Source organism: Bos mutus, chromosome 4 (genome assembly GCF_027580195.1).
Source record: "Bos mutus isolate GX-2022 chromosome 4, NWIPB_WYAK_1.1, whole genome shotgun sequence".
In the NCBI taxonomy this organism is placed as follows: domain Eukaryota; kingdom Metazoa; phylum Chordata; class Mammalia; order Artiodactyla; family Bovidae; genus Bos; species Bos mutus.
This window is the reverse complement of record NC_091620.1, coordinates 103,242,267-103,386,445: the sequence shown is the minus strand read 5'-3', so window position 1 is coordinate 103,386,445 and position 144,179 is coordinate 103,242,267. Positions and strand designations below refer to the sequence as shown.

Below are 144,179 nucleotides of genomic sequence, written 5' to 3'. Positions count from 1 at the left end.
AGAAGACTCTTGAGAGTGCCTTAGACTACAAGGAGATCCAACCAGTTCATCCTAAGGGAATTCAACCCTGAATATTCATTGGAAGGACTGATGCTGAAGCTGAAGTTCCAATATTTTGGCCACCTGATATGAAAAACTGACTCACTAGAAAGGACCCTGATGCTGGAAAAGATTGAAGGCAGGAGGAAAAGGGGATGACAGAGGATGAGATGGTTGGATGGCATCACCGATGTGATGGACATGAGTTTGAATAGGCTCCGGGAGTTGGCGATGGACAAGGAAGCCTGGCATGCTGCAGTCCATGGGGTCGCAAAGAGTCAAACATGACTGAGCGACTGAACTGAACTTAAAGCCTTTCACTGTGTGAATCACAACGAACTATGGAAAGTTCTTAAAGAGATGGGAATACCAAATGACCTTACCTGCCTCCTGAGAAACCTGTATACAGGTCCAGATGTAACAGTTAGAACCGGACGTGGAACAACAAATTGGTTCCAAATTGGGAAAGGAGTACGTCAAGGCTGTATATTGTCACCCTGCTTATTTAACTTCTATGCAGAGTACGTCATGCAAAATGCCAGGCTGGATGAAGCACAAGCTGGAATCAAGATGCCAGGAGAAATATCAATAACCTCAGATATGCAGATGACACCATCCTTATGGCAGAAAGTGAAGAAGAACTAAAGAGCCTCCTGATGAAAGTAAAAAAGGAAAATGAAAAAGCCAGCTTAAAATTCAACATTCAAAAAGCTAAGATCATGGCATCCAGTCCCATCACTTCATGGCAAATAGATGGGGAAGCAATGGAAACAGTGACCGACTTTATTTTCTTGGCCTCCAAAATCATTGTAGATGGTGACTGCAGCCATGAAATTAAAAGACACTAGCTCCTTGGAAGAAAAGCTATGACCAACCTAGACAGCATATTAAAAAGCAGAGACATTACTTTGCCAACAAAGGTCCATATAGTCAAAGCTATGGTTTTTCCAGTAGTCATGTATGGATGTGAGAGTTGGACCATAAAGAAGGCTGAGTGCTGAAGAATTGATGCTTTTGAACTGTGGTGTTGGAGAAGACTCTTGAGAGTTCCTTGAACAGCAAGGAGATCAAACCAGTCAATTTCTAAAGGAAATCAGTCCTGAATATTCATTGGAAGAACTGACGCTGAAGCTGAAGCTCCAATACTTTGGCCACCTCAAGCGAAGAGGTGACTCATTAGAAAAGACCCTGATGCTAGAAAAGATTGAGACAGGAGGAGAAGGGGACAACAGAGGACGGAATGGTTGGATGGTATCACCAGCTCAATGGACATGAGTTTGAGCAAACTCTGGGAGATGGTGAAGCACCAGGAAGCCTGGTGTGCTGCACTCCATGCGGTCGCAAAGAGTCAGACACAACTGAGCAACTGAACAACAACAAAATCACAGAAGACAAGTAAGATATAGGCAAAGAATTGAAAGAAATCAAAAGAGTCTGAGCCATGGAGACCTTTGACTTTTGATAGTTGATCGTAATGTCCGTAGGACTGAAATAGGTGATGGCCCTTTTAATGTCCAATTTGTTTAGAGTAAGTATTGGTGGCAAAAAGAAGTCATACCTGAGTCAGAAATAAAGAATTGTGGACCCTCAACCAATTACCAGACTTAAGCCAGTTCATGGGCCCAAAGCCCCTCGGAAGAAAGGAAGACAGGAGTCTCCTTGAGGAACACTTACTAGACAACCAAAAGACACACAATGCTCCTGAGCTTCACAGAGTGCAGCTGAGGATGTGAGATCATGGTGTGGGGAATGAAAGTGGGAACTTCTTCCTACCTTGAAAGAAAGCCCAGAGGTAGGAGGAAAGAAACCGTGTCCCAGGTGGTTCAGCGGTAAAGAATCTGCCTGTCAATCCAGGAGAGGTAGGAGACATGGATTCAGTCCCTGGGTAGGGAAGATCCCCTAGAGGAGGAAATGGCAACCCACTCCACTGTTCTTGCCTGGGAAATCCCATGGATAGAGAAGCCTAGTAGGGTACACAGCCCATAGGGTCACAAAGAGTTGGACACACGACTGAGGGACTCCCTACCCCACCCCCAAGGAGCATTGTTAGACCTCTTTTTTTCTCCCTCCCCTACAAAATGTTAATAATCACACCTACTCCAGCCCTTGGTTAGGGCCACAAAACACTGCAATAGGTGCTCTTTGCTGCCTCCTTGTGGACAATATCACCCTCAAGGAGTGCAGGATCTGAGATCTGTTCACTCATTCCAACCAAAGAGCTCCCAGGCCTGGTGTGTAGACCACATGCTTAGACCCTTTTCTCCAGCCTGAAACGTGACAGCCCAAGTGTCAGTCAGAGAGAACACCGTCTTTAGAATCACACAAACGAAGTTAAGCCCAACCTCTGCTATTTACAGGTTTTGGGACCTCCAGCAAATTTTCCCCTCGTTTATCCTAAGCATCCCAACTGCTAAATGAAATTTAAATATTCACACGGAAAAATTGTTGTGAGGTATACAGGTGAAGAGAAATGACTGAAAAGCATAAATTATAATGTCCAGCACAGGGCAAGTGTTTGATAAATGGTCCTAACATGATTTGGCAGTTGCCCTTTGCAGCTTCATTGCTGTTGTTCAGTTGCTAAGTCCTGTCTGACTCTTTGCAACCCCAGGGACTGCAGAACATCAGGTTTCCCTGTCTTTCACTATCTCCCAGAGCTTGCTCACACTCATGTCCATTGAGTCGGTGATGCCATCCAACCATCTCATCCTCTGTCATCCCTTTTCCTCCTGCCCTCAATCTTTCCCAGCATCAGGGTCTTTTCAAATGAGTCAGGTGGCCAAAGTATTGGAACTTCAGCATCAGTCCTTCCAATGAATATTCAGGGTTGATTTCCTTTAGAGATTGACTGGTTTGATCCCCTGGGTGTTCAAGGAACTCGCAAGAGTCTTCTCCAACACCACAGTTCAAAAGCATCAATTCTTCAGTGGTCAGCCTTCTTCACGGTCCAACTCTCACACCCATACATGACTACTGGAAAAACCACAGCTTTGACTAGATGGACCTTTGTTGGCAAAGAGATGTTCTCTGCTTTTTAATACATTGTCTAGGTTTGTCATAGCTTTCTTCCAAGGAGCATGAGTCTTTTAATTTCATGGTTGCAGTCACTGTCCACCGTGACTTTGGAACCCAAGAAATAAAATCTGCCACTGTTTCCACTTTTTCCCTTTCTATTTGTTATGAAATGAGGGGAGTGTTGAGATCAGATCCTTTGCACTTGGCTCCAGTAGCACCTCAATGAGCTGACCAAAGATCAGATGTCTGTCATCAGGTCCTGGTGTGGGAAGGAGAAAGACACACCTTCTCTGGAGCGTCTGCCTGAGAACCAGTCAGTTCTAAGAGTATTACTGGAGAGGGATGGGGAGCTGAGAGGGATTTATAAGTGGATCTTTAAGTGTAAAGCCTGCAGCCAAGGCCACTGCCATCAATTCAGAATCCTGACCCAGAGTCTTCACCTCATCATTACCCTTGACATCTACCCCCGAGGATAGTTCTGGGTAACCCAGATCTACCCCCTACGCCCACCCCCTGACTCCTCAAGTCAATTCCCCACTGGAACCCCTGACTAGAGGTCCATTTATAGCAACATGTCCAACCTCCTCACCATACGGCTCCTCCCCATCCCACCAAACAATACTAGCCTCCACTCTCCTATTTATCAAAGAAATTCTCCATCTTCTCAGACTACTCATCACCTAGACTGCAACCTTTTCCCCCAGGGCACAATCCCTACTTTGAGGAGTCTCATTCAAGCTGGGTACGTTATTCGTCTCCTGTCCAGTGTCCAGACACAATCAGAAGGAGTAAATCAGTCCTTTTGCCTTCCACTCTACAGATATCATGGCCGCTATTCTCCAAAGAAAACAGCACCCTTTCAAAATCTCAATTTCCTCTTCTACCAATTCTCAGGTCTCTCCACTCCTCCGAGACACCCTGACTTAATCCACTGCTTAGCATAGTGATTTAAAAGGCCTAGATAAATATCTGTTGCCTCTTTCTCCATCGCAGGCATCAGAAACACCCACTTCCCAGAGTATGTGACTCTGTCACAAGGGGCTGTGTGACCTTCCTATAAGTGGTCTTGCCTCCCTGAGCCTAAACTCCTGCACCCATCAAATGGCAGTAACAGAAATACCTCTAGAGATAGTATTAATAAGAGGATTAGGGACTTCCCAGGTGGTGCAATGGTAAAGAATCCACCTGCCTATGCAGGAGACGCAAAAGCCACGGGTTCCATCCATCAGTTGGGAAGATCCCCTGGAGGAGGAAATGGCTGCCTACTCCAGTATTCTTGCCTGGGAAATCCCATGCACAGAGGAGCCTGGTGGGCTACAGTCCATCACGTCGCAAAGAGTTGGTTACGACTCAGCACACCTGCACACACAGACACCCAGTAGAGAGCCTGGCTCCCACTTGGGGCCTCTCTTGTGAGAGACTTCCCTGAAAAGATGGTTGCCCTGGTGATGCCCAAAGAACAGGTGGCTTCCCTGGGAGGGGAAATAGTTTCCAGCCTCCTTTTTTATCTCAAGATACAAGTGAGGGCTAAGCTGTATAAAAGAGACCCTCCAGTCTCTTCATCTCTCCAAACTATACTGAGAACACTTGGAAAATATATCATGTGTTATATCAATATATATATATATATATATATCTGACTGAATCACTTTGCTGTACACCTGACACTAGCACAATATTATGTCAACTATATTTTAATTAAAAAGATTTTTTAAGTAAAAAAAAAAGATTAAAAAAAAAAAGTGTGTGCATGAATGCTAAGTTACTTCAGTCATGTTCAACTCTTCGAGACCCTATGAACAGAAGCCCACCAGGCTCCTCTCTACATGGAATTCTCCAGGCAAGAATATTGGAGTGGGTTGCCATGCCCTCTTTCAGGTGATCCTCCTGACCCTGGGATCAAACCCACGTCTCTTTTGTCCCCTGCATTGGCAGGCGGGTTCTTTACCACTAGTGCCTCCTAGGAAGCCCATTAGAGTACAGACTTGTTACTAAAGAATTATTATTACTTTTTCCTGACTTTAACCCCTTCCCATAGTTGATTCCACTATCAGGGTCAAAGGTTTCTTAAAGATTCTACCACATAAGAAAAAAATCCATCAAGCATTTAGTATTTTAACAAACAACCAAAACAATATTTTATAATTATAAATAATATAATATATAATATAAATTATAAATTTATAAATTATTTTTAGCCATTTCCATCATTTCAGCTTATCCCTTGCAAAGAGAAAGGTAATGTCTTATAATTTTCCTACTAAGTCAGCATATGAAAATGAAAATGAAAATTCTATCAAAAGTGCATTTGATATTGCTATTGTTCTCAGCCTTAATGAGTTCTCAAAATCTACCTATAGGTTATTTTAAACACAAAGATGCTTGTTTGGGGCCATAACAAATGTGCTGCTAAGAACATCTTATACTTGTCTTTGGGAGCACATATATATCCATCTCTGTAGAGTAATCTGAGACTAGAGTTGCTAAATCATTGGAGAACAGAATTGCTAAATCATTTGTAGATCTACCAAGTAAAGTGTTAGTTGCTCGGTTGTGCCTGACTCTTAGTGACCCCATGGACTGTAGCCCACCAGGCTCCTCCATCCATGGGATTTCCCAGGCAAGAGCACTGGAGTGGATTTCCATTTTCTTCTCCAGGGGATCTTCCTTACCCAGGAATTGAACCCAAGTCTCCCGCATTGCAGGCAGATTCTCTACCAGCTGAGCCACCAGGGATCCCAAAGAGTTCCTAAAATGGTTGTACAAATCGACACTCAGGTGAACAGTGTGTGAGAATCAAACTGTCCTGTATCCTCACCACCACTTGGTACTCTGTCCTTTACAGTTTAACCATTTCAGTGATTATTTTAATTTCCACATCCTGAACCACTCATGAAGTTGAGCATGTGTTTATTGGTAATTTGTGTATTTTCTTTTGAGATGTGTCAAGTATTTTTTTGAGTTGGCTTTCTACTAATTCATATGTATTATGCATGTATATATATTATATTCAGGGTACACATTTGTTTTCTGTGTGTGTGTGTGTGTATGGAGAATATTTTTCTTTACATCTCATTCTCTTAATGGTGACTTTTGTTGACTAGAAGTTCTTAAGTTTAATAGATCTCAATTGTTGCTGTTTTGTCACTCAGTCATATTTGACTCTTCATGACTCTGTGGACTGTAGCATGCCAGGCTTCCCTGTCCTTCACCATCTCCTGGAGCTTGCTCAAACTCTTGTCTCAAATATAAGAGATATCAAATACCAGTTGTTAACTAGTTAGGTGCTCATCAATAGTAAAATGGATAAATAAACTGAGGTTTATTCACAGAATGAAATACTATACAAGACTGAGAATGAATGAATCAGAACTATCTGCAGCAATATGGATGACTCTCACACAGCACTGAGGGAGAGAAGCTAAACACAAGAGTATGTATTTAGTTTTTTTTTTTTTTTTAATTCCAAAAGCAAAATAATTCCATATGTTAGTCAGGATATTGATAACTTTGGCTGGACTGTAATAACTTTGGCTGGGGTACAAACGGCTCCCTTGAGCTGCTGGTGATAATCTGCTTCTTGATCCGAGTGCTGGTTACCCAAGTTTGGTCAGTTCATAAAAATTCACGTTTATGACATGGTATGTTCACTTCAATAAAAAGTTAATAAAAATAGAGGTTCATGTGCCTGAGACCTAGGCCTAGACGGCCCAGATGTCCATGTTTCCTAGTGATTCAGGTGGAAGACAGGGCCAAGGACCTTTAATCAAAACTCTGACCACAAATGGGCTTCCCAGGTAGGTCAGTGGTAAAGAATCTGCCTGCCAATGCGGGAGCTGCAGGAGACAGTGGTTCATTCCCTGGGTCGGGAAGATCCCCTAGAGTAAGAAATGGCAACCCACTCCAGTACTCTTGCCTGGAAAATCCCATGGACGGAAGAGCCTGGTAGGCTACAGTCTATGGGGTCGCAAAGAGTCAGACATGACTGAGCTACTTCACCTTCACCACCTTGCTGCAGATATAAGGACTAGAAGTCCCATTTCTTGAAAAATGTGTTTGTTGGACACATTTCAATGGTAGGGTTATAGGGAGCATTTGAAATGCTAGTAATAGGAAAAAAATTCTTTAATATTTTGTTAATAATTTTTACATATATTTGTATCCATCCCTGGTGGCTCAGACGGGAATGCAGGAGACCAGGTTCAATCCCTGGGTCAGGAAGAGCCGCTGGAGAAGGGAATGACAAACCATTCCAGTATTCTTACCTGGAGAATTCCATGGGCAGAGGAGCCTGGTGGGCCACAGTCCACGGGGTTGCAGAGAGTCGGACATGACTGAGCAACTAACACTCAATATATTCATGGAACCACATGTGACTAGTGTGACTGAAAAGCTGAATTTTAGGTTTTATGTAATCTGCATTATCTTAAATTTAATAGCCACAGGCAGCTAGTGGTTGCCATAGTGTACAGCACAGATGTAGAACACTTCTTTCATCACAGTAAGCTCCACTGAACTGCCTGGTCTGGTCTGATCCCCTCCTATCTTCGTCCTTACTTCCTGGATTTCAGTGTTGCTGGCTGACCTTCTGTTCCTCACCCACTTTCAGCTCCTTTTCCCCCAAGGGTGTCTGCACAGGTTGGTCTTTCTGTCTTGGTCTTGTTGCTTGTTGATCTTCACATGGCAGCCTTGTCTCAGCTTCAATGTCACCTCTGCAGAAAGGCTTCCCCTTTCACCCAAATGAAAGATTCCCTTTTATGTTGTTGTCAAACAAAGCATTTCTAGTTAGATAAAAACATTTTCCATATGGTTTGTTTACTTCCTTATTGCCTGAGCCCCTTTTGGCATGTTATTTCCCCAAGTGCAGGAACCTTGAACGTCCAGTGTAGGTGGAGGACTTAAGCTTTAAACAGTAAGAGGCAGAAATCAACACAACACTGTAAAGCAATCATCCTCCAATAAAAATAAATAAATAAATAAGAGGCAAGGCTGGTAAATGTGAACCTGCTGGGGATAAAGGGATTTGAGAACCTAGGAAACCTAGGAAGAAGCTGCTGAAGAGGATTTAACTATAACTAAGGGGGTCTCTCGGAGAAGGCAATGGCAACCCACTCTGGTACTCCTGCCTGGAGAATCCCGTGGATGGAGGAGCCTGGAAGGCTGTAGCCCATGGGGTCGCTGAGGGTCGGATACAACTGAGTGACTTTACTTTCACTTTTCCCTTTCATGCATTGGAGAAGGAAATGGCAACCCACTCAAGTGTTCTTGCCTAGAGAATCCCAGGGACGGCGGAGCCTGGTAGGCTGCTGTCTATGGGGTCACACAGAGTCAGACTAGCAGCAGCAGCAGCAGCAAGGGGGTCTCTGAGCACCACTGAGGATCCATGAGGGAGTGGAAATTATCAACATTTGCGGTGCAATCTGTAGTGTGACTTTTCTCCAGTAAGAGGAACAGCCTAGATAGATACGCTTATCACATGTAACCCTCACAACAGCCTCTGAGGTGTGCTAAAGTGTCCCCACTTTACAATGATAAAACTAAAAGGCAGAGAGATTTAGTAACCTACCTAAGACCATGAAGCTAATAAGTGAAGAAGCTAGGATTTGAACACTGGCATTCAGAACCCAGAGCCAGCGCTCTTAGCCACATCATCAAACTGCCTCCTTCCTTATTAGAGTAACATGTGGTGGGTATTTCATTAAAAATGTGATAAATGTCCATTGCAGGGCTACAGGATTTCCCATTCCATCCAAAATGGCAATTCAGGCATAAGAAACAAGATGAGACAGATAACAGTAACATTTGAATAAACTTATATAAGTCAAACTTTTGCCCACAAACAATACATATCATGTAAAGAAAGAAAGTGAAATTGCTCAGTCATGTCCAACTCTTTGTGACCCCATGGACTGTAGCCTACCAGGCTCCTCCGTCCATGGGATTTTCCAGGCAAGAGTACTGCAGTGAGGTGCCATTTCCTTCTCCAAGGGATCTTTCTGACCCAGGGATTGAACCCAGGTCTCCTGCATTGCAGGCAGACACTTTACCGTTTGAGCCACCAGGGAAGCCACCATATCATGTCAGAATGCATACAAAAAACAGACATTAAATACTTTAGAATGTTTAGATCAAAAACAAGTTACAGAAAAACAGGGAGTAAATAAATAAAACAAGAGAAGAGCCTTGCATGGACATATAGAACTGGGCATTCTGCCTGAGGCTGGGGAGACCAGGGGCTGCCAGGGTCATCTCACCAGAGAGGAGGACCCAGGTCAAAAGCTTCCCCCTCCCCTCCATGGTCTCTCACAATTCTGACTTCAGAGGGCTTAGGGTGACATGGAGAAGATTTCAATACATACTGAACTGCTTATAAATATAGATATTTTTTACTATTTTTTTTACTATTACTAGCAGTTGTCACTCAAAAATTTGAATGGCCTTCAAATCAAAAGATGATAAATAAAGATACTATATCCTTGATGGTTCTCATCTTTAGAAAAACTCAAATATGTTTTCATATTTTAGGAATCCACAGCTCTGAAGCATGGCCCAGCATTCCAACGTGTGTGTGTGTGTGTGTGTGTGTGTGAGGTGGGGGTGGTTAATATTAAAAGCAATCCTGAGATGATCTGCATGACCAGCCACACTTGGGAAGCATTGCACTGTGCCTGAGAAACTACCCATCTCTTAGTCAGAAAATAGAAGGAAGAGACATTCCAAGCATGAACAATGACAGTGCAGCATGGAAAGTCCTGGTAGCTTCTGGAAAAAGTCATCTACTAGAGCTCCAGTTTGTGGAGATAAGTGGTGGAAGCACAAGCGATGGGGTCAGATCCCACATGTGGGGGAAGATCCCACATGCCATTGAGCAACTAAGCCTGGCGCCACAGCTACTGAGCCTGCACTCTAGAGCCTGCAAGTTGTAACTACTGGAGCCCGAGTGCCTAGAGCCTGTGCTCTGCAACAAGAGAAGCCACTGCAGTGAGGAGTCCCTGCACCACAAAGAAGAGTGGTCCCCAATCTCCACAACTAGAGAAAAGCCCATGCAAGAATGAAGACCCAGCACCACCAAAAGTAAATAATTTTTTTTTTTTTTTTAAGGGAAGGCAGTCGTATAGACTTGCTGTCTAACACATCAGGGAGGTGCAGGATAATGCTAATATTTCTGGCATTAGAGACTGGGCAGGAGGTGGTCTCAATGTACAAACTCTACATGGATAAGATCAGGAGGAATAGGCCACTGAGCCATCCCAGAAATAAATCAAACTCTTCCTGTTTTGAATCATGTAAACCAGAATGTGGATGTTTAAACTGTTGTGTTCATTTCATCCCAACTCCACACCTAGGCTGGAAGCCTGGGAGGAAGGAATAATAGTTGTGGCTTATTTATTCCAAATACAAACACTGTGTACAAGCAGCTGGGCTTGCTCAGTGTCTTGTGTTGGATAATCTAATTTCACCTTTGGGTTCCCTGGGTCTGTCTGGTTTCTGTGTAATTGTTTAGCGAATCTGCCACCCTCTTTAAGCCCTGAATCAGCTTGGTAAATATCACTGACCCACCAGATTACATCATTGGTCATGCTGGTTTTGAGCATCTATATCCCTTTATGTCTTAGTACTTTCTCCCTTCTGCCTAGATCATTCCCTTCTCATTGGCTTTTTTTTGCTACCCTTTTTTTTTTTTTTTTGCTACCCTTTTTTTTTTGCCTCAGTTTTGCTGGATATTATAAAAGCAACAGTTTTGATTTCTTGTATAAAGTACTGTTCTAATAAGCATGTTACAGTTCAGCTCAGCACCCTCTTCAATGGTGCCTGAGGGAGCCTGCTGGGAAAACGTGTAATAAACCAGCAAAGAGATGATGAGACATTGGTAAGGAGGGGTCAGGAAATGAGAAAAAGGGAAGAGGCCCAAGAATTCACATGGAGACTGCAAATAAATGCATTGAGGGGAGAGGCCAAAGGTATTTAAAAGACTGGAGATCACTATTCAGTGATTCAGATTCCCTGGTGGCTCAGGGGTAAAAATTCCACTTGCCAATGCAGGATATGCTGGTTCAATCCCTGGGTCAGGAAGATCCCCTGGAGGTGAAATGGTAACCCACTCCAGTATTCCTGCCTGAGAAATCCCACAGACAGAGGAGCCTGGCAGGCTACAGTCCACGGGGTTGCAAGAGTCAGACACAACTTAGTGACTGAACAACAAATTTAGGAAAGAAGATGTGACAGAATATTGAATAATTATCACTGGGAGCAGAGATGCGGGTCAAGCAAATATTTTCACTCAATTTTAGTATGGTAGAAATAGTCAACATGGCTGAAAACCGGAAAAGATTTCAAAAGAAACAGTTACTGGAGCACCTCTGCCTACCTTAACCTCTGTATAGAATTCTCTCTGGTTCAGTAACACACCAGACTTCAGAGAAGTTGCTCTTTGCTCTTAAGTTTAGGATCCCAAACTGTCCGGCCTCCCCTGCTGAGAATCCTACCTTCTCCTGAAAATAGCAGTACAAACCAATAGAGTATTTAATTTACATTATATGCAAAAAATAGAGAGTCCAGAATACAGCAATGGAAGAAGGAAAATGAACTCAATGAGGGTTGATGCCATTAGGGTTAACATCAGATGCACAGAACTGTGTCCAAATCTAGCGTAATGTTTTTGCTACCCTTTTATTGAAAAGGGTTTGATTTATGCACCCTTTTCCCCATCTGGGACATTGATTTGCACAGGCATATACTATATTCTATTTTATCTTTGTGTCTCTAGTAACAAATGGTGTGCCTAGCACAGAAAAGGCACGGAACACATATTTGATAAAGGAATGTGGTTATTTTCTTGACAAAATAATAATCATCGAAACTCTCAACTGAAAAAAAAAAGGAAATCATTCTGAGAATCATCACCTTAGAGACTTAAAGACTTTGAGAGTCTGTACACTGTGTCCCTCGTATCCTACTACACCTGGCTTATAAATTGGCTTATAGGCTTTCTCTCCAGTTGCAGAGAGAAATTATTCCAGAAAATCTCTCTGGTATACTCCCCACTTAGCCCAGATCCACTACTTCTGCTGCTACGTCCGGCTGTCCAGACTCAGAGCTCGGTACCTCTGACCTGGAGAGATGCTCTGCACGCCTTCAGGTTTCATGACTGAGAAAATTTCCCCTGTGGTTCATGAGACCTCTTCTTTCCACCTGGCTCTTATCCCTGCTGCTGCCCAGTGATTATGACTTTATTAGGATCCAGAAATATCCTCAGGATAATAAAATCAACTCTTAGAGTGCCAAGTCAAAATGGCAACAAATACAAGATGAACTGAATTAATAGAGACACTTACGGTCACTTGGGCTTCCCTGGTGGCTCAGACAGTAAAGAATCTGCCTGCAATGCAGGAGACTCCGGTTCAATCCCTGGGCCAGGAAGATCCCTGGAGAAGGGAATGGCTAACCACTCAAGTATTTTTGCCTGGAGAATTACATAGACAGAGGATGGTCACATGAGTAAATGTGATTCTTCAGGGGGTGGGTGGTCTCTGACATGGCTGTTCATGGCAATCCCCTGGGAAATCTATGACTCCTGACTCCTGGTTCCCATCTCCATGGATTCTGATGTGATTTTTCTGCAATGAGGCCTGGGAGTCAGAATATTTTTAAAGAATTCTAGGTGATTCCTGTGTACAATTTTTAAATCACTGCTTTGGGTTGAAAACCAAACCAGTGCCATTTCCCCGCCACATTGCAAAGAACAGGCATTACTAAATGAGAATCAAACAAATCCTTAGCAGTGTGTCCTAGTCTCTTGACCCAGAATATCATCGCATCTATATAAGGGTTACTAAATGCCTGTGCACTGGCTTAGGTGACATGTTAGCAACGACCTTGCAGGACTTCCCTAATGGCCTGGTGGTTGACAGTACACCTTCCAACATGGGGAATGCCGGTTTGATCCCTGGTCAGGGAACGAGAGTGCTGTGTGCCACAACCAGGACCCGATGCAGCCAAAAATAAATAAATAAATATAAATAAGAATGAAAATAAAACACTTTGCCGGTAAAATGAGCTAAGTTGGCTGGATAGGTTTCAGACTTGTTAACATAAACCAAAAATTGTAAAATGTTACTCCATAAGGATTGATTCTTCTCTCTAGTGTGAGAACCAGGGGTGAATTTTTTTCCCTTCTTTTTATCTTACCTGAAGGCTGAAAGCTGTCTCCTCAGGGTGTGGGCCAGGATGCCCCACTCCCCAGAATTAAGGCTTGGCATTCTCTGATCCTTACATCTGCCTGGCACTGGCTGTTTTCAGAGATGCTTATCTGGAGAGAGATGGGCTGCAGCCCTCAACTGATGGGACAAACGTTAGCCTCTGGGTCTGACTCATGCTTGAAACATGCAGAGGGAGCCCAGAAGCATGCAGGCCTCCTTCCTCAGCTGTTCTTTAAACAGCTGACAGGGAAGATCACAGACACAACAGCTGAGGAAGCGTGTGGACTCAGCTTCCATTCCTAAGGCTCCAGAGATGAGGGCATGGCCCAGCCCTGGGGCTGGCATCTTCTGACTTAATTCCTGTGTGATCTGTCCCTCTCTCTAAACTCAAAGGGCCAGCTCATACTTGGTGCCAAAAGCAAAGCTTCAATTTCTGGGAGAAAACAGGGGGAGAGGGGATAAGAGCAGGTTATTAAACAGAGTGTTAACAATGTGGTGCAAACTCTACTGTGTGCAGTTTAAATAAGCTGCATGTGTATGGCTTTCTTTCATTAAGCCCATTATTCTAGTTCTCTTCGGAGGCTCCTCAGAATCTTCCACCTGGAGAGTCCTGGTCTGAGGCCCATCTCAGGGTGGAACTTGGAGAAGAATGCTCACTAACTGTCCACAACTTGAACCCTCCCTGACCTGTGATTCCAAATGGATTCTGCCACAGCGCCGGTCATACAGCCCCTATGGGGTGGGGCTGGGGGACTGTCATTTAAGAAGACTCCTGGCTCCTCTCCCTGGAACATTTGCAGAGATATTCTGATCTCCTGTCCACCTGCTGGTGAAAGGGGAGCGGACATCCATTATCGGCTGGAACTGCAGCTTGAATAGAGTCAGAGACAGGCCAAAATAAGCAGGCAGGCTGGGAAAGCCGACATATTCTCTAGTTTTTACAAATATTTATTTACTTGTTTATTTGGCTGGGTTGTGTCTTGGGATCTTTCCTTACTGCCATACTGACTCTCTAGTTGTGACTCATAGGCTTAGCTGCTCTGAGGAATGTGGGATCTTAGTTCCCCAACCAGGGATTGAACTCGGGTCCCCTGCATTGTCGCAAGGTGGATTCTTAACCACTGGACCACCAGGGAGGTCCCACATATTCTCTATTGACAGGACTACATCACAGAAGTTTGAGAGAAAGCTCACGGTGGGGCTTGTAGGGACTTGTAAAAGGAGAGGGTAAGCCTGTGAGCAACGCACTCCTCCTCCACATCTTGAACAGGCCCCAGCCGGCCTGTGTAGAGATAGTGATGAACTGGTCTCCTTGGCAATGGAAAGTGCTGACCCCGCAGGGCTAAAACAGGCGCCTGCGAGCCTAGAAGGAGTTTATTGCTCCCACCTCTAGTGAATGCCCGTGCCAGACAGACACATGTCCTCCCACTCCTCCTCATTGCTGTCATCTGCTGCCTTCAGGTCACTCTCCATCTCTGAGTGAAAGCCTCTTCATTCCAAATCCTGAGAGATTTCAGCCTCTGTGAAGATAGCTAGTGAGCAACTTTACTTCCCGATACTGACTGTCCTTTGCTGCACTGCATTTCAACCCCTAATAAAGGAGCCTGACCTGGATTTTAATATCCTGGAAATGCCCCAACACAGAAATTCTAAACCCCAATCATTTGTTCTCAAATCACTTCCTATATATTTTCTGCTCTCCATCTTTACACTTATCTTTTCTTTTGGAAGAAAAGTTATGACAAAAGTTATGAAAAGTTAAGACAGTGTGTTAAACAACAGAGCTATCACTTTGCTGACAAAGGTCTGTCTAGTCAAAGTTATTTCCAGTAGTCATCTATGGATGTGAGAGTTGGACCAGAAAGAAGGCTGAGTGCTGAAGAATTGATGCTTTCAAACTGTGGTGTTGGAGAAGACTCTTGAGAGTCCCTTGGACAGCAAGGAGATCCAACCAGTCAATCCTAAAAGAAATCAATCCTGAATATTCATTGGAAGGACTGATGCTAAAACTAAAGTGCCAATACTTTGGCCACCTGATGTGAAGAGCTGACTCACTGGAAAAGACTCTGATGCTGGGAAAGATTGATGGCAGGAGAAGTGGGTGACAGAGGATGAGATGATTAGATGGCATCATTGACTCAATGGACATGAATTTAAGCAAACTCCAGGAGATAGTGAAGGACAGGGAAGCCTGGCATGCTACAGTCCATGGGGTCACAAAAGGTCAGACACAACTTACTGCCTGAACAACAGTCTTCACCCTCTAGATCTGTTCACAAAACCCCTCTAATTCCTTGACCTGTTCTCTCCTTCCCATCTTGCAGGACCCTCTTGGCCTCATCTACAACGACTCAGCCGAGATCCACGTGTTCTGAATTACTATCTCAAAATTCACCATCTACATTCTCTGACTCGAAACTCTGGCGTTGCTGCTGCCATGCAGAATGGCAACAATGCGACCACACACTTACTTCTGGCTTCCAAGCTCAGCTGAGCCCTCAGCACGGTTTGCCAACTTTCTGTTGTTCCAGCATCTTCATCCCATCTTCTCAATGACTCTCAGTTGATTGCTTCATTCCTACTTTATCCACAAAACTGGCACCAGCAGCAAAAGGAGCAATATCCGACTTCCTTTTACTCACACACTGCAAACTCGTTCTCCAGCTCTGCTCAGCTCTTGCCTTGGTTGGCATGGTCTTTCTCCCCTCACCCCCACTGAGTGCCTTGCCCTGTCTCCTTCCTGTTCCCTCTGGAAGTGGCCTCATCAATCATTTTCCTGTTTTTCTTTACCTTCAATGTCTCCTCTCTACTAACCCCTCGCCTTGTCTACAGACCTGTTGGCTTTCCTCTCAACCTAATGTCCTACCCCTGACCCAGTGTACACCATCTGGGCAAGCTGTGGGCCACAGAAAGCCTATCTTTGCAAATAAAATCTGACTGGAATATAGCCATGCTTATTTGTTTATATATTATCCAAAGCTGCTTTTGTGCTGAACAACAGAATAGTTGAAGAGTCATGACAGAGATCATCTGGCCAGCCAAGCCAAAAAGATCTGCTCTGTGGCCCTTTAAAGAAAAGATCACTTACTCCTCTATCCTCACCATGCTCTTCCTTCCCTCCTGGCCACTCCTCAATCCATGGTAATTTTGTCTGCTTCTGTGGTTTACTTAATCTTCTTACTCTTCCCTTCCTCAGGTCACTCCAGTGACTCACCATCTACTCATTGAAAGGCAGGGGAGAGTCTCTCATTCCTTAGTCATTCCTCTGCTGCAGTGGACATTTGGAGATCACACCCTTCTTGAAATTCTAGGGAAAGATCCCAGATATAAATGCCCAGAGGAGCCAGGCAGGACACCTCAATGAACGAAATGGCCACCTCAAGATATGAGCCTGTGGGGTCCTGGAGAGCCCGTCACCACAGCAAAAGGGCTGCTTCTGTGCAGCTGTGAGGAATCTGGGCCCTACGTAGCCAGATATTCCAGTGCTTCATGGACAGCTAAGCATGCAGATTTTACGAGGCATCACTCGACCCTTAGAAGTTGGCAACAATTTTAAAAATATTACAAACCCTGAGGAGCCAAACAAAGTGAAACTTTTGGCCAATTTGGCCTCAAGGCTGTGGATGAGTTCCCCTGGTTCCATGATTGAACTTTCTTGTTCTCTTGGGGAATCTTGATTCTTTGCTTCTGGAGGTTCTCTGGGAGCCAGCATGCCTCTGCCCTCTCAGATGGGGATGAGACCCTCATCCCCAGCTGTGGGTCTTTTCTTGCTACAGAGTTTCTTGGGTGAAATTCCAAATCTCTCTCTCACTCTCTATCCTGTGCACCTGCTTCTGACTCCCATCTCCAAATGGCAAGTGGACTGCTCCACCTGGAAGTCCCACAGATGCTTCAAGCTCCACTTTAGCCCCACACCACCCTCAACCCCTGCCCTCTGCCAAGCCAACACTTATTTGGAAATGGACTTGGGTTTCCCCCAACAAAGCTGTCCTCCCCTCCATCTTTCCATCAGGATTGAGGTGCCTCTCACTGTGTCTTCAGAATATTTTGGTAACTATACTTTCTACAAAGTATTAACAGTATTACAATTAATACTGTCTCTGTATCTGTCTTACCTGCCTACAGTACAGCCTCTCAGTGGGCACCAGCTGTCACATTAATCTTTGTATTCCCAGCTTCTAGCTAAGTGCTAACATATAGTAAGTTCCTAGTAAATGTTTCTGAGATTATGTTAAAAATCCTTCAAGCTAGGTTTCAATAGTACATGACCTGAGAACTTCCATATGTACAAGTGGGATTTAGAAAAGGCAGAGGAAACAGACATCAAATTGCCAACATTCATCGGATCACAGTGAAGGCAAGGGAATTCCAGAAAAACATCTACTTCTGCTTCCCTGACTACACGAAAGCCTTTGATTGTGTGGATCACAACAAACTGTGGAACATTCTTAAAGAGATGAGAATACCAGACCACCTGACCTGTCCCCTGAGAAACCTGTATGCAGGTCAAAAAACAATAGTTAGAACCTTACATGGAACAACTGACTGGTTCCAAATTGGGAAAGGAGTCCGACAAGGCTGTATATTGTCACCCTGTTTATTTAACTTATATGCAGAGTGTGTGCATGCTCAGTCACTTCAGTAGTGTCCAACTCTTTGCAACCCCATGGACTGTAGCCTTCCAGGCTCCTCTGTCCACATCATTCTCCAGGCAAGAATACTGGAGTGGGTTGCCATGCCCTCCTCCAGTATATGCAGAGTACATCATGCAAAATGCCAGGTTGGATGAATTACAAGCTGGAATCAAGATTGCTGGGAGAAATATCAACAAGTGGTATGTAGATGATACCACTCTAATGGCAGAAAGCAAAAAGGAACTAAAGAGTCTCTTGATGAAGTTGAAAGAGGAGAGTGAAAAAGGTGGCTTAAAACTCAACATTCAAAAAACTAAGATCACGGCATCCTGTCCCATTGCTTCATGCCAAATAGATGGAGAAAAAGTGGAAACAGTGGCAGATTTTATTTTCTTGGGCTCCAAAATCACTTCAGATGATGACTGTAGACACGAAATAAAGATTCTTGCTCCTTGGGAAAAAAGCTATGACAAACCCAGACAGTGTATTAAAAAGCAAAGACATCACTTTACCAACAAAGGTCCATCTAGTCAAAGGTATGTTTTTTCCAGTAGTCATGTACAGATATGACAGTTGCACCATAAAGAAGGCTGAACCCCAAAGAATTGATGCTTTTGAACTGTGGTGCTGGAGAAGACTCTGGAGAGTCCCTTGGACTGCCAAGAGATCAAACCAGCCAATCCTAAAGGAAATCAACCCTGAATATTCATTGGAAGGACTGATGCTGAAGCTCCAATACTTTGGCCATCTGATGTGAAGAGCCGACTCGTTGGAAAAGACAATGATGCTGGGAAAGACTGAAGGCAAAAGGAGAAGGGAGCAGCAGAGGATGAGACGGTTATATAGCATCACCGACTCGGTGGACATGAATCTGAGAAAACTCTGGGAGACAGTGAAGGACATGCTCAGTCCATGAGGTCACAGAGAGTCTAACATGATTTAGTGACCAAACAACAACAACCATAAATGTTTGGCAAATTAATACACAAACAAACAAAATACAAGAAAAAGATGCACTAAGAATTTAAATTGCCAAGTTTTCTATGTCTTCAGAACATTTTTACTAGTGCAATTTTTGTTTTATGGTGTCTTTGATATGCAACTAGTATTACTGTTGACATGTTAGTATTTTATCAGAGAAGAATGCAATTTTCCCCTAATTATGATTTTTAAAAGCATTCATTTTCATGCCAAGGGAAAACTTTGTTATATCCAGCAATTAAAAGAAAAATAGTAAAATGTAATAAATTGAAGTTAATAAAGTAGACTGCCAAATGTCTGTTAGGGAAATTAAATAAACAGTCTTGTTTAGGCTCAGAGACAAAGCAGAACAGTCCTCTGACCTTGCTTCTAATCTGCCTGGACACTGCCCTGATATGAGTGGCTTGAGTGGCTGCCTACTGTGAGTGCAAGCCTTGCAGCACCATAGATAAGATGGTGGAACATTCTTGAGATTGTTGAGCCCCTCGGAGGGGAGCTGGCCAACCAAGCCCTAAGCTTAACAACATTTCAAGTTTTAAGACAAAATAAACAGCATTAACATGAAACCATCACAACAAACTATGGAGAATTCTTAAAGAGATGGGAATACCAGACCACCTGACCTGCCACCTGAGAAACCTATATGCAGGTCAGGAAGCAACATGAGAACTGGACATGGAACAACAGACTGGTTCCAAATAGGAAAAGGAGTACGTCAAGGCTGCATATTGTCATCCTGCTTATTTAACTTATATGCAGAGTACATCATGAGAAACGCTGGGCTGGATGAAGCACAAGCTGGAATCAAGATTGCTGGGAGAAATATCAATAATCTCAGATATGTAGATGACACCATTCTTATAGCAGAAGGTAAAGAAGAACTAAAGAGCCTCTTGATGAAAGTAAAAGAGGAGAGTAGAAAATGTTGGCTTAAAACCCAACATTCAGAAAACAAAGACCATGGCATCTGGTCCCATCACTTCATGGCAAATAGATGGGGAAGCAATGGAAACAGTGACAGACTATTTTGGGGGGCTCCAAAATCACTGCAGATGGTGACTGCAGCCATGAAATTAAAAGATGCTTGCTCCTTGGAAGGAAAGTTATGACCAACCTAGACAGCATATTAAAAAGCAGAGACATTACTTTGCCAACAAAGGCCCATCTAGTCAAAGCTATGGTTTTTCCAGGAGTCATAGTTAGACTATAGTCTAACCCATAGTTAGACCATTGAGAGTTAGACTATAAAGAAAGATGAGTGCCAAAGAATTGATGCTTTTGAACTGTGATGTTGGAGAAGACTCTTAAGAGCCCCTTGGACTGCAAGGAGATCCAACTTGTCCATGCTAAAGGAAATCAGTCCTGGATATTCATTGGAAGGACTGATGCTGAAGCTGAAACTCCAATACTTTGGCCACCTGATGCAAAGAACTGACTCATTGGAAAAGATCCTGATGCTGGGAAAGATTGAAGGCAGGAGGAGAAGGGGACGACAGAGGATGAGATGGTTGGATGGCATCACCGATGCGATAGACAGGAGTTTGAGTAGGCTCTGGGAGTTGGTGATGGACAGGGAAGCCTGGCATGCTGCAGTTCATGGGGTTGCAAAGAGTTGGACATGACCGAGCGACATGAAACCAGAGCTGCAATTTGCTCACAGATTGATGATGATATCAGTTTATATCCTAGGATTATAAGCAGGAACTCAGTCTTTGAAGTCCCACCCACAGAGCTGATGCACTGCCTGGAACCTTTTCCCAATTAGGACTCCAGATGTGCTGTGTCACGGACTTCCCAGTGCTGTTCAAGTCTGGATGTTGGTCAAAACCCAATTTGGTGATGTATCCTCTGCTGTTTCTATTTCTTTTTTCTTTTAGTATTAGTATACTGAAAGTAAGCCAGATAATCTTCTAATAAATACTGGTATTATTTATTTGTATATAACAAGTGGATCATTTTGTTAACAAATCCTTTGAATCTGAGACAAAAGTGAAAACTTTCAACAAAACAATATTGTAAACAAAACTGTGATGACAGATCTCTGCTAATAAGTGTGAGATTTACTGGGAGAATTTACTAACACACATGACAGAAAAAGTAGTTTCTTGATCTTAAAATATTGTTATATGGAATGATAGCTAACAATGAAACAACAAAAATTTCTCTCAAGCAAATATAGAAGGCATTGATGCCAGCTCTCTAGAGGGATTCGTAATACCCTATCAAGTACTTGATTTTGTGACATTTAAGAATCCTGTGAGCTATATCTCTTGTGAAAGGTGGTGGGAGCAGGTCAGGGTGAAAATGTTGAATTAATACAGCTTATTTTCATCCATGGTCGTATCATTACTGCTTGCAATTAAAATATTGAAATAAAGTTCTCCTTTTCTACCAATAGGTGGCAATATTGTTTTGGGACCAAAAAAAAAAAAAAATGACACCTTACAGTTGTTTTTTTTAAAGACTTCTAGATCTATGCTTTCACGCATTGGAGAAGGCAATGGCAACCTACTCCAGTGCTCTTGCCTAGAGAATCCCAGGGACGGGGGAGCCTAGTGGGCTGCCGTCTATGGAGTCGCACAGAGTTGGACACGAGTGAAGTGACTTAGCAGCAGCAGCAGCAGATCTATGCTTGATCTTTATTTTATTCCAGAACTCTAGGCTTCGGAGTGCCCAGTACAAATAGCAGTGGAGTAAACAAGGCGCAAACATGATATTTGAAGGAAGCTGAAGAGTTTACCAGTATCACCCCTTCATTTAGAACCAACTTGTCTTTGGAAGAAATGCACACTGATTCCTCTCCCCTTTTCCATCAAGTAAACTTAGAGTGACAATTGAGGCAGAAAAATAGGCACCATGTTGCAAGTGGTCAATCTGCTTCTCTGAGAACCTCCAGACTGGGTTACGTTCAAATCACTAACCTTCTCCCCAGCCTGGCAAGAACCTATTCTGAATGTGTATTCACATAAGCCTCTTCTTTACACTGATCATTGGGTGGGACTGGAGAAAGGTATACAAATTTGTTGATGCTCTATTAGTTTTTTAATTCATTCATGTTTATGAGCTTAGGTAACCATCATACTGTTTAAGATATAGAACATTTCCAGCACATCAGAAGGTTTCCTATGCTCTCTTTAGTTTTTAAAATAAGGAAGAAATTTTATTTCTCAAATACTCGAAACAAAACAAACAAACAAACAAACAAAAAACGCCTCACAAGGCAGAGGAGCTGAAGGGAGGGAGGGGTTGTTCTACTTTATACATTGATCTGGGTCTCTTTGTAGCCTTGAATAGAAACTCTGTGGTAGACACACTTTGGAACGTGTATTCAGTGCATGGATGGGATGGAAGATATCAAGTCACAGTAAGGATGTGGAGCGACGAGAAGAGTGCATCAGTGGTGGGTGTGTACAGTGAGGCAGTCACTTGTGTGTGTATCTGTGTATGTGCACCTATTATCAAAAGGTGTATACCAGAATGTTCAAAGTAGCAAATAGGCTATCAACAGTAGAATGCATGCTGACTTGTGGTATATTCTCACAATGGAACACTATACAGCCACAAGAATGAATCATCCACAAATACTATAACAACATGAATGAATCTCACAAACATAATATTAGGGGAAAGATATGAAAGATATGGATATGAAAGAGTATATACTCTTAAAAAGCAGTTGTGATCATGCTTTGATGACATTCAAAATTAATCTGTGTCCTGACCTGTTGACCGCTGTTAGCCTTGGATGGGAGTGGGGATGGGAGAAAGGGTTTCCTAGGTGCTGGTGACATTCTGGTTCTCGGCGTCACAAGTGTGTTCACCTTATGAAACTTCATCAACCTGTACACTTACTTTTAGGAAATATTGGGTTGACTAAAAAGTTCGTTCAGGTTTTTTGTACCATCTTACAGAAAAATCCAAACAAACTTTTTGGCCATTTCATGTAAATTATACTCTAATTAAAGTTTTAAAATATTAAACTCTAATCAAGTACAGATAAAAGGCACGTCCACCTGGAATGACAATGCAATCGGATGAAGGAAATCACATTTCAGTTAGGTCCTCAAACATGATAAGCCTTCCCAGGTAGAGATGGAGAACAGGCATTCTGGGGGAAAAAAAAAGGAATACTTTAATCAAAAACATGGAGGTTTAAAAGAGTAAGGAACATTTGCAAAATGACAAAATTGGCCAAAGAATAAGATTGGTATAAGAAAGAAGCAAGGTCTTAAATAGCAGATCTTGCTTCTTTCTTGTAATAACCCACTTGATTAGCATTTCTTCTCTTTTTTCCCCCTCTTTCTTATTTTTTAAATTATGAAACTATGGTAACACATTTACCAGACTTGGAAAATACAGACCAAGGTTACATATAGTTCCACTATATATTACAATTAATTTTTAAGTAGATAACATTTTTAGTTGGAGTTTCAATATCAAACTCTCAAAAGTTAATAGAATGAATACACAGAGAAGTAAAAGGATATAGTAGATTTGAAAAGCACTATGAACCAATTCAACATGATTAAGATTTATACAATTTTCACACAACAGTAGGATACAAATTCTATTCAAGTTCCCATAGACTATAAACTAGGAGATGCTGGAACATATCCAGGGACATAAAACAAAGTGCAAAACTTCCATGGTCTAAAGATACTGAAATACAGAGTCTGTTATTGTACCACTGTGGAATTATATTAGAAGTCAATATCAGAAGATATTTTAAGATAATCCACATGTTCTCAAGGGCAAGCATTACTTGACTCTTTAAGGGACTTAAACACTGAAGGACTTTTCAGGGATTCTCCCAAAGGCAAAATTCTTTGCAAGGTAATTTGACATGTTCAAGTCAAAGAGGCTGTGCAGTCCTGTGTGTGCAAAATAAATGGCCTTGGTTAGGTCACCTTGTGGAATGTCTCCCGGAACTCCAGTGCCTTCCTGCATTGTCCTTGGGTTTTTTTTGTTTGTTTTTGTTTTCTGTATTCTACACTTTGCCTTTAAATAAAGAAACAGGAAAAAAGTCTCACAACTAGACTGAGGGAGTCTAAAGAATTTGGTCTTACTGGAAAACATAGTGAAGTTTTTGTTTTATTTTTGTTTTTTAAGGGAAAAGCACAATGATCACATGGAGAAGGCGATGGCACCCCACTCCAGTACTCTTGCCTGGAAAATCCCATGGACGGAGGAGCTTGGTAGGCTGCAGACCATGGGGCCACTAAGAGTCAGACACGACTGAGTGACTTCACTTTCACTTTTCACTTTCATGCATTGGAGAAGGAAATGGCAACCCACTCCAGTGTTCTTGCCAGGAGAATCCCAGGGATGGGGGAGCCTGGTGGGCTGCCATCTATGGGGTCACACAGAGTCGGACACGACTGAAGTGACGTAGCAGCAGTTAGCAGCACAATGATCACATCTACACTTATCAATTTCCCTAATGGCTCAGATGGTAAAGAATCTGCCTGCAATGCAGGAAACCCAGGTTCAGTCCCTGGGTTGGGAAGATCCCCTGGAAAATGGAATGGCTACCCACTCCAGTATTCTTGCCTGGAAAAACCCATGAACAGAGGAGCCTGGTGGGCTATAGTCCAGGGCGTTGAAAAGAGTTAGACACAACTGAGTGACTAACACTTCACTCTTTGGGAAGCTGGATGTGCAGGATGCAGAAGAGGAAGGCGTAATTGCAGGCTGTAGAGATGTCACTTGAGTGCATGAGACCCCTGTGCCCACCCACCTCTTTATTCTAGGACCCCTGTGCCCACCCACCTCTTTATTCTAGCCTTTCACCTAACCTTAACCTGTTACAAGCCAGTCATCCCATCACTTGCAGCTCCTCCAACCAAATCCAGCCTCCCGGCTTTGCACCTGGGGCTCCAACCCCTTGCAAGAGCTTTTCTCTGCCCCCTCACTAAGCTCACCTTGAAAATGAGCCATGTCTCCTCCCAGCAGCACTTCCAGAAGCTTTGTGTGTGAAAGTTGTCAGTCGTGTGCGACTCTTTGTGATCCCATAGACTGTAGCCTGCGAGGCTCCTCTGTCCATGGAATTCTCCAGGCCAGAATACCAGAGTGGGGAGCTGTTCCCTTCCCCAGGGGATCTTCCCAACCCAGGGACTGAACCCAGGTTTCCTGCACTGCAGGCAGATTCTTTACCGTCTGAGCCACCAGGGAAGCCCCAAAATCATTATGGACCAGGCAGTGCCAACCGAGCACTGGGGAGAGACTGGTCAGTCGTGTCTGACTCTTTGTGACTGTGTGGACTGTAGCCCACCAGGTTCCTCTGTCCATGGAAGTTTCCAGGCAAGAATACTGGAGTAGGTTGCCATACCCTTCTCCAGAGGATCTTCCTGACTCAGGAATTGAACCCAGGTCTCCTGCATTGCAGGCAAATTATTTACTATCTGAGCCACTAGGGAAGATCCTCCAGAAGCTTTGCCATAGAACAAATCAAAGTCTCCAAGTACAAAATTTTGTCTTCAGGATCAAAGAATGTGTGTAGAAACCAAATACGGAAAGTAAGATGAAAACACTTTCAACTGTCAAATCATGTACAGATTCTGAAGGAAAATTAAAACCCTATTAATTTTTAAAATTAATTTTCCAACAATGAAGTTTCATTCCTGGACCTCATCACTTTCAGTAGTTCCTCTGGGGTCCTGAGAAACCACAGACGCTTGTAGTCATGTCCATACTGAAAAACCACCAGGGGTTACCCCAGAAGGTAACCACAGCCCAATTTTGCGTTGGTACACAATGTTGCACAACATGCTGCCCCACTCCCCTGCCACACCACCAACCACAAGGCGCTTCCTGGTTATTGGCAAGAAATTAGAGATTGAGAATTGCGTCATTGGGTCTACTTTTACTGGCCCCAGTTGTGAAATGTTTGAAGAAAGTGAATAAGGGCTAAAGAGAACCATCTGGATGTTTTCCAAGGTTCAAAAGGAAACAGGAAAACTCAAGTAATTCACATCCTTTACACCTTTTATGCTGAACACACCATTAAGCATTAAGTATAGTCATCTACAAGTGTAAATATTGGCCGAGGTGACATACATGCCAGGCAGTGGCAGGTTAAAAGCACAAATATTTGTAGAAGGGTTTCAGTGCCAGGACCCAACCCTGGTGAAGAGGAATGGAAGCCAGCTGATGGCTCAGCCTTGAGCCGGCAGAGTGAGGTGACTGATAAGCCTGCGGTTTCCAGACAAAGGGCAGGAAGGGGACTGCTCATCTGGAAACTCATGGGACAATGGTGCTCACCGGAATATCGATATTTTAAAAGTTTAAAAATTCGGAGGCTCTATCCCTATCTTCACTTGTAGATAGATTTCACTGATCTAAGGAAAGTCCCCCATGTCAGGTTTTTAACACGTCATTCTAAGGTGCAGCAAAGTTTAAGAATTACTGAAAGAGCAGGAAGGCAGGGGAGTTAAACCTGTGGGGTGAGTTCAGGGTTGCAATTGCTCTCTAGTGAGAACACATTCTCACTGCAACCCACTCCTTTCCACCCCACCCACACTCACCCAACAACCACCAGCTGAGTCTGATGTCTCCTGAGTCGGGCCCCTGGAAGATTCATCTTTATGCTCTTCAACCCCAGCTCTCAACCCGGCACAACTCTCTAAATCAATCAATCACCAGGTTCTCTCTAGTCTGTATCTAAACTCTCAAATCTGCCTTCTTTCCACCTCCATCGCTGCTGCCTTATTCTGGGCAATTGTTGAGTGCCCACAACTCTTTAGGTGCAAGCTATACGCACTGCATTGGTGGATAAAACAGACACAGTCTTTGCCCTGTGCGGCTTACAGCTAATGGGGGAGAAAGACTATAATCAGGTAAGTGATCAAAATAGTTTAAGAAGAGAAATCTAAGCACTGAGAAGGAAACAGGTAGGGTGCAATGACAGGGTAGGGGAAGTAGAGGAATGTGACTAGACAGGGTGGGTTGGAAGGGGCTTCCACGAGGGTCACATATATTCTTTCTAACCCCTCACATCATAAATAACCTTGATCCCATTCCCTTTCACTCCATCTCATACACAACCACCAGAGTAAATGCTGTAAAAGCCCAGACACTTTAGTTAGGTTTTGTAGCCTCTTTACAACCCATCTCCTACCTACCATGCCAGGATCACATGCCCCTGAGGCTCTAACCCCCTCACGCCACTAGCAGCTACAGGATCACCATGGTCTTTCTTTTTTTAAAAAATAATTTTATGTATTTATTTTTGACTGTGCTGGGTCCTCACTGATGCTCAGGCTTTTCTCTAGATGCAGTGAGTGGGGCTTCTCTCTAATTGCAGTGCGGGGCTTCTCACTGTAGTGCCTTCTCTGGTTGTGGAGCACAGGCTCTAGGGCGCATGGGCTCCATAGTTGCAGCTCCTGGGCTCCAGACTACAAGCTCAATAGTTGTGGCGCACGGGTTTAGTTGCTCCGCGGCATGTGGGATCTTCCTGGATCAGGGATCGAACCCGTGTCTCCTGCATTGGCAGGCGGATTCTTTACCACTGAGCCACCAGGGAAGCCCACCATGGTCTTTCCAACCCACAGTGTACACCACTGCCCTGCCAAGAATGCCCTTTCCATCTGGCTTGTTCCTATTTGCTTTTGAGAACACGTCTTACGTCATCTCCTACAAGAAGCTGCATGGGACCTTCCCTGGTTTGAGGGGAGCTTCCATTTTCCTGGGGTTCCAGGGCACTTCATGTTTACATGAAGCACAGCACTCTTCACTGTGTGACGTGACTGAAGTTTTCCTGGTCTGCTCCTTCTCTGACTTGGAGTATCTTCAGGACAGAGACTGTATCTCGCTCCTGTTTCCTGTGCCTGGCACAGCACTTGGCAATTTAAGACACAGTCAATTTGAACGTACGCACGGAGCGCCCTTTGGATACTTTTAGGCTCTTTGCTGGTCCTGCTAGGTCTCAACAGGTCACAGGGTGACCAGTTGTCCCAGTTTGCTTACTGGCACTGAAGCCAGAAGTTGGAGTGTATTTTCTATCTCCATTACATTTTTTCCACATAACAATAACACAATATTCTCTACATTGTTTTTAAAATCATTGATACCATCTAAATCAAACAGCTGACAGAGGATCATGTTAGAAAACTTTGAAAAAAAAAAAAAGAAAACTTTGAAAAACACAGATAAACAAAAAGAAATCACTTAAATCCCATCTCCAACTACAATCGTTATTAACATCATAGTAGGCATCCTTCCAGACATGTTCCCACACAGTCATCACATATGAATACGTCCAGGCATGATGTGTACACAGGCACTGTACTCTCCCCTACAGTCCCACTGCCCTGACTGCAGTATTACATAAAAGGGACTACTTATTTGCTGCTTAGAGTGGTTTAAAACACAGTTGGTAAAAAACTGTGGTTTAAACACAGTTGAGGTCTTTTACACTTTATCAGTTACTTAAATCAGAACATGTTACTTTCACTTTGGACCATGTGTTCTCTACCTTGGGCTTCCCTGGTGGCTCAGTGGTAAAGAATCCACTTGCCAGTGAAGGAAACACGGGTTTGATCCCTGGGCCAGAAAGATCCCCTGGAGAAGGAAATGGTAACCCACTTCAATATTCTTGCTGGGAAATCCCACGGACAGAGGAGCCTGGAAGGCTACAGTCCATGGGGTGGCAAAAAGAGTCAGACATGACTGAGCGACTAAAGCACGCATGCACTCTGGACCTTTATTATAGCCTCAGTATTTTCAAGCCCTCTGTGAGCTAGTCCTATCTGCCCTGAAGTCTTTCGAAACCATTTCTATCTGGAGTCCTCAATCTTCCCGCTCCAATGTGGGCTGGGTTCTCTGTGGGCTGCTGCCCAGCAACCATCCTGGGACTTTATGTCTCTGCTTCCTGTGTCCCCAATCTTCCTTTTCCTTAGATTACTCTCTCTTATTGCTGAAATCCACCTCAAGCAACTTTTTAAGGAAAGGTGTGTTAGAGGAAAAATTATAATTCTTGAATATTTGAAAATGCCCTTCCCTCTTTCCCCCAAATTCAATTGATAGTTTGGTAAAGCATAGCAATAATCTGGATTTAAAAATTTCCCCAGACAACTTTGAAAGACTTTCTCCATATTTTCCTTAGCATCTCAAGCTGCTGGTAAGTTTGAAGGAGTTAATGATAATTATTCTTTGTAAGTCTTACATTTTCTCTGTCTTCCCACCCGCCTCACCTCAGGTTTTAAGGTGTCTCTTGCAGTTCTCTGGAGAAGGCAATGGCACCCCACTCCAGTATTCTTGCCTGGAAAATCCCATGGATGGAGGAGCCTGGAAGGCTGCAGTCCATGGGGTCAATGTGGGTCGGGCACGACTGAGCGACTTCACTTTCAATTTTCACTTTCCTGCATTGGAGAAGGAAATGACAACCCACTCCAATGTTTTTGCGTGGAGAATCCCAAGGACGGGGGAGCCTGGTGGGCTGCCGTCTATGGGGTTGCACAGAGTCGGACATGACTGAAGTGACTTAGCAGTAGCAGTTGCAGTTCTCTGTGTAATTTCTAGATACAACACAGTGTATACTTTATGGAGGTTGACAGAGTAATGCTTCCCACCCCCTCCCAAAAATGTCCATGTTCTAATCCTAGAACCTGAGAATTCATTCTCTCATATAGCAAAAGGGATTTGGCAGACATGATTAAGGTTATCTACCTAGAGATGGGGAGATTATCCTGGATTATCTGGCTGGGCCCAATTTAATTACATGTGTCCTTAAAAGTAAAGAGACTTTCCCCACTGGGTCAGAGCTGGGACAGAAGAAGGAAGAGATGTGAAGTGTGAGAGGGACTTGAGCCATCACAGCTGGTTTGAGGACAGTGGATGAAGACCCTGAGCCAAAGACCACAAGTGGACTCTGGATCTGCCCTGGGCTGACAGACAGCAAGAAAATGAAGCCCTCAGACATACCTGCAAGGAACTGAATGTCCCGGAAATGGAGATAAACAGGAAACAGATTCTCCCTTAAAGCCTCTAGAAAGACACACAGACCAGAGGACACCTTGATTTTAATCCAGTGAGAGCCACACTAAACTATGACCTGTAGAGTTTAAAGTAATAAGTCTGTGTGTGCTTTAAATATATGTAAAGTCTCTAAAGTTTATGGTAATTTGTTATAGCAGCAACAGAAAACCAGTACATTCATATTTTGGTAAGTGCTGCCCAATTTTCCTTCCAAAAGGCTGACTTTATTTATACTTATGCCAATAGTTGAAGAGAAAACTCTTGTTCAAAACCTTCACCGACATAAGATATTTTCAATATCTTAATCTTTCCAAGCTGATTCTGAAAAAATTTCATTTTTATTTGTTATCCTCTAATTTTGTATACAAGGTTAAACATCTTTTATGTATTTGTTAAACATGTTTTGTTTTGCTTGGAATTACACTGTTCTTTTTTTTAGTCACTAGATTTCTGAAATTTCAAACTGTTATGACTATGTGTACAAAAACATATGCTGTTAGGTATGTACTAGTGGAGACAGAAATGGCAACCCATTCCAATATTCTTGCCCGGATAACCCCATGGATAGAGGAGCTTGGCGGGCTACAGTCCATGGGGTCACAAAGAGTCTGACATGACTGAGCACACATATAGCAGGTATGTACTAGATACTTAATGATTTGCATCTCCTTTCTGCTGTGGAAATTATGCTGCCTATTAAACTAGGTGCCAGAATCTGCTAGCTGCCTAAGTCAATACCAATATCCTCTTCCTTAGTAGGAGTACCGTAATTATTATGTGATCAGATTGCTGCCCAAAATAAAAGACTACATTTCTTAGCTTTCCTTGCAGGTAGGTTTGGCAAAAGAGATGTAAGCAAAAATATGGGAAAGCTGCTTAAAGATAGCTGACACTGCAACAACCCCCACTCCTTTAAAAAAAAAAAAAAATGGTTCTTGTTTGACTTTGATTCAGACACAATGGCTAAAGTTCCAGCAGCATCTTGGACTGTGAGGGGCCTTGAGAACAGAGAGAATCTACTAGATGGTAGAATAGGAAAGTAACACGCTAACATTCCTGGTGACCCACTGAAGTCACCAATCACCTCAGAGCTATCTACTTCTTTTATACAAGTGAGAAACTTCTACGTTGTCAATCTCTGACTTTTTAAGTGATTTTCTGTTGTTTGATACAGCAAATCTGATCCTAATACATGATCCCAGCACTCACTGATCTGCTATGTGTTTTATATTTTACCTCTTACGCCTTTACCTTTTATGCCTTTTATATTTATCTTTTATAGTTTACCTTTTGTTTTTGACATCTCAGAAGCTACCAACTGGAAAATCTCTCCTATTCTAAAGTGTACCTCTGTTCCCTGAATTTTTTTTTTTTTCTTCGTGTTAGTGATACCCGGGTTTTTCTTTTCATGTTAGAGACCTTCATCTGATATCTGTTGATCCTTGGTTGCTGTTCACATTAAGATTTAGGCAATAATGGGACAAACTAACAACAGATGCCTCCTGATTAGATGCACTGAGAAAAGTCTCTTCCTTTTGGGATTTGCTGCCAGTAGTGTAGAGCCTGAATTTAATCATAAGGAAACATTAGACAAACCAGAACTGAGTGACATTTTACAAAATAACTGAAGAGTAATCTTAGATGTCAATACCATGAAACACAAAGGCTATGAAGTTGGTCATCACTGAAAGAGATAAAAAGAGACATAGCAGCTGAATGCAATGTGATCGAAATTTCTATTGCTAATAGGAACATTTTTTTAATTGGCAAAATCTGAATAAGATCAACAACTAGATAATAGTATTTTGTCAGTGTTAACTTTCTGATTTTTAATCAATTTCCTGTACTTGTATAAGAATATTTTAAGGAAATACACATTGGAGTATTTAATATTTTAAGGAAATATACATTAATGGAAATACACCTTAAAAAATGAGGCATCATGTCTGACTAATTGAACAGTTCAGGGAAAAAACGAAATGTTTGTATGTCTATCTACCTATCTATTTGTCAAGAAAAAAGAAAGTAAAAAGTAAACATATTAACATATTAATACTACAGGAAACTGGATATAATGTATATGAGAATTATTTCCTCTAACTTTTCTGTAAATCTAAAATTATGCCAAAGTAAAAATTTTAAAAAATATATTACAGTAGAAAGACTCTAGGAGCTATTTATAGGTGGGCTAGTTAATGGGAGGTAAAGTTTGTGCAGGCATGAAGCCAGCTGTAACTGTACTTGTGCTAATTCACTTCAGTTGTGTCGACTCTTGGTGACCCCATGAACTGTAGCCCGCCAGGCTCCTCTGTCCATGGAATTCTCCAGGCAAGAATACTGGACTGGGTTGCTACACCCTTCTCCAGGAGATCTTCCAACCGAGGGATAGAACCCACGTCTCCTGCAGTGCAGGCAGATTCTTTACCTACTGAGTCCTGTAACTCTAGGAACATTTAAATGCCAGAATAAGGAGGCATTTACCCTGGGAATGTTTTCTAGTCATCTGCCCTAGTTTTTCCTAGGCAGTTTGTTAAGACTATTTGAACCCTCCAATTTTTCGCCTGGGGTTAATGGCTGTCTACAGACCCTTTCAGTCCAATTTCTCAGTCCCATCCCCTATTGTATCTGTTGTCAAGGTCTAGAGCCTGTCTGGGCTTCTTCCAGATGGTCGGCACCCTAGCGTGTTCTAGGCTATGGCCTCCTCTACTCAGCCTCATCAATCAACCCTCATTAATCCATTTTACATTTTCCAGAAAGTTCTTGAAATCTCTTGTCTACCAACAACTCCCCCCACCCCATTTCTCTCATTGTGCTATTTTTTTGTTTTCATTTTTTAATATATTTTTCTTCCTAGGCATGTGCTTCTTCAGCCATCTCAAATGAGAATTCTTTGGACAATTTAATGTTAATTTTAATCTAAAACTTATTACTCAAGGAACATACTGGGAATGAGGGATGGGGAGGAATATCTGGCAATCTCCTTTAGCTTTTCCACATCTGATATTGTTATAAGCTTTCTCCGATCACTACAGACCATGCTGAACTCTCAGCCCTTGGCATTTGTCATACTATTTACTTGATAATTTAGTCAAGTTACATTATTTATTTATTTCATATGAATTGTCTTCTATAATGTCATCTTATAGATTTAGGTTTGCTAAGGCCAAATACAATGTATTCCTTTCTATATACTTTGAGTGAAATAAGGATATGCCCAGAAGAACAAGGAAACCACCACATCACATGCAATCTCTCCACCTCCCAGTCATGGCTGACTGGACCAGGTTATCAGCTCATCACAATAGGCAGCCAATCCACTGGTTTATCAGAGACTTGAACAGATGACCTGGACCAATCAGATTCCCTTCATCATGAATTCAAACCATAAAACACAGAAGTTGTTGCTAGTCCATGGTGAGTACTGGACTGACAAAGCCATGCCAGCTCAGTGACTGAGGCAGCCATTTGCAAAATGATGAGTAAGAAAATGAGAGATGAAAATGAGACAGACATGGAGAAGCTGAGACTAAGTGAGAGAGAATGTACCTGTTTTAAACAACTTTCTAGTTTATGTGAAGCCCATTTGTACAGAATTCTGTAACGTTATATATTTCTATAACTTACAGAAATATCTGTAATATTGACTTGTATCTTTCTTTCTAATAACGAAGCTTGTTTGAGTGGGAATCTCTTGCAACTAAAAAGCAAAAAGTGTTAATTTCCTGGTTTTGTTTTTTAAAATACATTGTTCAGTTGCTCAGTCATGTCTGATTCTTTGTGACCCTATGGACTGCAGCACACCAGGCTTCCCTGTCCTTCACTATCTCCCAGAGTTTGCTCAAACTCATGTTCATTGAGTCCATGATGCCATCCAACCATCTCATCCTCTGTCACCCATTTCTCCTGCCATCAATCTTTCCCAGCATCAGGTTCTTTTCCAGTGAGTTGGCTCTTCGCATCAGGTAGCCAAAGTAATGGAGCTTCAGCATTAGTCCTTCCAATGAATATTCAGGGTTGATTTCCTTCAGGATTAACTGGTATGATCTCCTTGCAGTCCAAGGGACTCTCAAGAGTCTTCTCTATCACCACAGTTTGAAAGCATCAATTCTTCAGTGCTCAGCCTTCTTTATGATCCAACTCTCACATCCATACATGACTACTGGAAAAATTATCTTTGACTAGATGGACTTTTGTTGGAAAAGTGAAGTCTCTGCTTTTAAATACTCTTTCTAGGTTTGCTATAGCTTGTCTTCCAAGGAGCAAGCACCTTTTAATTTCATGGCTGCAGTCACCATCCACAGTGCTTTGGAGCCCAGGAAAATAATGTCTGTCATTGCTTCCCCATCTATTTGTCATGAAGTGATGGGACTGGATGCCATGACCTCAGTTCTTTGAATGCTGAGTTTTAAGCTGCTTTTTCACTTTCTTCTTTCATCAAGAGGCTCTTTAGTTCCTCTTCTCTTTCTGCCATTAGTGTGGGGGTTAAAATATAAAGAACAAGGCTATTGTTGGCTGAAAAAAAATGCACACCTAAACATTGGGAGCTATATTTTATCTGGGTGACAAAACTGAGAACTTATGACCAGAAGTAGCCTCTCAGATGGCTCTGACGGACTGCTCCAAAGAGTTAAGAGAGAAGCCAGGATATATAGGAGTTTTGCAATAGTCTGAACATCAAAAGATTACTGTTAATTAAAGAAAACCAGAGAGTTCCCTGGTGATCTAGTGGTTAAGACTCCGCACTTTCACTGCCGGGGGTGTGGGTCAGAACCCCAGTTAGGGAATTAAGATCCTGCACGCTGCGAGGCAAAGTCAAAAAAAATAAACTAGGTATCTCAAGTTAATGAATTTAGTGTTTTTCTGTGTATAGGAAGATGCGAGAATATGGGCTCACTCAAGTCATTCCTTTGATGTGCACCTTAACAATCTAGGGCTAGTATCCGGCTTTTCTCTATTCTGAATCCCTCAGGGCACATGCCTCTTAAGAAACCTGTATGCAGGTCAGGAAGCAACAGTTATAACTGGACAGGGAAAAACAGACTGGTTCCAAATAGGAAAAGGAGTACGCTAAGGCTGTATATTGTCACCCTGCTTATTTAACTTCTATGCAGAGTACATCATGAGAAACGCTGGACTGGAGGAAGCACAAGCTGGAATCGAGATTGCCAGGAGAAATATCAATAACCTCAGATATGCAGATGACACCACCCTTATGGCAGAAAGTGAAGAGGAACTAAAAGGTCTCTTGATGAAAGTGAAAGAGGAGAGTGAAAAAGTTGGCTTAAAGCTCAACATTCAGAAAACTAAGGTCATGGCATCCAGTCCCATCACTTCATGGCAAATAAATGGGAACAGTGGAAACAGTGTCAGACTTTATTTTTTTGGGCTCCAAAATCACTGCAGATGGTGATTGCAGCCATGAAATTAAAAGACGCTGGCTTCTTGGAAGGAAAGTTATGACCAACCTAGACAGCATATTCAAAAGCAGAGACATTACTTTGTCAACAAAGGTCCGTCTAGTCAAGGCTATGGTTTTTCCAGTAGTCATGTATGGATGTGAGAATTGGGCTGTAAAGAAAGCTGAGCGCCTAAGAATTGATGCTTTTGAACTATGGTGTTGGAGAAGACTTTTGAGAGTCCCTTGGACTGCAAGGAGATCCAACCAATCCATCCTAAAGGAGATCAGTCCTGGATGTTCATTGGAAGGACTGATGTTGAAGCTGAAACTCCAATACTTTGGCCACCTGATGCAAAGAGCTGACTCATTGGAAAAGACCCCAATGCTGGGAAAGATTGAGAGCAGGAGGAGAGGGGGACGACAGAGGATGAGATGGTTGGATGGCATCACCGACTCAATGGACATGGGTTTGGGTGGACTCCGGCAGTTGGTGACGGACAGGGAGGCCTGGGATGCTGCAATTCATGGGGTCGCAAAGAGTCAGACACGACTGAGTGACTGAACTGAACTGAACTGACAATGATAGCTGGTTTGTTGGTTGCAACATCCTTTATTTACTGATACGGCAGGCAATATTTTTTTAATCATATTATACATAAAAATTTACATCTCAATCAGTACACAAATTAAAATGTCAGAGAATTAGATGCTTTATTTTTAAAAATCCTGATAGAATGTAGCATCTTTCTCATTAATCTTTGACAATCTAATTCCACCGCTGTAGTAAAAATTTCTTCTGGGGAAACTCAGTTTAACTGTTTCAAAAGTCAAGAGAACAGGCACGAAATTTCCATTGTAAGCTCTCCTGTAAGAGGTCTTGCCAAGAACTTATTAAGGAAACCCAGTGCTTTCTCTGCTCCCTTCATCTGCCCCTCTTCATCTTTCTTTAGAGGCAGCAGGAGAAAGACCTAGTACCTTCAATATGTTCCTACATTTGCTCTTGTGAAATTATTATCTTACTTCAGTACTATTCTCTATATGCATCTGACCTTTAAAGCTAGAGTTGATTCTTGTTTTCATATCACATGGATCAGATATATCATGGGCTTTTGAAAAAAAAATGTATATAGTTACAGGAATACCCATTCAGAAGGAAATTATTTCACACACTTAAATCCTAACTTCATGATAGTTCTGCAAAGTGAGTTCCCAAATGCAGGGACCATGTCTTTTGAGTCCTTTCTACCTTCCCTCCAAAAAGAAAAAAAAAAGTGATTTAGAGCTGTGTAACCTTCAGCTATCCAATACATGTTAGTTGAATTGAATCATTTCAATTACAAAAAGAAAATTTTATTAAACCTTTGTGCCAAGTTTCAAGATGAAAATACATTTAAAGCAAAGTTAGGAAATGACACTAAAATTTTGAGTTGCAGAAGTCAGCAATTAAGAGTAATGTTCCAAAATAAGCACTGCCCATCTCCTGTGAATAAGCAGTTTATTTTGGCAAGGGCAGAAGCTTGCCTTGGGTGGATACATAATGATCCCACGCCACGGCTGCTCTCTCCAGACCAGTTAGAGATTTATTTCTCAGGCAGCGACATAACTGATTGCTAAAGCTAAAACAAATCTGTTTCATATCATTCTCAAACACCCATTTTTTTCTACTTTAAAATAGTTTACGCTCATTAAAAAAATTTTAACAAGTATGACAAAGTTGGAAAAATAATTATCCAGAGCACCATCATTTATACAGATCCACACTTTTTTTTCCATGTGTAATGCAAAGAATTTTATTACATCTGTTATTTTCTCCCAGTTTTACTGAGATATAATTAACATACTGCTACTGCTAAGTCACTTCAGTCGTGTCTGACTCTGTGTGACCCCATAGACGGCAGCCCACCAGGCTCCCCGTCCCTGGGATTCTCCAGGCAAGAACACTGGAATGAGTTGCCATTTCCTTCTCCAATGCATGAAAGTGAAAAGTGAAAGGGAAGTCGCTCAGTCATGTCCGACTCTGCGACCCCATGGACTGCAGCCCACCAAGGCTCCTCCATCCATGGGATTTTCCAGGCAAGAGTACTGGAGTGGGGTGCCATTGCCTTCTCCAATAATTAACATAGAGCACTGTATAAGTCTAAGGTGTACAGCATAATGATTTGACTTACATATATCATGAAATGATGACTACAATAAGTTTAGTGAACATACATCATCTCATATAGATGCAAAAGAAGAAAAAAAGTTTTTTTTTATTTTTCTTGTGATGAGAGCTCAGGATTTACTCTTTTAACAACTTCTGTATATAACATGGGCTTCCCTGGTGGCTCGGACAAAAAGAATCTGCCTATAATGCAGGAGATAAGGGTTCAGTCCCTGGGTTGGGAAGATCCCTGGAGAAAGGAATGGCAACCCATTCCAGTATTCTTGCCTAGAGAATCCCATGGATAGAGGAGCCTGGTGGGCTACAGTCCATGGGGTCACAATGAGTTAGACATGACTGAACCTGGGGTTTACTCCCTTAACAACTTTTGTGTATAACACACAGAAATATTAATTATATTTATCATGTTATATATTACCAAACAGATCCACTCCTAACATATTCTTCTTGCTACTTTCTTCTGATAGACCAAAAAACCATGTATGTTAATTGCTTTTTGCATAGAAAAATAAGCCAATCTGTATAAAATATGAGTTATTTATGATCTAAGTGGTAATACACCAGTTGTCTGTGAGTTCTCCCAAACTTTCTTTTGTGCTCTAAGGAGTTCTGCTGAAGGAAACACATTATCCCCAATCACAGTGTGTCTGGGTACGTCTATGTTGGATAAGCAGGAAGAAACATTTGAATTTCACTGTGCCTAGGAACCATCTGTAGGTCTTTTTAAAATGCAGAGTCAGAATTTTATTTTTAATTGAAGTATAGTTGATTTACAATGTTGGACCCAACTCTGCTGTACAGCGAAGTGTAGAGTCAGCATTGTAAACAAGCTTCGAGGTGATTAGCAGAAGATGCTAATTCATGGACATACTTTTAGCAGCAAGATCCTAATATAACCTGGGACATAAGAGAACTGATGGAAGAAGAAATTTTTGCCTGTACACATCTATCCACCATTAAGCCATTGCCACATCCCCGATCCATTTCTGGGAAAACATGGGACTATTTCTCATACCTGGAAAGTTTCCCATAGGCTGAGGGTGGAGTAAGGACATTTATTGCCATGCAAGTTAAAATATTGAGCAACCATTGTGAATCCTCAGCACTGGAAGCCTTGCAGAGTTCACAAAGTATCTACTCATCTCTTTTCCCTTGGTAGTAACATATATGATATCTGGGCACAGGGCCTCCTAGAAAAAGGCTATACTTCTTAGCCTCCCTTGCAGCTGAATGTGACCACATTACCAACTCCCAGACAATGGTATCTAAACAGAAGGGTGTGTAATCCATGGTTTGAGAATGGCAACAAATCAAATGAAATTAAAAGATTTTATTTGTTCTAGTTATGATAATCTATAGCCCAGTTACAGTCAACTAAAATTTTAAAGGAAAGTGCATACTCCAGAGGTTGTTGCTAATGTTCCAACTGAAAAAACCATATCCTGGAAGTGACTACTCCAAGTGTTTCTGTCATCTAAATCTGGATCAACACCAGATTCTCTGAATCTCCATGAATTTCAGAAATGGGGTTTTCACTTCAGTTCAGTTGCTCAGCCGTGTCCGACTCTTTGGGACCCCATGGACTGCAGCACACCAGGCTTCCCTGTCCATCACCAACTCCCGGAACTTGCTCAAACTCATGTCCATTGAGTCGATGACACGATCCAATCATCTCATCCTTTGTTGTCCCCTTCTCCTCCTGCCCTCAATCTTTCCCAGAATCAGGGTCTTTTCCAATGAGTCAGTTTTTCGCATCAGATGGCCAAAGTATTGGAACGTTAGCTTCCAATGAATATTCAGGACCTATTTCCTTTAGGATTCACTGGTTTGATCTCCTTGCAGTCCAAGGGACTCTCAAGAGTCTTCTCCAACACCACAGTTCAAAAGCATCAATTCTTCAGCGCTAAGCTTTCTTTATGGTCCAACTCTCACATCCATATTTAACCACTGGAAAAACCATACTTTGACTAGATGGACCTTTGTGGGCAAAGGAATGTTTCTGCTTTTTAGTATGCTGTCTAGGTTTGCTATAGCTTTTCTTCCAAGGAGCAAGCATCTTTTAATTTCATGGCTGCAGTCACCATGTGCAGTGATTTTGGAGGCCAAGAAAATAAAGTTTGTAACTGTTTCCATTGTTTCTCCGTCTATTTGCCATGAAGTGATGGAACCGATGCCATGATCCTCGTTTTCTGAATGTTGAGTTTTAAGCCAGCTTTTTCAATTACTTCCTCTTTCACCTTCATCAATAGGCTCTTTAGTTCATCTTTGCTTTCTGCCATAAGGGTGGTGTCATCTGCATATCTGAGGTTATTGACATTTCTCCTGACAATGTTGATTCCAGCTTGTGCTTCATCTAGTCCAGCATTTCGCATGATATTCTCTGCATATAAATTAAATAAGCAGAGTGACAATATACAGCCCTGATGTACTCCTTTCCCAATTTGGAACTAGCCCGTTGTTCCATGTCCGGTTCTAACTATTGCTTCTTAACCTGCATACAGGTTTCTCTGGAAGCAGGTAAGGTGGTCTGATATTCCCATCTCTTGAAGAATTTTCTGCAGTTTGTTGTGATCCACACAGTTAAAGGCTTTGGTATAGTCAATAAAAGCAGTAGATGTTTTTCTGGAACTCTCTTGCTTTTTCTATGATCCAACAGATATCAGCAATTTAAAAGTCTACTAACCAGTATACTGAATGCCAGAAAGGAATTCTCATTGGTTAACATAAAGATACTTAAAATATCAGCTTGGTCTCTAAAATCTTTTGGAGACCTTCTGCATCCTTGTAAGAATAAAGTAAAAGAATGCAATGTTTGAACCTTTAGAAATGGTGCCTAAGGCTTGATTTCTAAACAAGGTCAGGTTTTTGGTTTTAAAACTGTCTCATATCCGTGGCTGCATGGGTGCAGGAGGGCCGAGAGGAGCTACTCCAAGGTCAAGAGGGGCAGCCATGAGGAGATACCCCTCGTCCAAGGTAAAGAGCAGCGGCCGTGCTGTGCTGGAGCAGCCGTGGTTTCTTACGTCCAAGGTAAGAGAAACCTAAGTAAGACGGTAGGTGTTGCGAGAGGGCATCGGAGGGCAGACACACTGAAACCATAATCACAGAAAACTAGTCAATCTAATCATATGGACCACAGCCCTGTCTAACTAAATGAAACTAAGCCATGCTGTGAGGGGCCACACAAGATGGGTCATGGTGGAGAGGTCTGACAGAATGTGGTCCACTGGAGAAGGGAATGGCAAACCACTTCAGTATTCTTGCCTTGAGAACCCCATGATCAATATGAAAAGGCAAAATGATAGGATACTTAAAGAGGAACTCCCCAGGTCAGTAGATGCCCAATATGCTACTGGAGATCAGTGGAGAAATAACTCCAGAAAGAATGAAGGGATGGAGCCAAAGCAAAAATAATACCCAGTTGTGAATGTGACTGGTGATAGAAGCAAGATCCGATGCTGTAAAGAGCAATATTGCACAGGAACGTGGAATGTTAGGTCCATGAATCAAGTCAAATTGGAAGTGGTCAAACAGAAGATGGCAAGAGTGAATGTTGACATTCTAGAAATCAGCGAACTAAAATGGACTGGAATGGGTGATTTAACTCAGATGACCATTATATCTACTGCTGTGGGCAGGAATCCCTTACAAGACATGGAGTAGCCTTCATGGGGAACAAAAGAGTCTGAAATGCAGTACTTGGATGCAATCTCAAAAACGACAGAATGATCTCTGTTCATTTCCAAGGCAATTCAATATCAGAGTAATCCAAGTCTATGCCTCAACCAGTAATGCTAAAGAAACTGAAGTTGAACAGTTCTATGAAGACCTACAAGACCTTTTAGAACTAACACCCAAAAAAGATGTCCTTTTCATTATAGGGGACTGGAATGCAAAAGTAAGAAGTCAAGAAATACCTGAGGTAACAGGCAAATTTGGCCTTGGAGTACAGAATGAAACAGGGAAAAGGCTAAGAGAGTTTTGCCAAGAGAATGCACTGGTCATAGCAAACACCCTCTTTCAACAACACAAGAGAAGACTCTACACATGGACATCACCAGATGGTCAACACCAAAATCAGATTGATTATATTCTTTGCAGTAAAAAATGGAGAAACTCTATACAGTCAGCAAAAACAAGACCTGGAGCTGACTGTGGCTCAGACCATGAACTCCTTATTGCCAAATTCAGACTTAAATTGAAGAAAGTAGGGAAAACACTAGACCATTCAGGTATGACCTAAATCAAATCCCTTATGATTATACAGTGGAAGTAAGAAATAGATTTAAGGGACCAGATCTGATAGACAGAGTGCCTGATGAACTATGGAATGAGATTCGTGACATTGTACAGGAGACAGGCATCAAGACCATTCCCATGGAAAAGAAATGCAAAAAAGCAAAATGGCTGTCTGGGGAGGCCTTACAAATAGCTGTGAAAAGAAGAGAAGCGAAAAGCAAAGGAGAAAAGGAAAGATATAAGCATCTGAATGCAGAGTTCCAAATAATAGCAAGGAGAGATAAGAAAGCCTTCTTTAGCGATCAATGCAAAGAAATAGAGGAAAACAACAGAATGGGAAAGACTAGAGATCTCTTCAAGAAAATGAGAGATACCAAGGGAACACTTCATGCAAAGATGGGCTCGATAAAGGACAGAAATGGTATGGACCTAACAGAAGCAGAAGATATTAAGAAGAGGTGGCAAGAATACACAGAAGAACTGTACAAAGAAGATCTTCACAACCAAGGTAATCACGATGGTGTGATCACTGACCTAGAGCCAGACATCCTGGAATGTGAAGTCAAGTGGGCCTTAGAAAGCATCACTACAAACAAAGCCAGTGGAGATGATGGAATTCCAGTTGAGCTATTTCAAATCCTGAAAGATGATGCTGTGAAAGTGCTGCACTCAATATGCCAGCAAATTTGGGAAACTCAGCAGTGGCCACAGGACTGGAAAAGGTCAGTTTTCATTCTAATCCCAAAGAAAGGCAATGCCAAAGAATGCTCAAACTACCACACAATTGCACTCATCTCACACGCTAGTAAAGTAATGCTCAAAATTCTCCAAGCCAGGCTTCAGCAGTACGTGAACTGTGAACTTCCAGATGTTCAAGCTGATTTTAGAAAAGGCAGAGGAACCAGAGATCAAATTGCCAACATCCACTGGATCATGGAAAAAGCAAGAGAGTTCCAGAAAAACATCTATTTCTGCTTATTGACTATGCCAAAGCCTTTGACTGTGTGGATCACAATAAACTGTGGAAAATTCTGAAAGAGATGGGAATACCAGACCACCTGACCTGCCTCTTGAGAAACCAATACGCAGGTCAGGAAGCAACCGTTAGAACTGGACATGGAATAACAGACTGGTTCCAAATAGGAAAAGGAGTACATCAAGGCTGCATATTGTCACCCTGCTTATTTAACTTATATGCAGAGTACATCATGAGAAATGCTTCCCTGGAAGAAGCACAAGCTGGAATCAAAATTGCTGGGAGAAATATCAGTATTTCTCAGATATGCAGATGACACCACCCTTATGGCAGAAAGTGAAGAGGAACTAAAAAGCCTCTTGATGAAAGTGAAAGAGGAGAGTGAATAAGTTGGCATAAAGCTCAACATTCAGAAAACTAAGATCATGGCATCCGGTCCCATCAGTTCATGGGAAATAGATGGGAAACAGTGGAAACAGTGGCTGACTTTATTTTTAGGGGCTCCAAAATCACTTTAGATGGTGATCGCAGCCATGAAATTAAAAGACGCTTACTCCTTGGAAGGAAAGTTATGACCAACCTAGATAGCATATTGGGCTTCCCTGGTAGCTCAGAGGTTAAAGCGTCTGCCTGCAATGCAGGAGACCTGGGTTTGATCCCTGGGTTGGGAAGATCCCCTGGAGAAGGAAATGGCAACTGACTCCAGTATTCTTGCCTGGAGAATCCCATGGATGGAGGAGCCTGATGGGCTACAGTCCACGGGCTTGCAAAGAGTCGGACACGACTGAGTGACTTCACTCATTTCACTCAGATAGAATATTAAGAAGCAGAGACATTACTTTGCCAACAAAGATCCATCTTGTCAAGGCTATGGTTTTTCCAGTGGTCATGTGTGGATGTGAGTGTGGACTGTGAAGAAAGCTGAGCGCCGGAGAATTGATGCTTTTGAACTGTGGTGTTGGAGAAGACTTCTGAGAGTCCCTTGGACTGCAAGGAGATCCAATCCATCCATTCTAAAGGAGATCAGTCCTGGGTGTTCTTTGGAAGGACTGATGCTAAAGCTGAAACTCCAGTACTTTGGCCACCTCATGCAAAGAGTTGACTCATTGGAAAAGACTCTGATGCTGGGAGGGATTGGGGGCAGGAGGAGAAGGGGACAACAGAGGATGAGATGGCTGGATGGCACCACTGACTCGATGGATGTGAGTTTGAGTGAACTCTGGGAGTTGGTGATGCACAGGCAGATCTGGTATGCTGCAATTCATGGGGTCGCAAAGAGTCGGACAGGACCAAGGGACTGAACTGACTGATATCAGCTCTCTAGATAACATTCCAGCTTCTGGAATGTTGTCATGCTTGCCTTGATTGAACTTTTCACTATTGTTGAGATTGGAGATTAGAGGAGATATGAGTAGAGATTTAGTTGAATTGACTGTGCTGTCTTCAGTTGGTCAGTTGTGTCCAACTCTTTGCAACCCCATGGACTGTAGCCTGCCTGTCCATGGGATTCTCCAGGCAGAATACTGGAGTGGGTGGCCATGCCTTCTCCAGGGGATCTTTTAATGCAGGGCTGGAACTCAGGTCTCCCGCACTGCAGGTGGATTCTTTACCATCTGAGTCACCAGGGAAGCTTAGATAACAGAAACTATTATGCTTGTTTATAAGTAAATGTGGTTAATAGATGTCTTTGTTTGTGGCAGAATTTGTTTTGAAACTTGCTTTCATATCATCTGGTAGGATAGTTGACAAAGTGACCATTTTTATTGTTCTCTACCAAGTTACTCTTTATCAAAAAGTCCATAAGTATCATGCAGAACTCAACTAGCTTGTGTCAATTTACAGTAAAGAGCAAGAAGGAGACAAAGAGCTGGATTTCCTTAAGTCCATGGAGCCACCATAGAACTCTGGACCTCTCTCCTCCAGCGGTGTTTTTATGCCAGAGAAATATATTTCCAACTTGTGTCAGACGCTAGCTATCAGCTTGTATTTTCTGCTAGTCATGCAAGAAACCTGTCCTGATAATCCTATACATTCCAATCATCATCCCAGGAAGACACTTCCCAGGACACCTTTCCTGATTTCCCTTCCCTTCCCCGTCCTTGTTTCTTCTGTATTTAGGATTAGCTCCAACATCACCCTCCACCCTCTACTTTCAAATACTTTGTACTCCTCTTCAAGCTCTTCTGAGAATACTCAAGAAGGGTGCTTTGTGACATTGTTGCTTTGGTGGGGGCCTCCCTCACCATTACTGTTTGAAGAAAAGAAGTTTCTAATCTTAACAGTTTCCTGATGACAGATATATCAGAAGGCAGGCATTTTGCCCTTAGACTCCATATCTTAGCACATATGATTTTAATACACTATTGATCAGGGGATTTTTGGAGAAACTAATACCTGTGGCCATCAATTTGTTATGCAAGTGAATATTGAAACGTCTCTGGTCAATAATGTTTGGGGAACAAAAGATATGGGCTTCCCTGATGGCACAGTGGTAAAGAATTTACCTGCCAATGCTGGAGACGTGGGTTCAGTCCCTGGGTAGGGAAGATCCCCGGAGAAGGGAATGGCAACCCACTCCAGTATTCTTGCCTGGGACATCCTACAGACAGAGGAGCCTGGAGGGTTACAGCTCATGCGGTCACAAAAGAATCAGACACGACTAAGCAACTAAACAACAAAAGATGTATTAATACATTCCTAGTTAATAATGTGTTAAAAATAAAAATGATCAATTGTTTGGGATCAAATTTAACCAAAAACTCGTGTAACACAGTATGGAATATATTTCCATTTTTTTAACTTATTTTCTTTATTTCATGCTTTGTGTTTATACCATTTTTTTTTTTAAAAGAGTGGTTTTTTAAGATTACAAATGCCTCAAGACTAAATAATACTCAGATTACAGAACATGACTCAGTTAGAATGCCTTTTGTTCCTATTATTATTATTTATCCTTCTCTTCATTCTTCTCTCCCCACTTCTCCAATAAAATCAGAAAAGGAGCTAAATTAAAGGCTTCATACTCCTAAGACCTCTTTAACTTCCTACACAGCAGAATACCATAATTTGGATTCTTTGGAGACTTCCTCTTCATGCAAAATCCCGTCTGTGATGGAACCAGTACAACACGATGATTTAGCCCACGTTCTAGCATCAGTGTGAGTTTAAATTCTGGCACTAGTTATGTGCAGTTATGTGCCCTTAGGCAGACAACTTAACCATTCTATACCTCAGTTTCCTCATCTAAAAAATGGAAATAAAAATAATGCCTCTCAAGATTAACATAAAGATTAAACAAAACAATAAAGAACTTAGTATAGTGGTTGGCAAGTAGTAAACATTTAATAGTATTTATTTATTCAACAACTAATGTGTGCTATTTAAAATACTATTTAACATTGTATCAAATTGGACACTGAGGCAGAGTGAGTCCCTAACATTAAGGAATTTGTAGGCTGGTGGGAGAAATGAAACATGCAAAGTAGCTAACTGTAACAGAAATGGATATTAAGATAATCAGATAAATTACTTATTGTAAATATTCATTAAAGATGGCTGCAAATCCTTTGTTATCCTGCTATTGGATCTAATTCACTTCTCTTTCAAGTCTGCATTGGTCTTAGTAATTTGCTTAAATAATAGTGTAACCAAAGCAATGCTGTAGGATCTTGCTCTGCTCTTTTAGAATGTTTGCCCCAAAGGAAGCCAGCCATTATGCAAGAAGACCAAGTGTCTGGAATCATCAAGCTGTAAGTCAGCCCAAGACAGTGATCTGGAACACGCACACAGACAGAGCACTAGGCCTGGCTGTTCCAGCCATCTATAAATGAAAAATATTGCCTGCCATATAGCAAGCAAAGGGTGCTGCAGCCATCAAGCCATCACATTACAGCCACCCCTGACAGTGTACCCTGAAGAAACTCAAGATAAGTAAACACAGGCTACCAACCCCAGATAGCTGAGGGGTGTGTCAAAGGAAAGATTTCAGTCAGCCCAGGCTTGCATCTTCCCATACATAGAAAAACAGTGAACTCATTAACTTGAGATATCTGTGTGCATGTGTGTTAATCGCTCAGTCATGTCTGACTCTGCAACCCCACAGACCGTAACCCACCAGGCTCCTCTGTCCGTGGGATTTTCTAGGCAAGAATACTGGAGTGGGTTGCCATTTCCTTCCCCATTAGATATTTGGTTTTCTTTAATTAACAGTAATTTTTTAATGTTCCAACTACCTGGTCTTTGCTGCAAAAAATCCTATATATCCTGATTCCACACCCCCTTGCCTCTTCAGAGCAGTCTCTCAGAGTGATCTGAGAGTTCTGTCTCTCAGGCTTGAAGTCCTCAAAGTAAAATATAATTCTCACCTTTTAGGTTGTGCTTTTCTTTTTCCAGTCAACACATCCCAGTCCAGGAATCAGACATGAGTACAAAAAAACCTGTCCTGGCAGCATCTTGGTAGCCCCAGGAAGGTCAATATGCAGAAGAACCCAGTAGCCAGATACCACCAGCCAGATGTGAGTCCTCCATCCTGTGGTCCCAGTAAAGTCCCGCAAGCGAACTAACCAGATACAGCATTAGATAAGCCATGTAAACTCTCTTTGCTACAGATGACTTACTTTTTATTTTTTTGAAGTAAATGTCTTCTTTTTTTATTTTCAATTGTTCTGGGTCTTGCTGTGTGCAAGCTTTCTTTAGCTGTCGGAAGCAGGGGCTACTCTTCACTGCAGTGCACGGGCTTCTCACTGTGGTGACTTCTCTTGAGGAGCACAGGCTCTAGGGTGCATGGGCTTCAGGAGTTGCAGCACATGGGCTCAGGACAGTTCCTGGGCCCTAGTAGTTTTTGTTCAGTTGCTAAGTCGTGTTAAACTCTGCGACCCCAGGGATCGCAGCACGTCAGGCTTCCCTGTCCTTCACAATCTCCTGGAGTTTGCTCAAACCCATGTCCATTGAGTCAGTGATACCCTCCAACCATCCCATCCTCTGTCACCCCCTTCTCGTCCTACCCTCAACCTTTCCCAGCATCAGGGTATTTTCCAATGAGTCAGCTCTTTGCATCAGGTGGCCAAAGGACTGGAGCCCTAGAGCTCGGGCTCAGGAGTTGGGATGCACAGGCTTAGTTGCCCTGTGGCATGTGAAATCTTCCTGGACCAGGGATTGAACCCATGTCCCCTGCATTGGTAGGCAGATTCTTATCCACTGTATCACCAGGGAAGTTCAGATGACTTATTTCTAATGGGATTACAAGAGTCACCTTTTTTATGCCTCTGTACATGTTTGAATGAGAAAAACAGTGTGTGCAGAGAAGAGTTAGCATAGCAGGCCTGATACTGTTATCCTTAGAAAGGTCTGCTTGAAAGATCAGCCCTTCGCGGGCATCTGGGAACTTAGCCAGTAAACAGTTCCCTATGCTGACAGAAAACTTTCCCTAAATGACAAAGGCAGCTCAGTAGGTCTAGACTGTGCAGTGATATGCTTTATACTAAATATCTGCCTTCATTCTGGGATCTGGAATTTGGGTATGCAGTGGGCAGTGAGTGCCTATTGACCAGCCCCCAGTAAAAACTTGAGCACCAAGTCACTAAAGAGCTGCCCCAGATGATACTTTGCATGTCTGGTCACAACTCACTGCTGAAGGAAGGAAGCCACTGCACTGGGAGAGGACTAAGAAGCTAACACCTGGTTTCCTCCCAACTTTATCCCAAGCACTTTTTCCTTTTTGTGATTTTACTTTGTATCTTTAAAAAAAAACTTATTTATTTTTAATTGGAGGAAAATTGCTTTACAATGTTGTGTTGGTCTCTGCCATACATCAACATGTATCTTTTTATGGCAATGAATCTTAGTTATGAGTACACATAGATGCTGAGTTCTGCGAGGCCAGCTGTCAAATCGCTGTCCCTGTGGGGTGATTCCGGGGTCCCCCAATACATGGCGTTTTAGAAATTATGAAACACATATTGAAGAGTCATTCAACTTTTTCATAAAAGGCTAGGCATCCCTCCTAACTAGTTCATGTCCTCCTTCTTTCTCCCTCCTTCCAAGGATACACATATTGAATCTTCTTCCCACCCAAGTCCATAGCAGTATGTGGGCAGAAACACACTGCTGGAGGGGACAGTTTTAGCTCTTCGGCCCTAGAAAGCTGCTTAACTACTTATCTTGCACACAAATATAACAGTGGTTCACCTGACTTCCCTGGTGGCTCAGACGGTAAAGCGTCTGCCTGCATACGGGAGACCGGGGTTCCATCCCTGGGTCAGGAAGATGTTCTGGAGAAGGAAATAGCACCCCACTCCAGTACTCTTGCCTGGAAAATCCCATGCACAGAGGAGCCTGGTAGGCTGTAGTCCATGGGGTCGCAAAAAGTTGGACATGACTGAGAGACTTCACTTCTTCTTCTTCACCTGCCTTTTCCTTTTTATCCAATTGTGTTTGCCTTGTGTGGGTGGAGTATAAGAGCTTTTATCTTATTAGGCTGAAGATACCATGGAAATTTCTTTTAAAATATTTACCCAAAGACTCAACTGGTGATAAAAAGCATTTTCTTTGCAATTAGAGAGCAAGACTTCAATGGCAACACACTCCAGTGTTCTTGCCTGGAGAATCCCAGGGATGGGGGAGCCTGGTGGGCTGCCGTCTATGGGGTCGCATAGAGTCGGACACGACTGAAGCGACTTAGTAGCGGCAGCAGCAGTCACTAAAGTACTGGCATTACAGCATCAGCAAGATTTTTATCTGCCACACAAAATCTATACAGTGTATCCTGCAATGCAGCATATCCATCTCACATTGTTATAATATGGGTGGCTTATTTTCAGATGATCTTTCTGGTAAACTTTCTGATTATATTTTGACAAGGCTGAGCATCATTTTTTTAATCGCAGAGAGTGACAAGAGCTTAGCCACTGTGACAACCAAAGTTATTGGATTTGGCTCTAGAAATCAACTAAGCATGGGAGAGTTGAAGAATTCAAATAAAAAGCCAGCAAACCACTGAATATTATGTGATAAGCCCTTTAAGTCACGTGTAGACACAGGACTGAGAATTAGGAGCCCAAGTTCTAATCTGCTTTCTGTTCTAAAGCTGACCTTGATAAATAATTCATCTTTACTGGACCTCTATTATACCAGCTGTAAAATGAGAGGGTTCAAGTGAAACATTTTTTCAATCCCAAACATTCTACAGTTCAATGATAACATAAAGCCTGGGATACATGCCAGATGAGAGGGCACAAATGTATTTTGTAGGAAAGAGAGGTTCCTGGAGGCTAATATAGGACATTTTAATTAGTCAGAAAAAGAGAGTCACTTCTCTTGGTAGACAGAACTGGAGTGAAGGTATAGGGACAGAATCTACTGTGAGGGATCTTAGAGAAATTTCAATGTGAAATAACAATGTTATTAGTAATAGTTAGCCACTTTGAGTACTTACTAAGATGAAAAATATCATTTCATTTAATTCCCACAGAGGAGCCTGGTGGGCTGCAGTCCATGGGGTCGCTAAGAGTTGGGCATGACAGAGCGACTTCACTTTCACTTTTCACTTTCACTTTTCACTTTCCTGCATTGGGGAAGGAAATGGCAAGCCACTCCAGTGTTCTTGCCTGGAGAATCCCAGGGATGGGGGAGCCTGGTGGGCTGCCGTCTATGGGGTCGCACAGAGTCGGACACGACTGATGCAACTTAGCAGCAGCAGCAGCATAATAGTTCTAGGTATGATTATTCCCATTTTAGAGAAAAGAAAACTGAGGAAGATTCAGAGTTTTCATGAGGTCACACAGCAAGTGGCAGAATCAGAATGTGACGCAACCTGGTATTTCAAAGAAGAGCTTCTAATTGCTCTTAGGCAGTCACAGGTAGCAGTTGGCGACAAAACTCCCCACAGAAGCACTACAGTTTAAGTGCAATTGACTGGAAAACGAGCATAAAAAGAAAATAATAAGCCACCATCAAGAAGAATGATAACTACCGTTCCTGGAGCGCCATTTGTGTGTTGTTCCTTTATTAACTCTAACCTTTCCAGGGGGCTTCCCTGGTGGCTCAGTGGTAAAGAATCCACCTGCAATGCAGGAGATGTGGGTTTAATCCCTGGGTTGGGAAGATCCTCTGGAGAAGGAAATGGCAACCCAATCCAGTGTTCTTGCCTGGAGAATGCTATGGACGGAGGAGCCTGGTGGGCTACAGTCCACGGGGTCACAAAAGAGTCAGACACGACTGAACAACTAAACAAAAATGACAACGACCCTAATATGTACCTTTTGTTTTTATTTCTGTTTTAAATGTCCATTTTACAATTAAGAAATCTGGGTTCATTTCAACTTGCAATAGCTTAAGAGCTGTTAGGTGGGTGGGTTGGGATTCAACCCTGAGTTTGTCTAACTTCAAGAATCCTACTTATTCCACTATGCCAGGCTGTATTATTGGCAAGAGAGAAAAAAATTGCAAATATTAAAAACAGCTGCATCCTACTGTATGCTTTCATTTATACGAAATTCTAGAACAGGGAAAACAGGTCTATGGAGACAGAAAGCAGGTCACTGGTTGCTTAGCAAAGGAAAGCAGGGGTTAACTGCAGAGACCAAAAGACATTTTTGGAATGCTGGCAAAATTTTACATCATGATTATGGTACTGATTACATATGTGCTATGTTTGTTAAAACTCATTGAACATACACTTAAGTGCATTTTATGCAGATTGTACCTCAATAAAGTTGATTTTGTAAAAAAAAAAAAAAAAACACCCAAGTGAATCTAGTACTTGGTACTCCAGACAAGCTGGGGCCGCTGGCCTCACCTGTCTTTTCACATGCATGGGATCACTGTTTGCATATGAAACCTGAGCTCCTTTTTCGTGGCTCTGCTGTGTCCTGCTGCTTTGGGTGGGCTCTTTAGTCGCAGCACGCAGGGGCTACTCTCTGGTTGCGGTGCACAGGCTTCCCATCATGGTGGTTTCCTTGTGAAGTATGGGCTCTAAGGGATAGACTCCGTAGTTGCGGTGCCCAGGCTCTAGAGCACAGGCTCAGCAGTGGTGGCACGTGGGCTTAGCCACTCCTCAGCATGCGGGATCTTCCCGACTAGGGGTCAGACTGGTGTCTTATGAATTGGCTGGCGGAGTCTTCACCACTGAGCCACCAGGGAAGCCTGAAACATGAGCTCTTAACATCCATTCCAACCACCTTCTGGATACCTTCTGGTATTGCAAAGGCTGAAAAGCTCAAAATTACATTTCTATGACTCCTTCACAGCTAATGTTCAGAGTGTGCGTTAAATATACTCAAAAGAGACTAGGAAGGCAGGAGTGAGTCCAGAGCCACCTGCCTGCTCTGTTTGTTTCTGCTACTGAGTGGGGTCATGCAGGCATCGGGTTTTTATGCAACAGCATCTCAATGTCCAGAGTTCAGCTTCAGGAGTGTTACAAATTAACAGCTGCAAGGATGACAGGTGTCTTCACAATCCTCAGACTCCAGCTATAGCAATGTGACCAAGAATTCAATAGCTTCCCTGAGAGACTCTTGATTTCACACATTTATGACTGGAAGGGGTGATAGCTCCCCTGGCAAATCATTTTGATGTTTATCTCCTGGTAGTAATTTCCAGTGGTTCAGTTTAGAGGCTATTCCTCATGTTCTCCAACAACTTTGCAAGCACCTAATTACCTATATTAAGTCCCTTTCTACTTATAATTGTGGGAATGATTTCTGTTTCCCTCAGACTACACACTGACACTACCGTGAAAGATGGTGTGGGTTTATTCAGGCAACCCAGTAACTTATGTGATTACCAGCATCATCAGATTGATGCAATGTTTACTGAGTACTGCCTTTTTGCCAGAATGAATTCAATAAAGCACAGGTTGAGGACAGCTTTATTCTTCTCCCCATTCTACTCAAAACTCTACGGATTGATCTGTCTGCTCCTCCATGAATGAAATGAGGCAGATCTCCTCACTTTTTAAGCCATTCTTAGATCTTAAAAAGTCCTCCAATTCATTTCAGCCTCCTGAATCGCCTCATTTCACTCATTAAAATGTCCAATTCAAGGTTGTTAACATGTAACCCAATGCTCTCATCTAATTTAAAACTTGTTTATGCCCCCAGCTTGAGCTTCCTTTGGCCTGTCACTCTGAGGAAGAGAACATGGTTGACTTCTGCTCCAATTCTCTCTAAAATGTTTCTTCATCTCCCTCCTCCTTTCCATGTCCCCTCCTTTACTAGACTACCCAGGTTCCTCTGGAGTTGGAATGTCATTATGTGACATGTGAGTATGACATTATGAGTATGTCATTACTTGCTCAGTCACGTCTTACTCTTTGACTCCATGGACTGTAGCCTGCCAGGCTCCTCTGTCCATGGAATTCTCTAGGCAAGAATACTGGAGTGGGTTGCCACTTCCTTCTCCAGGGGATATTCCTGACCCAGGGATCAAACCTGGGTCTCCTGCATTACAGGCAGATTCTTTACTGTCTCAGCCACCAGGGAAGCTCCAGAAATGTCACTGGGAAGAGGTGCAACTACTCTCTAGAAGTCTAGATATGATCCGGCACTGGAGCCCTCTGGACATGGCAGATTCTCAGTGCTAATTCTTTGTACTGACATAGCTCCCTCAGAGAGCCCTCACTGCCGCCTTCCAACATCCAACCAGCTTCCTTCTAGGCTGCCCAGTGAGGAATCCTCCTCAGTTTCTACATCCAGTGGTATACTCTAACTGCTTTTTGCTGAGGTGAAGCTTAGCAGAAAGCCTTCTTGGACAGTCTCTCCAAATGATTCCCACATAGCTCCATCTTGCCAGTCCATGGAACACATGAGAAATTTTCCCTCTTCATTGTTCTATCAGTGGGGGAGCATCTGGGTGCCTGCATCCATAGCCTTTCACATTTAATTCCCAAAAGTGAAGTAAGTGAATTCGCTCAGTCCTGTCCAACTCTTTGCGACCCCATGGACTGTAGCCTACCAGGCTCCTCTGTCCATGGGATTTTACAGGCAAGAATACTGGAGTGGGTTGCCATTTCCTTCTCCAGGAGATCTTCCTGACCTAGGGATGGAACCCAGGTCTCCCGCATTTTAGGCAGATGCTTTACTGTCTGAGCCACCAGGGAAGTCCAATTCCCAAAGCATGAGTCAAACATTAGTTCCTACTTCGCTCAAGCTCTCTGAAGGCTTCCTATCTCCCTCCTTGAGATGAGAGGAAAATACTCCCCTCCCCTCCTACATGAGAAGCAGGAGAATAGCTCTTTAAAAAACAATTTTTCTCTTTCTGACCTTTTCAACTACGACTTCTCTGCCAGTAGAGATAGGTGATTGCCCACGTCAGTGCTCAGTCTCAAACTCTCTCAGACTTTCTCTAGCCTTGCATAGGTGGCTCAGCAAGTCAGTTTAGAATGTGGAGGTATTTTGCAATTTTTTGATTTTGGTTTTACAAGTCATGAATATTTGGTCTTCATGGCCAAAACTGAAGCAGGATATTCTTTAATTATCACAGAAACCCTCTTATAAGGTAATGATTAAAGCTTCTGTTTTAGAAACAAAAAAACAGAGGATCAAATGGCAGAAAATGGAATTCCAGCACAAATAGGTATGACTGTAAGGGCTTTGTGGTTAGCCATTATCATTATGTTTGACGCTGTAAACACTGAATAATGTGCCCCCAGGACCATGGTTGGATGGCATCACCAACGCAATGGACATGAGTTTGAGCAAACTCTGGGAGCTGGTGATGGACAGGGAAGCCTGGCAAGCTGCAGTCCATGGGGTCACGAAGAAGAATATGGAGTGGGTTGTAATTCATTTCTCCAGGGGATCTTCCTGATCCAGGGGTGGAACTTGTCCGAGCCACCAGGGAAGCCCAGGGAAGGAAGTTGTTGCAGTGTGATTTGTCAAGATAAAGTCATATTAGACTAGGGTAGGCCTCTATTCCAATATGATTGCTGTCCTTGTAAAAAGCGGGAAATCTGAACACAGAAAGGCACAAGGGGAGAAAGTCATGAAAGACAGGAGTTAAGCTGTCACAAGCAAAGGAACTACCAGAAGCTAGGAGAGAGGTCTAGAACAGATTCTTCTCTAGCGCCCACAGAGGGAGCATGCCCCTGCTGCCACTTTGATACTGGGCTGTGAGTCTCCAAGCTAGGGGACAATAAATCTAGTTTTCAAGCCATTCAGTTTGTGGCAGTTTGTTATGCCAGCCCTAGAAAACTAATACTGAGAAGGCAATGGCACCCCACTCCAGTACTTTTGCCTAGAAAATCCCATGGACAGAGGAGTCTGGTGTGCTGCAGTCCATGGGGTCGCTAGCAGTCGGACACAACTGAGCGACTTCACTTTCACTTCTCACTTTCATGCATTGGAGAAGGAAATGGCAACCCACTCCAGTGTTCTTGCCTGGAGAATCCCAGGGACGGGAAAGCCTGGTGGGCTGCCGTCTATAGGTCGCACAGAGTTGGACACGACTGAATTGACTTAGCAACAGCAGCAGCAGAAAACTAATAAAACAGCTATGTGACAGCCACGGAAATATGACTGAAATTCCAGTTGAAATAAGTCCTGGGAGAAAACACCTGAGCAGCTAAGAGAAGGAAAGGTATTGGAGCAGCAGAGTGGGGCCTGCTATTTTTCCGTGCTGGATGACAGAAAATTGTGTTGGTCATTAGGAACCTTTGGATGGGCCGCTAAGTAGAAAGCTCCTAAATTAATCTCACTTTCCTAATAGAGAAGGACTGCTAAATTTACCTTAAAAAAATTTAACCAAACAAATCTCCAACCAGAATTTTATATAACTGTTTCTGGAAAAGTTTAAGGAAATTTGGAAGGGGGCCAAATAGGAAGTAGTACCTGTATCTGAATGTACAGAACTAGGAATGAATGAAAAGGCAGTGCATTATAAGCTTACATTGAATAGTTAATGCTCTTGCTGGCTTTGAGAAGTATTGAGATACTAGGACACTTTAACAAAATTCACTTATATATACATGGGGCCTTCAGATAAACAAACAATTATAAAGATTTTCAAATTGTAATTCATGCAGAAAGTGGGGACATATTTGCATGTTCCACACAAGACCCACACAAACACACTATCATTTTAGAGATTTTAGGTATTGAGCTTTGATTTCCAACAAAAATTGGCTCAAGTAGCATAGATATGCAATTAGATATTAATAAAAATACCTCAAAAATCTCAGTGGCTTATCACAATAAATGTTTGTTTTTCATTCATATCCCAGTCCAATGTGCATCAGATGGCCCTCCTGCAGCTTGTAGCTATGCCATCTGGAATGCTTGGCCTCCACTGAGGGGAGGTGGGTGATAGAGAGGGTACCCTGGCTCTTAATTGCCTCAGTCCAGAAGACACACACACCAACTTTGCTCATGGGTCACTGGCCAGAACAAATCACATGGCCCGGAGGCTGGCTAATGCAGGTGAACACCTGGAATATTGGGGGGGATACTCTTTGTCTCTGCCACAAAACTACACAGGGAATGAGGGTGTAAATTACACTAACTCCCAATGTTTGTTAGCTGATAAATTCAATGAGAATCTGATCTCATTAACAAGCGGGCACTCCAATGCCTTCCTATCTATATGCAAATCATTATAGCCTGGCTTGATTGCTAAAATTAGTAATGCTCAAAGGCTCCCCATTAATCTGGTAGCTCCCAGAGGAGTACCTCATGCGTGACCCCTCTCCATTGAACTAAATCGCTCCACGTATAAAACTAAAAAGGCAGTAAGAGCTCTGAGGGGCAGCCTAGTGAGAGAAGAAAGCAGTTAGCAGTGCAGAACCTGGAAAAAAAGTAAAAAGATTGAGGAGAGGGTCTCAACACAGAGAGGGAGGCCCAGCCAGATGGCAGCTGACAGGAGCCCTGGAGAAAATGGTGGCTAGTGATTTATCCCCCGGATCAGGACAATGATCGCTAGTATCCAAGTTTCGGTCATTCTCATGACTGAATTCTTTCCTGAGCTGTAGTCCTGGCTACAGCTCAAAGGCTACAGCCTTGTTGCTGTTCAGTCGCTCAGTCGTATCTGACTCTCTGCAACCCCCTGGACTGCAGCACCCCAGGCTCCTGTCCTCCACTATCTCCTGGAGTTTGCTCAAATTCATGTCCGTTGAGTCAGTGATGTTATTTAACCATCTCATCCTCTGCCATTACCACCTAAATGATACTACAAGTCTGCTACCCTAGAGAAAGGGACAGGCCTTGGGAATTAACGAGGGCTGGAATAACTATGGAGACCCTGATCCCACATTTTCTAGAGCAAACTCACTAAATATAAGTGAACTTAACATTTTACAAAAACTCACATCTCAGATCATATGTCCCAATTATTTTATTTAAAAAAAAACACAACTGTATTCTGTGAAGCAATTATCCTTCAATAAAACATAAATTTTTTAAAATAAAATTAAAAAAAAATACTGTCACCGTGGAATATCAGTCCCATAGAAAAATAGAAAAGAAAGAACTTTTCTGTGGGAAAGCCCCATGGAGAGCAGCTGACAGCACAGATTTGAAAGCAGGTACAGAAAGTAGGTAAGTTAGTATAAAAACTGACTTACAAAAAGCTTTCACAGCTTCTTGCCAACAATGCTTAACAGATAAAAAAAAATCTTTCTATATTTTCACTATATTGTATTTGCATCAGTAAATCCTAGAGAAACACCAAAGAAGCTGGAAAACAAACAAAAAAAAGCTACCGGGGCCAGAAAAGAGGGGAAACAGGCAGACAAAGTCGAGGTAGGAGTGAGAATTTTCACTATGTACCTTCTATACTGTTTGATTTTTAAACCATCTGAATATGTTATCTATTGAAGACTGTAAAAGCAATTAGGAGAAAAAGAGAAGTCGTCCAACTGCCACAGCCTTGTGCACAGCTGCTTTGGGAAAACGAAAGAACTGAAGCAGCATTCTTGAGTGAGGCAGTGTAGAAAGTGGGCAGGAGCCACAGAAGAACGTGGACAGTAGCCACTGTCAGCATAAGCGGGGAAGGGGAACAAGGGGGCCTGGGAGCTGCTGACTCAACTCCCCTTTCCCTAAAGCTCCGGGGTTATTCGTAGGGAAAAGATGTTGGGCTTTCATGTAATGTGGAGTGGGAGCTGGACACTTGGAAAAACTTGGCCCAAGAGGAAACGGTGGCTCTAGAAGAATGGGAGGACTTGGGGACATCCAGGTGGCAGACACTTGGATTATACCAGTATGACATTCAAGGCCCTTGACAATGTGACCTGATCCTTTCTGGGTCTCACTTCTCTCCTGTACTGGGGTACTTCTCTCCTTAAGGACCAGTCCTCACTAAATGTAGCAATAGGTAACTAAAGCACCCAGGAGGCACCTTGACTCCCCAGAAGCAAGGGCACTGAGGTTCCAGCCTACAGTGGGTTTGGGGGATAATAGTTCTTACCTTTAATCAGGTAATCATGGTAATGATAAAGCAGGTAATTTGGCTGATGCTCACATTCCCTTGTGGCTCAGCTGGTAAATAATCTACCTGCAATGTGGGAGACCTGGGTTCATTCCCTGGATTGGGAAGATCCCCTGGAAAAGGGAAAGGCTACCCACTCCAGTATTCTGGCCTGGAGAATTCCATGGACTGTATAGTCCATGGGGTAGCAAAGAGTCGGACACAACTGAGTGACTTTTACTTTCATTTTCAGTCTGGTTGATAAAAACTGACTTACAAACAGCAAGATGTTTCTAATACTCTACTAGGAAAGTATACAGTTTCTGTGAGGACACAAGTGAGGAGTGATCAGCTGTACCCAGGGAAGACCAGGAAATGAGGCTTCATGGTCAAGGTAGAGCTTGAGTCAAGTCCTGGAAGCGAATGGACAAGCCAGGAGGTGGGGAGACAAGGAAGGCACTCCTGGTAAAGTGATCTGTGCACAGGCTCAGAGGGATGACACAAGATGGGATTTGAACTGTGTGCTGTGCAAGTGACTCCACATGGTTAAAAAGGTAAAGAAAGGCGGTGTTGAGAATTGCAGCCAGAGAAGCAAAAGACTGTGCCACAGTCTTTACCCTAGAAACCAGGGTGTTAATAAGGGTGAGCCAGAGACCCTGCAGATATTTGCTAACAGTAGTGGGGACTGATTTGGTCTACTGGAGGGATGTGAGACTGGAAGTTGGTGAGATGAGTTAGACCATTGCCAAAGAGAGAAGAAAGCTGGAGAAACCTGAAATGAGGCATTCACATTATACCTTACCATTCTGCTGTGATGGCATTACCTGTGAGGCCCCAAGCAAGTTTCTTCACATCTCTGAAATTTCCATCGGCCAAATTACCTGCTTTATTATTACCATGATTACTTGATTAAAGGTAGAACTATTTATCCCCCAAACCCACTGTAGGCTGGAACCTCAGTGCCCTTGCTTCTGGGGAGTCAAGGTGCCTCGTGGGTGCTTTAGTTACCTATTGCTACATGATGATAAACTATCCTGAAACCGAATGGCTTAAAACAGCAATCATGAGTCTGGGAGTTGTCTGGGTGGTTCTCCTGGAGGTCTCACTGGGGCTCCCTCGAACGGCTGCATCAGCTGGTGGCAAGGCTGTCCTAGGAGGTGGAAGGTGGTAGCTTTATCCTCCCATCTGGGGTCTTGGCAGGGCTGATCGGAATGCTGGGACTTAAATTTCTCCACATGGACTCTCACTGTTCCATTATCTAATCCAAGCTTTGAATGTGGTGGCTGACTTCCAAGGCAGTGAAAATGGAAGCTCAGGACCTCATAAGTTCCAAGGATTTATTGCTATGAAACAAACTATCCCAAAACATCTCAACCATTTATTTGACTGATTCGCTTATGATTGTGCAATCTGGGCCCTTTTAACTCTGCTCCACATGGTACTGGTTGGGGCAGCTCAACAACAGCTACAGGACTCAGGGTGGAGGTTTGGCTCATGGGACTGACACCCTAGCTGGGGTGACTGAATGGCAGGAGACTGATGGGGTTTCTTTCTCTCCACTCCCTCTCTCATCATTCAGTAATCTAGTCTCGGTTTCTTTACACGGAAGCCAGATCCCAAGAGGGCAGAAAAGGCTCTGCAAAGTCTTTTAAGGTCTAAGCCTGTAAGTCACGTCACAACATTGTCAGCACATTCTACTGGTCAAAGCATGTCACGAGGCCAGTCTAAACTCAAGGTGAAAGAAGCAGACACAGCCTCTGGATGGAAGGATTGGAAAAGCTGAACTGTAAAATGGAATGTGAAAGGGGAAGAGTTAGCTGGCTCTCTGGAAGTGACCTACCTCAGTGGGAAAGCACTAGTTTGGGAGATGTACACACGGGGCTACAGATTCTCATTCCACCACTCCTTAACTAATGCCTCTCAAATTTAGTGAACTGGTATTTAGCCCAATGTCTGGACTGTCTTTCCAACTACCCACTCCACCACTCCCACCCTTTGAGCGCAGTTGTTTAGGATCCACCACTAGATCTGAACCCCCTAATAGAAAGATTCTGGGGTAACCATCGCTCTATAGAGAATTTAGCATGATGCCTGGCATGAGTAGCAGAGGAAAGGACTCAGGAAGTATGTAATTCAAGTGTGTTGAATTAGTAATAATAAATAAATAAATAATAAGCAACAACATTAGCTATTTACCATATACCAGGGACTGTTCTTAACACTCTAGATGTATTGATGGTTCATTTAGGTCTTTCAGCTCTATGAGGCAGGCACTATTAGATTAGGCACTTTCAGATTAGGAATCTGGGGCACAAAAGGCTAAAGAGTTTGCTCAAGATTATGGAGCTAGTATGAGCTGGCCTAGGCTTGGAGTCACGTAATCTGGCTCCAGAGCCTTGCTCTGAAACACCAGGTTTTGCTGCCTTTGTGAGAGTGCAAAATGCAGTGAAGACAGGATTGAAAACTGAATAAACAACAAACTTGAAAAGGTATAATATCCCAGACAGCAATCATATAGAAGCATCATAGTATGCTGGTAGAGCTTCTATGCTTCTATATGATTGACAGATTTTATTTTCTTGGGCTAGAAAATCACTGTGGATGGTGACTGTAGCCATGAAATTAAGACACTTGCTCCTTGGAAGAAAGGCTATAACAAATCCAGACAAGATTATTAAAAAGCAGAGACATCACTTTGCCAACATAGTCAAAGCTATGGTTTTTCCAGTAGTCATGTATGGATGTGAGAGTTGAACCATAAAGAACACTGAGAGCCAAAGAATTGATGCTTTTGAACTGTAGTGCTGGAGAAGACTCTTGAGAGTCCCTTGGACTGCAAGGAGTTCAAACCAGTCAACCCTAAAGGAAATCAACCCTGAATATTCATGGGAAGGACTGATGCTAAAGCTGAAGCTCCAATACTTTGGCTACCTGATGTGAAGAGCTGACTCACTAGAAAAGACCCTGATGCTACAAAAGACTTTAGGGCAGGAGGAGAAGGGAGCAACAGAGGATGAGATGGTTGGATGGTACTGTTGCAGAAACCAGTACTCGAGAAACCAAGCACCACACTCAGAGAGTTGGAGAACTCAGGTTTATTACATCAGCGGGCCCAGAGAACTTAACACTCCAAGCTCTGAGCCCAAAAGAAAGGATTACAGAGTTTTTATAAACAGACTATAGTAGGCAACATTAGCTGTTAATAGGCTGGTTTAAACTTAGGGGTTTCGCACGCTTGGGAACAGCAGTCAAGATGAGCAAGAGGAGGCCTGACCTTTACACAGACAGGCATGATTGAGCAGGTTTGCAGGGGCAGGGAAGTTGCAAAGAGCAGGACAAGGGTAAATGAGATAAGCTCCAGTTCCTAGTATTGTAAGTCCCCACTTTCTGGGACTACGTGACCTACGTGATCCAGACTTTGCAAGGAGCAAGCTGAGTTACAGAGGCAGAAGGAGCAGGACGTTATATAAAATTTTAACTTTTCCTCTTCAGTATCACCAACTCAATGGACATGAAATTGAGCACACTCCAGGAGATAGTGAAGGATAGGGAAGGCTGGTGTGCTGCAGTCCACAGAGTCACAAAGAGTTCGACACAACTGAGTGACTGAACAACAACAACAAAGAGTGTAGAGTCTTGAGTCAGATAGACACTGACTGATTTAAATTTCGGCTCCTCCAAGTAATACTCTACCACTTTCAGTGGGATACTCTCCAAGTCTCAGTTTTCTTATCTGAAAAATAAATCTAAGAATATTACCTATCTTACAGGACTGTGCTGCTGCTGCTGCTGCTGCTGCTAAGTCGCTTCAGTCGTGTCCGACTCTGTGCAACCCCATAGACAGCAGCCCACCAGGCTCCCCTGTCCCTGGGATTCTCCAGGCAAGAATACTGGAGTGGGGTTGCCATTTCCCTCTCCAATTACAGGACTGTGGCGAGGCTTGAAAAGAGATAGGGCAAACACAGTCATCATCTCAGTGTTTGTATATCATGAAGTGAAAGTCACTCAGTCATGTCTGACTCTTTGCGACTGTATAGTCCATGGAATTCTCCAGGCCAGAATACTGGAGTGGGTTCCCAGTACTCTGGGATGGTTCCAGTAGCCATTCCCTTCTCCAGGGGACCTTCCCAACCCAGGGACGGAACCCAGGTCTCACAAATTGCAGGAGGATCATGAAGGTCCAGTGAATATTCAGCATTAAGCAAAAGATAAGGAAGAGGGAAATGGAACAGTAAGGCAATACTCAAAAAAATTAGGGAGGCTACAGGTATACTTTGATAAAATTCCACCCCTCCCAAAGTATTTTTCTTTGTTTAACTTTTTATTGACACAAAAATCCTAGGAAGTCAAAAGAGGAAAAGTAATTAAAATTCATCATTAGAAAGCCAAAGGACTTCCATGGTCCAGTGGTTGACTCCATACTCCCAATGCAGGGGGCCCAGGTTTGATTCCTGGTCAGGGAACTACATCCCACATGCTGCAACTAAGAGTCTGCATACCGCAAACCAAAGATCTTCTACGTAACAATGAAGATCAAAGACCCCGCATGGCTCAACTAAGACCCGGCACTGCTAAGTCGCTTCAGTCGTGTCTGACTCTGTGCGACCCCATAGACGGCAGCCCACCAGGCTCCCCAGTCCCTGGGATTCTCCAGGCAAGAACACTGGAGTGGGCCACCATTTCCTTCTCCAATGCGTGAAAGTGAAAAGTGAAAGTGAAGGCGCTCAGTCGTGTCCGACTCTTAGCGACCCCATGGACTGCAGCCTACCAGGCTCCTCCGTCCATGGGATTTTCCAGGCAAGAGTACTGGAGTGGGGTGCCATTGCCTTCTCCAAGACCCGGCACAGCCAAATAAATAATTTTTTTTTTCAAAAAGTCAAAAGAAATTTAAACATTAAAAATATTATTTGAGTTTAAAAATGTTATTGTTTCATCAAGAATGCTGTATTGATCTTTTGAAAGAGGTGCGTGCTAAGTTGCTTTAGTCAGGTCCGATTCTTTATGACCCTATGGACCATAGCTTGTCAGGCTCCTTTGTCTATGGGACTCGCCAGGCAAGAATACTGGAATGAGTTGCCATGCCCTCCTCCAAGGGATATTCCCTAGCCAAGGATCGAACCCTCATCTCTTACGTCTCCTGGCAGGTGTGTTAGGGTTCTTTAACACTAGCACCACCCGGGAAGCCCCTGGAAGAGGTAGATTATATCAAAAAATTTTTAAGGGGCAACTACAAGAAAAAAAAAAGTTTAGGCAAAATAGTAAAGCATTCTACATCTCAAGAGTCAAGAGGGCTATTCAAAGAGCAAAACACCGAAAATGACTGGTCTATAAGAAAGGAAAAGAAAGAAAACCACAGCATACTATAAAGGTTAACATCCGTTTTTTTGTTGTTGTTTTTTTTTTTTAATTTTATTTTATTTTTAAACTTTACAATATTGTATTAGTTCTGCCAAATATCGAAATGAATCCGCCACAGGTATACCCGCGTTCCCCATCCTGAACCCTCCTCCCTCCTCCCTCCCCTACCCTCCCTCTGGGTCATCCCAGTGCACCAGCCCCAAGCATCCAGTACCGTGCATCGAACCTGGACTGGCGACTCGTTTCATACATGATATTATACATGTTTCAATGCTATTCTCCCAAATCTCCCCACCCTCTCCCTCTCCCACAGAGTCCATAAGACTGATCTATACATCAGTGTCTCTTTTGCAGTCTCGTACACAGGGTTATTGTTATCATCTTTCTAAATTCCATATATATGCGTTAGTATACTGTATTGGTGTTTTTCTTTCTGGCTTACTTCACTCTGTATAATAGGTTCCAGTTTCATCCATCTCATTAGAACTGATTCAAATGTATTCTTTTTAATGGCTGAGTAATACTCCATCGTGTATATGTACCACAGCTTTCTTATCCATTCATCTGCTGATGGACATCTAGGTTGCTTCCATGTCCTGGCTATTATAAACAGTGCTACAATGAACATTGGGGTACACGTGTCTCTTTCCCTTCTGGTTTCCTCAGTGTGTATGCCCAGCAGTGGGATTGCTTAAAAGCTTCTGCACAACAAAGGAAACTATTAGCCAGGTGAAAAGGCAGCCTTCAGAATGGGAGAAAATAATAGCAAATGAAGCAACGGACAAACAACTAATCTCAAAAATATACAAGCAACTCCTACAGCTCAACTCCAGAAAAATAAATGACCCAATCAAAAAATGGGCCAAAGAACTAAATAGACATTTCTCCAAAGAAGACATACAGATGGCTAACAAACACATGAAAAGATGCTCAACATCACTCATTATCAGAGAAATGCAAATCAAAACCACTATGAGGTACCATTTCACGCCAGTCAGAATGGCTGCGATCCAAAAGTCTACAAGCAATAAATGCTGGAGAGGGTGTGGAGAAAAGGGAACTCTCTGACACTGTTGGTGGGAATGCAAACTAGTACAGCCACTATGGAGAACAGTGTGGAGATTCCTTAAAAAACTGGAAATAGAACTGCCTTATGATCTAACATCCGTTTTTAAATTGAGATTTAGGGACACCGTAAAGAAAATAGCACCAAGTGATGAAATGTTTGAAACCTGTTAACTCGGGTTTTCTTAAAAGTTCATGCTAGCTAAGTTGAATAAACCTGTGATTGATATCTGATGAAAGAAGACACCGCCATGCTCCCTGGGGTTTTCTACATAATTTTTTTTTTTTTTTTGCTGGGGTGGGGGGCACACATCAATGAATCCTTTACTAGAAAATTAGCAAACAACAAATAGAAAATGATGCATCTTAAATTTTATTGGCAAAGACGACAGTGGAGAGGACGCTCCTAGAATTCTGCTTCGTCCTTCCTTCGCCCTTCCTTCCTCCCCTCCTTGAGGCCAGGGCGGGGGAAGAAGAATCTGAGTGACAGCAGTGCAGGTAGGCAGGAGGTGACTGGAAGCTTCTGAGGCTGCTGCTTCCTGGTTTCTATCGCACAGAGACGCAGCCAAAAGAGGGTTTGTTTTCCATGTAGAAATCAGAGGGTTTTGTTCCTTCATACTATAAATACAAATTTAAGTAGATTATAAAACTGCACAAATCTTTCACAAAAGGACTTTCATAAAAGAACCGGCTCTACAAGGTTCTACAAGACCAGAGATGCCACAAGGTAGATAGTGGTCCTCTTTTACTTCACACGCTCACTGTGCAGCTCTGCAGGGTATAAACGATGCAGCAGTATAAGCACTTTTTGGAAAAGCAGCAGAAAAACACAGTATTTTAGGTATAAAAGCCCAAGAAAGTTTAGAAAGAGGAGAAAAAATAATATACAAAGCTACCTGACTTTCATTGACTAAAACAATGAGGTTGATTTATTCAATCACTCTTTCAGCAAATATTTGTGAAATATGTAGTATGTGCCAGGCACTGTTCTAGACACTGGGGAGAGAGAAATAAACAAGATAAAGTTCCTGTTCTCTTGGGCTTTTCATTCTAATGTAGCAAAACAAACAATAAACAGAAGATACATAAAAAGTGTTTGAGTTCTACGAAGAAAGAAAATTCAGCATAAAGAAAGGGAGAGAGAGATTATGAATCTCTTTAGGTTTTATCCTCCCACTTTAAAGGTCTACCCCCAGACCAAGAACCTGGCTTATAGTAAGTACTCAATAAATCTTTTTTAAAAAATATTTATTGGTTATTTTTCTGTGCTGGGTTTTTGTTACTGCATGTGGGCTTTCTCTAGCTGTGGTGTGTGGGCTTCTCGTTGCTGCGGCTTCTCTTGTGGCATGTGAGGTCTAGGGCACACAGACTGCAATAGTTGCAGCTTGCGGGCTCGGTAGTTGCAGCACTTGGGCCCGACGGCATGAGGAGTTCCCCTGAACCAGGGATCAAACACGTGTCCCCTGCACTGGCAGGCGGACTCCCAACCACTGGACCACCGGGAAAGTCCTCAACATACCTTTGCTGAAGGACCTCCAGAGCTGTCGGTGGTTCCTGGTGAGCACAAATCCCCAGGGTGTTTGCTGGTGAGCATTCTACAATGTGACAGGTCACAGGGATCAGAGCAACTGAAGAAATTTCAAAGGAGGCATAAAATTCTAGGGCCCTTCTCATGTGGTTCCTGCCTGGTGAAGCCACCCCTCTGCCCCCAAGAGTGACCCCAGGAACACAGGGAAGGGCAGGCCTCCTCATCTGGCCACCACATGGGGTGTGAAACAATACTCTCTCACAAAAGGTGTTCTCAATGTGCACTTCCTGGGCCTCAACTAATCCCCAGGACACCCCACCCACACTCCTTTAGGCCCTTGGGCACAAAAGATCTCCTACTTCTCTGAAAGCAGAATTATATTACCTTTGAGTAAGAGCCCAGAATTTCGAAAAGCCAGTTTATCTTCCCTGCAGGGTAAAAGGGCTGGAACTTAGAAACCCTGAAGGACAAAGACTTTCTTGATGCACCCTCAACACTGAGTGTGTTGTTTGTGTACGAATACCTACCATTCTACCATTCCTCACCTGCTCACCTGCCCCTCCTTTTTTCAGTGGACCATCACCTTGCTAATCCTGTTGTTTGAACACTGGCAGAAATTGAAATGTTGCTGGAACTCAAAATAATGTAACTGAATCAGGGCTTTTACGGAAACAAAAACGAGACAAGGCCAAGGCCCTAAAGAAGACAGTGTTTAATCAATTATAAATTATATAGCTATGCCATTTGTATTTTGTCACCCTGCTTATTTAACTTATACTCAGAGTACATCATGAGAAACGCTGGGCTGGAGGAAGCACAAACTGCAATCAAGATTGCTGGGAGAAATATCTATAACTTCAGATATGCAGATGACACCACCCTTATGGCAGAAAGTGAAGAGGAACTAAAGAGCCTCTTGATGAAAGTGAAAGAGGAGAGTGAAAAAGTTGGCTTAAAACTCAACATTCAGAAAACGAAGATCATGGCATCCGGTCCCATCACTTCATGGCAAATAGATGGGGAAACAGTAGCTGACTTTATTTTTCTGGGCTCCAAAATCACTGCAGATGGTGACTGCAGCCATGAAATTAAAAGATGCTTACTCCTTGGAAGGAAAGTTATGACCAACTTAGATAGCATATTAAAAAGCAGAGACATTACTTTGTCAACAAAGGTCTGTCCAGTCAAGGCTATGGTTTTTCCAGTAGTCATGTATGGATGTGAGAGTTGGACTGTGAAGCTGAGCACCTAAGAATTGATGCTTTTGAACTATGGTGTTGGAGAAGACTCTTGAGAGTCCCTTGGACTGCAAGGAGATCCAACCAGTCCATCCTAAAGGAGACCAGTCTCTGGGTGTTCACTGGAAGGACTGATGTTGAAGCTGAAACTCCAATACTTTGGCTACCTGATGCAAAGAGCTGACTGATTTGAAAAGACCCTGATGCTGGGAAAGATTGAGGGCAGGAGGAGAAGGGGACAACAAAGGATGAGATGGTTGGATGGCATCACCAACTCAATGGACATGGGTTTGGGTGGACTCTGGGAGTTGGTGATGGACAGGAAGGCCTGGTGAGCTGCAGTTCATGGGGTCGCAAAGAGTCGGACATGACTGAGCAACTGAACTGAACTGATGCCATTTGGTTTTAGAAAAGAAAAATGAAAGTGAAGTCGTTCAGTTGTGTCTGACTCTTTGGGACCCCATGGACTGTAGCCTACCAGGCTCCTCCGTCCATGGAATTTTCCAGGCAAGAGTACTGGAGAGGGTTGCCATTTCCTTCTCCAGGGGATCTTCCTGACCCAGGGATCGAACCGGGGTCTCCCTCATTGCAGCCAGATGCTTTACCATCTGAGCCACCAGGGAGAAGGGAATAGCTACCCACTCCAGTATTCTTGCCTGGAGAAGAGCCTGGTGGGCTATGGGGTTGCAGAGTTGTACATGACTAAGCAGCACACATGTATGCATACTAAATGCCATAGGAGTGTATATACCTAGATGGAGGCTTATAGCCACAAATCTATACACTGATTCTTTTAAATTTTCATGTCAGTTGAAGGGTACAACATCAATGGGATTTTTACTAATTAAAGAATCAATCATTTCTATTTTTAAAAATAGATACTATTATTAAAATGCTCATTGCACTAAAATATATTTTTAGTAATGGTTCTGAGAGAAGTTTGGAGACAGAAGTACCACATTTATAATAAAGAGCAAAATGAGCTGACCGAATTGTTAAAATCTGCAAAGGTGATACTTGGCTGACCAAGAAACAAGAGCATTTCCATGTTCAAGAACCAATATAACTTGATTAAAGGTAATCAAATGGGCTAATGGTTATGTTAAGTAATAAGTCAGAAAATGACTCAAGGTCAAGTGCATAGAAAAAAATGGTTCCAAGAAAAGTAACTGCCTAAGGTGAAATAAAAAAACGGGATAACAGGGGCTTATCTACATAATAGCAATATAGTATTAGTTAGAAAAATATCATCTCTGCTATTCAAATACAGAAGTAAAACAAATTTGATACTACTGTTATGCATATCTCTGGAAGGAAAGATGTAAATCTAAACTCATGCAAATTTAAATATACATAATATAGATGGAAACTAACATTTGAGGGTTTTTTAATACCAGGCATATTCATTATCCTATTTCACCTCCCTCAAAACACAATGAGATGGACATTAACTAATCCATTTTACATGCACTGAAATTATCTCACAGACAGGTTTTGTAATGGACCCAAATTATAAAACTAGCAAGTATTGGTAATGGAATTCAAATCCAGGTCTGCCCAATTTCAAAACCCTTATTTATTACACTTCATGTCCCAGTTCTTTTATGAGCTCAATTAAACAGGCCCTGGCATGTGAGACTCAAGCAAGGGCTCTAGGAGCCTGGGGTGGAGTGGAAGAGCACTGCACTTGGGGCTGTGGAGTCAAGAGCCCAAGATATCACACAACAACAACAATAATAGTGATAATTATACACTAGACTCCGAGACAGAATGAAGAGTCAAGAAGAAAGTGCAACAATTTATCATAAAGATGCCAACCAGTGTTACCAAGAGATCCTGGTCTCTTTGGACACTCTTCCTTTCAAAAACCCCCAGAAAAGGAGGGGGGAGGGGTTTAACACCCAGAGGAGTGATATGGGATGGAAGGAAAATGTATACCATACTCAGTGAGTGTGTGTTAGGGTGTGTGTGTGTGTGTGTGTGTGTGTGTATGACTTCCTCTCCAGTATAAAAACACTCCTTTTGGTATGGCAATATTAAAAACTAGTCAGATGTTCTACGATGGTACTCATCACATTTTTTGACCCCTAAAAGTTACACTAACAATAATACAGCTAACATTTACAAAGGGATGGACAGATGCCAATATCTGCACTACAGTGATGTTCATGCATTATCTCACGATGTTCTCACAACCATCCTATGATTTAGCTACTCTTTTTTTTTTAAATCTTAGGATAATTGCTTTACAATATTGTGTTGGTTTCTGCCATATATCAACATGAATCAGCAACAGGTTTACATATGTCCTCTCCTTCTTGAACCTCCCTCACATCCACCCCCTTAGGTCGTCACACAGCACCAGGCTGAGCTCTGGGAGTTGCACAGCAGCTTCCCCCAGCCATCTATTTTACACGTGGTAAAGTACATGTTTCGGTGATCCTCCCTCAATTTGCCCACCCTCTCCATGCCCCATCTGTGTCCACAAGTCTGCTCTGTATTTCTGATTTCTAGGGCAGCCCTGCATTTTTCTAGATTCCACAGATATGCATTATATATGATATTTGCCTTTCCCTTTTTGATTTTGACTGAGGTACTCTTTGTTTTTCACATTTCATGAGAAAACTGAGATTTAGAGAAGTGAAATAACCTTCTTAAATGAATCAGTGGCTACTGACAGAGCTGGGAATTCAATCCAAGCAGTCTACTATTCAGACACTTACTGCTATTGGTAAAATTTTAAGTTATTAGTATCAACTATCTAAAACTAATCCATTTGTACTTGTTCAATAACTGGACACATAATACACATTAAAATTCACACTAGGCACTTCCCTAGCAGTCCAGTGGTTAAGACTCTGCACTTCCAATACCAGGGGCTCAGGTTCAATCCCTAGTCAAGGAACTAAGGAACACATGCCACAAGGCCAAAAAAGAAAAAAAAGAAAGAAAATAATTGCTGGATATTTAAAATATATTAAAAAAATATTCAAACAAAATATTTTTGGCCTCTATCTCTCTATGACAAAATCAAGAAAGTTATTTCCTCCTCAAGGGGTTTACTTAGGATTGGGGATATATTTAACATAACAAAACAGGAAAATCTGCTCTGTCAGCAGAAGCTCTTCTAGCCACGATCTTATCTGTTTTTGTGTCACATACGCAACACCTGTCTCTGCCCCTCTGCTACACGGTGCCTCCTGTCACCGTATCTCTTACGCATGGCTACGGATGTGGCCCCCTAGTTCTGTTGGAGAGGGTGCCAACAATACAATATGGAGATGCCAAAATTGGATGTGGCCCTGGGGAAGAGAGAGGCCAAACATATTTGCCTCCAATTTACTTACCATAGCCACTTTTTCCCTCAGCACTCAGCGGTTCTCCCCCACTCTCATTTCCTCTCTTTTTCCCCACCCAATGAAAACCCCATCTGATGATACTACCTTCAGGTTTCTGGAGGTACCAAGGAGCTATCACTAATCAGTTTGGCAAGTTTAAGATTTATATCAACCAAATATAAAGGGAGAATAAATTAGAGACAGACAAAAGTTAAACTATTTATTGTTTGTGCTCGGTCCTGTCTGACTTTTGTGACCCCATGGACTACAGCCCACCATGGAATTTTCCAGGCAAGGATGCTGGAGTTGGTTGCTATTTCCTTCTCCAGGGGATCTTTCTGACCCAGGGACTGTCTCCTGCATTGCAAGCGAATACACTATCACTGTGCCACCTGGGAAGCTCTATTTATGTTAAATGACTTGAAATTATCCAATGCTCAAGAAAGTAAAATGGAAGGTAAAGATGAGGCTTTGAGTGAATTTTCCCCATTTTTCTATAATAAATTGTTGTACATTTTTAAAGTTAATGAAAAACAATTGTGGCCCAGTTTTCATGTTTCCCTAACTGTCCTAAGCTGTATGTATGAATATTTGATTTTATCTTTCCTTTAAAAGAGACTTTGATCTTTGTGCCTGAATGTCCAAAGAGTTTTTCTTTACTGTCCAATCTTACCAGAATATTGGTATTGACAACTCTGGGTTCATTTTCCAAGATTAACGGTGTGCTCTTTCAATGTAGATGTTCATTTTTTATAATTTTAAGAAAATCTTGCCCTATGGAATTTTGTATGTTTTGTTCCATTGCTTTCATTTTCCTCCTGCAATATAAATGGGACTTATGTTGGATCTTCTTTTCCTGTCTTCTGTATTCTTTTTTCTATTGAATCTCTTTTCTTTCTTTTTAATTTCTGAGTTTCCTAATTCTATTGTACTACATGCTGTTCTTTTGTAGTTTTTATTGTTTTCTTGAGTTCTTTTAGATAATTGTTATATTATTTAGTTTTTAGCTGCTTTTTGATTGTATATTTTTCTGAAATGCATTATTTAGTCCATTTTTTAAAAATTAGTATATTTATTGTTCAACAATATTCTTTTCTGTTGTTCATGTATAAATAATTTGAGTGTGCTGTGCTTTTAGAAAATGGTTCCCTTGTAGGGGATTGAGAGATACCAAGGTACCTTTCCTACTTTTACTGCTTGAGAGCTCTCTCTTCTATTGTTATCACAAAGAAATAGAAAGATAGAGAGACAGATACACAAATATATATTCAAATAGCCTCTCTGTGTAGTTATTCCCATTTTCTGAGATCTGCCTTCTGTGGAGTCCTACATCTCCCCACTATATGTGATCCTTTTCTCTCCCTTTGCCCTCAGAGTTCCTGTCCTGATCAACTTGAATCCTTCTCACAGCAGCATTTTCCTTAGGAAAGGAGTTTCATTAGATATTTCTGTCTTCAGCATTTCAGTCACCTCAGTATCTTCTAATCTCTTCACAGTCCCTCAGTGTGGAGCTGTGTTCCTTTTATTCCACTCATGCATAACTGGAGTCTGGAGCCTTCTCCTTTCACTGCATTTCAGTCTCCTCAGTATCTTCTGATCTCTCCCTCAGTGTAGAGCTGTGCTCCTTTTATTCCACTCATCCATTACTGGAGTTTGGAGCCTTCTCCTTTTCACTGCTATTCTCATAACATTCACTTGCTGAAAATCCTATTCATGGAGGGACTCTCTCTTTTTGAGGACTTGTTGGCAACTGCTGTATTGCGGCGTTTATAGAACCATTAAAGCTCTTTCTCCTGTACTAGCTCTGCACAGCTACTAAACCTGGGCGTGTTCTGCATTGATCCTGCTTCATTTGTGGTTTGGGTGAGACAACACTCGCTGGTGTTCTGAGGTTAGTGTGGATGTTTTTGGTTGGTCTTCTGGAGGATACTGTGAATATAATTTTTCTTTTGCTATTCTAATTATTTAGTATGTTTTTAGGAAGAGATCACAAAAATTAAAAAGCTTTACCATCGTGATTTTGCCCTGACCTAAAGTCAAGATGGGCTTATTTTTAAATCAAGGAAACAGTTACAGATTCTGCATCATTCTGTTATCTTGACTGGCTTCTAAGAATATAGTTACTTCCAATGGAGTTTCTGTTCAACTTAGCTGAATATTTATTAGCCTCACTAAAGATATTCCTTCAAGTATAATCAGCCTCTATCTCAGAGTTGCCTGACTCTAATATTGCTTTCCTTTTCCTCACCAACTCTCTTCAAACTATAGCTTCCTTCATTAGCTAGCCTCAGTTAGAATATATACATATGTGTTCTGAACAATTTCTTCAATCAAAGAGATTCTTTTTCCTTTAAAATTAGACTTCATTTGAGAACTTCCTTATGCTAAAATTATTGTATTTTCCTCCTAGGCATGTTTCAAATTGTTCTTTATATTGCAGTAGCTTCAGTCAGAATGCTTTCTTTAATGTTCAGAGGACTCACTAAATTGAAAATGGCTTCCTCAAGTTAATATTGCTGAACTTTGCAGTACATTCCTTCCAAATGAAAACTGGCATATTCAAGCCTGCTACCCTCACACTGCTGGAAATGACATATTTCTCTGATGAACAGAGGAAAATTACTACATTTCTCTGCAATTTTGTAGATTCTTCTCTGTTCTTAAGAACTCATTAGAATGCCCCCATCCTTTTCTCTAAAGAAATGAAATTAAATGGGGTTGAGGGGTGGCAGTGGGGAGACTGGTCTCTAGTCTCTAGGAATCTACCACAGGGCTCTGTACTTAACCTCCTTCAGTTTAATCCAGTCAACATTCAACCTTTCACGAGTACCTCCTGTGTGCTACATTTTGTGTTAAGTAGAAAAGATAAGAAATTATCCTCCAAGGGGGCACTGGAGTTAGATGCGGGTTAGAACCCACACCTCTTGTTCACTAGCAGGTGACCTGAATTAGCTGTTTGATCCCACTGAGTTCAATTTCCATATCTGAGTGTAATGAGTCCCACACGATATAGCTGTCGTAAAAATTTACACATACATAAATACATACACAAATGTATACATATGTATATATTTGTATATTTATAGACATATACATGTATATATATAATTCTTAAAACAGCTATAATAATGTTGGAAATAGGTATGTATGTAGTAGGCAGTACTCAATAAATGTTTCTTCCTTTTGGACAATGTTACAATGCACTTGTAATTTGAAAATGTTTCTTCCCCCTTTACCTCTGCAAACACAAAATGAATTAAAATGGACTATGTTTTAAGATACTCCTCCTATCTCAAATTGTGTGATATTTGTAAAATGTATTGAGACAACCAGCAGGGTTCTTGGTATGAGGTCATAAACTCCTAAGGGGTTCAGAGAGTTTTTGCACCTTCTGAAATTGCATGCAAATTGGGTATATTTGTAAGTTACACATTTTTGAAGGGAGGCAATTCATTGCTATCACCAGATTTTTAATGGGATTGAGAAACAAAAGTCAAGAATCATGAGGGTGGTTATAAAAATCATGGCTGGGATTCACAACAGACTGTATATTTTTGGAAGTCACACACAGTCTACAGTTTTGTATAAAAAAGTTTCCTTTTTTATAATGCTTTGCACAGAGCCAGAAAGAGTTCAGAATGTAAACTTTAAAAAAAAAAAAAAAAGAAAAAGATCCTAATAGTGACAATGTTTTCTCTACTAGGAGTGGGAGGTATAAAAATTGGGGCTGAAAAATAAGAGGCAGCCCAAGTACTGAGAGCAATAAAAGACCAGAAAGCAAAGAAAAAGAAGAAGAGAAAAACTAAAAATCCATCCCCCCCCCCACCCCAAACAGAGGAGAAGGAGCTGGGGAGGAGGAAAGATTTATAGACTGGAAGAGAAACAGCAATGCAAAGAAGAGAGAGAAAGGAAGTGGTCTGTTCATTGGACTTTCCTTCCCCAATAATCTCAAGGCAAATGCTCCTTAGAGATCCAGTAGAAAAAGACGTTTCACAGACTGAATGAAGGGGCATGAAGTTCTAATTTTAGCTTGATTTGATCATGATGCCTTTGCCAAGCCATTGTTTTACCACCTGCATTTTCTTTATCCGCAACATCTAGATGGTTAATGTTATTAATAGTAAGCCAGAAGAAGTCCCCTATCTCTGTGTGAGCTGTATTTCAAGAATTCATTTTAAGGTGATCCAACTCAAATATGGATGCATTTTCCTCAAGAAACAGTGTTTAAGCAGTATCACAACCATTCATATAAACACACAACATATAATGGATGAAAAAGGGAACAAGCCTTTCAGTCAGCTGGGAGCTTGGTAGGCTGGAGCACAGCTTTTTTCATTTCCTTTCTCATACTCCAGGGAGCTCTGTACTCACTCGTGTTAATAAATTGGGGGATATGTCTGCACTTCAAAGATAAAACCCAGCAACACCATAAAAGGCCATTTGTACATGAGAAGCAAAATGAGTTAAATTTCCTCACCTTTATTCCATGCTTCAGCTCTTTCCTGTCTGACATGTGTGTGCTTCTTGCCACTAGGCACACTCCACATTTTATAGTGGTGGTGTTTAATCACTAAGTTGTGTCTGACACTTTTGAGACCCCATGGACTTTAGTCCACCAGGCTCCTCTGTCCACAGGATTTCCCAGACAAGAATACTGGAGTGGGTTACCATCTCCTTCTCCAGGGGATCTTCCCAACACAGGGATCAAACCCACATGTCCTGCGTTAGCAAGTGGACTCTTGACCACTGAGCCACTCCACCGTTTATATTGAGTACAAATTTCAGTCTCTTCACAGAATGGAGTTCTGGTTCTTCTGAACTCTAGAAGTTTCTTTCTATTCTGTGTTTGTATACCATCCTCAATTCCCATTGAGATCTTTCAGGCTTCAACTATAAAGTGCTATCTGCTCACCAGCCTCCCCTTTCCATCCTCAACCCCTACCCCCACCATTCCCCCCCATCATTTATGGCCCTAACCGAAGTCTAATATATAAGGGAACAGGGAATGCAATCTTGACTGATAATGCTCTAATACATATATTAAGTGGCTGAAACAGAGCAGAGAGAGAGACAAAATGCTGTGCTATTTCTTTTGAGAAATGAGGAAAGAAAGACTCCTATTCTTAGTCTGGAAGTAGAAAGATGGATATAGAGACAGAAGGGGAGGAAAACAAAGATGGTCTTGTGTGTCTGCTAACCTGGATCCACTCAGTAAGAGAGACTGTAAATCCAGTTCAAAATTGAGGTAAAGTACTTGACTCTAAATTGGCTCTAAAGGATGGACTTATACATGCAACTCATTCTAGAGACGAAAAGGATGAAAAAGAGAGCATGTGTCCAAGGACACATCCAAAGATGTACAGTAGATGCAGGGATTGTATCAGAGAAATTAGTTCCTGAGAACAAGGTTAACAGATGACAGAAGGAAGGCAGAATTCTTTCCTTCTGTTTGGGCAGAATTGCCTCCATATACATACATGGCACTAATCAGAAGTAGTTAATATTGAGAGAAAAATAATGAGCCATAATATACAATCAATTTAAATAGAATTTAAGCTACCATAAGGTTAGGACAAAATAATGGGCAGTAACTTCCATTTTTGTAAGAGTTTAATCATTACTATTTCTGCACTGTCAGGTGTGCAGACAATGTTACAATAGATTGAGTCTGAATTATTTGCGAGTAGACTATTAGCCAAGAGGACTAATAGAACAAGTGTTCTGTCGACATGCACCCACTCTCAATAGAGAAAAACTCAAATTCCAAGAAATAGTTGCTCTTATTTTTGGAGGGTCATCCTAATCCATAGACTCACAAGGCTTTAAACACCGTGGGGTGCGCTGCAGGGAGGAATACTTTGGAAATCACTTCATTCAACTCCTCTACTTTCAAAACATTGCCTCTTGGATGAAAATCACTTATGTATATTTCAGTGTAGAAATCTTTATAGTGACTATCTTTGTTTGCTAATAAAATATGTAGCAATAAACTACAGTATTTGTCATAAAGATATTTCCTTTCAAAAACCTTTGGTCAGTCCACTTATCATCATTATTATACTTTTTTATAAAAATAGCTAGCATTTATTGTGGAGAAGGCAATGGCACCCCACTCCAGTACTTTTGCATAGAAAATCCCATGGACAGAGGAGCCTGGTGGGCTGCAGTCCATGGGGTCGAGAAGAGTCGGACACGACTGAGCGACTTCACTTTCCCTTTTCACTTTCATGCATTGGAGAAGGAAATGGCAACCCGCTCCAGTGTTCTTGCTTGGAGAATCCCAGGGACGGGGGAGCCTGGTGGGCTGCTGTCTATGGGGTCGCACAGAGTTGGACACGACTAAAGTGACACAGCAGCAGCAGCAGCAGTAGCATTTATTGGGTACTTGAATATTGCAGGCCCTTTGCAAATATCCTCTCATTTAAACAACATAATAATTCTAAAAAATGGGCATCATTGTTTCCCTTTTACAGTGGAGGATCATGAGGCTCAGAAAGCAGCTGTTAAGTCTCAAAGCCAGGATTAAAGCACCTTTTACCTAATCTCCAGTATTTATCATGGGGCTTCCCAGGTAGCACTAGTGGTAAAGAACCCACTTGTCAATGCAGTAGGTGTAAGAGATGTGGGTTCAATCCCTGGGTCAGGAGGATCCCCTGGAAAAGAACATGGCAACCCACTCTAGTATTCTTGCCTGGAGAATCCCATGGACAAGGAGCCTGGTGGGCTACAGTCCACAGGGTCTCAGAGTCTGACACAACTGAGCAACTTAGCACTCAGTATCTATCAGGTTGTATCACCATGGAAACATTTTTTAAAAAGATACCAGAAAGATAGGAAAACATGAATACTGTCCATACTTACTTTAGTAGGTGATTTTTCAAGTTTCCTTAAAAGATGTGCACAATCCCTATTCTCACTGCAGCACTATTTACAACAGTCAGGGCATGGAAGCAACCTTAATGTCTACTGACAGAAGAATGGCTAAAGAAGATGCGGTACAAATACACAATGGAACAGTACTCCTCCATAAAAAAAGAAATAATGCCATTTGCAGCAATATGGATGAACCTAGAGACTGTCATACTGTCATACTGAGTGAAGTCAGAGAAAGACAAATATATGATATCACTTACATGTAGAATTTAAAAAGAGGCTACAAATGAATTTAGCTACAAAACAGAAATAGAGTTACAGATGAAGAAAATGAACGTATGGTTACTGGGGGTATGGGGAGGTTAAACTGGAAGATCGGGATTGACACACTACTATTAATATCTATGAAATAAATAAGGACCTATTGTACAGCACAGGGAGTTCAATACTCTGTAATGGTCTCTATGGGAAGAGTGAATATATGTATTAAACATATATATGTGTGTGTGTACATATAGTGATGGTTTAGTTGCTAAGTCATGTCTGACTCTTGTGACCCCATGAACTGCAGACCACCAAGCTCCTCTGCCCATGGGATTTCCCAGACCAGAACACTGGAGTGTGTCATGTATAACAGATTCATTTTTCTGTACACCTGAATTAATACAACATTGAAAATCAACTGCTGCTGCTAAGTCACTTCAGTCATTTCCAACTCTGTGTGACCCTATAGACGGCAGCCCACCAGGCTCCCCCGTCCCTGGGATTCTCCAGGCAAGAACACTGGAGTGGGTTGCCATTGCCTTCTCCAATGCATGAAAGTGAAAAGTGAAAGTGAAAGTGAAGTCGTGTGCGACTCTTCTCGACCCCATGGACTACAGCCTACCAGGCTCCTCTGCCCATGGGATTTTCCAGGCCAGAGTACTGGAGTGGGGTGCCATTGTATGCAAATACCTTGATGTTTACCCTAAGGCAAAGACAGTTATAAAGAAGCCTGGCATACTGAAAGTATTTCAGAATTCTACCTCTGATTAAATATAAACAACCCAAAAGCTTCAGTAATTGTCCAAATCACACTGAACAGCATGATGAAATGATTATGGGTTCATCTGTGATAACTGACAGCACTGGCTCCTTGGATCTATTTCTCCTTATTTCTCATGTGGAGCACCGAGGTTAATGCTTGAAGAGGTGACTCCAGGTAAACAGAAGTCATTCACAATTGTATTATCTATGAACCAGAGACATTTAAAAAGAAGCTTGAATTTCTAGAGGGTTGAGAAATAGCTCTCCTCTTGCTTTAGGTTTTGTCATAGGCTGAGTTCCATATATAGCTTATTAGGGAGTGCTTTTGAGGTCAGTGCCTGTGAAATAGAAAAAAAGAAATAAGACTGGACAGAAGGAGAAACTATACCATGACGCAATCTTAACAGAGGCCTTAGTCAATCCGGCGGGGAACTCTGACGACAGAACGGCTCTAGACAACATTATATGTTGAGGTTGGGAGGCTGGGCTTTTATACCCCTGTGCTAATCAGTCACTGGATGTGGGTGCCCTGAAAGAAGGCATGATCTTGACTTGAGGCAGGTACCTGCATCTGAGGCAATTCTCTGAGAGGGCTGACACCTGATGGCTATCTGTTGGCAGCACTCCCAATAGCTGGGGGAATAAGCCTTTCAGTCCTGAAGGAAGACCAAAGCAATGCACACCATGCCCACCTCAGGTATGCTGCCTTTGATCACACGCACAGTGTTGTTTTTATTATTTAAGACGTCTAGAGTGGATCACCATAAAACGCCCCAGGAATGCCCCAGCTTGGTGAGGATTAACCTTGCCTGTCAACTCTATTGGGCACTTAGGTATTTCCTTTAGACCAGAGACATTCACTAGAAGGACCAAACAGTGTCTAAGAAGTTACAACTTAGTCAGGCTGCTGTTTTTCTGTGAGCAGGACAAGAAGTCACAGTAATCAGTTAGAAAAAATGACCAGATACCTGAAAGACAGCAGCCGGGTCAAGACAGAGAGACCAGGTTGTGCCCACTCATCTGTGTAAGAGGATGGGCAACCCTTGTACAAGCGGATCTGGGACTAAATAAAGATCTTCTATGGGCTGCATTTAGTCAAAAGGCTGTAGTTTGCTGACACCTCATTTAAAAGATCAGTGTTAAAAACATAGGTAAAACATAGGTAGAGTCAAGGAATCTGAATGGTTTCATTTGCATTCAACACCAGAAGATTTTTATCTGTGTCCTTGGGCAAGATCCTAAAACTCCCTGTGTCTCAGTATCTTCATCTATTAAATTAACATAATAATAGTGCCTGAGTTATAGGGTTAGGAGTATGTGAGAGTGCAAGTTCAACACTTGTCTGGCATGTATCAGGTTCAGCAAGTAATTTTTGGAATTGTTATTATTGTTATATTTATTACCATATCAAGTGTAGTATTTACATTAAGCCACTATTAGCCTAAATTTTGGAGGCAGAAAAATAAGAAAACAGTTCATGTGAGTGGTTAAAATTTTAAAACAATAATCAAGAGAAAAGTTGTATGAGGATTCTTTGTACTATTCTTGCAACTTTGTAAAATCTGAAATTACACCAAAATAAAAATTGGAAAGACTTTGACCTACTTTGCTGGGATTATCTGGGATAGAAGTAGGCATCTAGGAGACTTGATTATTTTTATGCTGCTTCAGTTCAGTTCAGTCGCTCAGTCGTGTCCGACTCTTTGCGACCCCATGAATCGTAGCACGCCAGGCCTCCCTATCCATCACCAACTCCGGGAGTTCACTCAAACTCACATCCATCGGGTCGGTGATGCCATCCGGCCATCTCATCCTCTGTTGTCCCCTCCTCCTCCTGTCCCCTTCTCCTCCTGCCCCAGCATCAGAGTCTTTTCCAATGAGTCAACTCTTCGCATGAGGTGGCCAAAAAGTTTTATGTAATTCCACTCATTTTATCCCTTTAGTTGTTTGTCTATGTTTTCTATTAGTTCTTTGAGCATGTTTCAGGACAGTGGTTTTAAAATCTCTGTCCAGTAATTCCAATGTCTGGACTTCCTCAGAGATCAGTTCAGTTCAGTCGCTCAGTCATGTCTGACTCTTTGCAACACCACGGACTGCAGAACACCAGGCTGCCCTGTCAGTCACAAACTCCCAGAGCTTGCTCACACTCATGTCCATCAAGTGGGTGATGCCATCCAACCTTCTCATCCTCTGTGGTTCCCTTCTCTTCCTGCCTTCAGTCTTTCTACCAATTTATTTCATTCCTTAGAAATAGCCATACTTTCCTGTTTCTTTGTATGTTTTATTATTTTTTTTTTAATGAAAACAGGAAATTTTACTATTGTAGTATGTACTTGGGACTTCCCTGGTGGCTAGAGGGTAAGGAATCCGCCTGCAATGCAGGAGAGCTGGGTTCAATCCCTGGGTTGGGAAGATCCCCCGGAGAAGGCAAGGCTACCCACTCCAGTATTCTTGCCTGGAGAATTCCACAGTCAGAGGAGCCTGGGAGGCTACAGTTCAGGGGGTCGCAAAGAGTTGGATACAACTGAGCAACTTCCACTCACTCACAGTACGTACTTGGAAGGAAGGTTCTCTCCTTTTCACAAGGCTTGCTACTTTTTGGTTGCTGAAAGGCTGTAGCAGTCAGATTATTCAATGCTGATCCCAAACTATTAAAAGACTATATTCTTTGTAAATGTGGTCACTGAAGTCTGTTTCTTAGCTTGTGTTCAGCTAGTGTTTTGACAGAAATGTCTTTGAACGCTGGGAACCTCCGAGTCTTGGCAAATTGGCACTGATCTTCAACTTGCCAGGCTTGCACTGTGCCCAAGGATGAGCCCAAGAAAAAGCTGAGGGTCTTCTCGGGTGTTTTTTGAGCATGTGTCTTATCCAGGGCACATACATGGTTTTCTAAATTCCCCCATTTACAAAGTTGCTTTTATTTTTAACAACGTTTAAAAAATATTTATTTTTATTTATTTGGCTGTGCTGGGTCTTAGTTATAGCATGTAGGATCTTTAATCTTGGTTGAAGTATGTGGGATTTAGTTCCCTGACCAGAGATCCAACCCAAGCCCCCTGCATTGGGAATGAGGAGCCTTAGCCCCTGGATCACTAGGGAAGTCCCCATAGTTGCTTTTAAATGTCCTAATTTCCCAAAGAAACTCTCCCCAGCTTTTACCTTAGCCAATCTACTATATGTTTCAACTATAATTTCTGACCCAAGTATCTGAAGATTTTTCATTTGGCTTGCAGTATTTTCAAGCTTTCTCCTGAGTTTTGAGTGGAAGACCGAGCGTCGTCCTTTAGGCTGCTCCCTGTATTACTCTGCTTGGGCTGCTATAACAAAATAGCACAGCCTGGATGCCTTAGATAACAGACACTTCTCATAGTTCTGGAGGCTGGAAAGTCCAAAATCAAGGTTCCTGTCAATTCAGTTTGTCTTCTTACTGTGTCCTCACATGATGAGGAGACAGGCAGACAGCTTTGGAGTCCCTTATTCTTACAAAGGTACTAGCATACAGGATGACAGTCTCACTGTTATTACTTCATTTAACCTCTACCATGGGGTTCCCAGGTGGTGCAATGGCAAAGAATCCACCTGACAGTACAGGAGATGCAAGAGATGCGGGTTCGATCCCTGAGTCAGGAAGATCCCCTGGAGGAGGAAATGGCAACCCACTCCAGTATTCTTGCCTGGAAAACCTCACGGATGGAGGAGCCTGGCGGGCTACAGTCCATGGGGTCGAGAAGAGTCGGACAGGACTGCGTGCGTACACATACGTGAAGGGGCAGTGGTAGTGGAAGGACAAATAAACCACCACAAAACCTTCCTATTATTTTGAAGTGCCTCTTTCTTGATTCAGTGCTCATGTGGTGGCTGTAAACATTCAACTGCTTTCTAGAGCTGTCACAAAACTGATGGTTTCTGCTTATTTTTCAATGTTCTGTGGAAGAATGGGAGTGGGAAGCTTCCTACTCTGCCATTTTGCTCTTTTCACTCAAAAGACTGAAATTTTGCGTGCTTTTCAAAGATTTATGTTTTCCTCAGGCCAAAGCTTTCAAAAGGCTTTTTACTTATAAATGAAAAGAATGATTCAGATCACTCTTAAATGAAGTGATGAAATGTGTTTTAAAGAATGGAAAAATTATCCACTCAAACTAACTTAACAACAAAAACGTGTAACTTAATATAAGAATACAATGTAGGTATTCTTGGATCTCAAGAGCAATTGGGCCATTAGTGGGATGGAGGTCATGGGAAATCTGAGAAGCTAGAAAATGAGTCTCCTCCCTTTCTTTCTCTGTCTCTGTGACAGCACCAAAGCTCAGGGTTGTTTCTCAGATAGTCTGCTTCATTTCTCTCTCCATCTGTAATGGGTTCCCCTAACTTGGGTTCACATGTTTGGGTTAGAAGCCCCCGTTTGTGTTGTAGTTTCAGTGTTCAATACAGAGCAACTAAAACTTCTCTTCCAATTCCAAATCCTCAGAGGAAAGGATCTGATTGAGTCAGATTCCTTCAAGGATCAAACTCTATCCAATCAAGAAGGGACAAGGGTCCTATAGTGTGTATGTATATATATACATGCATGGTTAGAGAGACCAAACCTCTAAATGGGAATTGGAGGAAAAGCAAGAGAGTTCTTCTCAATGGATGATGGGCAGAAACCCAACAAAGTATCTATCCAACCCATTCCTAGATCTAAAAACCTTTAAATACAACTTAAGAGAAAGAAGAAAAAAAATTGTGCCACTTTACATAGCTAAAAATTGTCAGTTTTTTACACTAACAGAGGTAATGAACACATTTATAAATAATGTACTGCTTAGGAATTTTAAAGCATCACCTACTTCATTTACAACAAATGTTTTCTGCTTTTGTTGAGCCACCAGGGAAAATAATTAAGGCATATTCTGATGCTTATTCCAGGGAACTAGAGCAACACAGGATAACCCCAGGGAGCCCAATCTTCTAAGCTGAGACTATTTCTCCGGTTCCTCAGTGCACACGTGGCAGACTCTGCTTTCAAGCTAATAACTTGTGAGTCATGCTGAGTCCTCTTCCCTTGAGGTTAAAAGTATTTCCTAGACTTTGCTTTTTTCCTTATCTCCTCCTCTATTCTCCACCTTTATCTCCTTCACATGTCAGTCAATTCAGAAAATAACACTAGCCTTTCCAACTGTCTCAAAATCTTGGTTGATTTTGTGCACATGTAGCTGCAAGGAATAAAAACTGTTTGGAAAATGCTCTCTCGGGTTCCACAGACTGAAAATACTGTGTCCTAGCAGGAATTTTTAATGAAATGAGAAGCTCCATTGAAAAGCATGCTGTCTCCAGAGGAGGAAGCTCTGTCTCTTTTTTCTTGGGTTCTTCTCCCTATTCAAGTTAATAAAGATGGTAGGTAGTTGGGGTCATCTACAACCAAAAATACTCTGCTATCTAGTTAAGTCTGTAGTTTCATCTAATTTACAGTTATAGCTGAATAGCAGAAAACACAACAAACCTGGAAGTTTGGACAATTCACCATTACATTATCAAGACTTGAATCTTACACTTAAGTCTTGTCTTACTCATCCTCATATATTTACCTCTGGACTTAGCCACATCACCAAATTGTGCATTGTCTGTAATTGTATAATGTCTACCTCTGATGTTCCATTTTATAATGCTTTCCCTTTTGTGCCCAAGGCCTCCTCTATGAAAGAGAAAGACATGTTTTCTACTATTTATTTTCTTGCTGTTGGGTGCAATTTTGCTCTAGAATAAAAGCTTAGACTCAAACTAAATTATTGGTTAAATGTATGTTTATTACTAAGTATGTTTAACTACCACTGTTACCATAAAGAGGGACACACACCCAACCACAATTACAAATTAATTCTTGAAAAGAGAAAGGTGCCAGTCATAATTATGTATTCTTTTTAACCCGCAATAAAATTTCAACAAGGTAATAAAATGAGATCTGACATATAATAACTTACCATCCTGCTATACTCTTAAATCCTAACTTCTTACTATGAACAATACTAATATTTTACAAAGTGTTAGTCACTCAGTCGTGTCCAACACTTTGCGACCCCATGGACTGTAGCCTGCCAGGCTCCTCTGTCCGTGGAATTCGCCAGGCAAGAATACTGGAGTGGGTAGCCATTCCCTTCTCCAGGGATCTTCCTGACCCATGGATTGAAATGCTATCTCTTGCATTGCAGGTGGATTCTTTACCATCTGAGCCACCAGTAAAAGTAGTTATTACTTCTTAAAAGAAAAGTTTTCATGGTACACACTCCTAAAATATTTAACTTATGAATCTAATGCAATTAAAAGAATGATATAATCCCTGTCACATATAATCCCACTGACTACCTTTTGAGGCCAGTCAGGATTACTTTCTCCAATTTATCAATAGGAAAGTTGAGATTTAGAGGGCTTTGATAACTTGCTACTCAGCTAATTACTGATAAAACTGAGAACCTTAACTGAAAAAGAACAGATTGTTCCTAAACCAGAAGAGAAGGTTGCACAGAAGAAAAAGATATCCCAGAAGAAATTGAAGAAACAAAAACTTATGGCCCAGGAACAAATGGTGCAAAAAGTGAATGCAAATAATAGTAAAAAAAAAAAAAAAAACTGGGAGCATCATTCACATCTCAAGAGTTCTACTGCACTATTCATTATATGTTTCTTCCAGGACTGTCATTGTTCAGATTTCAATAAGATTCACAACTCATCTCCCTGTGATCATGTCAGAAAAGCCTTACACAATACAGGTGTCAGGGGTCAAAAATAATACAAGCATGGTATGTTACCCTTTAAGTGAAAAAGATACTACATTGTACTTCATTCAGTTGTTTTACTCATTCAAAATAACAAATAATCAAATACCTAGATTGTGCTAGGTAGACTCCACTATATCCAGCTTTTTAGTAGTTACTTTTGCTGCACATGGCTTACAACAACAAACATTTATTATTTTACACTTCCTGCAGACTTGAATTTGGGAGTGACTAAACTAAGTGATTCTGGCTCATGGACTCTCTTCAGGTACAATAATGATACTGACAAAGGATGTAGTTATCTGAAGGCTTGGCTAGGCTGAAGGGATCTGCTCTCAAATTCACTCACATGGCTGTTTTCAGGAGTTCTCAGTTCCTCACTGAATATTGGCTGGAAGCCTTAGTTATTCACAACATGGGCCTCTCTCTAAGTTGCTGAGTGTCCTTACGACATGACAATTACCTTTCTCCAGTGAGCAATCCCAGAGAGAGCAAGAAGAAAGCTGGCACATATATAGTCTCCACTTAGAAGTCACATTACAACATTTCTACATTCTCTTTATGAGAACAAGTCACTAAGTACAGTCCAAACTCTAGGTGAGGGGAATTAAGCTCAATTTTTGAAAGAAGAAGTATCAAAGAACTTGTGAACATATTTTAAAACTACTATACCAGTAGTTTTAATTTAATTTATAATTCAATTCAATTTATATTAAATTCTAAATAATTTAATCTATAGTTTTAGAAGTTTAGTTGCTCAATTGTATCTGACTCTCTGTGACCCCATGGACTGTAGCCTACCAGGATCCTCCGTCCATGGGACTTTTCAGGCAAAAGTACTGGAGTGGGTTGCCATTTCCTTCTCCAGAGGATGTTCCTGACCCAGGGATCGACTCCAGGTCTCCCACATTGTAGGCAGACGCTTCTACCATCTGAGCCATCAAGGAAGTCCATTTAATCTATACATTATTATATAAATATAATTTATAGAATGTAATCTAATTATTACTAAAGAGTTGTTAATCTAATTGTAATATTTGGATATTTAAAGGAAAACTAAGTTTATTAGAGAGTGGTTTTTTGTTGTTGCTTGTTTCCATTTTGTGTTCCCATTTTCATCTTACCCTGTTTATTAAAAAATTCTACCTATAGTGCTAAATAATGACTTTTCCTATCTTTTTATGCCAATTAGGAATTTTATTCAGTGCTTATAACAAAAACAACAAAAGCCTTAAAGAGAACGGATTTATTTTCCTTCACATAACAACAAACCCCTTCATATAACAACAAACCCAGAAGTGAGCAGACCAGGGCTGATAAGCTGACCCTTCAAAGCAATCACAAACCAGTTCCTCTGGCTATGCTATTATTTTGTTACTGTGGTTGAAATAGGGCTGCTCCACATCTAGCATCATATCACTGTTCCAGGTAAGATAAAGGACAGGTATAGGTCCAATGGCTAACAGGAAATTTCTTCCGTAAAACTTTGAGCCTCTCCTAGCAACATCTGCTTTCATTCTGCTGACAGGTCACATGGGAAAACATGGCTTATAGGAGCCTGCGTAAACAAGTATTTTTAACTGGACACAGTCACCCTGAAAAAAAGTCAGAGTTCTGCAAGTAATAGAGAAAGGATTTTGTATAGAATCAAATCAACTATCAGTCTCTACCACCTTGCTCCAAGGAGCTGTGACACACATTACTGAAACACACTCCAGATAGATAAACATACCGTTCAAGGTTAATCTGTGTTTCAAATGGGAGAATATGGTCATTTTGTGTCTCACATATAAATTATATTTTTCAAAGTAACCACAACTTTCTTTTTTTCTAGTTGATAATGAAGAAAAATTGGCTGACATTAATGTCACTTCAAGGAATTTATTCAAGAAGACAGCAGTACAGTTGTGCAAAGGTACATGCATTAAGAAACTCATCACAGAGTTGTTTAAAATAGTAAACATTTGGGGAAAAAACCAGAAATGAATCAATAGAATACCAGTTAGATAAACAGTGGTACATCCACTTCACACTATGCAACTTTTAAAAATGATGTTATTCATGATATATTGTTCATGAAAAAAGAACTGTGTACAAAATAAAATCCAGTGTATCATACACTGTATTTCTATACATTTATATATTTTTATTCTTAGAGACGTCTGGAGTATAACATGAATTTTTAAAAATTGTTATCTCTGAATTATGGCATTTGGAAATTTTTTTATATTTGTTTCAATAAGTGTACATTGCTTTCATGAAAATAATAGCTATTTTCAATAATACCTAGAAGGGTAGGAGGGGCCTGATTTGATCTGGTAGTTCTATCAACATATCTTCTTGCCACTAAGAAAATTATCTTAGACATGCTGTAGCTGAGCTTACCCTTGGAAGGGTTTCCTATATTTGCTCACTGGAAAAAGATTATTCCTTATTCCTTATAAATTTTAATAAAATTAAAATAAGAATCCTGAGGCATTTTGTTGTATTTTGCTTTCTATTTGGTACACTTTGACCTCGAAGGGTCTCTTTTCCCTGTCTCACAGTGGCTGTGGAAGGCAAAGGGGGTGAGGCTGAGCAATAATTACATACAAGTTGGGGAAGAGAGAAGAGATGGAGGTGAGGATCCAACAGAGCACTAACCTGGATATCACATACTTGCACTTCTCTTCCAAAACAGGCTTCTCAGTTTACCTTTCTGACCTCAGTTTTCTCATCTGAAAAAATGAGAGGTTTGGATAAGAATCTAGATGTTTTAAAGTTCTTCCCGAAGATTCTTTCGGATCTATCAATGATATATCCTGGTAAACTACACTAAAGCTGAATCTAAACAAATAAAAAGGGAACAAGGACTTCCCTGGTGGCTCAGACGGTAAAGCGTCTGTCTACAATGAGGGAGACCCGGCTTCAATCTCTGGGTTGGGAAGATCCCCTGGAGAAGGAAATGGCAATCTACTCCAGTACTATTGCCTGGAAAATCCCATGGACAGAGGAGCCTGGTAGGCTACAGTCCATGGGATCGCAAAGAGTCGGACAAGACTGAGCGACTTCACTTTCAACAACAATACTTTAGTTACATTGTTTACTATTCCTCTCCGGCGTGGTAAGTAACTTGCAAAGGTTACACAGCTAATAGGTGGCGGGAATCAAGATTCCAGCCCAGAGGCCAAGGCACTAAAGAACTGCCTAGGAAGCAGGGTAGTTTTCTCACCCTCAAACTAGGCTTTGTTAGATAACACCAGTAAAGTCAAGACTTGATCTTACCTCCTGACTGCTGTGGGACTGCCTCAATCGCTTGAGGGCTCCTAGCTCTATAATCCAAAAACAGTTTTCTGATACAAAGTCCCTTTGCCAAGTAAAGGTGAGACGGTGAGGTTTTGGAGAGCTCCGAAGAAACTCTTCCGGCCCACTGCCTGACAGCAGTGAAGTAATTACGGAACCAAAGACCATGTGTGCCTTCAGGAGGCTTTGTGGTATAATTAATTGGGTTCTCAGCCCCTGCTCATTCACATACCTGGTTACCCAACACTCGTTTGCGTACCTCATCTTGCGTATTTCCTCTCCTTAAGGCCAGAGAGGTACTGAGTTAAGAGAATCGGGAGGAGGGGATAACAGGGGTAAAAAGAACGGTTTAAAAGCAGGCTAGAGGCCATAAGACTCCTGAAAGGGAAGAGCTTGTGTCTTGGACAAAGGTCCCAAGGGTATTCGCAGCCCTGGTCCCTGATGTTTCACTGCTTTGGGCCCTCTCAAGATCCGGAAGCTAATGCAAGACCCTACAGCACCGCGATGAAGGTGGAGGCCGCCACGGAGGTGCCGCAAGTGGGCTGTGACTACCCCTCATAGAAGAGCCGACTTCCCAGACCCCTTCGCACAAGGGCGGGGCGTGAGCTCAGCCGCCAATCCCCGCGCCCGCACGTCGCCGTAGCCCCGCCCCACCCTGCCCCCTCTCGCTCCGCCCTTCCCTGGGGCTGGTGCGGCGGCGATGACGTCAGCGCTAGGGGGGACCCCTGGGTGGCGGCTGCGCCGTCGGCGGCCCGCGGCCGGAACGCGCTGCGGGGAGGGGCGGAGCGAGCGGGCGGGAGCTTGCGCTGGGCCCGCCTCGGCCGCCGCCGCCGCCGCCGCTGCCGGGGAATAATCTGGGCGGCAGCGGGCGGCCCCGGCCAGCAGCCACGAGCCACTTCTGCGGCTGCCGAGCAGAGCGAAGGTCGCCGGTCTCGTGTCGTCCCCCTCTCCGCCCCCCAGGAGGGGCGAGAGGGAGCCGAAGCTGATGTCAGGTACGGCCGGCGGAGGCGCCCTCAGGCTGTAGGTCCAAGGTCTCGGGTCCCCTCGCCCTTCCCTCTGGGAGAGTGAATGTAGGGGGAGCGTGGAGGGTGGAACCCCACCCCTGGCGCCGCCAAACAGGTGTCTCGGAGTCGCTGCCTGGTCTGGGGACGTGCGGGCTCCTGAGGGAGGCGCGGGGCACTTCCTGCTCCCGGCGTCTCCGCGAGCTGCCAGTGGGGCCGCCTGCCCGCCGGGCCGCTATTTTGTTGACTTGTAACCTCCTGTTAGTCGCAGGTCCTTCCCTTCGCTCTCTGGTGCCCCTCGCCTCTTCGCGCGCCGCCTGCCGTCGGGTGGCGACGGTGAGGCGCGGGCTGCGCTCCGGACCGCGCGGCTGGACCACTTAGCGGTCCTGCCCCGCCGGGCCCTCCCCCCGCGGAGCTGCGGGCGCTCAGGTGTGGGCACCTTCCAGGAGAGCCGCCGGGCTGCCGCGTCGCGCCAGCGCCCAGCGAGCCGGAGCCTTGCGCAAGTGCTGGGGGACTTCCTCTGAGCTCTCTGGATCATCAGGTTTGTCTGGCTGATTTGTTCTTGTTAAATTCCCCTGCCCCTGACAGAATAAGCTAGGCAGGTGTGTTGCGGCATTGCTCCGTGAAGGACGCGGGACGAGTGTTTTCCTTCTCGCCTTCCTCTCCCACCAAATGGGATTAATAGATGCTGACAAAATTGACTTTACAGCTTTTAATTTGGGTACATTGTCTGCTCAGAAAATGAACGAAATGTAGGGGTGGGGATTTATTCTTGCCCAGCACTTACCCTCTCTATTATTATTTTCAAAAGACTGGAACTTAAACATCACACGCCTTGGAAAAGTTGACTGGATTTATAGCCTAGTTCTCTCAGTGCCTTGTAGTTATTGTGGTATATCGTTTTAGAGCTTTTCAGATTGAACAGTATTATCCTAACCATGAATTGGTTTCATCGTGGTTTTAAAACTTAGTTAAAAACTTAGAACTTTAATGCAATAGAGTGAGTGATTAGGCCAATGTGAAACGGACAGAAATGTGTTCATTTACCAGAAATTGGGCACTGAATATAGATAGGTCTGCCTAGGTAACTTCAAGTTATTTAATTCTGGTGTTAGTTTAGAGGGTGGGAATCTGAGTACTTAGGAGGTAAAACTAACTTTTTACACTTTTATCAGATAAATGTCAAATGAGCCTTATGTACATGATGTGTGTTCTAAGTATTGTGTATAGTAATTGAATTTATTTCATTTTCTGCCGGCCTTAGTGTATATTAATGTACAGTTTAATTGAATGTAAAGTTTCAAGCTACCAAACAGTTAACTCTTTTTACCATATGTTAAGTAAAACAGTGATTTAGTAAGGAAAGTATGACTCACTTAAAATTCTTCACAGGAAAAGTGTGTGGTTTTTTAGTTATGGTGGAGAACCATTTAAGATGTTTCTCTTAAATTTCCCTGAAATTTGTGTTTTTCTGTATCTTTTTACTTTGGATTCAGCATTTTAAAAATATTTTGTGGGTACTATTCATTTAAAGATAGATATGCTTTTTGGGGGGTATTATTTGTACTAGTCTGTGTTTCTGAGTAAGTTCAGTATCCAGAAATTATTAGACTATCACAAAGTCATTTAGGAGTGCATATCAATTAATGGTCACCTAGTCATAGAAATAGAAAAGTGTGTCTTTTAGGTATATGCAGTACTACTATTTGTGTATTGACTTGTGCTCACTAACATAAAAATTGCATTATACAACTTATACACTCCATGGACCATGGTGATTTTAGAGTCTCAGTGTGGAGAAATCATTGATTGGAATTCTTGTGACAGTGCACCTATAAACATTAAATGGAAAATGGACAGCTTGATGCTGAAATTTAATTCTGATTCACTTAAAATTTTAAGCTTCCCGATATTTATTGAGATTTTAGTAAAGAGGCTAGTATACAAACTATAGCAAAGTGGAAGGAATATGGCAAAATTCTTTTTAAAATAAGGGGGTGGGGGGATGCATAATTCTTCCATGAAAGAGAAGTTAGCATTTTATCTTGAAATCTAAATGAATATCAAATATATACTTAAATTTTCATTTTATAGCTAATTCAGATGCCCTACAGGAAAATGCAGGCCAAAATCTATAATGTGTGAAAATCAGAAGCATCCCTTAAAGAAAAAAATACAAAGAAGCTGTTATATGTGAAATAGGGTAGCCTGTAGGAAGGTAGAAGAAACCAAAAAGAAAATCCAAGTGATCTAGACTCTGTAGTGTGAGCTACCTGGCACATTGAAGGGACATGTTGAGGGCAGAGAGAGGTGATATTTAATTAGGGAGATTCTGAAACAGGAAATCTGATTAGTTCACAATGAAAGCTACGTGTTAAAATATTTAAATTGGTGCAAGTTGGATAATTGGCAGATTTGAAACTATGTGCAACTTGATAGAGTCATTTGCATTTTTGGTCATTGTGTTAGCTTCCGAGGGCTGCTATAACAAAGTACAACACACTGAGTTATTTAAAACAACAGAACTTTATCATTTCACAGTTTTGGAGGTTACAGGTCTGAAATCAAGGTGTTGACAGGGCCGTGCTCTACCTTCTGGGGAATTTTATCTGTTCTGTGCCTCTTAGCTTTGTGTGTCACTGGCACTCCTTAGCTTGAAGTTATATTACGCAAGCCTCTGCCTCTGTTGTCACATGGCGTTCTCCCTGTATGTCTCTCCCTTAATGTGGTGTTCTCCCCTTTTTGTAAGGACTTCAGTCATATTGAATTAGAGTCCACCCTGCTGCATGCGTGTTAAGTCGCTTCAGTCGTGTCCAACTCTTTGCGACCCTTTAGACTATAGCCCACGAGGCTCCTCTGTCCATGAGATTCTCCAGGCAAGATGACTGAAGTTGGTTGCCATGCCCTCCTCCAGGGGATCTTCCCAATCCAGGGACTGAACTGGCATCTCTTAACATCTGCATTGGCAGGCGAGTTCTTTTACCACTAGCACCACCCGGAAAGTCTTTGGCACCATATAGCAGACCAAATCAGAGAGGGCATTGAGAACAGGCTAAATTCATTTACCTATCTCAGTACCTACTATATGCTAGGTCATAGAAATAAAACAATGACTGCTGCTAGGTAGGCAAAAATCTCTGTCCTCATGGAACTTATGTTCTAAAACCTTGGTTCTCGAACTGTGGTCCTTGGAACCTCTGCATCACCTGGGAACTTGTCAGAAATGCAAATTTTTAGGCTCTCTTCCGCAGACTTGTTGATTCAGAAATTCTTTTAACAAGCTTTTCAGGTGATTCTGGTGTAGACTCAGGTTTGAGAACCACTGATCAAGATGGAGAAAAGAGACAATTATCAAGATGAGTAAGTAAAATATGTAATATATTAGATGTTAATAGGTGCTGTCAGTAAAAGTAGGGTGGCTCAGGAAGACATGCCCCCCACCCCCCCACCAGGAGTAAAGGCCGGAAGGAGTTGGGGAATAAGCCATGTGAGTATCTGGGTGAGTTGTGTTCCCAACAGAGAACAGCAAGTATAAGGACACTCAGGTATTTGAGGAACAGCAGAGAGTCCAAAGTTAGAACACAGCAAGGAGCAGATAGTAATAGGTTCAGTTTTTGAAATTTCTATTTGTTCCTTTTTAACCTGCAAAAACCAAATACTAGGAAAGCAAGAGAAAAGTGCGGGAGTAGGATGCCAGCTAGGATAATCTAGATATATTTTATACATTCATTTGGCACTATGTGAAGACATTTGAATGACAACTAGGGGGAGTGCTACTGATGTCTAGTGAGTATGGGCCTAGGATGCTGTTGAACATCTTACAGTGAACAGGGCACCCCCCACAACAGAGAGTTACCCAGCTCAGAATGTCAGTTATGTCAGGTTAAGAAACATTGGCTTAATGGGATTTACAGAGGTTGGGGCATGGATAGCAGAGGAAGGGTGTGTTGTATAGATGGAAAAGACAGTGGGAATAGAGGAGCTCACTGCATTGAGTGTTTATTGAACTGTAAATAGTTCAGAATTGCTGAAACATAAATTATAAGCAGGGGAGAGATTGGGGGGGTGCATACTGTACCTATATGGTAATGCAATTCTTTGAAAGCAAAGTTATGAAACAGTAGGAAAGCTAATATATTATTAATTTTATATTAAGCATCACTCACCTTAAGGGTAGACTAGTATTTATATTTTATGTATTCGTTACATAACTTTGTATTAATGTTTTTCAATATTTATAGCCTATACAGTTCATTTGCAAATTTTTCAAATTGTCACTAATCTCCAAAGAAGTTTTCAAGTATTTTTATTCAAAAATATCTGCATAAAAGTGAACCCAGCCGGTTCAAATCCATGTTGTTCAAGGGTCAACTATAGTTACCTTTGATGAGAACCTGGGGTAGAGATAGGAATGAAAATATACTCTTTTCTGTATGTATGTGTGTGTATGTATATATGTACATGTGTGTATATGTATGTTTAATCTATGTTTTCAGTTTGGGTTTGTTTGTTTCCTGTATATTAGCAATACTTTACTAACAAAAAATTGTAGTTGCCAAATGTGCCAAGATTTTCCTAATTAGTGCAAATCAATCATTGTTCTTAACATCTACAGCGTATTCTCTGGTAGAGATGTACCATATATTTTTTTTAAACTAGCTCCTCATCAACAAACATCTGTGGCTATGGCTGCCATGAATATCTTTGCACAGTTCTGTGTTTGTATCCATAAGAAAAATTTCTGATCATGAAATGATGTGTCAAGGCACACTTGAAAAAGTTTACAGATACTGTCAAACTGCTCTTCTAAAAAGACAGTAAGTATGTGTATCCTGAGGAACATCAGAGGAGCGTCAGTTTTCTCTCATGTCTGTGTCAATACTGGCTGTTACTAAGCTTAACATTTTTTTGCCATTCTGATAGGTTAAGAATAGTATCTCTTCATTTGAGGTTTACATTTCTGTAATATGAGTGAAATGTGAACATCCTTGACCATTGTATTTTTTTTTCATTCAAATCCTTTACTTTTTTTTAACTGTTGTTACATTAAGTCGATTATCTTTTTCATGATGGTTTTTGTTATTTTTTGCTGTACAGATTTTTTTTAAACATTTTATACAAAACGTACATTTGAACTAGCAGTTTCACTGCCAGTTAATTAAATGAATAACCTCATACACTTTTACTATATTTTTACTTTTTGGGATTTGAAAAAAATCTCGGTTCATGATATAAAAATGTAAAAAAGATGTTTTCTTCTTGTTCTGTTTGAATTTCATTTTTTTAAAGTATTGAAATCATAGAAACAGAATTTGAAAGAAATAGGTGGAGATCCAGATGGTTGCTTTTTTATCTTTTCCCCAAAAGATTATTATTTCAATGTCCTTTCTTGAATAAGCCATCTTTTTCTTATTTGAAATGCTATGTGTACTATGCATTAAATTTCCATATGTACTTGCTTTTTGTTGTTGTTGTTTTTTTTTTTTTTAACAAACTCTATTTCAGTCTGATAAGGACCACCAGGGATATATATCTTTAGGCTAACAAAGTGAGGTTAATTAACTTGCTGCTGAGAAGGAGATCACACACCAGAGGAACTGCCAGAAGGGATAGTGTTATTATAGGATTCTGGGGAGGGGTAGAGTTTAGACAAAATTTAAATGAAGCAATATTTGATAAGTTTAAAGCACAGCAAGACTGTGTACCGGGTTAATTAACATCAGGCTTGGGCTGAGAAACAGACTTAAGAGTCCCGTTTCCTTGGAGACTACAAAGTTAAGATGAATGTGTGGAATGTTGTATCTGGGAAACCCTTATCTGAAGCTCCGGGTTGGAAATTGAGGCTGCTTCTGATTAATGATTCATCATCCATGCAAGAGTGGGGTGTTCCAGTCTCACTGATACACTTACAAATAATTTTGACAGTCTGTAGAGAAAAAAGGTTTCACAGCAGTATGTCTTTAGTATGAATTAATAGAAGCATTAAAAACATTTTTTCTAATCCACAGGTATACTGATGTGCCTGTTCAGCCAGAATATCAAATTGTTTTAATTACTCTACCACATATTATACTCACATGATTATTTTTCCAAATAACATATTAAATTATTTTTACCACATTATTTAATTTTTAAAAATCTTGTGTCTTAAGTAGATCTGCCTAGATTTAGTCCACCCTCACACCCCTTTCCCAGGTATACGCCTCAGATTTTTTTATGTGGACCATTTGTAAAGTCTTTATTGAAATTGTTGCAGTATTGCTTCTGCTGTATGGTTTTTGGGGTTTTGGCCACCAGGCATATGGGATCTTAGCTCCCCAACCAGGGATTGAACCTACACTCTCTGCATTGGGAAGCAAAGTCTTAACCACTGGATCACTAGGGAAGTCCTTACTCACACGTTTATTTTTCCAGACTTTTCAGTTACATTATTTAACTTTTAAATATCTTATATTTTAGTTGGGACAGTATTATATATATATATAATTTACCATCTTAACCATTTTTAAGTGTACAATTCAGTGATGTTAAGTACATTTAACTTGTGCCAACCATGACCACCATCTTCCAGAGTTCTCATCTTATAAAACTGAAAATTCATACCCATTAAATAGTAGCTCCGCTTTCTCCTCTCCTACCGTTCCCTGGAAATCACCATTCTACTTTCTGTCTATGATTTTAGCTAAGTTTCTCATATAAGTGAGATTATTACATAGTATTTGTCTTTTTGTGACTGGCTTCTTTCATTTAGCATAATATGCTGAAGGCTCATCCATGTTGTAGCATATGTCAAAATTTCCTTACTTTAAAAGGCTGAATAATATTCTGTCACGTATATATAACATATTTTGCATATCCATTCAATCATTTGGGTTGCTTCCACGTATTAGCTATTATGACAGTGCTGCTATAAAAATGGGTATACAGATATCTTTTTGAGACCCTGCTTTGAATTCTTTTGAGCATATACCCAGAAATGGAATTGTTGGATCATGTGGTAATTCTATTTTAATTTTTTCCACATGCTCTTTCCTGCAGTTGATATACTATTCTGCATTCCCATTGCTGCTGCTGCTAAATCGTAGCAGTCATGTCCGACTCTGTGCACCCCATCGACGGCAGCCCATCAGGCTCTGCCGTCCCTGGGATTCTCCAGGCAAGAACACTGGAGTGGGTTGCCATTTCCTTCTCCACATTCCCACTAGTAGCACACAAACATTTTCATTTCTCCACATCCTCACCAACACTTGTTATTTTCCTTTTCCTTTTGATAGTCGCTATCGTTAGTGGATGTGAAGCCGTATCTCATTGTGGTTTTGGTTAGCATTTCCCTAATGGTAAGTGATGTTGAGCATTTTATTTCCTGCTCAACGTGTTCATGCCTATTGGCATTTGTGTATCTTCTTTGGAGAAGTTATCTATTCCAGACCTTTGCCCATTTTTGAATTGTGTTTTTGTTGTCATTGTTAAGTTTTAGGAGTCCTGTATATATTCTGGATATTAATCCCTTACCAGATACATTTGCAAATATATTCTCCCATTCTTTGGATTCCCTTCTTACTCTATAGATAATACCTTTTGATGCACAAATGTTTTAAGTTTTTATAAAGCCAAGTTTGACTGCCTTTTCTTTTGTTGCATGCACTTTTGATGTCATATCCAAAAAATAATTGCCAACTCCAGTGTTGTGAAGCTTTTGTCTTATGTTTCCTTCTAAGAGTTTTATACATTTAGGGCTTAGTTTAGGTCTTTGATCCATTTTGAGTTAATTTTTGTATATGGTGTAAAGTAGGGGTCCCACTTCATTCTTCAGTGTGTGGATATCCAGTTTTCTCAGTACCTTTTGTTTAACAGACTGTCCTTTGTCCAGTGAATGGACTTGGTCCTCTTGTCAAAAATCTTTTGACCATGAATGTGAGGGTTTATTTCTGGGCTCTCTGTTTTGTTCCACTGGGCTGTGTGTCAGTGTCACCCTGTTTTGATCACTGTAGCTTTTTGTTGCGTTTTGAAATTAGAAAGTATGTGTCTTCCAGTTTTATTCTTCAAGATTGTTTTGGCTCTGTGAGGTACTTTGACATCCCATATAAATTCTATGATGGGTAATTCTGTTTCTTAAAAAAGCAACATTGGATTTTGATACAAATTGCATTGAACTTATAGATCACTTTAAATAGTATTGATAGCTTAACAATATTAAATCTTCCAGTCCATGAACAGGGGATGTCTTTCTGTTTGTGTCTTCTTTAATTTCTGCTGAAGATGCAAAAAATATTAATGTTCTCATTGAAAAGTAACAGAAAAGGTATTTTCACTTTTGATCTTCTGAATCTGAAATTGGAATAGTTTTTAAAATAAAAGTGAAGGCTATTTGTTAATATTTTCTATTTCTGTAGTTTTAATAAATTACTAATAGAAAATATTTTAGTCTATCTCTCAGATAATATGTACTTCTATTATAATTTATACAAGCTGAATACACATCAAAGAAAATAATATATAGTTCATGCTATATGTCTAGTTCATAAACTTTGGATTATATAAGTGTATAAAAGTGTCAAGTGATGGGACTATATGATTTATTAGATTGGTGCAAAAGTAATTGCAATTTTTGCATTGTTAAAATTTGCCATTTGATATTGGAATACATCCTGAATAAATGTGGTTACGTTACACATCATTTTAATGTGCGTTTCTCACTTTATGTTTTTTTGCTGATGACTTATTACTTACTGTTTATTTTATATTTATTTTGGACTATAGAAATGTTAAACAAAATGCAAATTTGAACGATTTTCTTATTTGAGTTCAAAATGGGTCGTAAAGCAGCAGAGACTGCTCACAGCATCAACACATTTGGGCTGGGAACTGCTAACAAACGTAGTGCACTGGTGGTTCAAGAGGTTTTGCAAAGGAGACGAGAACCTTGAAGATGACGAGCATAGTGACTTGCCATCAGAAGTTGACAGTGACCAACTGAGAGCATCATCGAAGCTGATCTTACAACTACACGAGAAGCTGCTGAAGAACTCAATGTCAGCTATTCTATGGTTCTGCATTTGAAGCAAATTGGAAAGGTGAAAAAGCTCAATAAGTGGGTGTCTCATGAGCTAACCAAAAATCAAAAAAATTGTTGTTTTGAAGTGTTGTCTTCTCTTATTCTATGCAACAGCAAACCATTTCTCAATCAGATTGTGATGTGTGGTGAAAAATGAATTTTATATGACAACCAGTAACAACCAACTAGTGATTTTAACCGAGAAGAAGCTCCAAAGCATTTCCCAAAGTCAGACTTGCACCAAGAAAAGGGCATGGTCACTGTTTGGTGGTCTGCTGCTGGTCTGATCCACTACAGATTTCTGAATCCTAGAGAAACCATTACATGTGAGAAGTATGCTCAGCAAATCGGTGAGAAGTACCAAAACTTGCAGTGCCTGCAGCAGGCATGGGTCAACAAAAAGTGCTGCATTCTTCTCCACAACACCCAACTGCTCGTCGCACAACCAGTACTTCAGGAGTTGAACCAGTTGGGCTACCGCCACATTCACCTGACGTCTTGCCAACCAGCTACCACTTCTTCAAGCATCTTGACAACTTTTTGCAGGAAAAATGCTTCCACAAGCAGCAGGATGCAGAAAATGTGTTCCAAGAGTTCCTCGAATTCCAATACATGGATTTTTATGCCATAGGAGTGAACAAACTTACTTCTTGTTGGCAAAAATGTGTTGATTGTAATGGTTCCTATTTTGATTAATAAATAATGTGTTTGAGCCTAGTTATAATGATTTAAAATTCAGTCTGAAACTGTAATTACATTTGCACCAACCTAGTATTTAGTAAATTAGGTAGTATAGATGAAGATACCTATTTGGAAAAGATAATTTCAACTACACAGTCTTCCCTGGTGATTCAGTGGTAAATAATATGCCTGCCAATGCCAGAGATGTGGGTTCAATCCCTGGGTCAGGAGGATACTCTGGAGAAGGAAATGGCAACTCACTCTAGTATTCTTGCCTAGAAAAATCCCATGGCAGAGGAGCCTGGCAGGCTATAGTCCGTGGAGTCACAAAGAATTGGACATGACTTAGCAACTAAACAACAACAACTTCAACTGTGCCTCCCACATACACACACTTAGAACAGACATTTGTTTGCATTTTATAAGCCAGGCAATGTGTTAGATACGAGGAGATAGGGATAAAAGAGTCATAGCTGTTGTTCTTGAAGAATGTATAGTCTAGAGGAAAGAGATGCACATACATACTATGGATGCACATATATACTATGATGCAGTGTAAGTATATAGCACAAGATGTGAATGAAGGAACAAGAAAACATTTGATGGAAGAGCAGTTAATTTGATCATGGGCAATAGGTAAGACTGGTCATGAAAAGTACTGAAACCAAGGTAACCATGAAAGATAATCCTGCATTTATCTGGTAGACATAACTGAGGCAGGCATTCCAGGCAGAAAGAATAGAAAGCCCAAAGTCATCCATATGAAAGACCATGGCAGATTGGAGGATGTCTGAATATAGGCTTTAGGTAAACTAGAGCTAGATCTTGTCCACCAAGTAAGCAGTATGGGCATGATCCTGTGGCATTGGGAAGCATTTTTTAAAGAATAAGACTGCTATGTGAAACCTTTATTAGTTGTTGGGAAAGAGCAATAAAAGAGCTGAGCCCAAGGGAAAATTGTCAAGGAATGGAGGGAGAAAAGTGTCCACAGAGTATAAAATAGATGTGGAAATATAATCAGGTTTGTGGACTTGGGGCATGAATAAGGACATGCCCTCTCAGTTCAAATCAGCTGATATTTTTTGTACCACTGTCTTGTGAAAAGCATCATAGTCAGCAACTCTGAGAGGTAGGAAGCTATTTCTTGCCTTCTGGGAGTTTACATTCTGTAAACATGAGAAAATATACCAATGACTGAATCCTTAGTTCCTAGGATAGTATTTGACAAATTGAAAGGTACTCAGTCAGTAGTGCCTCCCAAAGATTTCATAAAACCTCACGGTCATGTTGTGTAAATCTCAAAGTGTAATTCTACGTTTAAAAAAATGTTTCCACCAGTTCTAGGTTAAATGATCAAAATGTGAGAATGCCTTTTGCTGTTCTGTGAGTTTCACAAATATTTTTTGCATCCTTAGTGATTTCTGTAATACCCAAAGTTAGTGCTATATTATACTGCTTTATATCAAATTGAAGAAAGAGAGAAGGGGAAAGAGTGCCATACAGATTTCTTTTCACATCTGCTCTGCTTATTGACTAACCTTCAGACTGGGATTTCCAAGCCTGAGTATAACTACCAGTAACTCAAAGAGAATTAAATCTAAACCCAATGAAAAGAGCATCGAACTAAGAAAAAAGGCTTACTGTAAACATTACTCTTTGAGTCAAGAAGGAAAGTTGAATACAACATCTTCCTTTTTGAGTTTTATTCACCCAGAAATCAGAACTCTTAAGTCTCTGTTTATTTCATGATATAGCAAGCTACCAGCCACCATTCAGTATTTTTGGAGAGAAATAACTTTTTTCAAAATAATGCAGTAACTAATTCTCAAAGTGTGATCTAGGAAAAGTGAAGTCCTTTATATTGTTTTAGGAGGTTGATAAAGTCAGTCTCTTTATACTAATATCAATATATTATTTGCTTTTCTTCAGTCATTCTCATATAAGTTTGCAGTCTGGTTTTTTAAGTAGCTACATAATATATGATATTGCAGCAAATTGAATGCAGAAGGAGATATGGAGTTCCAGATCCATGTGTCTTGTATTAAACCACATGCTGAGATTTGCAAAATATTAAGCAATGCTACTCTTCTCAATAAGTTTTTTAGAAAATATATTTTTTTCTCATAAAATAAGTTGTAAGCAGGTAGTTGTAAATATAACTTATAAAACAGGTAGTGGATTTGTCACTACTATTCATGAGTTAATATATATTCTCATTTTAATTTTTAATACAAATCTAATCAATAAATGTAACACATATAAAAGCTGTTTGAGATCTTCCATGATGCAGAGTTTAAAGGGATCTTGAGACTAAATTTTTTGAGAACTGCGCAAGTAATGTATGAGCTTGCCTGGTGTCTCAGATGGTGATGAATCTGCCCCATGGTTTGGGAAGATCCCTTGGAGAAGGGAATGGCTATCACTCCGGTATTCATGTTCATCTCACTCAATTTGGAAAAATTTTGGAAAGAAAATAGTCTTAGTTACCACTAATTCCACCACTGAAATTAGAAAATAGAGTTGAAATTAGAAATGAGAAAATTTTAACATTTTGGTGTATATATATATATTTGCTTTATTTTAGGATAGATATTTTTAAAGCACAAAACTATAATAATATTATATATAAAACTTTGCAGCCTTTTTTCACTTGCATGCTAACTGTATTTCCGTGTTATGTAATTTGAAAAGTTTCAGTTCAGTTCAGGTGCTCAGTAGTGTTCAACTGTTTGCGACCCCGTGAGTCGCAAGCACGCCAGGCCTCCCTGTCCATCACCAACTCTCAGAGTTCACTCAAACTCATGTCCGTCGAGTCGGTGATGCCATCCAGCCATCTCATCCTCTGTCGTCCCCTTCTTCTCCTGCCCCCAATCCCTCCCAGCATCAGGGTCTTTTCCAGTGAGTCAACTCTTCGCATGAGGTGGCCAAAGTATTGGAGTTTCAGCTTCAGCATCAGTCCTTCCAATGAACACCCCGGACTGATCTCCTTTAGGATGGACTGGTTGGATCTCCTTGCAGTCCAAGGGACTCTCAAGAGTCTTCTCCAACACCACAGTTCAAAAGCATCAATTCTTCAGCGCTCAGCTTTCTTCACAGTCCAACTCTCACATCCATACATGACCACTGGAAAAACCATAGCCTTGACTAGACGGACCTTTGTTGGCAAAGTAATGTCTCTGCTTTTTAATATGTTATCTAGGTTGGTCAGAACTTTCTTCCAGGGAGCAAGCGTCTTTTAATTTCATGGCTACAATGACCATCTGCAGTGATTTGGAGCCCAAAAACTAAAGTCAGCCACTGTTTCCCCATCTATTTCCCATGAAGTGATGGGACCAGATGCCATGATCTTTGTTTTCTGAATGTTGAGCTTTAAGCCATCTTTTTCACTCTCCTCTTTCACTTTTATCAAGAGGCTTTTTAGTTCCTCTTCACTTTCTGACATAAGGGTGGTCTCATCTGCGTATCTGAGGTTATTGATATTTCTCCCAGCAATCTTAATTCCAGCTTGTGCTTCTTCCAGCCCAGCGTTTCTCATGATGAACCAGTCTGTTGTTGTTCCATGTCCAGTTCTAACAGTTGCTTCCTGACCTGCATATAGGTTTCTCAAGAGGAAGATCAGGTGGTCTGCTATTCCCATCTCTTTCGAAATTTTCCACAGTTTATTGTGATCCACACAGTCAAAGGCTTTGGCATAGTCAGTAAAGCAGAAATAGATGTTTTTCTGAAACTCTCTTCATTTTTCCATGATCCAGCGTATGTTGGCAATTTGATCTTTGGTTCCTCTGCCTTTCCTAAAACCAGCTTGAACATCTGGAAGTTCATGGTTCACATATTGCTGAAGCCTGGCTTGGAGAATTTTGAGCATTCCTTTACTAGCATATGAGATGAGTACAATTTTGTGGTAGTTTGAGCATTCTTTGGCATTGCCTTTCTTTGGGATTGGAATGAAAACTGACCTTTTCCAGTCCTGTGGCCACTGCTGAGTTTTCCAAATTTGCTGGCATATTGAGTGTAGCACTTTCACAGCATCATCTTTTAGGATTTGAAATAGCTCAACTGGAATTCCATCACCTCCACTGGCTTTGTTCGTAGTGATGCTTTCTAAGTTCCACTTGACTTCACATTCCAGGATATCTGGCTCTAGGTGAGTGATCACACCATCGTGACTATCTGGGTCGTGAAGATCTGTTTTGTACAGTTCTTCTGTGTATTCTTGCCACCTTTTCTTAATATCTTCTGCTTCTGTTAGGTCCATACCATTTCTGTCCTTTATTGAGCCCATCTTTGCATGAAATGTTCCCTGTGTATCTCTAATTTTTTTGAAGAGATCTCTAGTCTTTCCCATTCTATTGTTTTCCTCTATTTCTTTGCATTGATCTCTGAAGAAGGCTTTCTTATCTCTTCTTGCTATTCTTTGGAACTCTGCATTCAGATGCTTATATCTTTCCTTTTCTCCTTTGCTTTTCACTTCTCTTCTTTTCACAGCTATTTTTAAGGCCTCCCCAGACAGCCATTTTGCTTTTTTGCATTTCTTTTTCTTTGGGATGGTCTTGATCCCTGTCTCCTGTACAATGTCGCAAACCTCCGTCCATAGTTATCAGGCACTCTGTCTATCAGACTGGTCCTTTAAATCTATTTCTCACTTCCACTGTATAATCATAAGGGATTTGATTTGTACAGGCATTGTTTAAATGCTTTTTTATATTTTATTAAAATGATTTCCTTCAATTATATTAAGTGTTCAGCTACTAAGGTACAGTTTGAAGACATAGAGGGAATACGCTATAGAAAATTTGAAGTTGTCTTGAGTTTTTAATGATACCAGATCAGGTCACTTGGCAAAATATCAAAAAAAGTATCAGGAATTTATGTAACTCTTTTAACCTATATCATGCTAGGGAAAGATTAAATGAATGAATTTAAATCACTTAGAACAGTATTCTTTGCATTGAATCATCATTCAGTGTTACCTATTTTTATTTGCTAGATCATATTTTATTATAGATTTGGCTTTTATTTTTAATGTTGTATTTCAGATATACAGATGACCAACTGAATGTTTCCCAGGTTGCAGACCTGCATCTCTTCACTGATGCTCTCATCATTTCTGCATCAGTTCCCTACTAATGCTTTAAAATAGATAGTGTGATACACTGGATATTTGACCTGACCAAGCCTGTCATGTATTTAAAATACCTTTACTTATCCTTTATTCTTATTGGATGGTTTGGCAGAGAATAAAATTGTTGGTTCAAAATCATTTTTTCTCCGAATTTTTAGGGAGTTTCTCCATTACGTTCAGCTTTCAACATTGCTGTTTGAAAGTTCAAAACCGTTGAATTCCTAATCTCTTATATGTGACCTTTTGCCCCTTTCTATGAAAGTTTACAGAATGGTTTTGTTGACTCAATTGTTGTGAAATTTTATTATAATGTATCTTTATGGGTCTTTTCTTATTCACTGTGCTGGGTATTACTGAATCTTTTCAGTCTGAAAATTTCCTTGAAATGTTTGGTTGTTGGTATCGTCCTCTGTCTTTTCTACATCTATAATCATTAGTTATCAATTTTCTTGTTTTCCTATTACCTGGCCGTTTTGCTCACTTTTAGGGTTATTTTCTTAACTTTTTCCTATAGCTGTTGTATTGAGGTTTTTGATTTTCTTATATCTTAATTTCTTGAAGTACTTCTCTTATTTTTTTATTTTTTTGGTACAGACCATGTTGAAGTCTTTATTGTGTTTGTTACAGTATTGCTTCTGTTTTATGTTTCAGTTTTTTGGCTGAGAGGCATGTGAGATCTTAGCTTCCTGACCAGGGATCGAACCTGCACCCTCTGTATTGGAAGGCAAAGTCTCAACTACTAGACTGCCAGGAAAGTCCCTTGCACTTTTTATTGTCAGGAAGAAAAATTTTAAGGTGGTGTCTTGTTCTTATTTCAAGAATATGATGGCATGATTTTCATGTCATTACATGGTCCTTTTCAAGTTACTTTAAATTTGACTATGTTAATTTTTTTCTTTCATATTACAGGTTTTCTTTAAAATATCTGGTGACTCTTAACTGGCTATTTATGTTTTAGAGTAGATACTTAAAAGATAACTGAAATCTCTATACATGTCATTTTGCAGTAAGGAATTCATGCTCTAAGCCACAGTCAGCTCCTGGTTTTGTTTTTGCTGACAGTATACAGCTTCTCTGTCTTTGGCTGCAAAGAATATAATCAGTCTGATTTCAGTATTGACCATCTGGTGATGTCCATGTGTAGAGTCTTCTCTTGTGTTGTTGGAAGACGGTATTTACTATGACCAGTGCAGTCTCTTGGCAAAACTCTGTTAGCCTTTGCCCTGCTTCATTTTGTACTCCAAGGCCAAATTTGCCTGTTACTCCAGGTATCTGTAGACTTCTTGCTTTTCCATTCCAGCCCCCTATAATGAAAAGGACATCTTTTTGAGGTGTTAGTTCTAGAAGGTCTTGTAAGTCTTCATAGAACCGTTCACCTTTAGCTTCTTCAGCATTACTGGTCGGCGCACAGACTTGGATTACTGTGATATTGAATGGTTGTCTTGGAAACAAACAGAGATCATTCTGTCGTTTTTGAGATTGCACCCAAGTAATGCATCTTGGACTTTTTTGTTGACTATGAAGGCTACTCCATTTCTTCTAAGGGATTCTTGCAAACAGTAGTAGATATAATGGTCATCTGAATTAAATTTGCCCATTCCTCCTTACTGTAAAATTCAGATTTAAATTGAAGAAAGTAGGGAAAACCACTAGACCACTCAGGTATGACCTATATCAAATCCCTTATGATTATACAGTGGAAGTGACAAATAGATTCAAGGGATTAGATCTGATAGACAGAGTGCCTGAAGAACTATGGATGGAGGTTCCTGACATTGTAGAGGAAGCAGTTTCCAAAACCATCCCCAAGAAGAAGAAATGCAAAAAGGCAAAATGGTTGTCTGAGGAGGCCTTACAAATAGCTGAGAAAGGAAGAGAAGCTAAAGGTAAAGGAGAAAAGAAAAGATATACCCATTTGAATGCAGATTTCCAGCGAAAACCAAGGATAGATAAGAAGGGCTTCCTCAGTGATCTATGCAAAGAAACAGAGGAAAACAATAGAATGGGAAAGACTAGAGATCTCTTCAAGACAATTAGAGATACCAAGGGAACATTTCAAAGATGGGCACAGTAAAGGATGTATTAAATGTTAGGTCTATATGCACCTGACAGAAGCAGATGTTAAGAAGAGGTACAAGAATACACAGAAGAACTGTACAGTAAAGATCTTCATGACAAAGGAGGCGAGAATATACACTGGGGCAAAGACAGCCTCTTCAATAAATGGTGCTGGGAAAACTGGACAGCTACACGTAAAAGAAGGAAATTAGAACACTTCCTGACACCATACACAAAGATAAACTCAAAGTGCATTAAAGACCTAAATGCAAGACCAAAAACACTCTTAGAGGAAAACAGAGGCAGAACACTCGACATAAATCAAAGCAAGATCCTCTATGACCCACCTCCTAGAGTAACATGTAAAAACAAAAGTAAACAAATGGGACCTGATTAAACTTAAAAGCTTTTGTACAGCAAAGCAAACTATATACAAGGTGAAAAGACATCCCTCACAATGGGAGAAAATAATAGCAAATGGAACAACTGACAAAGGATTAATTTCCAAAATATACTAGCAGCTCATACAACTCAATACCAGGAACACAAACAACGCAATCAAAAAGTGGGGAAAAGACCTAAACAGACATTTCTCTAAAGAAGACATACAGATGGCTAACGAACACATGAAAAGATGCTCGACATTGCTTATTATTAGAGAAATGCAAGTCCATTTAACATTCGTTGTAAAGCTAGTTTGGTGGTACTGAATTCTCTTAAATTTTGCTTGTCTGAAAAGCTTTTGATTTCTCCATCAATTTTGAATGAGATCCTTGCTGGGTACAGTAATCTTGGTTGTAGGTTTTTCCCTTTCAGTACTTTAAATATATCCTGCCATTCCCTTCTGACCTGCAGAATTTCTGCTGAAAGATCAGCTGTTAAGCATATGGGGTTTCCCTTGTATGTTACTGTTGCTTCTCCCTTGCTGCTTTTAATATTCTTTCTTTGTGTTTAGCCTTTGTTCGTTTGATTAGTGTGTGTTTTGGCGTGTTTCTGCTTGGGTTTGTCCTGTATGGGACTCTTTGTGCCTCTTGGACTTGATTATTTCCTTTACCATGTTGGGGAAATTTTCAACTGTAATCTCTTCAAAAATTTTCTCATACCCTTTCTTCTTCTTGTCTTCTGGGACCCCTATTATTCGAAAGCTGGTGCATTTGATATTGTCCCAGAGGTCTCTGAAACTGTCCTCAGTTCTTTTCATTCTTTTTACTTTATTCTGCTCTTCAGAAGTTATTTCCACCATTTTATCTTCCAGCTCACCGATTGATTCTTCTGCTTCAGATATTCTGCTGTTGATTCCTTCTAGAGTATTTTTAATTTCAGTAATTGTGTTGTTTGTCTCTGCATGTTTATTCTGTAATTCTTCTAGATCTTTTTAAATTGATTCCTGAATTTTATCCATTTTGCTTTCCAGGTTTTTGATCATCTTTACTGTTGTTATTCTGAATTCTTTTTCAGGTGGTTTGCCTATTTCCCCTTCATTTATTTGGACTTCTGTGTTTCTAGTTTGTTCCTTCATTTGTGTAGTATTTCTCTGCTTTTTCATTATATATATGGGTTTTTTTTTTTAAACTTATTGTGTTTGAGGTCTCCTTTTCCCAGGCTTCAAGGTTGAATTCTTTCTTCCTTTTTGATTTCTCCCCTCTAAAATTGATCCAGTGGTTTGTGTAAGTTTCTCACAGGGTGAGATTTGTGCTGCGTTTTTGTTTGTTTTTCCTCTGATGGGAAAGGCTGAGTGAGGTGGTAATCCTGTCTGCCAATGATTGGGTTTGTAGTTTTGTTTTGTTTGTTGTTTAGATGAGGCATCCTACATGGGGTGCTACTGGTGGTTGGGTGATGCTGGGTCTTGTATTATAGTGGTTTCCTTTGTATGAGTTCTCACTATTTGATACCCACCTAGGGTTAATTCTCTGGTAGTATAGGGTCTTGGAGTCAGTGCTCCCACTGCAGAGGCTCAGGGCTTGATCTCTGGTCAGGAACGAAGATTCCACAAGTGGTTTGTTATGGCATTAAGTGAAGAAGTGAAGTCGCTCAGTCGTGTCTGACTCTTTGCGACCCCATGGACTGTAGCCCACCAGGCTCCTCCATCCATGGAATTTTCTAGGCAAGAGTACTGGAGTGGGTTGCCATTTCCTTCTCCAGGGGATCTTCCCAACCCAGGGATCGAACCCAGGTCTCCCACATTGCGGGCAAACAAATATCCAAAAACAAGAAACCAAAGGTGAACCCCAGACAAATGGCAGTTACAAAATCAGGCAAATAATATCTAAAATAATGGAATATGCACATATACATAAACGCCCATGAGCAAAGTCAAAACAGTTCAACAAAAATAAAGTATAATAGATTGACCCGGTTAACAAACGAAGATAAAAAAATTATATTTACCAGTTAAGAACAAAACTAACTAAAACACAAACTGAAAAACAAAACTAAAGCAAGGTGCCAAGTGAGGAATAAAGCAATGAAAACAAAACTAACAAATATGTTGAGAGGAAAGGAAAGAAAAGAAAGAAAGAATAGATATGCAAATTAAATAGAAGTAGATAAAGACGATTTACCTATATTAAAAAATTAACTGCAAGGGGAAAAGAACAGTAGGAAAAGCAAACAAAGGAATAAATGTAGAAAAATAATAATCGTTTAAAAAAATTAAAATTAAAAAGGGGGGGAAAAATTCCTCAGAACTGCAAAAGCCTGATAAAGAGGCAGAGGTTTATAATACCAATAAAAAATGTGACTGAGAAAAAAAGGAAAAAACTTGGTTAGATTTCGTAGTGCCAATAAAATTGACAACTACAACTGGCGGGGCGGGGGGTGGGGGGGGTGGGGGGGGGCGGCAGCAGGGAGAAGGAAAAATCCAAAAGAATCTACAGAACAAGTCAAAACATAAAAATAATAAATGTTTTTCCTGAGTCACTGCTGTCAGAGTCCTTTCCCCAGCTGGGAGTCCCAGTCCACCTCACCTCCCTAGGATTCCCTCCAACACTGCTGATCTCTGGACCTGCTATGAGGGCAGCTCAGATTCTAATCTGCTCCTACTCTGTGTTCTTGCCTCCAGTGTCCACAGCTATCAGAACTAGTGCTTTTTCTTTTGTGGGAGCTCTCAGTGACCTTTTATATATTCCACAGACACAGAGTCTGCCTAGTGATCGTGTGGATTTAATCTGCAGCTTGTACAGCTGGTGGTAGGGTTTTGGGTCTTCTTCCTTAGCCACACAGCCCCTGGATTTCAATTGTGGTTTTATTTCCACCTCTGCACGTGGGTCGTCCATTGGCGTTTGCTCCTGAGGCTGCCCCGGAGGACTTGGGTTTGCCTCTCTGAGGGCCAGGTGTGGAGGTGGCGCAGCTGCTGGGGTTGCAGGAGTTCTGGCAGCACCAGGTACTCAGGGAAGTTGGCAGCTAGGGCAGCAGGACATATATAGTGCTCTAGAAGGGTGTGGCAACCAGTATTGGCCAATATGCTCCAGTATTCTTGCCTGGAGAACCCCTCTCTGACAGAGAAGCCTGGCAGGCCACAGTCCACAGGGTTACAACGAATCAGACACTACCGAAGCAAACCTGTGAGCATAGGCACCAGACGTTTTTGCCTGTGGCAGCTCTGCCCCAGTGAGTGTTGAGCGTGAAGGTGGCGCAGCTGCTTGGCTTGCGCGGGCCCTGGCGGCGCCAAGTGTGCAGGGACATGACTGCCTCTGTCACAGGAGTTATGGCCCCATTAGAGTCTTTTTTCAAGCCTCTTGTAGCTGGCCATCAGAAGGCCTCTTTGGCCAGTTTTTCTCCATAGCTCCACCCATTCAGGCACTTAGAGGGCTCCCTTGCCTGGGGTCCTTTTCTGTTGTTCAGTGCATCAGGCACATAGAGGGGCCCCCGCCTGGGGTCCTACAGTATAAATCAGTGTATCAGGCATTTGATGGGCCAGTTTCTCTATTGTTCAGCTGCCAGTGTTGGTGTGGGGGGATAGAGGCTATGGTGATGGCTCCACCCCCTGTGCATGACTCAGCAGGATCGCCTTGCTTCCATGGCTGCCCAGCTTTCCTTCACAGGCATTTCCCACCATAGTCTCCTCCCTCACATCCCACTCTCCGCAGTCAACAGCAGCCCTCCTCCTGGGATTGCTCCACAATCCCTAAACTCCAGCTCCCAGCCACTGCAGCATCTAGGGTATGTATGGCTGTGGCAAGGACTGTCTGATTCCAGGGTATGTATGGCAGCAGCAAGGACTATCTGATTCTCATTCCATTAAGGCTGCCACAGATCAGCTGTTTCACTCTCAGCCTTACATGTTTCTCCTCTGACTCAGCAAGTTGCCCCAGTGTGGGGATCGGACCCCTGCTTCAGTTCCCCCACCCCTGAGGGCAGGTCCAGTCCTACTCACACTTCTGTTTTCCCACTAGTTCCTTCGTCCTACTGAGTTTTGCACGGGTCTATATATTCTTTTCTGCTGGTCAGGTACTCCTGTCCATTCTCAGCTGGTGTTCTGCATGCTCTTCTGTGTCTGAAGGTTTATTCCTGATGTATCCATGGAGAAAGATGTATTCCACATCCACCTACACCTCTGCCATCTTCTTCCTCCCCCTGGATTATATCTTTAAGTAGATAATGTACCAAGAATGTGTGGATACTAAGTCCTTTGCATATTTGAGAATGTCTTCCTGTTACATGGATTTTTGAATGACAGTTTGCTGAATATTTAAGTCTATGGGCATGTTTTTCCCCTCAAAAATTTGGGAGTTTTGCACCATTTCTTTGACATACAAGGATACACAGGAGAAAGCTGCCTGATAATTTTTTGCTTGTATTTATGCCTGTTTTTTTTCCATTTAACATGCTTGGTTTGTCCTGGATACTTAGAGTTTTGTTTTGTTTTGTTTTGCTGTAAGTGAAGTTCAGAATCTCTCAACACTGCCCCATCTATTTATATTACATTTTTCTTGGTTGTACGTGAGACCTTTAAATATTTTGATGCATGGCCTTCATTTCAGTGCATTTTCCTTTATATCTTTGACTTTGTTTTCGGTTTCATTTGTTATATTCTCTTTTGAGAAATAAGTTCTCTGTTGGCTCTTCCTTTCCCATCTTTTATAGCTCTCAGTTTCTCCATAATTGCTTCAATCCCTTCAGTCTCTAAAAAACTACAAAATAGTCCTAGTTAGCTTAAGATTTTCTTTTTTGTAGAGTAAGCATTCAGGTCTGTGCTTTTCCCTTGTCTTTTGCATCCTGTGTTTATAAATTTTTTCCCACTACAAGGTTTTATGTAGGTTCCTTTTATTTCTGCTTTTTCATTTTTAAATAGAATCAATTCCAGGTAGCTTTGCTTAAAAATTATGTAGATGAAAATCTCTCTTTACCTTGTGTGTGTGTGTGCTCAGTTGCATCTGACTCTCTGTGACCCCGTGGACTGTAGCCCGCCAGGCTCCTCTGTCCTTGCGTTTCTCCAGGCAAGAATAGTGGAGTGGGTTACCATTTCCTACTCCAGGGGATCTTCCTGACCCAGGAATTGAACCTGCATCTCCTGTATCTCCTGCATTGGCAGGCAGATTCTTTACTACTGCGCCACTTGGGAAGCCCTTTATTACCTTTTACGTATAGATAATTGTTTTATTGCACCATTTGAATCTTTCCTTTAAATTTTGAGCTAGAGATCTGTGCTGCTGCTGGCTGACAGCTTCTGTTTCTAGTCATTTAGTTACGTGAGAGAGGTAAATTGGGGGACTGGGACCTTGGACAGCTGCAACTAGGAACTTTGTCTCTGACTTTTTAATTTTTTTTTTTTTTAAGACTCTAGGCAGTAGAGGGGCCTTACCAGATTGAAGGCATGTCGTTCAAATTTGTTGTTGCTTTCCATTCTGTCAGGATTAATAGTTCACCTTAAGAAGAGGCTGGGTTTGTTTTATGGGTCAGAATATTTTTCTCTGCATAGTTACCTTTGATCTATAGTGACTGGACATCATTTTACATTCTCATCAGCAGTATATAGTGATCTAGCTTTTCCACATCACCAACGTTTGATGGTATCACTGCTTTTTATTTTAGGCATCCTTATGGGTAAGTAGAGATATCTCATTGTGGTTTTAATTTGCATTTTTCCTCCTGCTAAATGAAGTTGAACATTTTCTCATGTGCTTGTCATCTGTACATCCTCTTCAGTGAACTATCTGTTCATGTCCTTTGCCTATTTTCTGACTAGATTGTTATTTATTTATTTATTTGCTGTTTTAGGATTTTTTTAATATATTTTAAATGCTAGTTCTTTGTTAGTTATGTGATTTGTAAGTATTTTCTTCCAGTTTGTAGCTTATCTTTTCATTCTTTGAGTAGGGTCTTTTACAGAGCAAAAGTTTATCAATTTTTCCCTTTTATGAATTGTACCTTTGGAGTCAAGTCTAAGAACTCTTTGCCTAGCTCTCAATCTCAAAGATTTTTCTTCTGCAACTATAAAAATTTTTCTCATGAAACTATAAAAATTTTATAGTTGCATGTTTTACATTTAAGTCCATGTTTTACATTTGTGGTTTATTGGTGGTTTAGTTGCTCAGTTGTGTCCGACTCTTGCGACCCCATGTACTGTGGCCCGCCAGTCTCTTCTGTCCGTGGAATTCCTGGGGAAGAGTACTGGAGTGGGTTGCCATTTCCTTCTCTAGGGGATCTTCCTGACCCAAGGATTGAACTCGGTTCTCCTGCACTGCAGGCAGATTCTTTACCAACTGAGCTACCAGGGAAAGCTGCATGTTTTACATTTAAGTCCATAATCCATTTTGATTTCATTTTTATGTGATATATGAGATTTGGGTCAGGGTTTAATTTTTGCCTAGAAATATCCAGCACCATTTATCAAAAAGTTTATCTTTTCTCTATTTAGTTGCTTTTTGTATCTTTGTCAAATGTAAGTTGAGCATATTTAGGTGGTCTGTTTCTGGTTCTCTCTATTCTATTCCATTGATAGATCCACAAGTCTGTCCCTCCACCAGTACTGTAAAATTGATTTCACTTCTTCAGTACTTGTTTTCAGTAGCTTTATGATGTCTTGAATTCAGGTTGACTGATTCCTCCTACTGTGAGAATCAGAGGGAGAATCAAAGAAAACATGAAAGTTTCAAATATAGCACCTCACATATAGTGTATTCACAAGTATTTATAATTGTGTCACTATATAAGATTCATCCCAGCTTTACAAGGAAAGTGTTTGGGGGGGAAAGTTTTTGAAAATCATTTTAATGTGGTTTGAAGGGAGAAATATGTTTTGAATATGTAAATGACACAAGTAAATATGATAATCCAGAACAGATTTATAAATACTAGACTGACAACCCTAGCAAGATATGATATAAAGTACTAAAATTAAAAAAAAAAAAAAAACACTGAAAGTCTAGGATTTTAGGGACTTTATTGTGAATTTCACCGACTTTCTTAAAGCCTTAAGAACTGGAGGAAGGATTTTCTCATGTAATAAAGGGCTTTGAAGTCTTGGTGAGAAGGACATTAGTGACCAATGGAGTGACTGAAAAGCAAGCATAGGAAAAGAGGAGCATTTATCTACAAGGATAAAAGATCAGTCTGCCCTCAGTTTCAGCACCAATGGGAAGACCATGAGTGATTTTTACAGAGTTTTAAGAAGAGAGACTGTACTCGGTCAAGTTGTACTTCATGTATAAAGGCAGTAATAAACATTCTCCAGCCTGCAGACGTTTAGAATATAGCACCAATGAGTGCCATTGTAAAAATTACTTGCTGAAACCCAGCCAACAAAAATGTGATATTAATGAAGAACTCACCTTTAGAGCAGCTGTGATAAAAGAACTATTAATGAGCATAGAATCCAATTTAAAATATATTTAAGATCAAGCAGTCATGGGAATTCCAGTGTAATTCATAGAATATAATCTATGTAAATTTTACAAAATAAAAGTAGTTCACAAAAACTGATTGCATTGGAAGTGTGTGTGTGTGTGTGTGTGTGTGTGTGTGTGTGTATGCTGATTTACACATTGCCAAAGCAAGAAATCAATCTAAATTTGAACTATGTATTAAAAATAAGGCCTCAGATTGCTTTATGTTTTTCATAATCTTTCTCTTTACTGGGATTGTTTAGAGGAAGGAGGTCACATCATACATGTTTAGCTGATGTTCAAAGTTAATTTAGATTCATTTAATTTTCCTTTTATTCTATAAATTCAAATCTAATTTAACATGTTAAATCTTTAAAGTAACATGACTAATATAATCCCAATTCTGTAAAATGATAGTACAGTGGTTAAGAGTCTGAACTCTTGTTTCCGATTGCTAGTATGACCCAGGGAAGCTTACTAATCTCTCTGTGTCTGAGTTCATCTGTAAAATGGGATTAATAGTCCCTAGTTCATGATTTGTAGGTGATCTATATAAAGCTGTTATCAGTACAGGGCTCAAATGTTAGGTATAATTACCTGTTCCTTTCATCTCTGTTATTCATAAAGATGTTATTCATGTGTGTAAGGGTACTCACCAAGTGTTAATGGTAATTGTTTCTAAGTGATGGGATTTGGGGCAGTTTCTTTCTCAGGTAGTTCTGTGTTTGCTTGATTTTTTTTTTTTTTAAACCAGTAAAGAGCACAAAACTGTTCCTTAAAAAATGAAACTGAATTTCAGTTGTTCCAGCACTTTTGCATCTAAAATCTACATTTTTTAAGTCTCCTCAAATGATTCTGATTATGCATCAGATTTGGAAAGTGATTGGCATTGATAATTTCCCTGCACTGTGTTCTGTTTAGTATATATTGAAGCCCCTAGAAAGTGTGGTTTGGGTAAGCTATGTCTTCCTCCAGTGTGGTCTACTTCAGCACTCTTGTCAAGAATCTGAAGAGACGAGGGTGATGATTTTGGCCAAAAATTGGAGTGAGGCTTGGGGTACATTCCACTGACATGAAATAGCTCTTTTATGCCAGGAACAGGAAAGAAAAGTGAAGGTATACAGAAATTTAGTCATAAGACAGGAGCCCTTGAAAGGAAATGGGCTAAAAGCAGTAGGGATAAGTCAACCCGTGCCGGCTGAAACTTCTCTAGACAGGAAAGGGTAAGACTATGTCAGGCATCAAACAGCATCACAAAATATTTTAAAGTTAAAAACAAATTTCATAAAATCAAGAAGTTAACTTTCCTTCCATTCACCCCAGAACAGGTGTCTTTCTAAAAAAGTGCCACCTCAACTAAGAAAACCCTGTCTATAACATGTCACTAGCTTTCTACAAATAATACAACCTCCATGCTTCCAAAGTAGGCTTGTTTTGAAGCACAGAATCTTGGGAAATGGTTGGGTAACAGGTTAGTATTCATGCTTACTGGACCTCGATCAGCACTTCCTTCACTTCAGATAGTTGCTATGATGATAGAAATAAGAATTTTCTCTGGCCCTGCAGTCCTTACGTCCTCTTCTCAGTCACAGTGCTTCCTGTCTGAGTGTTACTATTATTGAATACCATTGTAACTATTGCTTTCCTGTACCTGGAGTGGTAGACTCTGCAGCCGTGGAAATTTCAATTGGATTTTTTCCCTTCTGAGGCTGTGACGTAATTATATTTGGTGTTAAGATAAGGAAAGTCACAGCCAGTACAAAAAGAAGAAAAAGTCAAAACTACTGTGTTAGAAGACAGAGTGTCAGTGGAAGAATCAGATAACATGGGGACTTGCTTGCAGTGTGACTCCTAGTCGATGTCTTGGCTTCTTAAGTGTCTGCTAGTGTTACCTTAGTAGCTTTCCTCCTGGTTCACCACTTCAGTATTACCCTGCCAGTCTTTCTATATTTACCATAAGAAATTTGGAGTTACGATACCTTTCACTTACTTCTCTCAGCTTGTTTTCAATTCATGGTGCTTTCAAATCACTAACCTCAATTGTAGGTCAGGTGTTAATGCACACTCCACATAATAGCAAACAGAATTAAACAGACATTTTAATATATAATCTCAGACCAAGATTCTGGCTACAGCAAAGTCTAAAGAACAGGGCTTCAAATAATCTAGAAAATTTTAGAGTTTCAAAAAGAAGCACTTAAAGCAGGAAAGGTATTTTTCCTGAAATAGTAGATTATACCTCTTGAAATCTGAATGGAGATAAAGACAGCAGGAAGGAGAATTTGAGGGCCCTGGCCCTCAGGGAAAACAGCAGGAAGACTGGACAAACTGATTTCTGCTTTCCTCTGGGAAATTAAATGGGGGAGTTGAGCAGGACATCTGTACTCATCTATACTTTATTCCCCATGAACTTAAAGTTACAGGTAAGATAAAGCAAAAGAAGTAAACAAGTGCCTGCTAGTTTCATATTGGTAATCTCCATCTCTGATATTGAGCAACTGTCTTCTCTACCTCCCCTTAGTGTCATTCTTTGCAAATTGGAATTACTATTCAAAAGAGGGCCTGAGATACAAGATAGAGAATAAGCATAGTATAGACCCAGGAATCAAACCAGGGTCTCCTGCATTGCAGGCAGATTCTTTACCATCTGAGTTATCAGGGAAGCCCATTGGAATAAAGATTTCCATATCAAACATACATACAGTAAATATGTATTAAATTGGATAAAACAAAAGGTCATATGAAAATATTTTTATATAAAGCTTTTCCTAATAAATATTAATATAGAAAAATATGTAAATCATAAATGCAAAATTTAATATCTTGAAGACAACATCATGTAGCCACTACTCATTTGTTTTATCTGATTATAAAATACTTTCTTTTTATAGGTGTTTGAATAACATATCTTTTCCCATCCTTTTGCTCTTAACTTTCTGTATGTATTTAATGTATGTCTCTTGTAAGCAGTGTATACTTGGGTTTATTTTTCTTCTAGACTGGTAGGTAATCTTTATCTTTGAATTCGAATCTTAGTCTTTTTACGGTTAATGCCATTGCCAATAAACTTGTGTTTAAGTCAGTTATATTACTATTTGTTTTCTTTCTGTCTCATTTATTTTTATCCATTTCTTCCTTTTTTATTGCCTTGAAAATACCTTTGATTAAAGTATTAATCATTAAGTGTTGTTTTATTTTTTTCTGTTAGAGTTTTACTTACATATTTTTACTTTTTTTTAATGATTACAATAGTCCTTCTTTTATACTCTCCTAGTCTTTTACAGTCTGATATTAGCATTTTTACACAACAAAATGATTTTAGAACACTTAAACTCCTTGTAGCCTCACAATTTTTGTGCCAGTTTTATCATTTATTGTAATGATAATAGTAACAATGTCTTGTGGGAACATTTTAATGTTTTATCTAGCCAATGTTCATTTGGATTTACTTAGCAATATATATATGGAATCCCAGGTGGCACTAGTGGTAAAAAAAAAACCTACCTGCCAAAACGGGAGATGCGTAAGAAACCTAGGTTCGATTCCTGAGTTGGGAAGATCCCCTGAAAAAAGGCATGACACGCCACTCCAGTATTCTTGCCTGGAGAATCCCATGGAGAGAGGAGCCTAGTTGGCTACAGCACGTAGGGTTGCAAACAGTCGCATACGCATCAATACATACAGTAACTTTTTATGGTTCACCCTTCCTTCTTACAATTCTGAATTTTCATCTAAAATTCTTTTCTTTCTGCCTGAAGTACTCCTTTTAGTATTTCTTTTAAGAATAAAGCTGATTTTTGTTTTTTAATCTTTTTCAGGTTTATTTTTGAAGGCTATTTTTGCTAGATATAGAATGCTTTCTTTGTCTTTGATTTTTGGCAGTTTTGCTGTGGTTTATCTTGGTATCATTTTCTTTGTAGGGGGGTGTGTGTGTGTGTGTGTGTGTTTTATGGAGCCTCCTGAATCTGAGAGTTGGTAGTCTTTTGTCTGTTTTGGGAAATGTTCAGTCATTTGTTCTTCACATGCTCTTTCTCATCAATCAGTTATCTTTTTTTCTTCAAAGATCCCAGTTAACACATATGTTAGACCTTTTTACTCTGTTTCTTATGTTTCTTTTGCTCAGTTCTTTACTGACCATCTTTGTCTCTTTTTGTACTTTAGTCTGTGTAATTTCTTCTGACCTGGCTTTCGACTTATTCATTTTTCTCTTTATCTGTGTTTTTTCTATACCTTATATCTTTGTCTTGTCATTTAACTTATTGACTAACTAAAAGTTATTAGTAGGAAAATCTCTTACTTAAGTCTCCTGTGGGTCTGTTTCTATTTCCTACTATTTTCTGTCTTCATTCAAGGTTTTAAAAATTTATAAAAATTTATCACTATAAAAAATTATAGTGATAATTTGAAGTTCTCCATGATTTTTTACTTCTCCAGAAGACTTTTATGTTTTGCAGTTAGGCTAGGGCCAGATCACCCTAATCCGTCAGTGGTTAAGATGATTCCAACTTGGCTTCAATCCTGGAGAAAGTTGGCCTAATTTCTGCTCCATCCTTGTTCCTAGATTGTGGCTTTTCAGGGTCCAAATAAAAGCCTGGGTGTTTTCCAGAACCTCTTCTCTTAGGCAGATGTTGGGCTCAGTTTTTTCCTTACCTTCTTTGCCTTAGCTCTTCTTTTCTCTGTCAGAGTCAGTGGTTGTCTTGAGGAATGAAGCCATGCTAGATGTCCAGCCCTCCTTTCTTGGCTTCTTTCTGTTTCCAGATCTTGCCTCCCCCAGCCCCCTGCAATTCTCACGGCCTTGATATCTTAGCACTGTCAGCAGATTTATATCTTTTTACATTTTGTTCAGTTTTGCTGGTTGTACTTAGGTTTAGTTTTTAAAAACCTAGCTGTTCTGGAAATATAACCACATGAAGTTGTTTGTTGTTCCAGTGGTGATCATTGGTTTGTTTATTTTATAAAATATTTCAAAACAATTTTTATTTTGATGGTCATATTTCCCAGACCCCTGCCTTCACTACACACGTCCATTGTCCTGTGCTGTTAGTGGGGAGTGGGTAAAGAGTCTGAAAAACGCAGTGGAAAGAGCACTGACTTTTTAAGCAGACAGACTTGGGTTCAAGTCATAGCTTTTATCGATGTGTCAGCCTGTGCGAGTTAGGTTTTTAAATGTTTCTGTTTTCTTTTTTAACGTTACTTATTCATTTTATGGCTGTTCTGGGTCTTTGTTGCTGCGTGAGGGCTTTCTCTAGTTGTGTTGAGTGGGGTCTCCTTTCTCGTTGTGGTGCATGGACTTCTCGTGGTGGTGGCTTCTCTTGTTGCAGAGCACAAACGCTGGGGTGTGCATGCTCCGGTACTTGCCGCACATAGGCTCACTCAGTAGCTGTGGTGTGCAGGCTTCAGCAGCTGTGGCCCCTGTGCTTAGATGCCTTGAGGCATGTGGAATCTTCCCAGACCAGGCGTGGAACTTGTGTCCTCTGCATTAGCAGGCAGATTCTTAACCACCGGACCACCAGGGAAGTCCCAAATTTCTGTTCCTGTTCTCTTGTCTGCACAGTGGTCACAGTGAGAATGAAGAGTGAAATTAAAACTTTTTTCAAGTGGAATGAAGTGTGGACTGCATCTGGCATGTGGTCGATGCTTAGCAAACATTTAAAAATATTATCTTGGGGAGTTGGAAACTATAGATTTAGGACTGTTCTCATAGGAATTTATAAGTTCAACATGTAGTGATTATTAGCAAACCCTTAAAATGGACCCGTTTGGTTGTCAGGCAGTTCAGCAGGCATTTATCCAGCAGCCACTGTTCCAGGCACCCTCCTTAATCCTAGTGATATGTGGAAGCTGTTCAGGGTCTTGCAGTCCAGTGGGATAACAGTGAACACCCTCAGCAGTGAGCAGAGGGCGGCCGCATCCAGCGTTGCAGTGAACCCCAGGCATTGGGGCACAGGGGTTGGCAACCTTTGTCTTTAAAGGGCTAGATGAGGCTTTGTGGGATGAACTGCCGCTGCTGCCGCTACTCAGCTTTGCTGTTGTAGAGCAGAAGCAGCCGTTCTCCAGATTGGGCCTGGGTATGTTCCAGTTAAACTTCATTTACAAAATCAGGTGGCAGATAGGTTTGGCCTGAAGGTCCTGAAACAGTGCTGACTCTAGCCTTCACAAGCTAAGACTGTTTCTTATATTTTTAAAGGTGGTTTAAAAAGGAAGAAAGATAATATACAAAAGACCATCTGTGGTCCACAAATCCTTAAGTATTTTATTTATTATTCTTTATAGAAAAAAATTGCTGACCCCTTATTAGAGTACATAGAGGAAAAAAGTATATATAAGTACTTTGATAGCAAAGAAAGAAAAAGAAAGTGGCAGTCTGGCTTGGATCCATGGAGGATCTTGGTGAGAAGAATAGATAATTCTGTGTGCAAATAGAGACATATTTACCTGTGTCCCCGCCAACAATGATCCTCCTAGTAGCTACTCATTTATTTTATCGAACTGTCCATAATGTGTGTTTCAGCAGCAAATAGAGGGATGAAAGTTAAATACTCTTAGAAATGTTCTCCTTGTAAAGGAATTATCATTCCAAGATCAGGAAGATCTCCTGGAGAAGGAAATGGCAACCCACTCTAGTATCCTTGCCTGAGAAATGCTATGAACAGAGGAGCCTGGTGGGTTACAGTTCTGCTGCTGCTAAGTCACTTCAGTCGTGTCCAACTTTTGCGACCCATGGACTGTAGCCCGCCAGCCTCCTCTGTCCATGGGATTCTCCAGGCAAGAACTCTGAAGTGAATTGTCATGCCCTCCTCAGGGGATCTTCCCGATGCAGGGATCAAACCTGCGTCTCTTCTGTCTCCTGCATCGGCAGGCAGGTTCTTTACCACCAGCGCCACCACAGTCCATAGGGTTGCAAAGCATTAGATGTGCCTTAGCAACTAAAACAATAACATCAGTAACATAGCTAACAGTTACCAGTCCTCTTGGTATGTGTATTACTTTATAATTTATAACATCGTAATAATTTGTTTCTTACAGAGATACATTTTCGGGAAATGGCCTCTAAATCTTGGCTGAATATTTTAACCTTCCTTTGTGGATCAGCAGTCGGATTTGTTTTATGCTCTCAGCTACTTAGTATTTTGTTCGAAGAACAGAAGGACATCCAGCCTAGTATTCTTCATAATGATCCTCACGCTAGGCATTCAGATGACAATGAACAGAATCATCTAGAAGGACAGATGAACTTCGATGCAGATGCCAGCCAACATAAAGGTGTGGTTTACTGTATTAAGGAGTAAATAGAAACTGTATTTTTCAATATGTTTAAGTGTTGAGAGAATTAGAAAAAGTTGCTTACATGAATCTTGTTATATCACTGTATCTTTTGATGGAAATGAGCTTAACTCCAGATATTAAATGACAATTCTTGGTTTGCCTCAGGAGAAAGAAATTACTAAAACCCAGATTTATTTAGGATGTAAGATATTAATTTTGAATTTATTTTTAAATAGTTCAGAAAATATAACTTGGAGAAAAGCAAAACTTTCAGATTAGATTTAGTTCTAAAACTTTTAATTTTGTTTTCATGGTTCATATCTGTGTCTGGTTTTTTCTGTTAACCTTGTTTTAGTCTTGTTTTTTGCTTAGTGTTGTTTTCCTAGAGAAACTCAAGAGGTATATATAAGTTTTGATTTACTGTTTATCAGTGTCTGACATAACTAGTCTTTTCTCCTTTTGAGAGGCATAAAACTGTTAGGGAAGTAGAAAACAGGCGTGTGTTACATCGATATGACGTGACTTCACTTTCCCCTGGTCCTCTGCCTCCGACCAGGTGTTCCCAACCGTGTCCTCTCCATGCCCCTTGAATGCTTCTTTGCTCTCAGCCTCTGTTCTTTGGCTCTTTCTTTGCCTGTGTGATGTAATCAGTCCTCATAATTTTAGTTTCCATCTGTTCCTTGCTGTCTTTCCCTTAACCTAGTTCCAGACAGTATGAGAAGGCATTCACAATTCAAAGGTCTCTGCAAATGGTGATTTATTTGACAGAAAATACAGTAGCTTGAAAAAAAGGTTGGAATTCTGGGATGCAACAGGGTCCCACATTAAGGGGTGTTTGTCTTATCTTTTTGGCAGTAAATTGCTTCTTTCCTACCTCTCAATCTAAGGTTGAGGATGAGGTACACATCCTGGTTATCTTATAAACTAGCAAGTAACATGCATACGATGACAAAGTGTCATGTGTGTGAGTGATTCTATGACAGTGGTTCATCTCTGAGCAGCTGTGTTCTTACCATAGAGCAGTTTGATGGCTGTGCACTGGCTATGCACCGTTGCTCTAGGCTCTAGTTGTTCAGTGGGAGCCAGGCTTCTCTATTGGTAGGCTGTTCTAGATCAGCCTCACTGCAGGCACATAAATTAGGACCTACTTGTCCTACTTGATGGTCTGCAAAATGTAGGTATGCTAAAGGTTTCTCACAGACTTAACATGTAAATCATACTCCTTCCTTTCCTTTACAATCCTAAAATGTTTTCTTCCTCCTATTTTTATATAACTCACTACTTTCTGCCTCAGTCATGGTAGGTGCTTTCCTCTGCTTACCAATCAATCCTGTTTCTCATAAATGTTGACAGTCTACTTCTTTGCCATTTTTTAGGTTACTTCTCTCAGTCTGTAGCATTCTTCCCCTAAATCAGACCTTCAGCTATATCCATGTGCTTGCACTCAACCAAACTTCACCGTGTCCTTTGTCCTTTCTTCTGCTGAATTTCATTTAAAGACCTAATTTCTGCATTGTCTCTTATTTTTCCTGATAGTGCTTTATATCCTCTTCTTCTCTGTTCTAGCCAACTTCCCATTCACTATTCTGTAGTCTTTATCAGCCATTACTTTACCCCTCAGTTCATTGAAACACATACCTCTGTTACAGCATCTCTTAATATACAGCGAGTATTGGTTTGCATGCCAAGTTCCCATGCTGGAATGAATTCTCCTGTGGCAAAATATGTGTTTTATTCATCTTTTTATCTCCTTTACCAGCGCATGCCCATCACAGAGTAATGAACGAATGAGTAATTGAAAGAATGAGAAACACTGTCTACCAGATTGCAACTGTAGGGAGAAGGATGTCTTGCTCTATGTGAAACATATTAAGGATTTCTGCTCCCACCACAGTCCTTCCCGCCCAGGATTTGGCATATATGTACAACTAGGAGATTGAACCCCTCCTCTGTATGAAAATATGAATGCTCTCTGCCTGAAAAGAGGGCAGTTTTGTCTGGTTTTGGATTGCAAATTCTTGATATTCAGAGGGACAGTTAGAGTATTTTCATGCCCTTCTGAGCATTTCCCTCTACTCGCTCTCAGTCAGTTAACTAGAAATGTATGCCTCCAGTTGTTAATTTTTCACAGGACTGAGCTTTTGTAACTGATTGACCTTAACTTCAAGGACATTTCCTCAGCTTGCTGCCTAGAGCGTTGCTACACAAAGTGCAATTTTGTAGAGTCATGCTGGTCTACAACTAGAAAAGTATGGACGTCAGAATTAAACAGTTAGGAACTTTTATGGTAATTGGACAATAATTTTGTGTAAATCTAAACATAAAAACTTAGGGCTTGTGTTTTTGTATTCATTTTTGAAATTTTATTTTATTATTCATTTTTGGCATGTTGCAAAAGTATAGGTCTCTGCTGCTGCTAAGTCGCTTCAGTCGTGTCCGACTCTGTGCGACCCCATAGACGGCAGCCCATCAGGCTTCCCTTCCCTGGGATTCTCCAGGCAAGAACACTGGAGTGGGTTGCCATTTCCTTCTCCAGTGCATGAAAGTGAAAAGTGAAAGTGAAGTCGCTCAGTCGTGTCCGACTGCTAGCGACCCCATGGACTGCAGCCTACCAGGCTCCTCTGTCCATGGGATTTTCCAGGCAAGAGTACTGGAGTGGGGTGCCATTGCCTTCTCCGATAAGTCTCTAACTACTGGAAATAAAAATTGATCCTTCACCAAGCACTGATCTGGAATCTCATAGTTGGAGTCTTTCTCTGGAGCAGTGTTACTCAAAATGTAGTCCTGGCCCAACAGCCTGTAAATTGTGTGTTAACCTGTCTGCATCCTGATTAGAAGCTTGCACCAGAAAGTAACTCAGTTAAGCTTACTGCTTAGTTAAATGGACTTTTTGGTAGAGTGTAGCAAGACTTCCTTGATGAAAGAAGTAAGGTGTTGCTTTACTTCTTTTTTTAATTGTTTTATTTTTGGCTGTGCTGGGTCTTCATTGCTGCGCATGGGCTTTCTCTAGTTGTGGCTCATGGGCTTAGTTGCCCTGAGGGATGTGGCATCTTCCTGGAGCACGGATTGAACCCATGTCCCCTGCATTGGCAGGCGGATTCTTGTCCTCTGCACCACCAGGGAAGCCCAATGTATTGCTTTATATTTTGGCATAAGCTCCCTGTTTCTTTGCAAACCAATACTATGAAAAACACTGCTCTTGACAATCTTGGAAATACTACCTCTGCTTGTTCTTCTGTTCTGTTTCTGGTGGGTTTGCCCTTTGGAATGAGGTATGTTACTATAAGAAATGATCTCAGCTTTGCATTAACTCATCTTTTTGAACTGGGGTAATCATGAAAATCTTTTTAAAACCACCTCAGGGTACTTGTAGAAATGCATAACACAAGATGTGGACTCCAAGATGAACTGCCGCTCCATTAGTCCGTGTTTCCTGCCCTTTGGAAGCTTATTCAGAGCAGTGAAAAATTCCTGTCAATGTTGTGTTTCTTTCAGCTCAATCACTAACAGTAGAGAGGTATATAGAAGCGGGAGGGGAGTCTTTTGAAATTATTCAAGAAAATGTCTTCTTTGGTATAATTTATTTTGAATTTACAACTATGTAAATTAACTTTAAGCAATTTTTGTTTAATAGATGAGAACACTGACATCGCTGATAAGCTCTATCAGAAGGTTAAAATTCTTTGCTGGGTAATGACAGGGCCTCAAAATCTAGAGAAAAAGGCTAAACATGTCAAAGCCACATGGGCCCAGCGTTGTAATAAAGTGTTGTTTATGAGTTCAGAAGAAAACAAGGACTTCCCTGCTGTGGGATTAAAAACCAGAGAAGGCAGAGACCAACTGTACTGGAAAACAATTAAAGCCTTTCAGTATGTTCATGATCATTATTTAGAAGATGCTGATTGGTTTATGAAAGCAGATGATGATACTTACGTTATACTAGATAACTTGAGATGGCTTCTCTCAAAATACAACCCTGAAGAACCCATTTACTTTGGGAGAAGATTTAAGCCCTATGTAAAGCAGGGCTACATGAGTGGAGGAGCAGGATATGTACTGAGCAAAGAAGCTTTGAAGAGATTTGTTGAAGCATTTAAAACAGACAAATGTACGCACAGTTCCTCAATCGAAGATTTAGCACTGGGGAGATGCATGGAAATTATAAATGTAGAAGCGGGAGATTCCAGAGACACCACTGGAAAAGAAACTTTTCATCCTTTTGTACCAGAACACCACTTAATCAAGGGTTATCTGCCGAGAACCTTTTGGTACTGGAATTATAACTATTATCCTCCTGTAGAGGTAAGTTTAGAAATTTTATTACTGTATAAGTACTTTGACTTTTGTTTATTTAAAAAACTAATAATGTGATGTTCTTTAGTATCAGTAGCCAAGAATCTCCCTTAGTCTTTTTATATAGAATGGAAGTATAACAGAGCAGATGAGAACAAAGGTGTTGGCAATAGTAATTCCAATAAATATTTGTATTGCTGCATGCCCAGCGCTAAGAAGATAGCAGTAAGTATTGTCAGGTTCCAATTCTTATGAACCTTACATTCTTGATGAGGATGCATACAGTAAACAGACGGACAAGTCCAGTTATAAAACGATTTTAGGAAGTGCAAGTGCCCTGGAGAACAGTGGAGCCAGGTAAGAGGATGGAGAGTGGCCCAGAGTTGGAAGGGATACTTCAGTTTGGGCAAATGAAGAAGGCTTTGCTAAAAGGGTAACTTTTGAACAGAAACCTGAGTGAGGTTAGAAAGCAGGCTATGGGAAGATCTGGGTAAAGGGCCTTCTCATCTTCAGGAACAATGCCTGAAAAGATTTTGAGGTTCACAAAGACCTAGGTTCAAATCCTGCTCTCCCACTTAATAGCTGAATGACCTTGGATGGACAGAATTTGCCTAACCCCTGAGCCTGAGTTTCCTCATTTGTAAGACGGACCTGATCTACCTGTCTAATCCAGTGGTCGTCACGATACAGGACAGTGTCTGTCATACAGAGAGTACCTGAAGTCCTGGACCTCACTTGATACCTTAGCTTACGTTCCTGAGAATTTTATCTAAAATTATTAAATATTTCAAATACACAGCTAAATATTTGCAGATATACTGTTTTGTACCCACCAACAACTGTGTACGCACACACAACACAACCAGCTTTACCAAATATTAGTCTTTGGCCCCATTTGCTTTAAATTTTTTTTTTAAACAAAAAGGTATAGAGATAGGTGAGACCAGTGTCCTCTCCTCAATCCATTTCTCTTAGCTCCTTCCTGAGAATTAACCACTGTAATGAGTTTAGTATTCATCATTACCATGCATGTTTTTATGTTTTTCCTACATGTTTCTGTATTTGTAAATAATACATAGTATGTTGTTTTGCAGGTTTTTAGATAAGTAGAATTGTACCTCAGGCATACTTGAACGTATGCTTTTTTCATGCAACATTAAAATTTATCAACATTAATATGTGTATCTGCTTCATTAATTTTAGACTGCTGTATAATAATCTAATACATGAATATACTGTAACTTACCCATCCTCCTGCCTGTATATATTTAGTAAGCTATTGCCATTTTTTCACTATATGAGCATTACATCAATGATTAACTGGAGACCAGGAATCACAGAGTCTAGCTTTTAGACTCAGTTCTGTTATTGATTAATGTCTTGAGGCAAGTTACTGGTGCTGTTTACCTTTTCTCTGGCCCGGAGGTCCAATAATACACTTTATGGTACTGTTCTCTTCTTTATAAGCCTTTGTTTTCAAATCACCATCTAAAACACTGGCTCTCAACCAGGGGCTCTTTTTTGCCTCCCAGAGGACATTTGGGAAAATCTAGAGACCTTTTTGATTGTTTACTTAGTGGTTGCTACTGCTGCTAAGTCACTTCAGTCGTGTCTGACTCTGTGCGACCCCATAGACGACAGCCCACCAGGCTCCCCCGTCCCTGGGATTCTCCAGGCAAGAACACTGGAGTGGGTTGCCATTTCCTTCTCCAGTGCATGAAAGTGAAAAGTGAAAGTGAAGTCGCTCAGTCGTGTCCGACTCTACTGGCATCTAAAGCGTAGAAATCCACAAGATTGTAAACTTACTAGATGCTGAATATTCCACAGTGCACAGGACAGCCCCTCACAACAGAGAATTATCCAGCCCAAAATGTCAGTAGCACTGAAGTTTCAAACCTTGACTTGAAACATCTGACCTGAGCTTTTAAGTTTTCAGCTTTAAAAAGAAATTTTAAAGCAAATTACTACTTTTTCAGCTCTCAACCACCAGTGTGTTCCTGGTACTTACACAGAAGTAATAGCTAATCCTTAACGGTAAACCTACATTTAACAAGTGACAAAACAGACTCAAGAGAGTCACGTAACTTGACTATCCTGATGAGTAGCCTTAGCAGTATTTGCAATCCCTCTCTGATTTTAAAAGCTCTTATTATTTCTATCATGGCCACTGCTGTCTGATTAATCTTATATGTGCTCCCCAAAGGAGTGTAGAGTGTGTTAGAGTAAATATACTTTTGTTGGGATAAATTCCACTTGAATAAACAAACATTTTAAAGTTCAGTTTTATGTAATGAGGTTCTTTGAATCCATATGCTAGCATCTTACTGCTATTATAGATGCAAGAATTTCCTAAACTGTAAAACACATGTATTCCCAAGTCTGACTTTTGATAGTCTGTTTTGGTTTGGTTTTAGTGAGGTACTACTTGGGATGCTTTTTCAGTGCAAAGTTTTCTTAAGCTATCCAGGATTACTTGAGCTCTTCCTGTCTCAATTCTGCACCCCTACCGTACAAAAATATACTTAAACTCAAGAACATTACAAATGCATAATAATGAAAACACCTAAATGCATGTAAGATTTCACTAAGAGTTTTTGATGTTGGATACACATAACAGTAATAGCAAAGGAGCATAATAATTGTTATTATTTTTAACCAGTAAGATATCCACTTTGCCTTTAAAAGTACTGCCAACAGTTCCTACCTGCAAATAAGGTATACCTAATAATATAGTTTATATTAACAAATATTTACAGAGCACGTATTTTATTTATTTTTAGTTGTATCATGGCTTTTTTTTTCTTTTGAACTTTTTGTTTTGCATTGGGATATAGCTGATTAACAGTGTTGTGATCATTTCAGGTGAACAGCAAAGGAACTCACCCATACGTGTACATATATCCATTCTCACCCAAACCCTTCTCCCATCCAGGCACATATCTTATTTAAATTGTACTAGCTTTTTAAATGGGTGGGAAATTTTACGTTTATTCTCTAAAAATTTATAAGTTATTTTAAAAACTGTAAAACAGACTTGTAAGTTCCAAAATTGACCCAGCCTAATTTTGCCTCTTCTCTCTCAGGAGGTTCTATATAAACCCAAAGTGAAACCACACTTCTGTTATTATTCATCATTTAATACATTGTCTTCTCTCTAAGGGAGTTGCTGTTTGCAAAGCTGTCCTGAATCTCATACATACTTGCTTTCTTTCCTTAGTAGTCACTAAAAATACAGTGTGGGAAAGATTTGTCTATAATTCAACATTATAAAGCAGTTATACTCTAGTTTGTTTTTTTTTTTTTTTTTAAAGAAGCTCCTAAAAAGAAAAAAAAATTTATCTAGCAGGTTAGGGTGTGAAATACTGTAGTTAATCAAAAAGTTATGTTCTTACATTAGTTGTTCAGAACTTTTCATGCTGTTCCCTTTCACACTACCTTCTCACTTAGAAGTGAATCTGTTCCTAGGAATGAAATCTTTTCCCTAGGACTCCAGTCTGTTTCCTAGCAGTAGATTTTTTTTTTTTTTCACAAGAAAATTTTGAAGTCAGTCTTAATACAGCAGATTTAAAATATAGTGGATTTTCAAATATTAAAAAAACATTCCTCTGTGTGTGAAATTGGAGAAGGCAATGGCACCCCACTCCAGTACTCTTGCCTGGAGAGTCCCATGGACAGAGGAGCCTGGTGGGCTGCAGTCCATGGGGTCACTAGGAGTCAGACACGACTGAGCGACTTCACTTTCACTTTTCACTTTTCATGCTTTGGAGAAGGAAATGGCAACTCACTCCAGTGTTCTTGCCTGGAGAATCCCAGGGACGGGGGAGCCTGGTGGGCTGCCGTCTATGGGATCGCACAGAGTCGGACATGACTGAAGCGACTTAGCAGCAGCAGCAGCGTGTGTGAAATTGCCTTTTTTATAGGTCAGAAATGATCAAATGTGGTTTTAGCATATTAATTCTTCAGTTTTATTTATATTACCTCTAATCCATTTGAAAATTAGTAGTGTATATGGTTGATGTAGAGAACTCCTGATTTTTCCAAATTGTTAACTAATTATTCCAGTGCCATTTATTAATAGTCTTTTGTTCACTGCTGATTTAAAAATACCTCCATTATTATCATTCACTATAGCATTACTTACAGTGGGGTCGATATCTGAGGTTTCAGTTCTGTTCCATCGTTCTATTTGGTTTTGGCTCAGTACCATATTGTTTTGAACCTTGTAGCTTTACAAAGTCTTCAAATTATTCATCTAAGACTGTGTCTTTTCTCCTTTATTGCTCCCTCTCTTTTTCTTTTAAATTGTTTTAGCAACTCTCAAATTTTATACTTTTGCATAAACTAATTACTTTAGGAACAGTGGATATCTTTGCCCATTATTTTTTAAATTTCCTTTTAGGTCCCTTAGTAAATTTTCATAGTTTTATTCAAGTAAATCTTTACTTCTTAAATATCTCCTTAGGTTTTTAGAATCTTTGTTACTCTTATAATTGGTTTCTTTGCTTAACACTTTTAAACTAGTGTGTATATGTATATATGTATGAAAGCTTTTTTTTCCCCTGCTGCTGCTGCTGCTAAGTCACTTCAGTCGTGTCCGACTCTGTGCAACCCCATAGATGGAAGCCCACCAGGCTCCCCCATCCCTGGGATTCTCCAGGCAAGAACACTGGAACATCTTTAAAATCTGGCTCTGTTCCTGGATTTTTTTTTATTTCTGGTGATTTTTCACTCAACTCTGTTGAGTTTTGGGGGTATCCATGCTCTGATGCTGGGAGGGATTGGGGGCAAGAGGAGAAGGGGACAACAGAGGATGAGATGGCTAGATGGCATCATTGACTCGATGGACGTGAGTCTGAGTGAACTCCAGGAGTTGGTGATGCACAGGGAGGCTTGGCATGCTGTGATTCATGGGGTTGCAAAGAGTCGGACATGACTGAGCGACTGATCTGATCTGATCTGATGATCATATGCAAAGAACTAGGTACTTTGTTTCTAAGGATTATATCTTTTATTATATTGCCTTTTATTGCTTATAAATATTAACTAAATAAATAATAAATAAAAAACCGTTATCATTAAGCAGTTATCCTGGCCATCCAGTAAAAAAAAAACAGCACAATGGAGTATAACATTATTACTACAGTAAATCTAAGCAAGATATTATTATAATATTTCAGAGTTATATAAAATTGCTTCCAGAGAGGATCCAGGAATTTAATATTAACCGCTTTTGTTCTAGTCTTTAGTTTACTATGCATTGGCCACTATAGTAGCCACTAACCACATATGACTATTGAGCATTTGGAGTATGACTACTGAAATTTAGATGTGCCCAGTAATAGAAGTCATACTTGATTTCAAGGACTTAGCACAAATAAAAAGAATGATTTCATCAATAATTTAGAAAATATTGATCACCTATCTAAATATTAAAATAATATAGATTTATTCAGTTAAAACATAAATTTATTTCACCTATTTCTTTCTACTTTTTAAGTATGACTGCTGCATTTTTTGGTCACATATATCTACTGAATAGAGCTGGTTTGATAATCACAAGTTGACTTATCTGTTTACTTTTCATATTTATTTCTACTTTTAAATTCCCTAAAAATGCAAAAAGTAGACACCAGATAATTTTTCAGTGTCTACATGTTGGTCCAAGAAACCCATCTATTCAGTGTTTGTTTCAAAGGAGTTTAGAGAAAAGGCCAGAGAAAATACAGTGGATAATTTCTTAATATTTTTACTGCATTGTAAGCTGCATACTTCCAAACATGAATTATTAAATGTTTGATTTAATGGATCACTATGAATCTTCTCTGGGAACTTGCCTGACTGTTTTTCTCCATGAGTCATTGCAAAGATGGTAGATGGTCTTAAGTTTTTTTGGAGTTATCTGAGTGAAACAGTCTCCAGATGCCAGTTTTGACCCCAGAATGACCTTGTGACTGACTACTTAATTCTGGGACCAGTTTTTTAAATTCTGTTTTATTCTTTTTTTATTCTTTCCTGCTTTTGTATTTTTGTTGTTATTTTGTTTCTGTCTTCTTTGATTTAACTGCTCTCATGCCAGCTCAGAAATCTATGAGAATTATATAACTGAACAAAAGTTTAACTGAAGGCCACCTGAATGTGATTATTCTGACAGTGTAAGCTAACATTTATTGATTATTTACTACAGGTAAAGCATGGTACCAGCCATTTTATACACATTGTCTCCTTTAAGTAACATCTTTTTTTGCACCTCGGGAAATTGAAGCTTATAGAGATTAAGTAACTTGCCCCAGATTATACACTAGTAGGCAAAATATGGGCTCAAACCTAGCACTTCTTCTTAGCACTTCTCTTAAATACCAGATTGTTTGGGTTAATGTATCAATGAAGTTTTAGCTTGCAGATACATTATGGGCAAGGCTTTGTAGTCACTGAATGTTCTAAAGGTATCTTTCTGAGGCTGAGCCAAGCAAAAATTTATAATGAGAAAATTATGAAGAGAAGGCAAAACTTGGAGAAATAGAACTTTGTCCTTTGTATAGCTGACTCTTTCATTTGAAGACTCACGGTTTTCTAGGTTTGGTTTTTTTGGAGGGACGCTAATCTATAGGGTATGAGAGAATTTTATTTCAGTTAGATATACTTCAGCAATTTCATGTTTGATTTTACATTGTTGGGAACTCTGAAAACGCTTGATTTCTTTCACGGGTCTAATAAAGCATGTGGCTCTGCTTTAGTTTGCCAGCTTTAATGCTTTGATTCTGTTAAAACTAGTGTTTCCTTTTTTATCCGCATGTTAATATTGTACGTAATAATATGCCATTTATTAATAATGCCTGTTTCTGCTACTTTTTTAGGGTCCTGGTTGCTGTTCCGATCTTGCAGTTTCTTTTCACTATGTTGATCCTACAACTATGTATGAGTTAGAATACCTCGTTTATCATCTTCGTCCGTATGGTTATTTATACAGATATCAACCTGCCTTACCTGAAAAGATGCTAAAGGAAGTAAGTCAGATATACAAAAATGAAGACACAAACGTAAATCAGGAGCCCTTGAAAGAAAAACATAAATGAACAGAGGTAAAATGCCTAGCATTGCACTGAAGAAGAACCTCTCCATTTCTGATCGAGAACACTGGAACCCCAGTGAGGAATTCTTTCCAAGTGAACGTTCCATGTTAGAAACCTTTCGTATGAATGACTGTAAACTGAAGCTTTAAGTGTGCTGTGAAGTCTGTTAAAATGTGTTTTGATACAGTAATATATATATGTATAAGAAAAACTTGTGTTTTTAAAATGGTGGCCAGGCAGAGGGACTAGAAGAGAGATTCGTTGCCTATTCCTGACCACATGTATTACTTTCACTGGGAAATTAAAAGTTAAATTTGCTAAAACTACACTGCACCATGTTAGTAACTCACACACAATGCTAAACAGATCTGCCTTAAAGAAAATTTAGAAGGAAATATTGTTGCTCAGTGTTGTCTGTAGACTCAGAACATGAGTTTATATTCGCAGTATGATATAAATGAACCAACCACCCCTGACACACACACGTACAGTTTTTGTCTAATGAAAATTTGCTGTGACTATTTATAATTGGTAGTATTTCTTCCAGAAGAAGGTAGAATAAGAATGGCACTTGTCCTTAAGTGCATTAATAAAACCACATTTTGAAATTATCATGGGCCTTGACTGTATTATATACTTCATTCTAATTAATAGTTAATCTTCTGCGGAGTCCCGTTGCCTCTTTTCTAAACGTGCTTAACCATTCTCAAATGCCATTCTCAACTATTAATATTTATTTACTGAAAGCATTAATAGCATTCTATAAACATGCATTTTAAAATATTTTATTCCTAGTTTTACCCGTTGTTAATTATGGGTAACTAATGAATAGTAAATTTAATGCTATTTGGAGATGCATTTCTTATAATAGTGCTATTCTCAGGAATCACTAAGTAACATTTTTAATTGATTATTTAAAACTTTGTCCAACTACATAATTATAGTTCCTTTCTTTCTCATTCTGTTGAGAGATGAGAACTTGTTTGTGCCTTGCATAACTTGTTTAAAGCAGAGATTTGAGATTCATTTTTCGGTTCTGAGGTGGCTGTTAGTTACACTGGCTAAGTAATTTGTAGGATTTTGAACAGAGTTAATTAAAAACATTAAAAAATGCAGAATGCTTAAACAAACTGAAATGTGTCAAATATTAAAAGACCAAATGCTTAATTTATGAATAACACCGAATTTTGATGCTGACTTCTTTGAGGATGATTGTTTTTGTCAGTGGACAGTTGGAATAGAGCAGAATACCCGTTCAAGACTGTCATCAAAAACACATAAATGTTTCATTCTAATTTTAACCCTCTATTTCATCTAACCCTCTATTTAAAGAATTTCTGGAAGGAAAGAAAATGTTAAATTTTAGTTGTTTTTAGCAAGTATCATCTGAGTGTATCATAACAGAATACACCTTCTATATGATTATCTTAAATGTTACAAATAATTTACATTTCTCTTATGTTTTATCATAATGCTAATTTTATGTGGCTGTCATGCCATTGATTCTGCTGCTTAGCTACATGGTTTATATTTATTGTGCCAAAATATGTCAAAACCAAGACCTCTTTGTGTTGTGTATTTGAGAGGATGTTCATCCTAGTGGCTAATGATGGCATTACTCTGTCAACATAGTGAAAACTTACCCTAGTTTTTACCTATTAAATTGTTTTTTGTTATTTTCTTGGTGATATCAGCTGCCAGACTTTCAAGGCATTCTATTCTTTGAGCAACTCTTTACCTTGGTATGAATATGAATTTACTTGCAGTCCATATACGCTACTTTTCTGTACTAGAATTATAAATTGTTTACCATAAACATCCAAAAACCTTAAAATTGACTCATATGAAATCAGCATTATGATGAATCCTGAGGTCTGGAGTCGGACCACCTGGGTTTAAATTCTTGTTCCGTCACTGGTTTTGTAGCCTTGAGCAATTAACTTAATCTTAACTCTGTGCCTCAATTTCCTCATCTGTAGACTAGGGACAGGACAGGAATACTACCTACCTCACAGGACTTTTATGAGGATTAAATGAGTGACTATGTGTATGGGTTTTAAGAACACTGTTTGTCCCAGTGTATGGAGTGCTAAGTGTAAAGTTTTTTTTATTATTCTTTACCTTGGAGTGTATTTATTTTACATGAGTGAGAAATCTGCTTTAATGAAATCAGATATCAAAGGAAATATTTCATACATTTCTTATAATAAGTAATAGCTAGTTTTTATTTGATGCCTACTATACACCAGGTAATGTGCTTAGATACTCTGTGTTAATCCTCACAAATTGGGGGTTACTCCCATATTATAGATGAGAAAACTGAGGCTCAGAGAACTACAGTCATTTTTCCACTGTCAGAAAGTTAGTAAGTAACAGAGCTAAGGTTTATATTCAGAGCCTGTGTGTTCTTTGCACCCTGTCAGCCTTGAGGTTAATCATGTAACATTACTTCCATTTTTACTTAATGACATGTGACATCTGATACATTGGCCAGTAGTTGTCAAATTAACCAGCCAAATTGTCATAATGATTCTTTAAATTGTGGTTCATATACTTTTGCCTGGGAACTTGTTAAAATGGAGGTTTCAAGACCCCAATTCCAGAAATTTTGATTCTTTCTTGGGACCCAGAAGTATGCATTCTCCCAGATTCCCTTGGGCACCGGTTCTCAAAGTGGTCCCAACCCGCAGTGGCAGCATCACCTGGGAGCTTGTCAGTAATGCGTCCTGGACCTCACCCCAGACCTGCTGAATTCTGAAACTCTAGTGGTGGAAGCAAATAATTATGTTTAAATAAGCCCTCCAATTCCCCACTAAACCTGGTGGATCATATGCAAATCATCCTTATAACACACTGAGGATTACTTCCCCTTAAGTGTGGTTATCTTTCAAAATTTAGATACAGCATAGTATAATGTAGTTCTGTACTATGGATCTAATATAGAATCACACTATATTAGTAAAAGACTAAAGATAATATAAATATATTTAGTAAGAGACTAAAGATAATATAAAAGGTCAGTGAATCATTCGTTTGACAAAATCCTTTAGCTGCTTCAGGGTGACTAATATCAGGGCCCACAGTAAAATATGAAGTTTAGTAGTTTCATATTAGGGCAGAAAATGTTCAGTAATTACTAGTTAAGTACACATTAATTCATTAAAAGCATACCTAAATGAATGTCATCAAAAATGTCCACAATTAGTGGTAAAAAAATTTTTTCAATAGAGATAGTAAAGTACTATTATATAAAATGCAGAATGTTTTTCTACTAATTCTATCAAAATTCATCACTTTCAAGGATCAGTCGACTGTCCTATAGGATGTAGTAAAGCAAAAAACTCTCCAAGTATTTAATAGAGCACATAAATCCAGATTTGATGAGGATAATGACTTACTGTCTTTTAAATGAAGGTTTTTGTCGTCTGGGTAAATGACTTTAGTATGGTCTTAAAACAGGCTTCACTGTCTATTGTTCTTCAATAACAGTACACTTGTATTTCAAGTGGGAAGTTTGTAGATGATACAAAGCAGATTTTTTCCCAGAGTTCAGTTGTTTTCAAATACCTTGAACTTCGGAGGAGTTTCTGTTACATGTAAGAAGATTTGGAAATAAATGACTGACCAGTTTTTAATATTTTTAAAAGTATGGTAATTAAGCATTAAATTTGCTAATTGGTTATTTTCATAATTGTTTTAAGTATTAATTTTTCACTTCCTTGAGCCTGTTATACTGTATTATTACCAGATTGAGGCTTGAAAAATCCCTCATTTGATAGATTAGATGAAATCCACCCTTTTATTCATTTAAATTTTCATTTCTTTAGAATATTTTCCTTCTTTAGAATATTGAAAATTTCTACTTCTTTGTATTTATTGCCCATCTTTACTTCCTTGATAACTAACTTCCACTTTCTAACTACTCCTAATGCTGCCCTCACAAAATTAATTCAGCTATTCTTAGTGATTAGAGTTTGTATATATCACTTACATAATTTTATACCTATTGATATTGTTTCCCTATGAGATTGGAAGTAAAAATTTGTCTAAGAACAATGCCTGCTGGCTCTCAGGATACTTGACCTACTTAAAAGTCTACAATTTTAAACTAATTTTAGATATTCAATTAAATGAAGTAAAATTATTTTAAATTATTTGGATTCTTCCACTCCCCAACTTCCCTTTTTCTCAAAAAAAAAAAAACCCTCATTTGCCTCATTTCACTGCTTATTTATAGTAGGCTTCACAGAAGCGTACTTAAGAAATCTGGGGGACAACCTGTGGTTTATGTTGGACTAAATATAACCTCTATTAATTAAAAAGATGGCTTATGTTTATATATTGGAGTTGAAATAGAAATTTTAGTTCAGATTAGAATGAGAAATTTTATAAATTCTATTTAGAGAAACCAACTCTAAAACTAGTTTAACAGTTGAATAGGTCTCTGTTTCAACTCCTTTACCTCTCTAGTTTTTAGTTTATATCAGCAAAGTTTAAATAACTTTACAGGGCCCTGCAGCGATCCATATAAAGTATATTATTAGAGGGGAACTAATCTTACTGCTAAGCAGTGTGTTATATTGCCCAGAGAATGTTTGTGTTTTGGAATTTAAAAATTATGTAACATAATAGTATCATGAATGATTTTAAAATGTCTGGTGACTTGCTTATTTTAAGTGATCACCAATAAGTCAGAAAAAATGTATTTTTAAATGTTTTTTAAAGTGCCTTTTGAACATTTTTAAACAATGGATTTAAAAAACTGCATAAAATAAATTACCATTTTAAAGCTGCTTTATCTGATTATTTTTAACTGATGTAAAAGTTGTGGGAGAAACATTGTCTTTAACGGGTAGTTTTGGGGTTATTTTACCAAAAATATTAAGCAGTTTTCCCATCAAAGTTATTCAATTTAAATAGGCTTAAATAATTTTTACTGCAACATGTATTTTTCTTTAAAGCAACAAAACATTCCAACTCTGATTTTGAATAATCTATATTAAAAAAACAGAAACACCTATGCTTTTGTCCAGGTAAGTGTGTATCTGTGTATGTATGTTTACAGGTATACATATATGTTATAGAAAGAACATATGAAAAGAAAAGATTGCTTTCCTATTTCTTGGTATGCTTTTATCTGTCATGTACACTTGAGAAATTTATTTATTCAGCTAATTATTTAATAATTGTGCCCAGAATGTAGTAGAAATACAGAGGTGAACCACATATATAAGGTTTCTGTTCCCATAGGGCCTTAATTCTACAGCGAGGCAATAAACAAGGTAGTAGATGAAGGAACACCATGGTTCAGAGTGGTGTTAGGAAAATGAAACTGTGATATGGTAGAAGAATTTTCTGGGTGTGGGGTCAGGAACACCTCTGAAGAGGTAATCTTTGAGCTGACCTGAATGACAGACATTTTATATACTTCAAAGATATTTATATCTATGAAATTCTTTGTTCCTCCTATGTAAAAAAATAGTAATAATATTGTTTCCCACCTCTGCTTAATCATGCTTTGGGCATATGTGAAGGCTCACCTCGTCTTTCCTCCTATTCCTGTAGCACTGGAATCATACTCCTTGTAACATTTAGAGTTGAATTTCATTGTTGCTGTCAGATTGTAGAGCAATGGTAAAATCTAGGCAGGAGTTTGAAAGAGAACTAATGATTCAGTTTCTTTCTTCAGTTTTATGCAAGGATATCATCCTTATAACTGTACTGTTCAGTGGACATGTGTTTGAGAGATAAGACTAGAAAGGTACGATTATTTTAATAGTTGAATTTTTTTCTTTAAAGTATTATTTGTTACTTTTTCATACTGGTAAGATTTATGTAGTAATTTTATTTGATGAGATGAAGGTATATGCTTAGAATAATTAGGCATAGAAATGATTTGTTGTTCATAAAAATTAATGTTTGCAACCTACTCACCTGGTTGAATCTTGCTCACTTCTTGCCTTTGAATTTCTGGTTCTTTGAACCTTCCCCTGTTCTTTGCTTCTCTCATCCCATGTCTTTGCTTTTTTCTTTTCCTCCCATTGGCAGCAGTACTTTTGTTTCTTTTTTTTTTTTTTTTTTGCCCCCATTTCCTATCAGCAGATGTGTTTTAAAGATTTTTTTTTTTTAATCACGTGTTTTTTGGTGAATTTCAGTTCCCTCCCACCAGCTGAAGAAACTTCCCTAGAATCAACATAAAGGAGAAGGAAGAAATAATTTCCTAGAACTAGTAGAAAGGACTCAGAGAATACATGTCATCAGAATCCTAGAATTTTCTCTTTTGTATGGAAACGTTTCCTTCTAGAACCTACCTCTCCAAAAATATAGGTGCATTTTCTTTTTTTCAGTATTTGAAAACCAGTGAGAATCTGCTTTCCTGTTTTTAACCCCAAACTGGTATCATCTTGTCTGGCCAAAGTGGCACGCAAGGCTTTGAGTGGTGCTGTTCATGGCACCCTTGTGGCACCCGTGGGCTAACCTGTGGCTCAAGTGGTAAAGAATCCACCTGCAGTGTGGGAGACCTGGGTTGGGGAGATCCCCTGGAGAAGGAAAAAGCTACCCACTCCAGTATTCTGGCCTGGAGACGACTTTATAGTCCATAGGGTCGCAAAGAGTCAGACATGACTGAGCGACTCTGACTTTGATCGTGGCAGAGGTATCCCTCTGGAACAGAACCACAAGTATTTTTCTATTTTATTTGAAACAGTGAGGCGAAAACTTCCCCTCTTGTTGGCTGTTGCCAGCTTCTCTGTGTGCTATCATCTTGTGCTGTGACTTCCACCTACCACCATGTTTGGTCCTGAGGAAGGAACTTGTCCTCTCCCTTATGCAGCAGAGCAGAGGCCGGATGTTCCTGGATGTTCCAGAATAACAGGAGAAAGGGTGCAGAGAATAATTTATGAGAGCTGCCTAGAAGGATTGGGATCCTCTTGCCGCTCACCAGACTGTCTTTCCCTTGCCTTATTTCCAAAGCCCCAGCAGTAGCTGAACTACCCCCACTAGAAGCATTCCAGATACCGCTACGTTTTTATAGAGTGTCCACCAAATTGACATCTACCCTGGGTAAAATAAAGAAGCTCTTCCTTCACCCCAGGTTACAGCTCTCACACTTTACTTCCTGCTGGAGAACTGACTCCTCCCCTGGGAAACTGGTTGGGAAAACATTCACTGTCTTCAGAGAAAATCCCGTCTTTACTCAGAAGAGTGTGGTCTGGATTTGTGGTCCCCATGTGGAAATACCCAGTAATCTGCGAAAGTGAAAGTCGCTCAGTCATGTTCAACTGTTTGTGACTCCATGGAATTCTCCAGGCCAGAATACTGGAGTGGGTAGCTTTTCCCTTCTCCAGGGATCTTCCCAACCCAGGGATCAAACCGAGGTCTCCCACATTGCAAGCAGATTCTTTACCAGCTAAGCCACAAGGGAAGCCCAAGTCTTCAGAGGAAATCCCATCTTTACCCAGAGTGTGTCTGGATTTGTGATCCCCATGTGGAAATAGCCAGTAATCTGACTTCAGTGTATTTCGTGAAGTCTGTATTGTTCATTCTTAGGTAAATCCCATGTGGAGCAGCAACAGCCAAAGCCAGGTGAAGGCACGCCAGGCTCAGTCCTGTACCTGTTCTGTCTCACCGCAGTAAGGGTTTTAAACTGGTCTTAGGATCCAATTTCAGCTATATGCTCACTTAACTATAATAGTCATCAACCTTGAAACTTAACAGAGGTTGCTTGATAACTTCATTTATATCATTTTCCTCTTTAAAAATTAGCCACTTTGAAATCTTCATCTTCTTTAAAGTGTCGAAATTTTAGAAGTGGAAGCAGAACAAAAGAATTGGGAAATAATGAGTGAATCACCTGTGTTTCCTTAGTGATCCTAAATTAGACATGTGCCCTGCTATTTCTGCAATCTGTAAGTAATAATGACATTTGGTGTTATTTTCCATCTGAGAGTCTCATAATTTTACTAAGTTAGACTTTCTTTTCATGTTTTATTGTCCTTACATGCTTAGGCTACTAAATCCTCAGATTTACCAGATGGAAAGCTGTTCAGAAGTCAAGTGACTCAACAAGTGAAGCAGAACTGAGTGGTGAAATTTAATCTGAGTCTGCAGTTTCAAAAAACACCAAGACCCAGTTTCCTTTACTGACTTAAAAGTGGGATGAAATGAAAAATTACTTGGTGCTCACAAATTTTAAGATCACAAGTGACCTCATTTAGGGCTGATTATCTCATAATAATGTAAATAAATTTGCTCTCTAATAACTCTAGATCACCACATAGATTATTTGAAACTCACTTATCAGAGTATCTTTTCAAGAGTTTTCTTTTTTAACTGTTTGCATGTAGAACTTTTGATGTAGAATTACCCAGACTTCTTGCCATTACTGAAATCCAAATAGGTGAAGCAAGGGAAATAGAAGGTGTGAAAATATAAGGCAGTGATTTTACCCAAAAGCACAGTTATTATCATCAGTGAGTTTGGTTTTTTTTTAATGAAATTAAAGTAGATTGGTCTACTTTGACACTGTTTTCTCCAGACTCCACCTTATGTGATAGGATAGAAAGATGTTAGTGATTTCCTCTAAAAGTGACTGTACTTCTCACATCTAAGAATTAAAAATTAACCCCCATGGCATATCACATTAAAATCAGGAGCTGTCATGGTTACCTCTTCTTTCATCTCTCCATAGGTAATTCTTCCCAAGGTTCAGCCCAAGCTATTCTGTGTACAGAAGGTCAGCAAACATTTGATTTATTTTGTTAGATTAATATAAGTCAGAATCACACCCAGGCAGTTGGCGTGTGGTAATAGAGACTTCAGGTCTCCTAATACCCTAATTCTAAGCCCGTCAATCAATATTCTCTTCCACATGAGAAAGAATGACAACAAGAAACAATCCAGCTTCTAGAGTCAAGGCACACTAAGCTATAAGAAAAACTGGCATAATAGGATAGCTTGCTTTAGAGCTAGAGGAATGTTACCTAGCCCAAACCTCTTGCATTATAACCACAGCAGATGGGTGTGTTATAAGGTGTAATGAAGTCACAATCTTAGATCCTTTAGTTGAGCAAATATTTATGGATGACTTACTCTCTGCAAGCCTCTGTGGGAGATAAAAAGATAGATATAATTCGTGCTTTCTCTATCTTCAATGTCTTTCTAATTTTCAACTAAATACGTAATTCAATTTTCCCCCAATACTCTCTTTATTCTTGTAGTTCTTCATGTAAGATTGTCTCCTGGACATCGTTTAATGCTCATACAGTTCCAACTAGTAATTTTATTTTTTGCTCTCAATTCATCTCCCCACTCTAAGATCAAGACCAGGGTGGTGAATGGGAGTGTTGGTGAATAATTCCAATCAACTGTGCTGTCAAGCTGAAATCACATCAGGCATGTGACTTGAACATACAGAGTCAAAATATATTCACAACTTCTGCACCTCTGGATTTTTCACCTTTTCATTGTTAGCTTTCAGTACCGTTTTTGGTAGGTGAAATTGAGGCTTTAAAAAAGCAAAATCAAAGCTCATAATGCAATTTTAAAATACAACAAATTTATTTCCCAGTCATATGTTAAACTGCCAGATCATTTGCCCATTCTGTCTTGAATTAAGCACAACACACACTTGCGTGCCTGTACACACACGCACACACTTTGGTGACCTCTGATGAACAATCTATTGTCAGGATTAATGGGACTTGTGAGGATCTGCTGCTGACGTGAGCGGAGCATGCAAAAAGGTAGATGGTAAGTGGCCTTGAGAGTCACACCTAGGGAGAGGGAACAGGGAAACTCTCCAGAAAGATCCCCTGGAGGAGGGTGGGCCCTTCAGTCTTTCTTATTCTGTATACTTGGGGCAAGGCTGCCTGGCCCTTAGACACCAATACAGGTATCCCCCGCTTTAAAAGTTGCTCTCCTCCACTTTGCTTTTACAAAACACCTATATTAGTACCTGTTTCCCTGATAGCTCAGTTGGTAAAGAATCCAACTGCAATGCAGGAGACCCTGGTTTGATTCCTGGGTCAGTAAGATCTGCTGGAGAAGGGATAGGCTACCCACTCCAGTATTCTTGGGCTCCCCTTGTGGCTCAGTTGGTAAAGAATCTGCCTGCAATGTGGGAGACCTGGGTTTGATCCCTGGGTTGGGAAGATCCCCTGGAGAAGGGAAAGGCTCCCCACTCCAGTAATCTGGCCTGGAGAATTCCATGGACTGTATAGCCCATGGGGCCGCAAAGAGTCAGACACGACTGAACGACTTTCACTTGCTAACACAAGAAATCCAAAGAAGATTTTCGTTTTTATGGAGAAGGTAAGAAAAGTGAGAATACCATTCCACAGCATTGATTTTGCTGCGATGGAGCCGTTACAGAGATGGAGCACACCCTCCTGAGGGGGGTACCGTGGCACCATCAAGCCCTTCCCCAGGGACTACCCTCAGCATCTCAGCATCACACCACCCTCGTTTTGAACTGTGTCTGTGAGCATCTGTGCTCCATCTCAGTTTATTTTGTGCATCTGTTAGCACGATGTGTCCTAAGGTAATTGCTTGTTTGCTTTATGCCATTTCAGCTTATGAAAGCTTTCATAGGAACGCTGCACTTTCAGAGAGCCAGGAAACCTCTATTTAGCTGGTCACTGGATAAGGACTGCCCAAGGAAATGGCATGATTTTGGACAAGGTAGCTCTCTTCAGTTGAGGGTAATTCTTGGAACTTGATTGAGAACCATCAGCGGCCCACACTCCTAGCAGCTGGGGAATAACAGGTGCCTCAGACGTGCAGGGGAGACTGGGCCCCACCTCACTACAGAATCTCAGTAAAAATCTGGCCATGAAAGCTCACCTGTGGCTTCTGTCTTCAGTCCTTTATCATTTTGTTTTCTTCTGGCTCTTCAAGAGTATCCAGACCTTCCCACTCTCACCATTTGTGCTTTTTCAGTGCTTTAAAACATTCTCAGTTTAAAGACTGAGAGTGAAGCTAAAACAATACTTGCCCGGGAACTCCTCAGATTGCTCTGAACAACTCCCAGGTATGCTTTGCTCAAAAGAATACTGTTCTGAACCAATCTGGGCTTCTGAGAAAAGTGAATTGAGTAGGCAGGAAAGTTGGGAGCTGCCTGTGCAGTGTGGGCTAGGATGGTCATGGAGATTGCCCGGGGTCACTCAGTTCTGAAATTGTCTCCATTCATAACTACCTCTGAAACCCTGGTGTTCCTCACCCATCAGTGTCATTCACTTTGCCCTTAGGGCAAACTGTTTGGTTTTGTTCATCACGTTGTGTCTGATTGGAATTTCCAGGCTTGGCTGCGTGATACCTCTGACACCTCGAGGTGAGGTCA

General features: G+C 40.6%; 1 protein-coding gene and 1 long non-coding RNA gene across 6 annotated transcripts; one reads left to right on the top strand and one right to left on the bottom strand.

Annotated features, from left to right (window-relative positions):
- Positions 1–63,710: 63,710 nt before the first annotated feature.
- LOC138987645 (uncharacterized) lies at positions 63,711–89,041 on the bottom strand. Of its 2 annotated transcripts, none has more exons than XR_011464036.1 (3): positions 88,452–89,041; positions 87,831–87,904; positions 63,711–65,050 (listed from the first exon to the last, which is right to left on the bottom strand). It is a non-coding gene; the product is annotated as an uncharacterized lncRNA (long non-coding RNA). The 2 variants fall into 2 exon arrangements; XR_011464037.1 differs by having other exon boundaries at positions 88,702–89,041.
- Positions 89,042–89,232: 191 nt separating this feature from the next.
- C1GALT1 (core 1 synthase, glycoprotein-N-acetylgalactosamine 3-beta-galactosyltransferase 1) lies at positions 89,233–137,635 on the top strand. 4 transcript variants are annotated; one of them, XM_070369813.1, is made up of 5 exons: positions 89,233–89,461; positions 89,917–90,011; positions 121,239–121,475; positions 125,113–125,780; positions 132,626–137,635. In XM_070369813.1, the coding sequence occupies exons 3-5, from the start codon at positions 121,256–121,258 to the stop codon at positions 132,842–132,844; spliced, it is 1,107 nt and encodes a 368-aa protein (XP_070225914.1). In that variant the 5' UTR covers positions 89,233–89,461; positions 89,917–90,011; positions 121,239–121,255; the 3' UTR covers positions 132,845–137,635. The 4 variants fall into 4 exon arrangements, with proteins under 4 accessions (XP_070225914.1, XP_070225913.1, XP_070225912.1 ...); XM_070369812.1 differs by having other exon boundaries at positions 89,742–90,011; XM_070369811.1 differs by having other exon boundaries at positions 89,736–90,011.
- Positions 137,636–144,179: the final 6,544 nt, after the last annotated feature.

Excerpts from the sequence above, each read along its gene's own strand:
- C1GALT1 (XM_070369810.1), top strand. Across the intron at positions 121,476-125,112 it reads AGATGCCAGCCAACATAAAG|ATGAGAACACTGACATCGCT; the intron begins GTGTGGTTTACT and ends TTTGTTTAATAG. Across the intron at positions 125,781-132,625 it reads ACTATTATCCTCCTGTAGAG|GGTCCTGGTTGCTGTTCCGA; the intron begins GTAAGTTTAGAA and ends CTACTTTTTTAG.